We start from the raw sequence: 144,179 nt of genomic DNA, 5'->3' as shown, positions 1-144,179 counted from the left end.
CTGAGCACGAAATAGGACCAAATTGTAAAGTTGTAAAACTTTAGAGTTAACTTTGTGATGTCATCAATTCCACATTGGGACATCGCCAAAATAGTATGTCACGCACAACGTCAAGTCACTCAATGTCACAACGTCACTTATTGTCGGCCAACGTTGTGACAAGGAAAGATGCTCGTCAGGACAAAGACTTTATATTTGGAAAAGAATCAGTCAATTAGTACCTATTTCAAAGCTCTTAACCAACCTATTCAATATACTCAACAAATCATCATTTTTACTTGAATGAAACCAGACTAAAAACATACTAAAACAAACCATTTAACCATTTCCATTCAATCAATTCAATATAAGTTCAATTTAACACAAAACATATCAATTTAACTCATTCAGTTATAAACCATCCATCCAACCAACTAGCCATTCAAATACCAAATTTTATCTATGATATTCCATGTTCAAACTTGCTATTTTAATTGTCGTACATAACTCAAATACATTTACCAAAACATACCATTTCAACTAAACATTAACATTGCCAAAATCATGCATTAGGTAGGTTTCAAGCTATGTCCAACATTTAAAGTTAACATATACAAAACACTTATGTAGATGCCACAATTCCAAACTTAAAATGACCGGAAAGGTAGCAATTCAAAAACAAGATAGTGTGAGCTTCAAGGCAATCTGCTTGACATGTTCCACAAGATGATGATCTACAAGGGAAATGGAAAACAAACGAGGCAAGCATATAAAATACTTAGTAAGTTCATATGAAATTTACTTAACTTGTCTTAACAATTCAACAAGCTGAACATTTAAACACATTGGCAATCAATATGGAATTCTTTGGCATACATTGAAATAACTAATGCATAACATCATGTACAACCAATAGGTTTATCAATTTTCATGTCAAGAACTTGTAACAAGGATCATATGCAACAACTCAATTTAGAAGCATGTACAATTCAATTCATAACCAAACCATTTCAATATTTTTGTTTACATTAGGTTAAAGATTCACCGAGGGAACCATAGTAAACTGAACTCAGATACATGAGACTATTTTGCTCACACATGCTGACAGAGATTAGGGCTGCTTACACAAGCTGATATTATAATGGATTTGCCCACACAAGCTGACATCGTATCGAAGTTACAGTCCAAGATAAACCAATGATACATATAAACCAATAATCTGCAACCAATGCTAGATCTCGTATCATTATGTAAATCCCTGATTGATTTCATATTTAACCCTAATGGCATACCATCCATATCCTAGTCTTTAACTAAGTTCACCCAAGCACTGTTATCGTAATCGTATCATTTCAAACCATGTATCAGTTTACATGTTTCACACAAGTCTTATAAACATTCAATATCCATTTTGGTACCTTGTACCTATTCATAATAACCATAATTTTCATACTTTACAATTCAATCCAATTAATGCCTAACTCACCAATTTCATAATGATCTAATCTTATAAACAAAATAAAAACAATTTAACATAGCATTAAACAAAATTGTAAGTTCCATATGAACTTAACTGGAAAAAATAACAACTAGGATGAAACTTCAAGGACTATTTAACAATTTTGACTTTTCCCCGATTATCCCCGATTTGGCCCCCCTAATCTATAAAATTGTTGGTTCATTTTATCAACACCAAATATTTTATATTATTCCATGATATGCATGTACCTATTTAATTTTATTTTGAATGCCCCTTAAGTTTTGCATTTTATTCAATTTAGCCCCTAAAACCAAAATAGCTATAACTTTCAATTTTGAGCTTTAGTTTTAAATCGGTCACAATCACATCTTTTTAGGACCCTCTACTATCTATTACTACATATTTTCACATCAATTATACAATTTATACACTTTAACCCTTTTGAACAAAACTAACAATTAAACTTTACTATCTAATCTTTTTTTCATATCTAAGCTTACAGTCTATCAATTTAACACCAATTTCTTCAAGAAATCATCAATGGAAGCTTTTGAAAACTTTAATAGTATTTAAATTGGCACATGGGCTAGCCAAATCAAGCTCCCATGACTTAAAAAACATAAAGAAGATGACTTAAAATCACATACCAATCAAAGGTCGACTGTCTTGAGCTTCAACACGGTTTTTCTTTAGGTTTTGCTAAGTACTTCAATGGAAGAAGAATGAAAAGATGACAAAAATCCACTTATTCATCTATCTATACATAGGTTTAACTTTAATAAATTTATTAATCTTTAATTAATCTAATCAATCTTTAATTCACTTATCTTAATCTCAATTAACCAAATTTGGTGGATGATAACACCGTCCTCCACTAATTGATATGGCAAAATGGTTTAATTATCATTTTAAACCCTTAGTTGATTAAAAATCTATAGTGATAAGACTTTTACAATTTAATCCTTGTACCTTAATTAACTATCAATTCAAAAAAATTATTAGACCAAACTTTAATATACTTCTATTCTAGCCTCGTAAATATTTATTTTATATTTACAAACTTGGTTTATGAGAATGGGATTCCGAAACCACCTTTTTTGGCATTACTAAAAATCAAATTGTTACACAAACAATTTTTCAAAATAGAAATTATTTTGAACAGCGGTTGTTTTGAACATAATTGTTCTTGAGACAGAGTTATTCTAAAAAGAGTTGTTTCAAATATTAGTTGCTTTCAACAGGAATTATTCTTAAATGACAGTTACATGAATGACAACTTTTCTAATCTAAAGTCATGCTTTAAATTAGCTATTCTCAAATAATGATTATTCTAAATAACAATTATATTAAACTTGCGGACAAATTATTAAGGGACACTAATTCTAAAGTAAAGTGTAATTTAGTTTACCCATTACTATAACATAACATTATTTATTCATGAAAAGAGATTAAATATTAATAATCAAAAAGACAAAACAAGCACCTCGTTACTCGGCTTGGCTGAATGGGCTAGTACTAAAATAGCCATAATAACGTGACACTCTGCAACTCCCGTAAGGGCAGAGACCTCCTCGGTTCTTAAACTACTTCAAAACACATGTTGCATTTTGAGAGTCGAGATCCTAGGTTCTAGTGTTTTATTTTACTCATTAAGCTGCTGCTTTTTTGTTCTTTTTTTTTTATGAAAACTCGTTACGCATTTCAACTCAAGTAAGATGTTACTACAGTACAGGAAGGAGGCCAATATTAAAGATTTGGAGGTGATTATTCTAAGACTCACTTCTGACCTTAAACACCGACCACATCGGATACCAAGCGGCATCTCTTGATTAGTGCGGACCGTCCACACCGACCACCTCGATTAAAGCTTCCTTCGACAGCCGATAATTGTAACCCATGTTACCTCAAATTTAAGCGTGGGTTTTCCTTTGGTTTTCAGTACTTTCGCCTATAAATATCACTTCATCTTTGTCAACGTAAAACAACCAAGTTTTAGTGTTAACATTCAGCGACTGAAGTGTTCATTCCAAGCACGTATATTACTGGTTTCACTCTACGTACTAACTGAATCCAACGACATGGAAGGTCATCAAGGTGAGGGAGATCACAACAAGGCAGCGACGGAGACAACGGATCGTGGTATGTTCGATTTCATGAAAAAGAAAGATGAGGAGCAAGACAATGAGAAGAAGGAAGAGAAGCCAACTCTCATGGGAAAACTCCATCGTTCAAATAGCAGCTCCAGCTCAGTAAGCTTCTCTAGGCAGAGTCAATTAGTTCATATATACAACTCACTGAACATTTCAATTTTTTGCCAAGTAGAAGCTTAATTTATTATCCAGATTATAATGGCATTTCGTTTTCTTTTTCTTGTTTGTTGCAGTCTAGTGATGAAGAAGAGATAGGAGAAGATGGTGAGAAAAAGAAGAAGAAGAAGAAGAAAGGATTGAAGGAAAAAATCAAAGAAAAGATTGGTGGTGACAAAGAAGCAACAGAGCATAAAGAGGCATCGATCCCACCCGAGAATGCAGAGGAAAAGAAAGGGATTCTAGATAAGATAAAAGAAAAACTCCCTGGTCAGCATAAGAAAGCCGAAGACGATGGTGCCTATGATGGGCATCCTACCGAAGGTGAGCCAAAGGAGAAAGGATTCTTGGAGAAGATCAAGGAAAAGATTCCAGGGTGCCATGGAAACAAGCCTGAAGAAGATCATAAGGCTACCAAAAATTGAAGACTTAGACAAATAAGCTGTATCATGGATATATGCAATAGTGCTTGCATGTTTGAATGTGTTTATGAGCTACCTGCAATTGTTTCTTATGCTTTGGGAGTGTTTATTTTGCTGCATTATTAGTCATTTGATGTTTCCTTAAGTTGTAGCGTTCACTGCTGTCATTGTACTTCTCTTGGAAGACAGACACGTCATGTTTTTCTTGCATGAATTGAATAAAATACGGATTAGGGAAGTTGACCAATTATCAGATTTAGTTAAGATAATTTTATTTCTTTAATAAAAATAAAATAAAAGGGTTTAAATTTAAAACAAAGCAAAAGGAGATTATAAAATAAAAGATAAATTTAAAACAAATCAACAACAAAAAACTCTAGTTAAAAGTAAAATTTTTATTTTATTCATAAATTTGATCATCGATGCAAAGATAACTTTAATGTCTTTAATAAATTAGTTCTAGTTACTAACTCAAAGTTAGGCAACCAATTTCTTCTTACTTATTCGTTAACCAAGGGGCAACTCTTTTGAAATTATTTCCCTAACTCATAAATAACTTTATACTTCGACGCCCAAGATTTAACTTACCAACAGTATTAAGAACGAGATAGACCTAATTCTCCTCAATGGGGTTCATTTAAGTTAGATTACATCTATACCACATAAACATAAACTAAAATATACACCAGTAATGCAGCTTGTCACTAGTATTAGAATGAATTAAATAATTACAGGTTTAATTATTCTAATTGACAAGGCAACCATTATAAGCTATCAAATATCGGTTGAACATTCAATAAATCTAAGCAGTTGCAGTTGAAATAGAAGATTGGAAACACGAAAATATATACATTTTTTATGCTTTTTTTTATCTTAAATTCATATAGTTTCGGTAAAATTCTTGTCAAAATATATAGTAAGTATAAAATAATTAAATTGCACTCAAATAATGAACATGTTGAATTTTATTATTTTATATCAAATTTTGATTAATTTTGATTATTTTCGATAAATTTGCACAAAAGGCGAAAAATGACTCGACAGACACTGCTAGAAGCGCAAAACCGAGAAGTAATTTTGAAGCAGCGATTTAATTTTTTAGCCTAAGATGGTCCAAATAATATCTATTAATTCATAATTTAATTAATTTTAATTTTAATCTAATTTAATTTAGGTTAAATATTATTATTAATTAATTATGAAAAGGAGCTCAATTGAGTTGAACCGAGAAAATCGATCCAACCGAGCACTGGGCAACCCAAAACCGTCCCACATGCTAACCCAATCAGCTTGTTTGTCTGATTATTTGGCATGTAAAATGGCCCTTGAAGACTCCTTCAATTTGCATTCAAACCCCTCCACTATTCATGCCTTTCAAGATTTGCCCCTACTTAAAAATAGCATGTTTGAAATGTTCAAACATGCCACATGTGTGGCTGGCCATGGGGGGAGTCTTGGGCTGCTGATTTTGACTATTTTTAGCAGCCTTCTCAACCTATAAACACCCCCATTGGCTGCTCACTTCAAACACATCTCAAACTTTCTCATCTCTTCACTTCTCTCTCACTTTTCTCTCTTCATTGTTCTTCATTTTCTCCCTATTCCCTTGCCGATTTCACCTCTTGAAAAAGAATCAATCAACCACCATTTGGAGTAGCATTCAAGTATTCATAGAAGCCTCAGTTCAACAAGAACAAGTGGAGAATGAGGAGTGGAGCAAACTAGTCAAGCCACAGAGAAAACAGCGAACTTGATTCTTGTTCCCTATCCTTTTAATTTTGTTGTTGTTATGATGAGCATGTCTATGAATATTTGTGATGTTGATATGTTTAATTTAATTAATATGACTTAAATTTAATTCGTGTTAGGTTGATTGCATTTCGTCTACTTAATTTATTAAAATTGTGTTTGTGTTGTTATAGGCCTCGGTAAGATGTTTGATTAAGTAAAACCATGACTAAGTTATTCTTGCATTACAATTGTAAGGTAACTAATGAATTAATTATTTAAACGGATTGAAATTGTAATTAACTGACACGATACTTAATCAGTTCACGTTTAATCATCTAAGGTAACTGAGGGTTAAATTAACAACGGTATCTAACGATACATTAGCCTTGCATAACTTGCAAGATTATTGTGATTAAACTATTTCAAGGTAGAAATACATTGTTACCTCGCGTAATCTTTTATGTGCTTATGAGATTGAATTAATTTTTGAATTGGCATAGAGATAAGTACAAGAGATTATTTTAATTTCATAAGTATGTATGTGCGTTAACACATTTGATCATTAAAATTTGTTTAATGGTTGAATTGACATAGAGATATAGTCAAGAGATAAATGGATTTTGGTAGGTAAGTATGTTCATAAGTTAGCAAATTACCGAGTTGCCGTGAATTTATTCGAAACAACATAAACATGAGTTTAATAATTCTAAGTTAAGAAATGTAAATAATCTAGCACAATTATGTCATCTTGATTAAAATCATCTTTTGAAATCGTGCATTAGAACTTTTATTTTATTTTTATTTATTTTACTTAGTTAAAATCCTATTTTATAATCACTTTCTCAAATCAAAATATTTTTCTTCACCAAAGTGTTTTTAAAATTTCATTCATAAATAATTCTTTTCACAGTCCATGTGGGTACGATAACTCGACACTTACTTGTCACTTTATTACTTGTTGAGATTGTATACACTTGCACATTTCCATCATTCCAAAGATGCATAAATAACAAAGAACAAAAAAAATTAAAGCGCAAATTAAGTCTCATGAATTTATTAAATCAAACTTCAGTTAACCTTTTACTAGAAAAGCGGGTTTAAAAACCCATAAAATAAAATAAAAATCTAAATAAAACTAACAGCGGCTATGTCTAAGTCTCCCAAGTCTTAACTTAATAATGCCTATTTGTAGGGAAAAAATAATAATGTCGAAAATAGAAAAGTGTCCTTAATCATATAAACCAAAATTTTTTAAGGTTTCTTGACAACCTTCACGTCAAACTTTCAAGTCATTTTTGGACATCTTCTTGATGTTTTTGGGCTTCATGAAATAACTTTAACTAGATATTTCAATTTTTTTCGAATCAGTATATTCTAATCTTAAAACGGATATCTACAGCTCAGGTTATAATTAAAATATTGAAATTGTTCATTTATCAATATCATGGGTTTAACTCAAAGTAGAAAATATTTAAAATATTTTTAAAAACAACAAATTTTATTATGATAGTATTCATGTCTTTTAATAATATTATATACTTATTTAAATTAAATAATTTAACTATAATTTTAAAAATCAAAATAGGTGAGTAGTTGGAGATTTAATTTTTGGGTGAACTTTGGAGTTAATTTTATATTATTTAATGTGAAATAATTTAATTAAGATTTATCCAATAAATATGATAAATATAAAGTAGGTATAATATATATATATATATATATATATATTTAAAAAGCCAATTAACTTTTGAAAGTGAGAAATAGAAAGCCTTGGAAAAACAACATACCAACCGGTTTCCAGAAGACCATTCCCAATACGAAAGAAAATTATGGCTATATTTGGCCTAAGATTTCGTTTTCCTTTTTTAGAAAAGGGAAAACATTAAAGAAATGGTTGAAATTTAAAAAAATGAAAAATAAAAATATTTAAAATTTAGAAAACAATTCACTAAAATTATTTTGTAAAAGTGAAAATAACAAACGCATGGATTTTTAACTTTAGATCAATTGATCCTCGTTTAAACTCATATAAACGTAAACATATTCTCTCTTTTTCAACAATTTTTTAATATTAAATTCGATATAATCTATATAATGCGACTTTTTTTTATTTTACTTCCGTTAGAGAAAAAATAATTATTAAACATGTTTTCATTATTAAAAGTAATTTTTTATTTTAATTTACTGAACTTATTTTTCAGTTTTTAAAAGATAAAAATTTATTTTATAAAAATACAAATGGAAATAACAGCTATTTTCATAAATCAAACCAATCCTAAATGAGTTAACTCAATTAAGAAAATATTTTATTTTTGAAGTAAAACAAAAAAAAACAATTTTCATCATCTATACTTTTAATAAAATCATTGATTAAATTAGTGTCACAAGTTAACCGGTATCAACTCGATTAAGAAATGGCTATTATTATCATTTTGATGTCCTTTTTGTTTTTCATACTTTTTAACTAAAATAACTAAATATAACATATTTAGGAATTGAACTCATGTTCAATAGATTTATAAACAAATTCTTTATCATTACATCAATAATAATCCATCGAGAAGCTTTAAAAAATTAACTTGTAATATAAAATGTTTTCTCTCACTATGCTAATTAGATTAATAAAACTTTAAATTTACTACTCAACTAAAACTTCATTTTAGTACATTTTATACATTTTCAGTTTAATATGGATAATTTTTTTCTCCATCAGTTGTATATATATTAATAAACAATTTAACATGCATGTGATGAAATCACCATGGTAAACAAACATAATGCATGTAGTATTCTTAATCTAATATATTTATGTGTATAAATTCATGTTACTCACAATTTAATCTAATTTTTTTTCATTTTAATATCATGCATAATCCATGAGTTACTATGATTAATTAGTTTTAAATCATACTGTCGAAACCTTTTTGAAAATCGACTTTTTATTTTAAAAAACGAATATGAAGCTGCCACCAATATTTTTTAATTAGGTGTGATCAGATCACCCCTAGGTTTTGCCATTTTAATAAATATTAGATTTATTAAAATTATTTTTGGTCTAAAAAAATCCAGGAAATGGGTTCGAGAATCAGTTACGTATGAGGAAGGATTAACACCCTCATAACGCCCAAAATTGGTACCTAATTGATTAGGCCCACCATGACCTAGATATGAAGGCAAAGCCTTCTGTACTCGAAAAAAAATCAAAAAAAGAAACTTTTGGCCCTTTCTCCTTGTTGACGCACACTTTTCACGCCCCGTTTCATCGAAGCCCAGGCCAAACCCTAATGGGTTATGGGGTTTTCGGTCTCGGAGAAGATCTTCGACGACGGAGGGAAGCAAAGCGGCACATGTAAAAGAAAACAAACTTTATTTTTATTTATTATGCTTTTCAAAATAAAATAAAAAATGAATCACCTTTGTTTTTTCTTTTAACGTTTTTTCTTCGTATTCGATTTTTTTGTTGTGTCAAAAAATACAGGCCATTGTTATGGCTTTTATAACCGAATATATTACAAAATATTTTCTTCTCTTTTTTTTGCTTTTTTCTGCCATTTTTGCTTTCTGTTCTCTACCTTCTTCTTTGCAAGTAATCGTGGCAAGGTCAACAGTGTTGGGGAGATGCGCCTTGCCATTCAGTGAAAGGAAGGGGAGAGACCTCGGACGGTGTGTCTACTGACGTGGCGAAAGAGTGGCGCCGAGACTCTTAGGTGAATTTAAGGTTTCTATTAGTTTAGGATAATTTGGCTATTGGGCTTTGGGTTATTAGGTATTAGGGTTAGTAGATGGATTTGGTTGCCGAACTCTTTTTTATTTGAGCCAATTTTTTTTTGTAAATAAACTTGGATTTTTTATTTTTGGTTTTATGTTGGGCTGGATGAATTTGGGCAATTACACATACATTTTATTATTTATTATACATTATTTTTAAACAAGCATATGTGTTTTAAATTTATAATTTCTATACGCATACGCAGAGTTTATGTATTTTAATAATATTATGTATAATTACAAAAAAACTGAAAATAGATGAGTGGTTGGGAGATTTATTTTTTTTGGGTGCGAACTTTGGCATTAATTTTATATAAAAAAATTTCACTGATAGACTTCAAATAATTTAATTAAGCAATAAATACAAAGTAGGTGTAAAACATATATATATATATATATATAGTAAAATATTTTTTTTTGAATATAGCTGGCTGGTATTATTATTGCACGGCTCAAGGCAAAAGAAACGTCTGAAAAACTACAAACAGTAACATGAAAAGATAAGCAACAGAAGAAAAGGAAACAGCTGTCTAAGCAGTAATAAATGAACTCCTAGAAACTACCAGTCTAAAAAAACAGAAAGAAAACGTCTTGAGCCAAACCTCTTCATCTTTAAAATATCAGCCAAGCCTCTCTCTAAGTTGAAAATCGGAACCGAGTAAAGGAGAGAGCAAAAGTTTTGAACACAATGTTGGAGATTCATCGAACCTTCTCCAATTTCAAAGCCACCGAGGGGAACCCTAGAGACTCTGGAACCAAGACAATCTGTCTGCCGTTACCATCTTCTTCACCGATTCAGGCACACCATTACCCTATCCACCGCAAACCTGTCTTCTCCGGCCTTCCAATGCAAGAGTATGGGCTGCTCGGTTAACGATTCTGGGCACAAACAGGTAAGATACCTCATCAAAACTCAACCCCATTTTGCAAATATGTTGAGTAATCTACCTAAGAACCGATTTGTCTTCCCCTCCCTTCTTAATGCTCTTGATAACTGACAGAGAGTCACCTTCTACTAGCAGACACCGAAAGCCCATCTCAGTCGCATAGATTAGTGCTCTTTCACAAGCCCGCGCTTCTGCTACAAATGCGTCAACGACATCTTCAAACAGATAAGTTTCTGCTCCTAAAATTGGTCCTGTAGAATCTCTGGCTAATACTACTGTTGTAGCGATTTTGGCTTCTTTTTGGAAAGACGCATCAAAGTTTAGCTTGATAACTCCCTCATCTGGGGGTCTCCACAGATCTTTCGTCATCACTTTAAGAGGAGAACGGAGACTCTCTTAAATTAGACTGATCTCTTGTTCATAACCTCGAATGAACCCTAAGAATTCTTGCATAGAAACTTGACCCTTCATGGATTAATTTGTTTCTGCGATACCAAAGCCCCCAAATAGAAATAGAAATAACTCGTTTCTGATGCTCATCTGCTGCAGAAAATGTTTTAACAAAACGCCTCTTACTACACCACGAAGCTTCCAGCGGTGGGATCTTTATTTGTAAAGAAGCCCAAACACGCTATAAAATATCACAGGACCATACCAAATGATTTGAATCCTCCAGATCTGTCTTACACAAAGGGTAAGCAACATCCACACTCAACTTCCGTCGCGCTAGATTACCAAAATGAGGCAACAAATCATTAATCAGCCTCCAGTTATGGATTTTGATTTTTTATGGGATATTTAGTGACCATAAGGCTTTGTAAAAATCTTTGTAAGCATCATTCATAGGGGAAACTTGGGTGTTATATTGTAAATGAGCTGTAGTGAGAACTCTATATCCACTCTTTACAATGTATTCCCCCGAACCTTCGTGCTTCCAAACTATCACATCCTCCGAACTACCTCCAGAAATCGGAATAGCGAAGATTCGAGCTGCTGTTTCCTCATCAACTATTTTTTCCACCAGCACCCTATTCCAGGTATTAGATTCAGATTCAATCAGTTGATTAACTGTCGTTCAATTAGGCCTGATCTGCTGGATTGAAACTCTGTTATTATCTCTTCCAGGCAGCTAAGGGTCATTCTAGATATTGACACAAGCACCACTTCCAATCCGCCACACAATCCCTTCCGCTATCAACTCCCTAGCGCTGCGGATACTTCTCCAGGTAAAAGAAAGGTAAGAACCAATTTTCGCAGATAATATATCCAAAAACAGAAAATAACGAGCTTTTAAAACTCTAGCTAATAGACAATGAGGTTGAAATAAAATACGCCAAACCTGTTTTGCCAATAAGGCCTTATTAAACAAAAACAAGTTTTTAAAACCTAACCCACCAGCGCATTTCGGATAGCATAATTTATCCCAACTACTCCAATGATTCCCCTTCGATGTCTTATTATTTGACCACCAGAATCTATTCATAATTCCTTCTAGTGTACAACATAACGTTTTTGGAAAAAAAAAGCATTGCATAGCATAAAGCAGAGTTACCTGCAAAACTAATTTGATGAAAACCTCATTTCCCCCAATTGACAAATATCGCAAACTCCACCTTTCAACTCTTTTCCTGAACCTATCAGCAAAATCAGCAAAAGCTTATTTTTTCCGTCGACCCACCATCATAAGCAGTCCAAGATACTTTTTAGGATTGTTAGCCACTCGAACTCCGAATAAATTGGTAATCTCCTCATTTACAATTTAGTTCACATTAGCCCCGAAGTAGATAAGGGACTTGTCGAAATTCACCCTCTGTCTTGAGACCATTTCATATTCCCGAATAATATCTTGGACCACTTTAGCCCCCTCATACGAAGCATCACCGAAAAGGATACAATCATCTGCAAAGAACAAATGATTAATAGCCAGTCTTTCCCTTCCAATAGTTGCACGCATCATCCAACCCTTCTTTTTTGCATCCTGAATCAACGTAGAGAACCCTTTAGCACAGATGAGAAACAGATGGGAACTAAGAGGATCTCCTTGTCTTAATCCTATTGAAGGAAAAAACCATTCACCATCAATTCCATTAAGAGAAACAGGATAGGAAACCAAGCATACACTTCTCAGGATGAGGACAATCCAATCCTCATGGAAACCGAAGTGCTTCATCATACCTGTAAGAAAATCCCACTCAACCCGGTCATACTTTTTACTCATATCGAGTTTAAGCACAAAATTTCCTCTTTTGCCGCTCTTTTTCAATTTAAGAGAGTGAAGGACCTCATAAGCAATCAACACATTATCCGAAATAAGTCTTCCTGGGATAAAATCCCTTTGAGCTTCATTGATACAACTACCTAAAATTGAACTCATACGAATAACTAAAACTTTTGCAATAACTTTGTAAACAACGTTACAAAAGCTTATGGGTCTAAATTGTGACATGTTTTTTGGTTTATCGACCTTGGGAATCAAAATGATACGTGTTTTATTAATATCCTCTACTTCAGATTGACTATTGAGAATAGATAAACAATAATTAGAAATCTCCGGTCCAACAATATGCCAGTACCTTTGGAAAAAAGTAGCAGGAAAACCATCAATACCAGGTGCTTTCAGAGGCGCCATCAACTTAATTGCGTAATCAATATCCTCCTCCGTAAATTGTCTAAGCAACCTATCATTCATACTATCAGTAACTTTTTTCTCTACTAGACTAAATAAGAGCTCATCTAGTCCCACATCGGAAGCTGAAAATAGTTTTTCAAAATAACCCTCAGCAATCTCCATGGTCCCTTTTGGCGATGTAATTTTTTCTCCAGTCTCATCTTCTAGTTCAGAGATTCGCCTAAGAAATTGTTGTTGAACAGCAATCTTATGAAAGTAGCTTGTGTTGCGATCACCATTCTTGAGCCAGTTAACTCGGGCACGTTGCTCCCAGATTAACTCTTCTTTATCTGCCTCTAAATTAAGCTGTAATTGGATCTCCATGATTTCAGCTAACATCTCATCCGAAGGATCCTGATTATAGAGGCAATAGAGCTTGTCTTCTAACTCCCCCCTATTTCTCTTCATCTTCTTACTCCTGGCTTTACTCCAATTTTGCATATGACTACCCATACTCTCTAATTTGCACGGTATACTACCAGTAGTATTTTCCCACCAATTTTTAACCATCTCCTCAAAGGGGCTTTCAAGGCACCATTTAGCCTCAAATCGAAACGTCGTAGCATTATGATGCCGATCATTTCGTCCCACTCCCATGGTATCAAGAAGAATGGAACAATGGTCTGAAAATGAATGACTCAAATGTTGAACTTGGTATCCTGGGAAAAGATCCACCTAATCAAACGTAGCCACTCCACGATCCAGCCGCTCTCTATTATTTGTAGAAGTGAACCTTCCTCTTTCCCAAATGAACCACCGGCCTATAAATCCTAAATCATTGAGGCTGCAGTCCTCTAACACCATACGAAATTCCATCGTCTGACGTGCTGATCTAAGACGACCTCCTTTCCTTTCAAAAGAATTTGCAATTTCCTTGAAGTGACCTAGTCAGATCTTAGCTTCCTTAGAAGATTCCAAAAATCTCGTCTATATCTTTCATCTGGATTCCCATAAAACCCCGCTAATCGCCACATGTCACCTCTTCATTATCATGAACCTCAACGTCAATATGGAATTATGAGAAACTTTTAAGTTTGATCAAGGAATTCCCTGTCCAGCCCAATGATAGCCTGCCGTTAGAACCTGTAGCTCCAATATCAATCCCATTTTCAAAATCGCATTTCAACCTAACCAATTCCATTTTTTTTAGCTTAATTTTGTCTCCATAAGAAACAAAATTTGGGGATTAATGGCTCTCAACTTATTCCTGAGCCTTTTTACAGTTCGTGGTTTCCTCAAACCATGAACATTCCAGCCAAGTATTTTGATTGTGCCCGGCTATTTTGAGCACCAGAGCTAGCCGATAAATCCAAAGAGTCGTAATCATTTTTAAATTGAGTTTTGAAAAATGGGATCGACTTTAAAAAAACCAAAAATGGGAGTCGCAATCAATCTTTTTAGGTGTGATTGGATCACTTTATAAAATATTTTATTTTAAAAAATTAATTTTGGTCTATGAAAGTAGAGAAAACGGATTCGGGAGTTAGTTACTTACGAGGAAGGGTTAGTACCCTCGTAACGCCCAAAAATTAGTACTTAATTGATTATCAAGTCTTTAATGTCGAAAATTTGAAAGTTTTAATATGCAAATTTCTTTTAATTAGAATATCTCAATTTTGAAAATTAAGGCTCACTTATTTCAAACGAGTTAAAATATCACATCCAGTAAGTTAGGACGCAACATTTTAAAACTTTAGAAACTAAGCTTGTCTTTCGAAAATTTTTATCTTGAAACAACAAAGCGCTCTATCCAGTATGTTAGGGCACTATGTTTTAAAATCTCAAAATAATTATTTAAGTTTTGAAAACTCAAAATTACTTAGAAGGTGCTTGACTATTCGAATTTAACGAGAAAAGTCGTAACTCAATAAGTTAGGGCACTACCTTTCTCGAAGTTTTTAAACATCAAGTATTGTCTTTTATTTTTTTTTAAAAAAAATCTTGGAATATTATTTTAAATGACAGGATGACATATTAATGCATCATGAAGCATAGATGTACAAAATATTTTAACATTTCCACATAAATAATATCATTAAGACAAAACTAAATAACATTAACATAGGTTTAATGAAAAAATTATACTAGAGTAAATATAAGATAATAAACAAATAAAAACATGAGTAAACTAAAAGAAAAACATAATACATGTAAAAATTATACAACGATATATATCATAAAATAGTACATAAAAGAAATAATTAAACATAACATATAAAAAAATGAAACTATGCACATAAAATAAATGACATACACTAAAAAATGAATAAATAGAATATTTACAAATTATAAAAATATAATGCAATAGTTCAAAATACATGAAATGATAATATAATATATATACATGCGTAGAAAATATATATTTGAAAATAAACTAAATAAAAAGATTAAATATTATAATATATAAAATACATAATCAAATGTATAAAAGATAGGAATAAATATACATATTTGAAAAAATGAAGAAATTAAAGTAAAAAAAGGTTGAAAAATTAAGATAGACGAAGACTAAAATAAGAATAAACCACAGAGAGTAAGAACGCAAGAGGGAAAGAAATTTGGGTGAATGTTCTTAAGAATTATTATTGCTTCCCAAAGCTCAAGTGTGTTTACAATGAAGGGAGAAGTCTCTATTTATAGTTGAAATTTTTCAAATCCAACGGTGCAGGTTAATTACATCAACGGTTAAGATTAAAAGGTATCTACAAATTAAATCTCTAAGATTACAAAATTATATTTTCTAAGATTGTATATTATATCTAAGATTGCATATTATTGAAGATTATATTTTCATATGAGTTAAGCTTGTAGATGGACCTTAAATTTTTTCAAGTAATGGGCCATTCCGGTCGGGCCGAATTATATTTGTAATTCTAGATTGAATTTGGATTTTTTTTTTTTTAGGTTTATTATTTATGGACTTATTTCTGGGCCCGGGAAAAATTGAGTGTCTACAAATTCAAAATAACAAGTGGGCCTACCACTACTCGCTGTCTCTTCTTTCCTTCCAACATTGCAATAGGGTCATTTTCCTCCTCTGAGATCAAATCCATAGGCCCATACTCCAACTCATCATTATGGATACCATCTTTGCTCCAATTACGCCCTTGACTTTGCACAATAGGGGATTGTTGTTGATTAGATCCCAATTGATTTAAATTGATAATTGACATTTGATTCCCCATATTTCCGCCTAATTTCCGCCCTGTATCATTCCCCTCATTTAATAAGAAATTTTGATTGAAACTTTCCAAATTTCCAGCGTTGTACTGTAAGCCATCAGCATCTTGAAGCCAACTATCACCACCAAGTTTCGACGCTTTGGTACAGCTCGCAGTGTTAAGTCCTAGCCAAAAATTATTTTTGAAAATTCAATTTTTAATCGATATGGACAGTAGCTTTCACCATGACCCAATCTTCTACAAATAAAACAAAATAGACTAAGCTTTTCGTACTTAAATTTGGCATAAACAGTCATAGTTTTCCTAATCTGGAGCTTCTTCTTAAGTTTCAATGGGGCAGATACATCCAAGAAAACACGAATACGCGTGTATTGTTTGAGACCCAAAGACAGTATTGAAGTGTCGTATTGAAGGAATTTACCACAAAAATTACCAAATTGTTTAGCCATCGTTTCGGTCATGATCCCTGGTGGTAATTCATGAACTTGTATCCAAAACTCGGTAAAGTTTAGCGCTAATGTTGCTGGATTTTCTCCCATTGGAAGTCTTTGAAGTATAAGTAGATGGTTATTAAAGAACCACGGTGTTCCAGCAAGTACTCTATGGATGTCAACCTCGTGAAAAAATTGAAAGAGATACCTTTTTTCTCCGAGATCTGTAATGCAAATTCCCCCAGTAGGGTGTCAGAGATCAGCCATAGTGTTCCGCAGTGAAGAGAAATGTTAGGCAGCGTCCCACTAAACAGAATTGAAAAGATTTTTCCACCACCACACCTTCCTCGTGAAAAGCTTCTTCCTCTTCATCTAAAAGACTCAGATTTGTCAACTCCTCTTCCATGAAGGATTCAGCAGACCCCACCAGATTGCAAATGAAAAAGAAGATGACGAATTCAGAAAGTTTAAAGAAAACTATAAAAGAAAACAGGAGTGAAGAAAATCGTGCCAAAAGGCAGACAGAGAATCGTGCCAAAAGGCAGACTTGTAAAATTTATTTCTTATATATAGTAAAATATTTAAAACCCAACTTTCATAAGTGGAAGCGAGAGCTACAAAGCGTTGGATTTGTGCACCCAACTATATTTGTTTTTTCATTTTGATTTTTTTTTTGCTTAATTTGATATTAAAGTACACTTTTTTATGTTGTAAGGAATATTAAAAATTTATTTGACAACTTTGATCAATAAAAAAATATTACGTAACGTATTTTGATTAATGAAAAACATCACGAGACATTCTCTTATAGAATATACAAGTTTTTTATTATTAAACCTTAAATTTTATAAAAAAATGGAAATAAATATATATAAAAGATTCTAAAAATATAAGATAAAAAGTACATAAATTATAAAAATTATACAAATGGATGTATTTTTTAAATCTACATGGAATTAAAATAATTTTTAAATAAAATTAAATCAAATAAAAACTAAATATTTTGTAAATTCCTTTTTTACTTTTTACTTAAAATATATATATTAAATTAAATTAACAAAAATAAAATAATTCCATTCTTTTCCCATGTTCTCTCTCTCTCCTCCCTGTCTTCTTCCCCACTCTTTCTTCTTCTTCATCATCTTTTTACCCAATAAAAAAAAATCATTGATATTTTCCATTACCACAGTCATATCCATATCACAACTATTATCACAATACACCAAAAAATAAAAAAGTAAATACATCAAAAGGCACAAATCCAAATTTTAGCCAATGCAACTCGAATTGTTTTAGGTATTGTTCAAGTCATCTAAACAGGGAAAGAGAAGTTTATGAAGAATACCCAATTTTGGAGTTGAAGTTTTGAAAATGACTTGTAGATCTAGAAAAACATGTTCTTTAATTTTTTGGAAAAATGAACACTGAACAAAAAAAAGAGAACGTAAAAAAAAAAAAAAAAGAATGATGAAATTTGCACTCAAATGGCCATCGGTGAGTGGTGGTTGGCGGTGGAGCATGGCAATCAATGGTGGCTACGAACATTAAGATTTGAAATTTTTTTTGCTAAATTTGAAACTATAAAGAACATATGAATTTATGTCAAAGATTCAAGTTTAACGTTACAGTAAGGCAAAAAACTTACTAAAAATTGTCTGCTCTCTGTAGCACATTTTTTTTGCTTTCATAACACGATTTTGTCTTTGTGTTTTTGTGATTTTTAAATCATAGTGCTTGCTTTTATCACTTTTTCCTTGGATTTTCTCTCGTTTGGAAGTTTTTTTTAGTGTGTTTGTTATTCTTTGACTATGGAGAAAGAGATGGCTGGGCTGAATGTAGAAGCTGGGGAAGATGAGGCATTACTATTGCCAATAGATCTGGGGATATACAAAAATCGATGTTTGACCACTGCTTAGTTGGTTATTTTTTAACAGCCAGTGTTGTTTATTTTCCAACAATAAGAAATAGCATAGAAAATTTGTGGCACACTTTTAAGGGGAGTTTAGATATCAGACCTAGGAGGTAGGCATTTTTTGTTCAAATTCTTTCATGAAATGGATATCAATCGGGTGATCAAAGGAGCTCCCTAGACTTTTAACAATCATTTATTGATCATCCATCGTTTAGAAAAGAATAAAGATTCAGTGCAAGTCCCATTGGTGTTTTTAGCTTTCTAGGTTCAAGTTCATGATTTACTGCCAGGTTTTTTTCGGAAACAATGGCAAAGCAATTGGGAAATTTTATCGGGTGTTTTATAGACTATAACACGAATCAGGTGAATTAGGGGGTCAAAAGCTTTCTAAGGATCAGATTCAATCTGGATGTGAGAAAACCTTTGAAGAGAAGAAAAAAGATAATGATTTCTTTTTTCAAATTTGCCCATATTAATTTTAGATATAAGAAGCTTACTTTGTTTTGCTTTTTATGTGGCTACTTAAGCCATAATGACAAATTTTGTCCAGTTAGATTGAACAAAAGAAGAGATAATTTGGAGTTGGGATAGAATTTTAACCTTAAAGCTCAATCAATTAGGGCCATAACCATGAAAAATGTCTAGCTTCATGAGGAAGGGGATGATGAAAATAAGAAAATAAATCATTTCATGCATGGTTTAGGGAGGAATTCAAGGAAATAAATTAGGATAGGATTTATGGACAAATATTCACCCAATCTTGGGATTTAATTTGGAAGGATTCTCAAATCAATAAACGTTAAATATGGTGGAGCATTCTAAAGAATTGAGCTGGGTGGAAATGGAGCAAGACTTGGAGGATAATTTGATTGAGAGTGATGATGGAAAGAAGAAGCCCAAAATGGTTTTTTTGGACTTTAATGTTTCTGACTATCATGATTTGTTAGGGGTTATGGAAGACTAGTCAAATGCTTATTCTTATCTTGTATTGACGGCTACCAAGAGGCAAGTCGACCGGGCACTATAAAAATATTACGTTGGAATATCTGCAAATTGAGGAGTACGCAGGCTAAACGAAGGCTTCGATAGATGTTAAAGACCTATAATCTTCTTAATGGAGACTAAATTAGATGGTGTACAAATGGAAAAAGCCCAAATGAGATGTGGTTTTGCAAATAGGATTGATGTTTTAGTGAATGATATGAAAGGTAGTCTTAACTTAACATGGAATGGGAATGATCTTGTACAATTGAGAAGTTTTTCAAAAAAAAAAAACCACACTAATGTGAATATTCAGATGGATGAATGTGGAAGTAAATGGAGGCTAATGGGTTTTATAAATTTCCAGATGTTCATCATAGGGAGGAGGGTTGGGATTTATTGCGTCTTTAGGAAGATCAAGAATTTCCTTGGATTGTCTATGGGATTTCAATGAAATTTTATACTCTTTTGAAAAGAGAGGAAGAAGGTCGTGGTATGAAAAATAGATGGAAAATTTTTAAAGGATGTTAGACGACTATCAATTGATGGATGCGGGTTTTTTGGGATCACATTTCACTTGGGAAAGAGGAAATCTACCGAAAATGAATATCCGTGAAAAGTTAGATAAATAGTGGAAAATACTGATTGGATGTACCTGTTCTATGAATATTCTATTAGAAATTTACCGCATTCTTTTTTTGATCATTGTCCTTTTCTAATACAGTTGGATCTAGAAAATAGGAGAAGGGAAAAAAAGAGATTTTGGTTTGAAGTTTGGTGGGTGTTGGAGGAAACATATAAAAAGGAAATTCGTCAGATTAGGGAAGAAGTTTTGAATTCAATGCTGGACAAATTAGAAGCCTTTAAGTCCAATTTATTGATATGAGAAAAGGGAATAAAAGAAAAATAGACTGAAGTGCCTAGGTGATTGAATAGGAGATTTGAAAATTCTATCCGAGTTAAAGAAAAGGAATAATTAAATCTTGGCAGAAATAATCAACACAAAGATACACCTCAATCTAGAGATGGAGAAGGATGAAATGTACAGGGAACAAAGGGCTTAAACAAATTGGCTATATTTAGGAGATAAAAATACAAAAAAAAATTCACAATTTTGTATCCTGACGTAAACGTTTGAACTGGATACGAGGATTGCAAAATGTGGATAGGAATGTAGCCACGAGTGAAGATGAAGTGGAAGAAATTGCTAGGAATTATTTTATTAGTCTATTTGCGTCAAAAGGAATAGGGAATTTGGAGCATGTATTGTCGAGAGTGGATAGATGTACAACAAATAATATGAACCAATTACTGTTAACAAATTGTATAGCTGAAAAGGTGTTTGTTGCGGTGAGTAGGATGGTGTAACACCTCAAAACTTGGCCTAGAAGTTTAGACCGAATCCTGGAAGTTACATTGGCCACCAAAAGTGGCAGAAACAAAAACTTTAATTCAAACCAAGAAAAACTTTTTTGTTCATTATGTTTGAAACAATATTAAGCCGGCGGCAAACATTCGTAAAAAAAATCCACGATTTTTAAATTTCAGTCCAAATAACACCTTACGAAAGTCCAACATAAAAACTTGTACCACAGTTTATATAATCATTTTACAAATCGACTTAAAATTATCTGAATAAAACTTATGAGATTCTACTTAAACCAAATCAAACTGCATCTTTCTGAGACCTTCGGTATGCCAAGTTCAACTCCAAAACACAGAAAGTACCTGAAAGGAAAGACACTACAGAGATAAGCTATGCGAGCTTAGTGTGTGTTCGAAACATAAACAGATTGCAAAAGACAGGGTGACAATAAATACTTCAGACAAGCATATGTATAAAAATATCACTTACGAAAGCCTCAGTTGGTATGTCAAATACAATATCAAACCACAGAAATGAATTTCCAATCATATGCAATAATCAGATCATATTGCATGGCATTAACTATATTGTCAATAACCAGAAGTTTACACAAACAGACAAAATATTCTGACAAATAGACGTGTATTTAGATGCAAACAGATGCACAAGTCAAAATCCCATCCCACCAACCAAACACCACTTCGTCCATCCAAGCACAACGCATAGAACCATAATAGGTTCATCCACCCTACACACCACAACGTGGAACTATGCCACCTGAGTAACTGTATACAGCTAAGCTGATATACATATAGGATAGTGCGGTAGACCACTATTCAAAAGTATCGCAGTTAAAACTGCTAAGTCTGTTTTTCTTCTCTTCATAATCAGATCCTAAAATTTTCATGCATGCAACTATGCACACATTACACAGACAACATACAGAAACGGACATTAACATTTCTAGTTTGAACAGATTCAGATTTGATTATACTTGTATTCCAATATTCAGTTACGACAACAATAATAAAATCATACTTATTCATCACATAAAGGAGCAATAAAATTAAAGCCCATAAATGCACATATATACATGAACCAAACTAACTTGAGTCCCAAACACACTTACCGAGGCTTGAATGAGGGTCGAATTACATAAAAACATAAAACAGACAGTTTATGACTCAAAACAAAAATTCTGCAAAATAGGGCCACATGGCCATGTGGCCCGGCTGTATGAAAGTGCCTAGGCATTATGGGGGTCTACACGCTTATGTGAAGGCCACACATGTCCGTGTGGAGGAGACACACGCCTGTTTTGGTACACATGCTCGTGTGGCCAAGCCATCTGGTACAATTTTTTTTCCAAAAACCCTAATTCCCAATTTCGCATGGCCGTGTGAGCCACCCATGTAGGGCACACGCCCGTGTAGGGTACACGCATGTGTGGCCACCCGTGTGGACACGAAACCACACCAAAATAACCTAAAAGTCATGCTTTTGATGCCAAAATAATTCTCATCCTTTGGAAATCTAGAAATGTACTGAAATATATAGAATTTCATGCAATTCAGAAACAATATGATACTTCAATTAACCAATTTCATAAACACACAAGACATTATAAAATTTCACTGTAATTCGATACAAAAGTTAAACCGTTTCAGAACACACACCTTAGAATCGATATCAAGCAGCAAAGATCAATCGATTCTCCCTCACCAACAGTTCGGAAACCACAATTTTACACATAAACTTAAACTATAAGAACTCCCATTAACAAATAATAGAAACATGAGCAATTCTATCATAAACCCTCATGAGCAAAACTTACTCGCTTCACCTCCGATAAAACAAAACAGACAAGGATGATCAGTCTTGACAGACAACAGTAACGTGTGTAAAATGAAAGAAATAAGAAATCAAAAGAACTAAAATTTGGGGAAAAAATAGACAAATATTAGAGGGAACAAAAAGGAAAAATATGAAAAAGGAAATAGGAAAAGAACGTCAAACTAACAAAAAACTCCTCTTTCAAATTTTAAAAGTAATTTTTTAAAAATTAAAAGGAAAAACCAAAATAAATTAATTCCTCAAAACACACATGAGAACTCGAACCCAGAACCCAGAGGTGAACTAACACACACCCAACCACCAGACTAGCAGACCCATTCTGACAGTAAAACGTGAAAACCCACTCAAGTGCTTGACCTATTCAATGACCCTAATCAAAACCTCAAAACTTCTAACCCTAAATTTCGAGGTATTATAAATGGGGCCTACAAAAACTGTAACACCCTTAAGGATAGTACTCTAGAATGACATATTTTTATGTGCTAATTGCATGTTTATTTTGAGTATGACCCTACTAATTTCAGCTATTTATGGTCTTTTATCTTTCAGGGACTAAAATGGAGGCAAAAAGTACAAATTTGAAGATAAAATGGGCCAACATGCGACATAAGAAAAAAGGTGGTGCCAAAAATACAAGAATGGAAGATATAAGGGCAAAAGTGTAAAAAAAAAGATTTTATAGCACAAGACTTTATTTAATGTTTAATTATATTAGGATAATTATTAATGATTATTATTTAGATTTAATTTTAGGATTTATTTTCATTTATCTTTAATTATCTTAAATTATCTTTATTTATATGTATTTATCTTTTAGAATTTAAGTAGGATTAGACTAGATTTCCTAGTACCATAAATAGGGGATGGAGTGACTCAAATTTTACATCATCTTTCCTGTAAACAGTCTCTCCCCATAAAGTTTAGCTCTTTTGTTCTTTTCATATTTTCTTTCAGTAAAAATTTCATTCTCATTATATTTATTTGTTTTTCCCCAAAAGTCATGAGCCGCTAAATTTATCTAGCCGAAGGTTGTCAAAATTCCCCAAAAAGGGTTTATAAGGCTTAGAATTTGTACTTAGCCTTCTCTATGAATATTCATTAGTTCTCCGCATTACGGGGCTGACGCTTCCGTCCATGTCCCTTAAAAGGTGTTCTTCTCAAAGTGTGTAAAGGTGGCCGCTTTGTATGTTTTGTAAAGGTTGCACAGCCGGTTCGTTAGCTTACTGTGTCAGAGGTTGGCGAGCCCAAGAGACAAAATGGCGTGGAATTCGCCATTGAGAAGTGATGATCTAGCATAAGATGATCCTACAGAAGCGATTGCTGGCTAGAGTTAGGTTCTCCTAAATTGTAAGTCTAAATTCTTGGAGTTGGAGGTCGTAGGCATCCTCTTCCACTATAACTGGCTTATTCTGTTTGAGAAGGATTACCTAAAAGCCAAGTACTGAACCCAAGGCGGATCGAGGCAACCGGAGGCTGGAATCTCTCCATAAGAATACCTTTTCCTCAACTTTTTTTTATTTTTATTGTTTTTTAATTTTCGAAATTCTAATCAAAACTTTTAATTCTATTTTATTTTATTTTTTCCAGATCAAAACTTTTAATTTTTTTTCCAGGTACATAGGTTTTCTTGGGCATGATTCTAACCAGGATTTCGAGGAACACGCAACTGTACAAATCCGGTCCCTGAGGATTTGACCCTACTTCCCTTATGCTATTATTTTTATTATATTTTCTAGGAATAGGATATTTTTGGTGCTCTTAACGACCGCATCAAATTTTGGCACCGTTGCCTGAGATCGGTAATGTACTAATCTTGTTCTTTGTTTCTTATGACCAGATCTGCTCTAGGTACTCTTGCGTTTGATTCGGAGATAGAGAAGATTGCGAGAGCCAATCGCAAGGAAACAAAGTTACATAAAAAGTAGTCAGGAGTGGTTAGGACTCAGAATAACCCACCACCAAAAATCAGAATCGACGACAAAGTAGAGTCTAGGGTTAAGAAAAACCCTACTCAAACATTTGAAGGTGAAAAAGTAGAAGTCGATTCCCTAGAAGAAGTGCTTAACGCTAGGGTTAACGAAAGCCCAAATCTAGCATATCAACAAATGGCTCAAACAATTCGTTAACGAAAACCCAAATCTAGCATATCAACAAATGGCTCAAACAATTCGGCAACTGCTCGAAGCTCCGGCGGAACAACAGCCATTATGCATCGCGTATCCTACAATGGATACTAATTTTGTACTAAAGTCGCGTTTAATCCAACCTCTGTCTGCCAAATTTTCATGTGTTGTAAAATGAAAATCCCTACAAACATCTAAAAGAGTTTCATATGGTTTGTCTTAGTATGAAACCTCAGGGGATAACTGAGGATCAAATTAAGTTGCGTTCTTTCCCTTTTTCCCTAGCAGATTCAGCTAGGGAATGGCTGTTTTATTTACCTCCTCGATCTATTACAACTTGGGCTGATCTTTCTTATTTATTTCTCAACAGGTTTTTTCCAGCGTCACGAGTAGCTAAGTTAAGAAGGAGGATAGTTGGAATAAGGCATAAAGAAGCAGAGTCTCTTTACGACTATTGGGAGCGATTTAAGAAGTTGTGTGCGAGCTTTTCGCAACACGGTATAACAGAACAATCTCTTCTCCAATATTTTTATGAAGGCTTGAAACTCATAGAGATGAACATAGTAGATGCCGCTAGTGGAGGAGCATTGGTCAACATGACTCCCTAAAAACAAGAGACTTGATCTCTACGATGTCCGCAAATACTCGGCAGTTCTGAGCCAATCCTAAACCCCCCAGAAGGGTTCACCAGCTAAGTAATTCAATCTTAGAAGATAAATTTGATAGACTTACTAATATTGTGAATTTTTTTGTTACAGAAAAAATAAAACAAGCCCGAGTATGCAGAATATGTGCTACACTTGAACATACAACTGATGCATATTCCAGTTTGTATGATGATACTATGCCTCATTTAGATGCTCTGGGAAATTTCCCTAGACCACCACAAAGGCGATAAGACTCTTATGCTAATACCTACAACCCAGGATGGAGGGACCACCCTAACTTGAGTTATGGGGCTAATCCACGAAATAACCAGCAATACCAAAATTGGGTTCCATAATAGCCACAGATTCAGGTAACTCTCTGGAAACTTTGCTCAATAAATTAACAGCTAATATGTTTGATTTTCAACAAAAAACTGAGGATCTATAAGAGAACTGACCACATCAATTGAGAAAATGAGTTATTAAGGGAAGCTGCCGTCACAAACAGAACCTAACCCGAGACAAAATGCGAATGCAGTGATGCTGCGAGGTGGAAAGGTACTGGAACCAATTTTTGGCAGGAATCTTGGCCAAGAAATTGCCCAGAAAAATCCCGAAAATGATGAATAGGCCCGAGCGAAACCCCAATTACCAAAAATTTAACCTCCATTTCTAGGATGATTAAATCAATGTCGAAAGGGAAAAAAAGATAAAGAGATCATCGAAACATTCAGAAATGTTTAGATCAATATGCTGCTGTTGGATAAGCCCTTTAACATGCACACATAGAATCTACTTGGAGGAAAACACTAAACCAAGATGAAAGGGGAAAAAACAGTTGAACCCGAATATGATGGAGGTAGTAAAAAAGGAGATAATTAAGCTGCTGGATGCTGACATAATCTAACCCATTTCTGACAGCAGATGGGTAAGTCCGGTACAAGTGATGCCCAAGAAAACGGGCGTGACAGTAAAGAAAAATGCTGAAGGTGACTTGATACCAACTCGAGTGCAAAATAGGTGGCATGTCTGCATTGATTACAGGAAGTTGAACTCTTACACTAGAAAAGATCATTTCCCCCTTCCTTTTATAAAACAAATACTTGAGAGATTAGCTAGTAAAACTCACTTTTGTTGTCTTAATGGATACTCAGGTTTCTGCCAAATCCCAGTTGCACCAGAAGACCACGAAAAGACCACTTTTACGTGCCTATTCGGTACATTTACGTACAAAAGGATGCCATTTGGACTTTGCAACGCATCGACCACCTTTCAGATATGCATGATGAGTATATTTCCTGAATATGTGGAAAAAATTATCGAAGTTTTTATGGATGATTTTACTGTGTATAGGAATTGTTTTGACGAATGCCTTAAAAACCTCACGATAATTTTAAGTAGGTACATAGAATTTAATCTTGTCTAGAATTATGAAAAGTGTCATTTTATGGTAGACAAAGGTTTGATTCTAGGTCATATAGTTTTAGCTAAGGGAATTGAGGTCGATAAGGCCAAAACTGACATTATAAATTCTTTGACATATCCCTCTATTATGAAAGAGATACGTTCTTTCCTTGGCCATGTAGGATTTTACAGAAGATTTATAAAGAACTTCTCCAAAGTAGCTGAACCACTATGCGAGTTATTGTAGAAAGATAAGAAATTCGAATTCGACCAGAAATGCAAAGAGGCTTTTGATACACTCAAGCAGAAGTTGGTGTCCGCTCTTATAGTACAAGCACAAGATTGGAACTACCCCTTTGAAATTATGTGCAATACAAGCGAACACAGTGTGAGGGCCGTGTTAGGTAAAAAGATAGACAAAGAACCTCATGTCATTTGTTATGCCTCAAAAACCCTAGATGCTGTTGGAAACACAAAAATTTATATACTTTTTCATACCCAATTCTACTTAAATTCATGCAAATTCGATTAAATTCTTGTCAAAAAAATAATTAAATATTATAAAATAATTAAATTATGTTAAAAATATGAACATTATGAATTTTAATTAATTTTATAGTTAATTTTGATTAAATTTGGTTATTTTTGATGAATTACACAATTGGAGAAAAAGGGCCCTGTGAACACTGCGAGAAGAACAAAACCGAGAGCAATTTGAAGTATCAAGGCCAATTAATTTCCAGCCCAAGATGGTCCAAAAATGTGTATTAATTCATAATTAAATTAATTGTAATTTATTTCCTATTTAATTTAGGTTAAATGAATTAATTTTAATTAATTATGAAGAAAGGGCCTAGTGAACCGCACTTGTTGAACTGAATGAAGTGAGCCGAACCAGCCACTAATTGGGCTGACCAGAACCGTCCATTGGCTGATCCAAATCAGAAATTTAGATGATAAAATATGCTTGCAAAAAGGCCCTTGAAAAACCTCCAAATTACGTTCAAACCCCACCTTTATTAGGCTTTGTAGATTTGCCCCAGCCTATTTTTAGCAAGGTTGAAAGCTTCAACCTTGCCATGTGTGTGGCCGGCCATGGGAAGGCTCTCTTGGCTGCTGAATTTGCTATTTTTAGCAGCCCTCTTCAGCTATAAAAGCCACCCTATGCTGCCCATTTCAAAGCATCCCTCAACATCCCTCATTCTACAACATTCTTTCATCCTCTCTTCACTTTTCTCAAGTTTCCTCTCTATTTTTCCATCCCATTTTCCCTTCCTCTTGTGCCGATTTCCTCTCTTGAGAAAGAGGTGTTCTTTAGCCATCTTGGGCAGCAATCAAGGATTCATAGAAGCCTTGCTCAGCGAAGACAACGGAGACTAAGAACGGAGCAACAGTCGAGCCGCAGAGAAACACTGGATTTGCTTTCTGTTCCCTTTCTTTTTAATTTCTATTGTTTTTATGATGAACATATCTATGAAAAATATTGTTGTTGAAATGGTTATTTTAATCAATTTAGCTTGAATTTAATTCGTGTTGGGTTGATAATGTTTTGCCTACTTGAATTATTAAATTAGTGTTTATGCTTTGTTATAGGCCTCGTGAAATGCTTGATTAAGTAAAATCATGCTTAGGTTATCCGGCATTATAATTGTTTAGATAACTAAAGAATTAATTGTTTAAACGGATTGAAATTACAATTAATGGACTCAAGATTTAATCGATGCATGTTTAATTCTTCTAAGGTAAGCGAAAATTAAATCGACATTGTATTTGGCGATACATATGCCTTGCATAACTTGCAAGATTGTTGTGATTAAATTGTTTCAAGGTATGGCTACTTTGTTACTTCACATGATCTTTTACATGTTTATTAAGTTGAATTAATCGGTTGAATCGACATAGGAATATGCGAGAGATAATTTAATTCAATCTGTTTACTTTATTAAATCTGTTTAGTCGGTTGAATTGGCACAGGGATATGTTCAAGAGATAAATGGAATTCTTTTAATCAGTAAATATGTTCATAAGTTAGCAAATTACTGGTTGCCGTGAATTTATTCATAACAGCATAAGCACGAATTTAATATTTCTAAGTTAAACAGGTATAATTAATCCAATACAATTATATCATCTTGATTAAATCTTAATTGAAATCGTGCACTAGAACTCTTTTATTTTATTTAAATTGTTTGCTTTGTTTTAAAATCTTATTTTATAAATCACTCTTTCCAAACCAAAATCATTTTTACCTCACCAAAGTGTTTTAATTAATTTCATAAATATTGCTTTTTACAGTCCCTATGGGTACGATAACTCGACATTTACTTGTCACTTTATTACTTATTACGATTGTGTACACTTGCACCTTTCCACCATTCCAACTTTTTGGCATTTTTTGGGATTTGTTTTTTTAAAAAAAACATTATTTGTGAATTTATTTTTACATTTTGGTTCTTTTATTTTCTTGTTCAATTTTACTTACTTAATTAATTCTTCTCTGATTATTTCAGGTGTTTATGAGTATTGAACGAATTATCGACTTACTCCCAGTGGACCCTGAAATAGAATGAACCTTTCGCCAACGAAGAAGACAAGCGAACCTGAGAAGGACCGAAGAGATGAATTTCGAGAATATAAATCAAGGAAACGGAGCAAACCTTGCTCAAAATCCTATCCTTATTGCTGATGATAGGGATAGAGCTTTACGACAATATGCCGTGCCAGTTTTTAATGACCTTAATCCAAGTATTAGAAGACCTGAGATCGAGGCACAACAATTCGAGCTGAAGCCAATTATGTTCCAGATGCTTCAGACAGTGGGCCAGTTCAGTGGAATGCCTACTGAAGATCCTCATCTTCATTTAAGACCGTTTATGGAGGTGAGCGACTCTTTCAAGCTTGCCGGAGTACCCGAAGATACATTACGATTAAAACAGTTCCCGTACTCGCTGAGGGACAGAGCTCGAGCATGGTTAAACTCACTACCACCGAACTCGATTCCTACATGGCAAGAGTTAGCAGAGAGATCTCTTGTGAAGTATTTCCCTCCTAGCAAGATTGCTAAGCTGAGAAATGAGATTACTGCTTTCCAAAAAATAGATGATGAGTCCTTGTATGAGGCATGGGAAAGATTCAAAGATTTATTACGAAAGTGCCCTCATCACGGAATTCCGCATTGCATCCAACTTGAGACATTTTACAATGGTCTCAACGCTCACACAAGGATGGTAGTAGATGCTTCTGCTAACGATGCTATCTTATCTAAGTCATACAATGAGGCTTATGAAATCATCGAGAGAATCGTCAGTAACAATTATCAATGGCCAACCAATCAAGCAATGTCAGGAAGACGAGTTGCTGGAATCCATGAAGTGGATGCTCTCACTTAACTTGCGTCCCAGGTATCTTCGATATCTTCAATGTTAAATAATCTTACCACTAATGGTATAACAGTTTTACAGCTCAACCACCTAACCAATATGAGAATATAGCCTGTGACTATTGTGGGGAAGGACATGTGTTTGAAGAATGTCTATCAAACCCAGAATCCATGTACTACATAGGTAATCAGAACCAGAACCGAGGAAGGCAAGGGCTACAATCCAACTTTTACAACCCATCGTGGCGAAATCACCCCAATCTTTCCTGGAGTAACCAAGGGGCTGGAGGCAGTAACAACTACACCCAACCTAGACCAACCCAGCTGCCTAGTATTTCACAGCAAGTTCAGAAACTAGCTCAGGCTGAATCGTCCAATAGCTTAGAGAATTTATTGAAAGCATACATGGCGAAGAATGACGCCACTCTAAGGAATTTGGAGAATCAAGTGGGCCAGCTTGCTACTGAACTTAGGAACCGTCCACAAGGTATTTTACCTAGTGATACGAAAAATTCGAGAAATCCAGGGAAGGAGCATTGTAAAGCACTAACATTGAGGAGCGGAAAAACGATAGAGCCCAACATCATTGAAGTGAAAAGGAGCATGCTGAAGCTCAAGATTCGGAAGAAGTTCAACCGAGTGTTGAAGTTCCTGTTCCACTAGAACCAGAACCTGCAATACCTGAAAAGATAACCTCAGAACCAGTCAATTCTGATCAGCCAACCATTCCATTAGCAGCAAAATTGCCGCTAAAGACAAATCAACCAGTACCAACTCCAGTATATAAACCTCCACCACCTTACTCTCAAAGACTCCAGAAGCAAAAACAGGAGGTCCAATTCAAGAAGTTCCTTGACGTACTCAAGCAACTTCATATCAACATCCCGTTGATTGAAGCACTTGAACAAATGCCAAATTACGAAAAATTCATGAAAGATATTCTGTCCAATAAGCGAAGACTTAGAGAATTTGAGACGGCAGCTTTGACGAAGGAATGCAGTGCATATCTTCAAGACAAATTACCCCCTAAGCTGAAGGATCCTGGGTGTTTTACCATTCCATGCAACATTGGAGCAGTTTATTGTGGTAAGGCACGATGTGACTTCGGCGCAAGTATCAACTTGATGCCTATATCGATATTTAAGAAGTTGGGGATAGGTGAAGTTCGACCTACTATGGTTACACTTCAGCTAGCAGATCGATCCTTAGCACATCCAGAAAGAAAAATCGAGAACATATTCGTACGCGTAGATAAGTTTATCTTTCTTACTGATTTTGTAATTTTAGACTTTGAAGCAGACAAAGAAGTACCAATTATCCTGGGGAGACCATTCTTAGCAACCGGAAGGACACTTATTGATGTGCAAAAGGGCGAACTAACTATGCGCGTTCAGGACGATCAAGTAACATTTAACGTTTTCAAGTCAATGCGATTTCCTGACGCAATAGATGATTGTTCTGCAGTATCCAACTCAGAGGATTTAATAGTGGAGAAAGAACTTAACTCTGTTGAGGATCCTCTGGAAAGAATTTTGACATCAGACCCTCCAAGTGATGAAAAGGTGGATGGAAACTTAGCTTTACTAGAAGCTAATCAAAAAGGATTTAATCCACAATCCCGTTTCGAATCTTTAGATTTAGAGGAAAGAGATTACACACAGCCAAAAGCGTCAATTGAGGAGCCACGTAAACTAGAACTCAATGTATTACCTTCTCATTTAAAATATGTTTATTTAGGTGACGCTTCTACTCTACCTGTGATTGTTTCAGTATAGTTAACATTGAGCAATAAGAGAAACTTATCTTAGTTCTAAAACAATTTAAGAAGGCTATCGGATGGACAATAGCTGATATTTGCGGTATTAGTCCATTTGTATGCATGCACAAGGTCATCCTGGAAGATGGTGAAAAAGGGATGATCGATGAACAACGAAGGCTAAACCCCATCATGAAGGACGTAGTGAAAAAAGAGATTATCAAGTGGTTAGATGCGGGTATCATTTACCCCATTTCAGACAGTTCATAGGTAAGTCCGGTTCACTGCGTACCAAAGAAAGGAGGTATCACGGTCATAAAGAATGAGAATAACGAGTTGATACCGACTAGAACAGTTATGGGATAGAGAATCTGCATCGATTACCAGAAGCTAAACAAGGCAACTAGAAAGGATCATTTCCCTTTGCTGTTCTTAGACCAGATGCTGGATAGACTCGCAGGGCGAGATTACTACTATTTTCTCGATGGATACTCAGGGTACAACCAGATTACGGTAGCACCAGAAGATCAACACAAGACCATATTCACCTGCCCGTATGGTACATTTGCATTTAGACGCATGCCATTTGGTTTATGTAATGCACCTGCTACATTTCAAAGATGTATGATGTCTATTTTCACTGACATGGTTGAAAAATTTATGGAAGTTTTCATGGACGACTTTTCAGTGTTTGGAGATACGGACGATGATTGCTTAGCCAATCTGGCTAAGGTACTTAGGCGATGCGAAGAGACAAACCTAGTCTTTAACTGGAAAAAGTGCCATTTTATGGTACGAGAAGGTATCGATTCGGGGCATCGATAACAAGACATGGGATTGAGGTAGAGCGAGCAAAAGTAGATGTTATTGAGAAGCTCCACCTCCAACATCCGTAAAGGGTGTTAGGAGCTTTTGGGCCATGGGTTCTATCGAAGATTTATCAAGGACTTCTCCAAAGTTGCTAAACCTTTATGCAAATTATTGGAGAAGGACACGATATTCAAATTTAATGAAGAATGCTTAAAAGCTTTCAATGACTTGAAGAATCGATTAGCCACGGCACCCATAATTGTCACACCAGACTGGGACTTGCCATTCGAATTGATGTGTGACGCAAGTGACTTCGTAATAGGAGCTGTCATGGGCCAGCAAAGGAACAAAGTTTTTCATCCCATCTACTATGCAAGCTGAACTCTGACAGGAGCTCAGTTAAACTATACGGTAATAGAAAAATAGTTACTTGCTATCGTATTTGCTTTCGACAAGTTTCGATCTTATCTTGTAGGTACCAAGGTAACTGTCTTTACAGACCACTCGAAAATTAAATATTTACTTGCCAAGAAAGACGCTAAGCCGAGGTTGATCCGATGGGTACTACTACTTCAAGAGTTCAATTTGGAAATTCAAGATCAAAAGGGAGTAGAAAACCAAGTAGCAAATCACTTGTCCAGATTGGAGCTGCAAGAAGGGGATTCTCCACTTGTACCGATTTAAGAAACATTTCCAGATGAACATATACTGAAGGTAAGTCATGTCCATAATACCCCTTGGTTTGCTGATATTGCTAACTTTTTAGCTTGTGGTTTAATGCCATATGATAAGACATATCAACAAAGGAGAAAGTTTCTTCACGATGTGAAGTACTATTTCTGGGAGGAACCATATCTGTTTAAAAAGTGTGCAGATCAGATGATTAGGAGATGCGTGGCAGAAGAAGAAATACCGAAGATTCTATACCATCTTGTCACTCATTTCAAGTGAGGTCATTTGGAGGAACTCATCTGCTGACCAAAGTATTGCAAGCCGGATTCTTTTGGCCAACACTATTCAATGATGCATATGCATATGTAAAGAGTTGTGACCGATGTCAAAGAGTTGGAAATGTCACCAGCAGAAATGAGATGCCTCGAACAAACATTGTTGAGGTCGAATTATTCGATGTTTGGGGTATTGATTTTCTTGGGCCCTTTCCTTCATTTTTTGGTCACAAGTATATACTGGTCGCAGTAGATTATATGTCTAAGTGGGTCGAGGCAGAGGCATATCCGACAAACGATGCTAGGGTTGTGATGAAGTTTTTGCAGAAACACGTGTTCACGAGGTTTGGAACCCCGAGAGCCATCATTAATGATGAAGGGTCCCACTTTGTGAACAAGTGGTTAAAATGGTTACTAGACAAGCACGGGGTGAAACACAAGGTTGCAACGGCTTACCATCCGCAGACGAATGGACAAGCTGAACTAGCAAATAAAGAAATCAAGGGCATATTGGAGAAGGTAGTTTGCCCGAACCGACAAGACTGGTCCAAAAGACTAGATGACGTTTTATGGGCCTACAGGATAACGTACAAGACACCTTTAGGGATGTCACCCTATAGGCTAGTTTTAGTTAAAGCATGTCATCTACCTTTGGAGTTAGAGCACAAAGCTTACTGGGCTCTTTGACGACTCAACTTAGATCCTAAGCTCGCAAAAGAAAGACGGATGTTCCAACTCAACGAGTTAGAAAAATTTCGAATGTTCTCATATGAAAATGCCAAATTACTTAAAGAGAGACTCAAGAAATGGCATGACAAACACATCCGGGTTCGAGAATTTGAAGCAGGTTAGCAAGTATTGTTGTTCAACTCGAGATTGAAGTTCTTTCCAGGTAAGCTAAAATCACGTTGGTCCGGTCCATTTACAATTCACAGAGTCTATCCATACGGAGTTGTTGAACTCCAAGGTAAGAAAGGTAATTTTCAAGTAATGCTCAGCGTTTGAAACACTATTGGGGGAATAAAACCGAACGGGATAACGTCTCGTTTATTTTGTCAGATATTTAATAATTTTCGTGTTTTGTTTAATAAATAATTTAGGGTCTATTTTTCTGGTTTAGTATGTTTAAATAAATTCTGTCTAGAAGGTTAGAACTTAAGCGGGACCATTTGTGACCCCTCCAATCTTTCCTGGGAATTTATTTTAACATAATTTTCCAAGAAATTTTTCTCTAATCAATAAAATAAATTTTTGTTTTTCAAATAAAAGGGTCAATTTGATCCAATTTTTAATTTGCAACTCAATTTTTAATTTTCATTAAGTTTAGGGACTTAAATTGAATTATTTTTAAATTTTGATTGCTCTTTTAAGTAAATAATAAAAACTAGATGCTTCTTTTTGTAAATATTTTTAAAGGGCTTCTAGAATAAATGTTTTAGTAAAAAATGATGATAATTATTAATATATAATTATACCCATTATAATATATATTAATTATTATCAATTTTGGATTTTGTTTGATAAGTTTTGATAATAAGATGATAATCTTTAATATATAATTATATCTATTTATATATTAATCTTTATCAATTTAGCATGAAATTAGGATTTTATCTTTGTTTTAATAAATTAAATAGCAATTAATAGTTTAATATATGCATATATCTATTTATTAATTGTTGTTATCTTTATATAGGATTAGAATTTAGAATTTTTATTAATTAATTTGTTTTAAGAATTCTACTCTAATTCCTATTTCTCCCCTATAAATACTATCCATCTTTCCATTCACCTAACACTTAAAACCCAAAGCACTAAAATACCCAAGAGCTGAAACCCCAAGCGTGACAACTCCAAGCAATCGGCCAAAGACACGCTTGACTCCATCATAAGCACGTCCGGGTACAACCCGGCGTTGCCTCAGCGACCCGACCTCGGCTCGCACCAGGCCTTCACCATGTGTGATACACGCCTCCGCACCATCTTGCATGCTTTGAGTCTCACCTGCACCGAACACCGTGTTGCTACCGACCCTATCACAAGCACCATTGCTCCTATATGCACCACGCCAAGACGCCCTACTGCTGTGCAAAGCATTCCTTCCCATCCATCCTAAGCCACAAACCTCCAACCCTTCTTTTAAATTCCCATCTTTTCTTCATTATTATTATTAATTCCTAAAGTTTTATATTTTTACAAAACAAGGTGGTAAGACCTAGTTTTTCTTAATTTTAATTTTAATTAATTAATTTTTAAATCATTGAATTACTAATAATTTTTATTTATTCGAAACTAATTTTTCCATCTTAAGATCAGTTAAACATGCCTCAAGAGAGAACTCGTGCTTCGCTCAAATTGATGAAACACAAAACAAATTCCACTATGAAGAAGCCAAAGTGAGATACGAAAGTATCTTCAAAAACCAACAGATGCATCCAGAAAAAGGCTTCACTTTAAAGGAGAGCAACTACCGAGACTTTATGGCTCGTATTCGTCAAGTTGCTGAAACCCTAAATTGGGAGTTGTTTTGTGAAAAGAGACCAAGTGTGGATGAGGAACTAGTTTGTGAGTTTTATGCAAATTTAACTTCAGGCGAGATGATAGAAGTTCCAGTTCGCGGAATCAAGGTACCGATAAATTCAAATGCTATTAATGAATTCTTTGAATTACTAGATCTCGAAAACGATGAATATTCCATATTGATGAGCAATATCAAGACTGAAAATCTGCGAGAAATTCTCGAGGATCTTACAGTTGAAGGTTCTAGTTGGACTATGTCGAAACAAGAAACCCACACGTGTCGAAGAGAATACTTAACACCTATTGCAAAGGTATGGTTTTATTTCATTTGTTTCAGCCTTCTGCTTAGCTCACATGGGACTACAATTTCATTAGAGCGAATGGTCTTACTATACTCAATCTTAACGGGTAAGACCATTGATGTGGGAAAGATCATCTTGAAAGAAATTCGAAACTGTACCGCTAAACGTTCTGGCCCTACTTACTTCCCCTTTACAATAACTATTCTGTGCTTGAAAGCAAAAATTCTTGCTAATGTCAAGAAGACAGGGTACACCCAAGGCACAATTACAGATTGGGACCTCGACCGAGTAGCCGGAGACTCAGTTCTACAATAACGAGTTGAAGAAAGTGAAGAGCCTGAGGAACCTGATGAAGAAGAAGATCCTACGATGCAATCATTTGAAGTCCCTGATAAGGTGGACCCAGTAGAGTTAAAAGATGAATCGGATGCTAGAACTTCAATGTTTCGAGCTAAATCGTCGAGCCCAGACCTTCGAGATGAGCTATCAAAACTGATGGACTTAATGCAACATATGCAATGGCAGTAACAAGCCTACTGGAGATACTCAAAAATAAGGGATGACTTGATGAGAAGTGATTTTAAGAAAATATACAATGACCCATTTATTTTTGTGCCTGAATTTTCAGATTTCATATTCGAGCCATGGACTCCACTCTCGAAAAAGGAGCGAAGCGATTCATGCAAATGCAATAGTGATGGAGCAAAAGATAAGTCAAATACGGAAGGGTCTGCAAATAAATAAAGGGAGGATCTTGACTTTATTTTATCTCTGTTCTTAGGTCATTTTAGGATTAAGTTTAATTAGGAATTTGTTTCTATTTTTTGCATAATAAAACAAGAGAGGAAAATCACTAATAAAATGTGAGCAAGTCACAAAATTTAAAGTGTGGCAATAGATATATACATGTCTAGGATTGGATTTAGAAAGAGCTTGGTACTTAAGCAGTCAAATTGACTCACCTCCTCTTTTCTAAAATCCTACCTGGTGTATAGTATCTATTCACTTTAAACAATGAGGACATTGTTCATTTTAAGTTGGGGGGACCGAGAAATTGAATTATTTCCATTCAGGATAAAATTTTTCTTTTAATTATGATTAAGAGATATTTTGTTCAGAAATTTGAATTCTATTAAGTATGCTCAATTTGAGTATGAATAAAGTTCTATTATTTCAATAAATTATTATGTTAGCTTAATAATGACATGAATGTGTTTTTAATAAAGCATGCAAATTCGTACCATAAAATTTTTAGTTCTTTAGGAAAGTTAGGTATGCATGAAAGTTTAAGTCTTTAGAATTGACTTAGTTTCTTGAGGCAAAATCCTAGGGAGCATGAAACGTTGGAAATGATTTAGGCAACTATTGTTTGGACCGTTTGAGCCTTTCAACCCCACCATGGTATATTTTATCTATTGAAACCCAACTTTAAGACTATATGGCCTGTTTTTATTCCGACCCTTATAATAATTAGCCATTACTTTTCATTTAATAATCTTAAAATTGTCCCAAACACTAGTCTCGGTAATATTCTAAATGTTGTTCGAAAATAAGTTTGGGGGAATTGACAAGAAGTATCAATTGCTCGAGAATTGCAGTACACAAAATAAGTGCTCGTGTTAATTGAAAAAAAAGCACATATATTTGAAAAAAAGCATATGAAAGTCAAGTTGGTGTATCGAAGGTAAAAACTCTGAAGGTTCAATTGACGCTGAGTCTAGGTTTTTTTTTTTAAACCAAAATTTATCCATCTTTCACTTACCCCTAGCCTAGCCACGTTACAACCCTGATAAAGACCTATTGATTCAAAGTCCTCATGCTACCTTCATTAGTGGAGAGAAATTGCTACGATCAACATATGAAGACATAAGTTAAGCTTAATGATTGCAGCTTAGTCTCTAATAAAGGAATAAAAATCAAATTGGTAAGGATTAACATGTCTTTATTACAAAAGCATTTAGTCTAAATTTTGCTATAATAATAAGTGGTTGAATTTAAGTTGAACAATATGCATACATAAGTAGCATAACTAATAGATTTCTTGTCTTTGAGCATAAGTATTTTAAGTTCATAATTTTGAGAAAAATGTTGTTCTGAAGGAATTTTTCAAAGGTGTTTCTGAGAGATTCTTTTCAAAATTTGTGCATTACTCGGGACAAGCAATGAATTAAGTTTGGGGGTGTGGAAACACAAAAATTTATATACTTTTTCATACCCAATTCTACTTAAATTCATGCAAATTCGGTTAAATTCTTGTCAAAAAAATAATTAAATATTATAAAATAATTAAATTGTGTTAAAAATATGAACATTATGAATTTTAATTAATTTTATAGTTAATTTTGATTAAATTTGGTTATTTTTGATAGAATTACACAATTGGAGAAAAAGGGCCCGGTGAACACTGCGAGAAGAACAAAACCGAGAGCAATTTGAAGTATCGAGGCCAATTAATTTCCAGCACAAGACGGTCCAGAAATGTGTATTAATTCATAATTAAATTAATTTTAATTTATTTCCTATTTAATTTAGGTTAAATGAATTAATTTTAATTAATTATGAAGAAAGGGCCTAGTGAACCGCAATGGTTGAACCAAATGAAGTGAGCCGAACCAGCCACTAATTGGGCTGACCAGAACCGTCCATTAGCTGACCCAAATCAACAAATTAGATGATAAAATATTCTTGCAACAAGGCCCTTGAAAAACCTCTAAATTACGTTCAAACCCCACCTTTATTTTAGACTTTGTAGATTTGCCCCAGCCTATTTTTAGCAAGGTTGAAAGCTTCAACCTTGCCATGTGTGTGGCCGGCCATGGGAGGGCTCTCTTGGCTGATGAATTTGCTATTTTTAGAAGCCCTCTTCATCTATAAAAACCACCCTATGCTGCCTATTTCAAAGCATCCCTCAACATCCCTCATTCTACAACATTCTCTCATCCTCTCTTCACTTCTCTCAAGTTTCCTCTCTATTTTTCCATCCCCTTTTCCCTTCCTCTTGTGCCGATTTCCTCTATTGAGAAAGAGGTGTTCTTCAGTCATCTTGGGTAGCAATCAAGGATTCATAGAAGCCTTACTCGGCAAAGACAACAGAGACTAAGAACGGAGCAACTGTCGAGCCGCAAAGAAACACTGGATTTGCTTTCTATTCCCTTTCTTTTTAATTTCTGTTGTTTTTATGATGAACATATCTATGAAAAATATTGTTGTTGAAATTTTTATTTTAATCAAATTAGCTTGAATTTAATTCATGTTGGGTTGATTATGTTCTACCTACTTGAATTATTAAATTAGTGTTTATGCTGTTATAGGCCTCAGTGAAATGCTTGATTAAGTAAAATCATGCTTAGGTTATCGGCATTATAATTGTTTAGATAACTAAAGAATTAATTGTTTAAACGGATTGAAATTGCAATTAATGGACTCGAGATTTAATCGGTGCATGTTTAATTCTTCTAAGGTAATCGAAAATTATATCAGCATTGTATTTGGCGATACATATGCCTTGCATAACTTGCAAGATTGTTGTGATTAAATTGTTTCAAGGTATGGCTACTTTGTTACTTCACATGATCTTTTACATGTTTATTAAGTTGAATTAATCAATTGAATCGACATAGGAATATGCGAGAGATAATTTAATTCAATAAGTATGTATGTGCGATAGTATGTTTACTTTATTAAATCTGTTTAGTCTTGAATTGGCATAAGGATATGTTCAAGAAATAAATGGAATTCTTTTAATTAGTAAATATGTTCATAAGTTAGCAGATTACTGGGTTGCCGTGAATTTATTCATAACAGCATAAGCACGAATTTAATATTTCTAAGTTAAACAGGTATAATTAATCCAACACAATTATATCATCTTGATTAAATCTTAATTAAAATCGTGCACTAGAACTCTTTTATTTTATTTAAATTGTTTGCTTAGTTTTAAAATCTTAGTTTATAAATCACTCTTTTCAAACCAAAATCATTTTTACCTTACCAAAGTGTTTTAATTAATTTCATAAATATTGCTTTTTACAGTCCCTGTGGGTACGATAACTCAACATTTACTTGTCACTTTATTACTTGTTACGATTGTGTACACTTGCACATTTCCACCGTTCCAACTGTACAAAGCAACTACACCACCACAGAAAAAGAACTCTTAGTTGTTGTATTTGCTTTGGATAAATTTCGGTCATATTTATTGGGATCTAAGGTGATTATTTTTTCTGATCATGCAGCTCTCAGGTACTTGATCGTGAGGAAGGAAGTAAAGCTAAGGCTCATTAGATGGATTCTGCTACTTTAAGAATTTTACATAGAGATTCGGGACAAAAAGGGATGTGAAAACTTGGTAGCCGACCACTTGAGTAGTTTAAAAATACCTGATGATGACACTCCTATAAAGGATGAGTTCCCTAATGAGAGCTTATTTTCGACCGAGGCTCATTGCCAATGGTATGCGGATATAGTAAATCTATTAAACACAAGTTCGTTGCCTATTGAGTTAGCACATTCTATGAATGACAAGCTTAGACGGAAAGCTCGATATTACATTTGGGATGACACATACTTTTGGAAACACTGTTGAGATCAGATAATAAAGTGGTATGATCCAGAAACCGAGGTAACCTCTATCCTTACTTTTTGTTATACAGAAGCTTGTGGAGGTCACTTTGGCCCTAGACGGACTACTCATAAGGTATTGGAGTGTGGGCTACATTGGCCCACCATTTTTCGGGACTAAACATACAGGTAACATCACTAAACAAATGCCCCTATTGCTGGTTCATGTATGTGAGATTTTTTATGTATGGGGCATTGATTTCATTGGCCCATTTATTTCCTCATTTAGAAACGTATATATAATTTTTGCAGTAAACTATGTTTCTAAATGGATAGAAGCAGATCCTACTCGCAATGATAATGCTAAAACTGTTGTGGGGTTTCTAAAACGAACTATTTTTTCTAAGTTTGCCACACCTCGAGCTCTGATCAGTGATCATGGCACCCACTTTTACAACAAAGTCATGGAGGCACTATTGTCAAAATACAGAGTTCACAATCTATAGCGACAGCCAGCATCCCCAAACGAATGGCTTAGCAGAGGTTTCGAATAAGGAGATCAAGTCTATTTTTGAGAAAACAGTTCGACCCAACCGAAATGATTGGAGTCTTTAGCTTAATGACGCACTTTGGGCCTATCAGACGGCGTATAATGGACCAATTGGCAGGACCCTATATCGACTTATTTTTGGCAAAGCTTGCCATCTTCCAGTAGAATTGGAACATAAAGATTATCGGGCTGTTTGACAATGTAACATGCAGTTTGAACTCGTAGGGATGGCAAGGAAATTAAACATCCAAGAATTGGAAGAAATTCGTAATGATGCCTATGAGAATGCTCACATTTATAAAGACAATACAAAGTTGTTTCATGATAAGAAAATAGCTCAGAAGCATTTTTTTAGTAGGACAAAAAGTCTTTCTTTATAACTCCGTATTAAAGCTATTCCCAGGTAAACTTCAATCTCAATGGCAAGGACCTTTTATTGTGACTGAAGTATTTACACATTGTGTGGTTGAAATAAAAAGTGAAGAATCAAGAAAGTGGTTCATAGTCAATGGCCAATGGTTGAAGCTATTTTAAGAGAATTTTCAACCCCACGCGGTTGAAAAGATTCATCTCGGACCACCATAGCACCATTCACAATGTCGACCTAACGACGTTAAATAAGCGCTTGTTGGGAGGCAACCCAATTATTATTTATTTTTCTTAATTTTAATTTTAATATTTTATTTTATTTTACTTTATTATTTATTATTTTATTTTTGGATGTTAATAAAATTCTCTTCTTCTATCTAGGTACACCGAAGCAAAAATAGGGAGAAAAAGAAAGAGAGAAACAAAAAAAAATACAACCAAACAGCCCTTATTCCATCCCTATTCCAGCTCGGAATAGAACATTCCTGCCCTAGACTGTCCAAAACCTGCAGCCAAACACTGCCTTTGGCCAAATAAAACCCTAAAACCTAACAATTTCAACCCATTTTTTTTTCAAAAATTTCTATCAGCAACCAAAACCCTTCCCCACCCCTCCAACCGCTGATTTGCCGCAACCTATGGTGAAAACTCACAGCCGTGCTGCCGCTGAACCATCCTTCACCATAAACTCACGCCAGCGCTGCTTTTCCACTCCCCAAGCTGTCGATTTGACCGATGGGGCGTCTTTTTCTTCTTCTTCATTGTGCGCCTCCTCCTACTCGTCGCCGCACGACTCGCCCTCCTCGACGTAGTCTCCACCGCTACGAATGCCAACCACGCCGGCTTCTCCTTCCTCTTCTCCGTTTTGTGCGATGCCAGTGCCTTCCCCCTCTCTATATTTTTCCTCACGCACGGCCCCTTTTTACTCATCGCCTCCACGCGCTGACCACACACTACCACCCTCAACCTCTCTTCTTTACCTTCCACCACCGTCGCCCCCACCTATTGCTTCAGACGTATCAACGCCACCACTGGACGCTGCTCATGCACCATCGAGACGCCCGTCTAATCGTCGTCCACCATGCCGGTCGACCCAACCAGCAAAGGCACTCACGAACTCTTCCTCCAACACCACTGCCGATGGTCCAAACCAGCCTACACATGCCAACTCCTCCGCCAATCTCGACGACCATTGCCAAATACCTCCACGTGGTCGAACTTATCGATCTCGAGCAAATGTTTTACCACCCGAGTGTCATTTACACGGTAACTTAGCATTTAATACTACTACCACCCGAAACAGGTATGATCGTTTACGCCATAAACAGCTCGTGCCTTGCAAATGTTTATCATTACCTGTTTTAAATGCTTTACATCTTGCAACTGCTCTTACTAATTATTTTCGCAATATTAGTTGGGTTAAAAATTTTGATATTGCTCACTGTGCCTATTATGAATTGGTTTTGGAATTTTATTCCATATTTCATTTTCAATGATACGGTCAAATCTCATTAGATACACCTGGTGTTATTAAATTTCAGTTATTGGGTACCATGCATAGTTTATCCCTCACTGATTTTAATATTGTATTATCTTTTGTGACTGAGGACTATAATATGTCCACTAATTATAAAAATAGCCTATGTACTTTTCCTACAGATTTTAAAGCTGTCGAGGCCTTTGCTTTGTTAATTAATAATGCTGAATCCATGTATAGCCCAAAAACATCAAAGGATTTATGGTTTCGTAACCCTGCCTTATGTTACATACACCGTTATTTGGCTTATAATTTTTGAAGCCGTCGAGATACTCTGGCTACCGTCTCAAAGACAGAATTATTCTTATTATGGTGTATGTATACTGGTAGTCCGGTAAATTTGGGCTATTGGTATGTGCTTCAATTCGAGCATGTTATAAATGCAAAACGTCCTCTAATTTTAGGCTCCATTATTCCATAACTGTTATTTTCTCTGCATGGTTCTAATACTCTTATTTCAGATTTGCATGTTGCTTGTCAGGTCGATCCTTTGGATGCTCGATGCCTTAACTCGACGGGACTGCTTCTTGGCACTTCATCTTTCTTTCGTTTTGTCCCTCCAGGCGTTCACTCCGCACTGGCTGAACGAGTCTTTCGACAGTAAAATCAAAACAAAGTACCCACTTAAGCCCAGCCTTCGATGACCTTTGAGCAACGCTTAGAGCGCATCGAGGCTCGACTCGACACTTTTGGCTAGCAACTAGCTGAACTCATTGCCATTATGCGCAAACAATAGAAATTACACGGGGAGTTCTGCTAAAATTTCTTCCGTCTATTTATTTATTTATTCCACATCGAGGACTATGTGTTTTAAGTAGGGGGAGGTATTCCTCATTATTTCTATCGTTTTAAATGTTGTTTTTGTCGTTTCTGTTTCTTTGGTCGTTGCTGCCCATACAATTTTTTTTAAGAATATTCTACCTCTTTTCATGCCCAAGAATTTGACCACGACTTGCCCACTCTTTGACCCACATGCATGCTTTTTGTCTACAAAGTTAGTTATGATTTTGCCTAATTGATTCCATCTCCACTGTTTTATTTATATTATGTTAAATAATTATGATTAATAGAGTTAACCCCATTTTGCTTTTAGTAAATTTGATTAAGTCTAAATACAAAGAGGACACTTAATACAATTGTATGCTTAAAATACGTTCATGACTATTAAGGTGATTACTGAAACTTATTTTTTTGACACTTGATTGTTTTTCTTAAGTCCTCCAAAGTTAAAATTTCGTTTAATAATAATGTTTCCGTGATTATGAATGCAGCTTAAGTTGTGACTAGCTGAGTAACCGGGGTAGGGTGCTTGGGTTGTCATCCTAAGGTTGTGTGACGTGTTAGGTAAAATTTCGCTAACCGGAATTAATTTTTAAGAATATGTTGGGCTGAGTAACTGGGGTGAGGTGCTTGGCTGTCATCTCTCTTTGCGTCAAAAAGTTCGATATGTTCTTAAAGAAAAATAAAAATTAGGAGTATGTTAATGAAAGTAAGGGGTGGGGTGCTTATCGTCATCTCTTCGTGTCAAAAGGTTCGATATATTCCTAAGAAAAAATAAATAATAATAATTAAATAATAATAAATAAAATAAAATAAAAAGATAAAATTTAGGGACTAAAGGTAGAAACAAATAAGGTGTCTTGATAGGTTTGGTAAACTACCTAATTTTCATAAAATAATCCAAGTCGATCTTAATTTTTGTATATGTTAATTGAAATGCTTTTTCAATTTTGCTTAAAGCAAGCTAAGGGTTATCTTTATTTTTCATATGCATTTTGACTAATTTTTATAAAACTTTAGAGTAGTATTCATTTTATGGCAAGATCTAAATTTCATAGTGGATAGGAACCATACTTGAGGGCAAGCATGGGCTAAGTAGGAGGAATTTGATAATACTCTAAAACGATATATCTTTATGTGCTAATTTCATGTTTATTTTGAGTATGACCCTACTAATTTAAGCTATTTATGGTCTTTTATCTTTCAGGGACTAAAATGGAGGCAAAAAGGAAATTTAAAGGCAAAAAGTGCAGATTTGGAGATAAAATGGGCCAACATGCGAATAGGAAAAAAGGTGGTGCCAAAAATGCAAGAATGGAAGATATAAGGGAAAAAGTGCAAAAGAAGAGATTTTATAGCACAAGACTCTATTTAATGTTTAATTATATTAGGATAATTATTAAGGATTATTATTTAGATTTAATTTTAGGATTTGTTTTCATTTATCTTTAGTTATCTGTATTTATCTTTTAGAATTTAAGTAGGACTAGACTAGATTTCCTAGTACTATAAATAAGGGATAGAGTGACTCAAATTTTACATCATCTTTCCTGTAAACACTCTCTCCCTATAAAGTTTAGCTCTTTTGTTCTTTTCATATTTTCTTTCAATAAAAATTATATTCCCATTATATTTATTTGTTTTTTTTTTAAATTCATGAGCCACTAAATTTATCTAGCCAAAGGTTATCAAAATTCCCCAAAAAGAGTTCATGAGGCTTAGAATCCGTACTTAGCCTTCTCTACGAATAGTTATTGCTTCTTCGCATTACGAGGCTGACGTATCGATCCATATCCCTTAAAAGATGATCTTTTCAACGTGTGCAAAGGCAGCAACTTTGTATGTTTTGGGAAGGTTGCACAGTTGATTTATTAACTTACTGTGTCAAAGGTTAGTGAGCCCAAGAGACAAAATGGGGTAAGATTTGCCATTGAGAAGTGATGATCTAGTATAAGATGATCCTACAGAAGCGATTGTTGGCTAGAGTCAGGTTCCCCTAAATTGTAAGTCTAAATTCTTGGAGCTGATGGTCGTAGACGTCCTCCTCCAATGTAACTGGATTATTCTGTTTGAAATGGATTACCTAAAAGCCAATGACTGAACTCAAGGTGAATCGAGGCAATCGGAGCCTGAAATCTCTCCATAAGAACACATTTTCCTCAACTTTTTTTATTTCTATTATTTTTAATTTTTGAAATTCCAATAAAAAATTTTAATTCTGTTTTATTTTATTTTTTCCAGATCAAAACTTTTAATTCTTTTTTTTTTCCAAATACGTAGGATTTCTTGGGCACGATTCTGACCAGGATTTCGAGGAACAAGCAACTGTACAAATTCGATCCCTGAGGATTTGACCTTACTTTCTTTATACTATTATTTTTATTATATTTTTTTGGGATAAGATATTATTGGTACTCTCAACGACCGCATTGTCTAACCAATATCCGTCGTCAGAAAGGGTTATAGAGCATTACTAGGATTTATAGATCAAAGACAGATATTTCATGTCACTTAGCATTCACACCATAAATCAATCATATTCAATCATATTGTACTTTATATGAGCCCTTGAGGCTCAAAATATGCATTAGTAATAAGTCGAGACTAAACTGGGTACTTAGAGAATTTTTCGCGAAACTTCAAAAATTTCTTAAGTGCAGGGGACACATGCCTGTGTGGTCAAGCCATGTGCCTCACAAGACCGAGTGACACGCTCATGTTGAAATAGGGCACACGACAGTGTCTTAGCTCGTTTTAGTACCCATGTAACTCTCTGGCTTGGGTCACACGGCCAAGCCACATGCCGATGTGTCAGGCCGTGTGATCAATTCTTAGCATTCTCTTTTAAAATTTTGAAGATGCAAGGGACACACGACCAAACCACACGCCTATATGCTAGGTTGTGTGTTACACATGGCTGAGACACACGCCCGTGTCTCTACCCGTGTCGATGAAAATAGGCCATTTTCAAGGCCACATTTCTCACTCAATTTGTCTTCCACCTACATTAACACTTAAACACATTCACCACCCAACTCAAGACATTCAAATCAAGCCAAAATCATGCCTTAAACATAACATATTACCACACACAGCCAATGTGCTCTTAGGCACCTGAAATGAAAATTTATTACCATGTCAACTTAGTGTTCATATTTACCTAAATAACCAAATGCATATATGTATAATCAATATTAATACTTTTAACATGATAAATACACTTATATATACATCAAAACATATCAAAATAAGCCATTCAAATGGCTATTATCAATCAAATATTTACATGTCAACATTTTGGCTAATTAACCTATACATGCCATTATAACCAAAATGAGTTTACCATTTATACCAAAATGAGCCGATGGATAGTGTGATGATGCTCCTACCAACCTCTAACCTTTACGAGCTTCCTAGTACTATAGAACAGGGAAAATAAAACAGAGTAAGCATATAATGCTTAGTAAGTCTGTATAATAGAAATTAATTTACCATTCATTTACATTTAAAGGAAGCATGAAAAATTCATCCAAAGAAATTTGGCAATTTTCCTAAACACATAATCTTAAGAAACATTTTAGTCATGTAATTCATGTGAATATCAAAAAACAAGGATAAGCTCATCATGTAACAAATTTTCATTTACATGTTTTTCCACATCATATATTCATATAACATCTACATTTTCATAATATTTTATCTCAAATTCAGATTATCACATGTCGGAAACTTTGCCCGTTAAATTTATTAGAAATATCGATGGATACACAGGTAGTACACTTGAAGCGTACAAACTGTAACCCGTCAATTCATATTTGAGAGAGCTCCTTAAAGCACATAATCGGGAAGCCCTCTCTCAAGCCATATAACAGAAAACCCATTTGAGCTGTATAACAGGAAGCTTAGCTGGGCTATATATAACGAGAAGCTCATAAGAGCCATAATCGGGAAGCTCATGAGAGCCAATAACCGGTAGCTCCAAAGAGCCATTAATCGGAAAGCTCCAAATAGCCATGTATCGAGAAATTCAAGCGAGCCATATCAGGAAGGTCCTGAGATTCATTAATTAGGAAGCTCACAAAAAGCCTTTAATTGGAAAACTCACGAAAAGCCATATAACGAGATGCTCATAAGAGTTGTGTGTCTACAACACATACAGAATCACAACCAATCGGGATGCTCTGAAGAGCTATTAACGGAGAGCTTGCAGGAACCATATAATGAGAAGGTTGAGACGACTAATAACGGTATGCTCTTTCAAGCTGTGGAATGTCTGCAACATATGCAGGACCACAACTAATTTGGGAATCTTGTATCCATCGAATTTCATTTATTCAAATAGGACTTAACATTTATCAAACTTTGTCAGATATGTAATCAATTTCATATACATGGCAATTACACAATTCATATATATTATACAAAATTCAATTTCAAACATATAAGTGTACACAATTTAATTACACGAACTTACCGCGACAAGTGTTCGTGAATTGTAATCTACTAATCTGATATTTTTTTCTTTTCCTCAATCCAATTCCGTATTTGGTCTATCCGGATCTAATTGAGCAAAATAACTAGCTTGAACTCAACACCAAAAAACTAGGGTTTCCATGTCTTTGTTTTAGGAAAGATGATAATATGATGATATTTTATGTTATTTTATTATTTATCATCTTTTCATCTTTTTCTTTCCAATTTAGTCATTTTCTTTATTTTATTTTCCATGGATGATTAAGCATACTTATCTACTAACTCCTTTTAATAGTCTATTTGTCATATAAAGACCACCAATTTTGAATTCCATAGCTATTTGATACTTATAGCTACTAGAACTCAACTTTTGCATTTTATGCAATTTGGTCCTTTATCAAAGTAGACATGTAATCGGTAAAATTTTCTTAACGAAATTTTTATACGACATTTCTATCATAATGCAGATCATGCAATAATATTAAAATAATTTTTCTTATGGATTCAGATTTGTGGTCTCAAAACCACTGTTCTATTTCATTAAAAATAGGCTATTACAAAAATGGCTAGAGTTGATGGCTTTCCAGCAATTTTTTTCCAAAAATTCTGGCATATTATTGGAGTGGATGTGAGCCATTTTAGCTTGGATGTATTGAATAGAGGTATGTCGATGGACTCTCTTAATGTTACCAACATAATTATTTTACCAGAAACTATTTAGCCTTTGAATTTGGCAAATTTTAGATTAATAAGTCTTTGCATGGTGTATACAAAATTACTTTTAAAACGATTGCAAATAAATTTCAACAAGTTTTAAATTGCTGCATTTATGAGGCTCAAAACACTTGTTCCATGCCAATTGATCACAGATAATATTTTGCTCGCTTATGAAATTCTTAATTCGTTTAAGCAAAAAAGAACGAAAGGAAAATGTTCAATAGCGCTTAAGCTAGATATGAGTAAAGCTTATAATCATGTTGAATGGTCGTTTTTATTACGTATGCTGTTACAAATGGACTTTGCAATTTCTTGGGTGGAGCTTATTATGAGATGTATCAGCTCTGTCTCATATCCTGTAATGATTAATGGGAAAGTGGGACAGAGATTCCAACCAATAAGAGGATTAAAGAAAGGGTACCCTTTAAGTCCCTATTTATTTCTAATATATAGTGAAAACCTTTCTGCTCTTATGCGATTTGCTAGGCAAGAGGGTTTATTGAAAGGTGCTAGAATTTGTCGAAGGAGTCCAAAAATATCTCATTTATTGTTCGCAGACGATTGTATTCTATTTGATGAAGCTTCAAAAAAGGGGGCAGATGTTTTAAAAGCAATTCTAAAAGAATATGATGAGGTGTTCGGACAATGTGTGGATTATGAAATATCAACAGTGTTTTACAGTTTGAATATGTTTAATCAGGTTAATGGGTTGGTGGCGTGGGTTTCGAATGTGTGTAATTCTAAAAATCTGAAAAGATATTTGGGTCTTCCTAACATGGTTGGACAAAAGAAGAAAATAACTTTTCAAATACTGAAAGATCGAATGAAAATTAAGATTAATAGTTGGAGCACAAAGTTTTTGTCACAAGAAGGAAAAGAGATTTTTATAAAATTTGTGCTACAAGCGATCCCAACGTACACAATGGCATGTTTCTTACTACCAAAAACACTTTGCAATGAATTAGAGAGTATTATTATGAATTTTTTGTGCAAAAAAGGCATGGGAAGAGGGGCATCAATTGGAGTGAGTGGAGGAATTTATGCGAACTTAAGGAGAATAAGGGTATCGGATTTTGTTGTTTAGCAAAATTTAATTTATCATTACTTGTAAAACAAAGTTGGAGGTTAATTATTTATCTGAATTCTTTGCTTACTTGCACGTTAAAAGCTAAACATTATCCAACGACAAACTTTTTAAAAGCAAGTTTGGGGAATATACCTTCATTTACTTAGAAGAGTGTTTGGGCAACCAAAGGCTTCCTTCAAGGTGGCTTGTGCTGGTGTGTAGGTACCGAAAATTCAAGTTAAAGGAGATGCACGAGTGTTGGGATTTGAGGATTACAGATTAAAAAATAGTGATATTATTTCAAATAATATGATGGTGGCAACTTTAATAAATGATTTTTCAAGAAAATAGAAAGAGGGACTATTAAGGATACCTTCTCTAAGTCGGATGCCAACAAAACTCTTAATATCCCTATATCAAAAGTTCTACATGAGGATTTCTAGGTCTAGAAAGATGAGGCTTTAGGGGACTTTTTAGTTCGTAGTGTTTACAAGCTTTTGATGCAATAATTAAATATGGCTAATCAATTTTACAACAAGACATATTTCAGGGAATTTTACAAGAAACTATGAGGAGTCAATCTGTAACAGCCCAGTTTTAGCTAAATTGGAACAATGATTTTGGAACCACAAATACAAGGTCGTAAAATTATTTTAAAATTATTTTTGGTATTTATAGCATGTGAATATATATGTTTGAAAATTTCGTGAGTTAATTTTCTCATTTAATAGCTTAATTTGAGAAAAAAGACTAAATCGCGTAAAATATAAAAGTAGCATGTTATAAGTTAAAAGTGCTTAATTGTTATGGTTCATTAAACCATATGTCCTTATGATGTTATTATGTCATTGATAAGGTTAATGGACATTAATGGCGTTATAGTTGATGAATAAATAGTTTATTAAATAAAGGTTAAATGGTTAATATTACATAAAACAAAAGCTAAAATCATTTTATTTCCTTCATCTTCCAACCGAATATCAAAGGAAAAGAAAGGGTTTTAAAGCTTTTAAATTTTCAGCACTTGCATAGCTTGATTAAGCTATGATTTTTTAATTGATTTTTTTTAATGATTTTTACGTTTTTGTGATTGTTGCTTTAAGTACTAACTAGCCCATGTCTCAATTTTTGAAAGTGTTGATGATTTTGTGAAATGTCATTGATAAGTGCTTGTGCTCTTGAATGTTTGATGATGGAAAATGAGTATTTGTTAATAGGTTATCTTGTTTTGTAAAGTGATTTTTAGTGAAATTGCATAAAAAAGGATTAAATTGAGAAAATGTAAAATGATGTGGTTAAAAGTATGAAATAAATAAAAATTTGGGCTGTTATGAAGCTATAGGGAATTCGGCTAAGCATGGATCATATTGAATTTTGTGAATTTTGTATATTTATGAAATAGGGACAAAATTATAATAATATGAAACTTTAGGGGATAAAGTGTAAAAACGCCCAAATATGTGTTTGTGGATTAAATTGAATGTGTTGATGAATAAAAGAGTTAATTTTGAATGTATATAGATCAAGAACGAAAGAAATCGTATTTAGATCGGGAAAAATCGAAGGTTATCAAATAGTTGATTCCGTCCGTTTATTCTGAACACGAGGTAAGTTCATATGTAAATAAATGTCTTTGAATTGAATTATATATGTTTTATTATCATTGAATTGCTACGAATGTCAAAAGATCAAATACGAGCAAGTATCGACGAAGTTACGACATCCAAAAGTCCCGTACGAACCTTAGGAATAGTATAGGATACAAATGTCATGACATTAAGTTATCGAGATGTGATTACATGTAAGACCATGTCTGGGACATTGACATTGTATTGTAATATGTGTAAAATCATGTTTGGGACATTGGCATCATTATTCGATTTCGTGTAAGACCATGTCTAAGACAGAGGCATCAATATGTGATAACATATAAGACCATATATGGGATATGGCATTGTACGAGCTTTATGTGATTCCAAGTAACGATTCCGAATAGTTCAACGTGCAAAGACAAGTCGAGAAAGAATGTGTTATTGAGTTAAACAACTCAGGTACATACAAGATTCTTACGAGAATGTGTTATTTGAGTTGGCTTGATTTATACGTTGGCAAGTGATATATGTGATGTTTATAAGTTACCATGTGTTTTGACATGTTTGCCATGGTTGTTAGTATGACTAAGTGGTTGCTCATTTGGTTAGTTATTAGTTGATATATTAATAATTAAGAAATGGTATATTTTGGTATGATTTATAGATGATGCATTGGTATGTTTTGAACAAAGAATTGAGTAATTGAATTGGTTGATGATTGATGGCATGTTATATGATTGAATTGGCATGTTTTAGTTACCTATATATGCGTTGAAATGATACCATTTTGATGGATAAGTGTGCATGAGAAAAGGATGGAAAATTAGCTTTGCAAATTACTTATTTTTGTCCACACAGACAGAGACGGGTGTGTGTCTCAGCCGTGTACAACACACGATCATGTTATACGGCCGTGTGTTCCCTGAGGTACCCTTCAAAATTAAGTCAATATACCCTACAATTTTGACACGGCCTAGACACACGGCCGTATTTATTGGCCGTGTGTGGCACACGGGTTAGCACATGGGCGTGTGGTCGGCCGTGTGACCCAAGTCAATAACCCCCTTAGATTTCACACGGCCTGACACATGAACCTGTCCTCGGCCGTATGGTACAAGCCAGTATGTATGCTCTATTTTCACATGGCCTGTGACACGGGCGTGTCTGGTAGCCATGTGAGACACACGGCCTATTCACACGGATGTGTGACTCTGAAATTAAAGAAAATTTTCTAAGTTTTCTAAAGTTTGCATATATTATCGGTTTAGTCCCGAACCACTTCTAAGCATGTTTTAAGGTCTCGTAAGACATTACATGGGACAATATGATTGAGATGAATGAATTTTGATTATGATTGCATAAATGTATATGAATGATGTGTGTTATCTAGTAATGCCTTGTAACCCTATTCCGGCGACAGATAAGTGTAAGGGGTGCTACTCAATTTCCCCTCAAAGTTAAATATTATAGTATGGAGCTGCTTCATGAATTTTATTCCTATGCTAAGTAATTCACAATATAGAAGATTAACAACAAATGCCCTCTGTACTATTTGTGCGGATGAGGTGGAGTCCAAAGAACATATCTTCCGGGAATGTTTAGTGACAACAATTTTGGCAAGAATTAAATTGTAAGTGGCCAAACTTAATTGAAAATATGGATTTTTTTAGTTGGGTTACCTGATTGTTTGAGAATAATTCCTAGAATCAGTGCTGTATTTTTGTTTGTAGTTTATGGGCGATATGGACAACAAGAAATAGATGGGTACATGAAAGCAAAAAGATAACGATGTTAGAAACTGCAGATTTCGTAAGAAATTACTTGAGCGAATTGGATGGGCTAAAAATTGTTTTACCTGTCAAGTTGAGAGTGGAAGAGAGGTAGAAACCACCGAAGAGCCCCTTTGTGAAAATTAACTTTGATGATGCATTTAAAAAGGATGAGCACAGGTTTTGTTCTGGGATTGTTGGAAGGGACTCGTAAAGGAAGGTATTGGGGTCTAGAGTTGTTCAAAATGTGTGGGTTCCTTCAGTTTTTGCTGCAGGGACTATTGCATGTGCTCAAGGGCTTCAAATGTGGTTGGATCTAGGGGTCATGGCAGTAGAGGTCGAGAGTGATGCTTTATCAGTAATAAGAAAAAACTACAAAAGGATGAGGATGATAAATTGGAGATCAGTGCTATCATTAGAGACTATCTTTGGCTAAGTAAAGCTTTTTAGATGTGCAAGTTCTTACATGGCAAAAGGACAAAGAATGAAGCTGCCAATCTACTAGCGACAAAGGGCTAAGAAATGGAGAACAAAAGGATGAAAAATGGAGGAGTACTTGGTTACGCCGTGGAGATGGTGGAAAGAGGTCGTCTGAGGAATGGGTAAATCTGCTAATAGGTGTTGTTCTATTTTTTGTCTTGCTGAAACTTGGGGAAGAGGAAAGAGTTTCAAAAAGAGGAAGGATTGTAGGATTTAAAAGCTGTGAGAATTTGTGAAATATTTTAACTAATGTTATCTCAGGAGTCGTGTTTATCTTTAATGTTGCTGATGGCAATAAGTTTCTAGAACAAACTCCTATCTTTTGTTGGGTTTGGGCCGATCTTTAGGATTGGCCACTTTGTATTTTGGATTTTTTGATTTGGGCTTTGTTTTATTTTCAATAATAAAATCCAGCTAATTTTCAAAAAAACAAAAAAGAAAAGAAAAGAAGTTATACTAGGACAAGGAAAAGTTGTAGAAATTTAATGGTATTTGTCTAAACTATTTTTTTTATTTGAAAGAAAAATGGGAATCGACTTTTTAAAACGAAAATGTGGAGTCGCCATCAATCTCTTGATTTAGGTGTGATTGGGCCACCTACTAAAACGTTTTGTTCAATTAAAGACAATTTTGGTTCACGTAAAATCAAAAATAAGTTCGGGAGTTGGTTACGCATGAGGAAGGGTGAGCACCCTCATTACGCCCAAAAATTGGTACCAAATTGATTCGATGCTATCCTTATATCAAAGTTTTTTTTAAAAAAAGATTTTTCAAAGTATGATTCTTTTTAAAATGTTTGAATAGTTCAAATTAGCGGTCAAAATTCTCTCGTTTCAAAGATATGCAGCATCATATCCAGCACGATTGGACACGATCCTTTATACCTTCAAAAATACGATTGATTCTTGACCCTCAAAAATTCGTATGTTAAAATTATAAAAGGATATCCAAATATTTAATTCACCAAAAAATTATACCCAGCACGGTAGGGCACGATTTCCCGAATTCCCCAAATATTGAATATTGCCTTATTTCAAAATTTTTGAATAGTAAGGAAAATTGGAAATTAGCTCAAAACACATTTATTTGCCTTAAAATAAATGGAATACCTAATGTATTATAATAAAACATTTGTATAGAAAAGGGTTAATGAACATGAAATAATATGCACACATATAGTACAATAAACCTCAATTAATAAATCCAACAATTATGTACAATTATTCTAAGTACAATGTGACCAAATTTTTTAAGCATGGATGGTGAACAATCAATACAAAATAATATACAACAATAATTAACATGGCACAATATAAAACGATCCATAAAAATTGTACAAAATAAAATAGAATTAGAAGTCAATATAGTATAAGACATTTTCAAAATAATGATGAATTAATGAATACATAATATATATAGTATATAAGTTGACAAATTTGCACAAAGACTAGGGATATGGGATTATTGAAATAGATATTATAAAATAGAAGTTGGAACCAAATTATATGCAAAATATTTTAAACACAAATTCATTCAAAAATTGACAATGTACATGATAACTTAAATAATATATAAAATATGAGAGAATACTAAAATGCATGATGAGGTATAGTACACATAATAGATTTAAAAAATATATATATATATATATATATATCTAAATAGATATAGTAAAAATAGCATGAAATTAATAATGCATATAAAATTTAGTTAGACTATCTTATATACATACCATTATACATAAAACATTTAAACGAGATACTATATAAATATTAGAATAACCTAATATAAAGAAGCAATAATTTTATAAATACAAAATGAAGTTCTTCAATAACTTTACATATATATAAAAACATTAGATGAATCTTAAAAAAACTCTATTAAAATAATATATGTATAAATATACACAAAATATTTAAATATGACGTTATACAAAATGTGTAAATAATATAATAAAAAGAATTTCAAAATAACTACACAAATAAAAACAAAGCAAAATTATTTAAATAGATTAACATTTATAAGAATATTAAATGAATTTTAAAATGGCAAATTGCACAAATAGAAAACTCAACTAAAATATTATATATGTACATGTATATAAAATGTTTAAATAAAATACCATTCATAATTTTAACATAATATAATATGAAGATTTTAAAATAACAATTTTTTAAAACAAAGTAAAATTATTAATGTTATTTCAACAAAATAAAAAATAATAAAAAACGAATTATCTAAAATAAAAATGCATGGTGTTGATAGAAAACTAAATTAAAATGACTTTAAAGTAATAGGGATAATTTATAAATAAAACAAACTACTAATATTAAAATAAAGACCCCTGCACAACACGCGTGAATTCACAGGGACCAAATCTGATAATGTCCCCAATCCCAAAACACTGCGTTGAGATGCGGGCTAAAATGCAAAAGCACTCGAATTTTGGGAAAATTTTAAAAGAAAACAAAACAAATCAGACGCAAATGGGAGCGGATCATAATGCGGCGCAAAGGGGAAGGACCTGTTGCACAAATAACCCATTTTGAGCGCAATAGCGCGGATCCGGGTCCTTGAACGGGTTGACGTGCGGGTTACTTCCCCTGAAACGGCGTCATTTCATTGTATGCCCAAAATTAAAAGAAAATTGAATGGCAATTAGCCATTTGTTACAAGCCTAATACCCAATTATTAAGGTTTCGACGCAGCAGCTTTCCTCTGTTAAGGCCATTTAATCACCAGTTCACCATTAAAATTGGTGAGTGATGTAGAAGGATCCTTTATTTCCATCAAAGTCGACACTCAAAGACTGTTTTCATTGGAGAATCCGCATCTTTAACCCCGATTTCGACGGAGAAGACAAGGGATCTCATCAATGCATCCACGAAGGTAAATTTCTCGTTTCTCTTTCTTTCTTTTTAAAAAAAATACTACAAAAACAAGGTATATGCAAAAAAGAGAAAAAAATATTGAAGACGGAAGGAAAAAAAAAATTTAAATCACCTTCTGATTTTTGTTGATTCTTTGTATTGGATTTGCGTAATGTGTGTAAAAAATCAAGGTACAAATAATGGCTTTTTATAGCCAAATTTACAGAATAAATGAAAAATAAAAATTATATTTTCCTTCTGTCATTTAGCTGTGTATTTTGTTAACTGCTTCTTCTCGTGTATTCTATTGTAGGTGTGGAGAAACGGCCGTACGGAGAAAGCCGCTCGTGAAAGCCTTGCGTGGGAAAACCCCTGTGAAAGCTTGATTGCAGTACTAGCGTGTTCTAGAAACTTTTAGATTTCTGGTATTTTCAAACTATTGGGCCTTTTGGGCCGTTTGTGAATTGGGCTAAGGGACTTTGGGATTTTGGGTGTAGGTTTATTAGGTTTAATATTTGGGCCTTTATTTTTGGATTAAATAAGTTGAAATAATCTTTTTGGACCAGTGGACTTTTACTATTTTTGGTTTTTTTTTATTTTTATTCTTTTGTTTGTTTTATTTTAGTTTTGGTTTTTTTATGGGCCCAGGCAAATTGGGCCTATTACAGCATTGTGGCAGCAAGAACATTAGGAGAACTAGAGAAGAAAGATAAGAAGAGTTAAAAAAGAGAGGTGAACAATAGAGAGAAAAAATAGAAAAGGAAAATAAAATATTTAAAAGGGGAATTAAAGAAAATAATTGTTTAGAAATTATATGTATATTTACTTATATATATTTTATTCTTTATATTATAATTTTATATATTTTATTTTTAAATTTTAAATATTTATTCCAATTTTATAATGTTTTTAAAGTTTTATATATTTTATAAGATAATTTCATGTAACATTTTTTTTGACCAAACATGCCACATGGTGGTTTTACATTGGCCAAAGTTATCAAACAGTTTTTTAGAGTACATTACAAAATGGACTAAAAACATAAGAAATGCATGGGTTTTTCACATTAATAATACATAAAATATAATTATGAAAATGGGGTGGAAAGCATATTATTTACGAGAACGGATCATTTTGAATAGTAAAAGGCGTTGTTGCTAATATGTCAGGTGACACTGCCTAAAAAAATAGGCTTAATATAAAATTTGGTACTTAAGCTTGACACTTTTCCTAATTTGGTACTTAAACTTTTGGATCAAATTAAATTTTAAAAAAAACTTAGGTACCGAATTAGAAAAAAAAATGTCAAATTCAAGTACCAATTTGGGACAAAAAAAAGTTTAGGTACCAAATTAAGAAAATGTGTCAAGTTCAGATACCGAATTAGGCTAAAAAAAATTAGGTACCAAATTAAGAAAAAAATATCAAGTTTAAATATTAAATGGTATATTAAGCCTAAAAAAAATATTTTAATAAAAATAAATAAATAATAATAATATTTGAATTTAAAAGGGGTGTCGCGAACTGGGGACGGCGCCCTTTTTCAGTTACTTTTTACTTTTATTTTATATTTTTTAAAACAATTCTTATATTTTATTAGTTTTATATTTATATTTTATAGTTTTTATAACTTTATTTTATTTAATGAAAAATGGCTAAGTTTTTAGTTTCATTAATTCTAAATTTTTTAATATTTTATAATTATAATTTTGAATATTTAGAATAATGAGCACATTGATAATTTATTTTTATAAAATTGACATAAAATACATTAGGTAAATTATCTAAATAGTCACTTAAGTTTTTAGCGAATTAGAGTTTTTGGTCACCGAAATTTTTTTGTTAATTTCGTCACTCTGTTTAGGTAAATTTTCAATTCTAGTCACTCCACAATTAAAATATATTTGGTCACCAAATAGAAAGTCAATGTAGCCTTCTTTTTATTAGTATAATAATAAATTTAGCCCTTCATATTTTTCACGTTCTATCAAGTTGATTGTATTTAAAAAAAATTTATACACTTTTCCTCAATGTTTACACATTATCAACTTGATCATTACTTTAAATATCCAAAAAAATATAAAATATTAAAAAGTAAAAATAAAACAACTCAACTATTTTTTATAAATATTAAAATTTTTGATGACCAAAATAGGAACTTACTAAAAACTTGAGTGACTATTTTGATAGTTTACCTTAATATTTTTATGTCAATTTTACCAAAATATTATCAATTTAATCACTATTCTAAATATTAAAAAATTTATAATTATAAAATATTAAAATTTATAAAATTATGAAATTAAAAAACTTAACTATTTTTTTATTAAATTAAATTAAATTATAAAAACAATAAAATATAAATATAAAACTAATAATATATAAAATAAAAAAGTAAATAGTAGTTGAAAATGGGGTGCCACTCCTTGGTTGCCACACCCTCTTAAATTCAAATATATATTTTTATTTTTCATTATTATTTATTATTTTTATAGGTGATGTGGCTAGGAACATCACCTATTACTATTCTAGTAAATAATTTAGTTTTCATCACATTTTCATAATTATTTTTCGTATTATTAATGTAAAAAAAAAAAACTCGAAATGCATGCTTTGGGCTAAAAACATTTTAGATACCAAAATAAATAAATAAAAGGAATATTTTAAGGTGAAATCATAAATTAAACCAAAATAAAAACAGCTAAACTCCATAACCTTTTCCCCACTCCTTCAGTCTATTTCAAGAAAGCGGGCCAAAGCTCAAAACCTTGGTTTAACAAGTTGTATACTACTTATTGTCATCATTATTTATGCAATGTATTACATTTGTTTTTCGAAGAAGCAAGTTATAACATTTTGTTATTCCTAAAAGTTTGAATGGAATAATATAAAATCACATGTCTAGTAGAAATCATATGTTTAAAATATAAAAATGTGTTTAAAATGTCATATAATAAATAATAAATTGTATAGTTTAAAACAAATTATTAATAATAACAAATGAAATGTGTACGATATTAAAATGAAAAATAAAATTGTGAGTAAAATGAAATTTAAATATAAATTCATCATATTAAGAATGCTAAATAAATAAAACTTTTTATCATGTGACACAAATACAGACAGTAGAAATGGAAATAAGAAGAAAATTATTATTACTCAATCAAAATAATATAAGAAAATAGAAATCTAAAGTGCTACAACTCGAATAAGAGTAAGACATTTAAACAAAAATATCTCCAAAAATATCTCAACTAATTTTATTTAGAGTAGCTAACGTACTCCTATTTTATTTGCACAAATAAATGACCAAAACTGTTGACTGACTCCTAATAGAAATAAATATCTTGACCAATTTAAGTAGCAGTAAGTTGCACTAAATTTCGACAGCCCCCCTTAGTGCAAACTTGTTGTCAATAACACCAAGAGCTTCATGAAAGCCTTCAAACGTTGCTTTTGCAAGTGCCTTAGTAAATATGTCTGCAACTTGTTTATCGGTTCGTACTTTTTGCAGCTCAATATCTTGAGATAACACTCTGTAACTTGTTCATCGGTTCGTACTTTTTGCAACTCAATATCTTGAGATAACACATTCTCTTGAACAAAATGGTAATGAATTTCAATGTCTTTCAAACGAGCATGAAACATTGGATTCCCAGCAAACTTTATAGCACTCTCATTATCATAATAAATCTAAATTGGATGATTGAGAGTAGTCACCATTTCTTGAATAAGTCTCCTTAGCCACAAACATTCTTGAGTAGCCATTATAGCTGTTACATTTTCTACTTCACAACTTAAGAGAGCCACAATAGTACTACACCACGAAATCGCAGCAAACCGAGTGTAAAATAAAAACTTGTTGTAGAACACCTGTAATTCACATCACCAGCCCAATCTACATCTACAAAGCCACTCAAAGAAAATGGCTTAGATTATGCATACATTAATCCATAACTTAGAGTACCCTTGATGTAATAAAGAATCCTCTTTGTTGCAATTAAATGAATCTCACATGGTTGATCCATAAATTGAGAAATAACTCCCACGAGAAATACAATATTAGGCATTGTGATAGTTAAATAAAATAAACTATGAACAAGTTGACGGAAAAGTGTTGCATTTTCCAATAGCTTTCCTTCATTTCTAGCTAACTTGAGATTCGATTCCATTGGAGTAGTTTTTTTCTTTTAAATCATCCATGCGAAACCTTTGCAATAAATTTGTGGTATATCTTTTTTGAGAGACAAAATAACCATCACATTTTTAATTTCCAGACCAAGAAAACAACCAGCTTCACCCAAACTTTTCATTTCAAAACAAACCATCAAAGCATCTTGAAGATTGTTAATTTTAGCACTATCATCACTCGTAATAACCATATCATCCATATAAAGTAAAAGCAATGTGCACATAGTGGGTGTTTTCTGAATAAAAAAACTCGGATCAGCACCTGAAGATTTAAAACCATAAAAATCGAGATATTGAGCAATCTTATCGAACCAAGCATAATGAGCTTGCTTGAAACCATATAACGCTTTTTCAAGTCGGCAAACATAATCAGGATACTCCTTAGATATAAATCCTTGTGGTTGTTCCATAAAAATATCAGGATCCAACTCTCCATAAAGGAAAGCATTTTTCACATCTAGTTGCCATAATTTCCAGCCTTTACTAGCAACTAAAGAAATGATTACTTGAACCGTTGTCATCATTGCAACATGAGTAAAAGTCTATTCATAATCTCAGTCGTATTGTTGAGAGAACCCACGAGCAATAAGACTAGCTTTGTATCTGTCAATCATACCATCAGCCTTTTTCTTCAACCTATAAACTAACGGGTTGTTCTTGTTGAGTGCTGAAATCTCTTCTACCATTTCATTTCCTATTTTGGAACTCCTTTAGCTTCATTGTACAGTTTGGGCGCATTTTCACATGACTCCTCCATGAAAAAGCAAGATAAAACAAAAAAAAAATGATTTATCTCAATTATATAATCAAATAAATGGCTCGACAACATTTTCTGTCTCGAAAGATTTTTGCTTGTGATAATCTCACTACTTTTGATGGCCTCTGTATTTTCCTTAGATTGAATACATCCCTCAATTGAAGAAATATTTCTTCCTGATAAAAATCATCAGGAAAAAGTGCAAGACTTGCTGTACCTTTGCTGCCATTTGCATCATCTTTGTGACATGACACTTCATTGAACACCACATCACGAGAAATAATAACCTTTTTTGTTTCTAAATCCTGACATCTCTAACCCTTCCTATGAGTATCATAGCCAACAAAAATGCATTTCTTAGCCTTTGGGTCAAGATTAGTTTGATTTTGTTTCAATACATGAACATAACAAATAGACCCAAAAATACAAAAATAACTTAAATTGGGTTTACGATGATATAGCAGCTCAAAAGGTGATGGTTCTATCCCTGGCCATGGAGGCAGCCGATTTACGACATAATAAGCAGTTTGAAAAGATGTTGCCCATAGTTCTCTTAGAAGAATATTCGCGTGTAGCCAAGACAAACAAATTGATGTAAGATGAGTTAATTTACGCTCAACAACCCTTTTTTGCTGTGGGGTTTCTGGACAAGTCATTTAATGCTGAACTCCATGCTCTCTACAATAATCCATTATCTGTGGGTTCTACATCATTTCTTTAGTTGCTAGTAAAGGCTGCGCACGGGTAATGATAGACATCCTTGAGAAGAACATCTTCGTCATTCAAATCTCCTTTCGACACAGGATGTAGTGAAATTATCAGCTATCACAATGACTTTCTTATGATGCAGATGAATATCCGATAAAAAGGAATCATTCCTTGTAGCATGATGAAAACAACCAGAGTCAACAATTCATTCCTTGTTGTAGTTAAGAACATCTGCAAACACATCATCTTGGTGCACAGCAGAAGTCACATTAGTTGGTTGGTCAAGAACCTCAATGGATAAACATTGCTTCAAGTTGGTTTTTGGAACTCATTGTTGTCATGTATAACATTTTCTTCAATTTCATGCATTTTGACTTGGCAATTTGCCTTAATATGGCCCAATTTCCCGTATCGATCACACACTACTGTCACCCGACAATCCCGTTTGAGATTTTCAAGTTTTCTGTACCTATAACAAGCTTTGGAAGATCTCTTAGACTGTTCCTCACTTCTGGACTAGTTTTTATCACTCGGTGAAGACTTCGAGTATAAATTCTTTCTCCTTTGATCTTTGACAAACAACACATCTTCTGATTTGGGAGAAAGCTTGTTATTGCTTGTCATTTGCTTTGTTAAAGCTTATTGATTAGAAAGAAGATTTTCTAATTCAATAATTGAAGGTTGATTCGCCTACCCTTGAATTAAAGAAACAAAGGGCATAAGGTCTTTTTGCATTCTACGAATATGATAGCGACGCAAACGTGCATCACTCACTGGCTCCTCCATATCCAATTCTGAAATTTCAGAACTCAAGTTCTTCACATTTAAGAACTATTCTTCAATGGACAAATTACCTTGAGTTACTACAACTAGTTCATTCTTAAGAAATTGTAACTAAGATGTATTTTTCTTAGTAAACAACTTTTCACAAGAGTCTCCCACACTTTCTTTGCTGAGTTTAAATCATAAAAATAGTCAACGTATTCCTTGTTGATCGACGTCCGCAAAGCAAAAAAAGCTTTCCCATACTTGATCTTCTATTTTTGTCGTAATATGACATTCTGCGGAGTATTTGCTAGGATCGATGTTTCATCACCTTCAATAAGATCCCATAAGTCCTACCCCTGTAGAAAAGCTTTCATACATAACTTCCAGTAATTATAATTATTACCAACAAGCTTTTCTACAACAGTTCTCAAAGAAGCACTTCCACTATTCATGTTGGTTGAGTAATAATATCAAACACTTGGTAATAACCTAGCTCTAATACCAATTGACACAAATACAGACAATAGAAATGGAAATAAGAAGAAAATTATTATTACTCAATCAAGATAATACAAGAAAATAGAAATCTGAAGTGCTGCAACTTGACTAAGAGTAAGACATATGTATAAACAAAAATACCTCCTAAAATATCTCAACTAATTTGATTTAGAATAGTTAATGTACTCCTATTTTATTTGCAAAAATAAAGGACCAAAACTGTTAACTGAATCCTAATAGAAATAAATATTTTGACCAATTCAAGTAGTAGTAAGTTGCACTAAATTTCGACATCATGGTGTTGTCATCAATTATAAGTTGGTCTTGAGTTAATTTCTGACACCTACTCAATTAACAACATTATTAATACTAAAAATTTTACCTCACACATATGTGTGGAAACCATATATTTAGAACATAGAAGTGTGTTTAAAATATAATAAATAATGAAATGTATGGTTTACAACTAATTAATAATAATAAATGAAATATGTACGATATTAAAATGAAAAAAGAGATTAAATTGTGAGTAAAATGGATTTAAACACATAAATACATCATATTAAGTATACTAAATGAATAAAATTGTTTATTATGGTATTGTCATCAATTTTAGGTTGGTGTTGAGTTAATTTGTGACACCAAATCAATCAACAAAATTATTAACACTAGAAATTCTATCACATACATATGCATATGAAAACTATGTATTTAGAACACAGAGGTGTGTTTAAATAACATACAATAAATAATGAAACATAAGTTTGAAACTAATTTATAATAACACATGCAATATGTACAATATTAAAATAAAAAAATTAGATTAAATTGTGAGTAAAATAAAATTTCAACATGTAAATACATCATATTTAGAATAGTAAACACATTAAAATTATTTATCATAGTATTGTCATTAATTTTGAGTTTATATCGAGTTAACTTGTAACACCAACTCAATTAATAACATTCTCAATATATATAATTGAAGAAGAAATAATGTGTGAATAATAGAATTAAAATGTACAAAAACTTTTAAAACAATGCTTTGGTTGAATGGCAAAGCTAAAGTTTTATCAACCTAAATATCATGGGTTCAAATTCCACAAAATGCAAATTATTTATTGGTTTTTTTTTTAAATAGAAAGACTTTGACTTACAAATTTACCCTATACATATGAAATTTTTCTACCCTAGAAAAATAACCCATAACACATTTAGGTATTAACTTTTACATGCTTTCAGAAAATTTTGTGTTTATGTTTTGAGGGTTCTTATTTTGGGTTTTGGGGTTTAGTTTTATCTCCATCTTTTGTACTCTTCGTTTTTGTCGTTTTAGTGAAATTATCTTTACCCATGGTTTTTTATCCTCTTTGGAAGGGTTTTTCCACGTAAAATATTTGTGTTCGATCTTTTCAATTTCTTAGTTATTTTACTTATTCGTTGCTTAACCGGGTTTATCCCCAACATACCCTAAAATAATATAACTTCTTTTAAATACGGAAGGACATATTCGTAATTTTTCTAACCAAGTTGGAGCTTGTTTGACTCGTGACACCATCTCAATCAAGGGTTTAAATAATAGTTTAGATATATACAATTGATGAAGATAATAAAGGGTGCAAATAAAATTAAAATGTATAAAAAATAGCAAAATAAAACTTTGATTGAATGTTAAATTTAAAGTTTTCTAATGCAATTGCCATGGATTTAAACTTCATTTTATGCATATTTTTTATTGTTTTTAATAAAAAGACTAAATTACCCTCTAATAATATAACTTGTTTTAAATACAAGAGGACATTTTAGTAATTTACTTAACAAAGTTGGTGCCTAGTTAACTTGTGACATAAACTCAATCAGGGGTTCAAATAATAGTGAGTATAGATAGATATACAATTGATAGGAGTAAAGTGTGCATAATAAAATTAAAATATATAAACAATATCAAAATAAATATTAATTGAGTGGTAAATTTAAGGTTTTTTTAATGCAGTTAGCATGGATTCAAATCCCATCTTATGCACATATCTTTTATAAATATTAAAAAACCCTCAAATAATATAACTTATTTTAAATGCGAAAAAATACTTTAGTAATTTTGCTAACCTAATTGATGCTAGGTTGATTTGTCACATCAACTCGCTTATGGGATTAAATAATAGTATATATAAAATGTGCAAAAATATTAAAATAAAGCTTTGGTTGAGCAATAAATTTAAGGTTTTTCTAATGCAATTGGTATGAATTCATATCTCATCAAATGTATATTTTATTATTATTATTTTAAATTAAAAGATTAAAATAGCCTCAAATAATATAATTTATTTTAAATATGAAATGATATTTTAGTAATTTCTCTAACTAAGTTGGTGTCGGGTTGACTCGTGACACCAACTCACCCAAGCATTTAAATAATAATATAGATATATAGATTTGATGATGTAATAAAGTGTGAATAGTAAAATTAAAATGTTTACAAAGTTATCAAAATAAAATTGTGGTTGAATGGTAACTTTAATATTTTCTAATACAATTGGCATGGATTTAAATATCATCATACGCATATTTTTATTTTTGTAAAAATAAAAGATTAAATTACTGTTTAATATTATAACTTATTTTAAATACGAGAAGATATTTTAATAATCTACCTAATCAAATTAGTGCTTGGTTGACTCATAATATCAATTCAGTCAATGGTTTAAATAATAATATAAATAAAAATACAATTGATGAAGGTCATAAAAGTGTGTATAATAAAATTATAATGTATAATAATATCAAAATAAAGTTTTAATTGAGTGGTAAATTTAAGATTTTTCTAATGTAGTTGGCATGAATTCAAATCCTATCGTATGTATTTTTTTTATTGTTTTTCAATAAAATAACTTATTTTAAATATGAAAGGACATTTTAGTAATTTTTCTAATCGAGTTGGTGCCTGGTTGGCTCATGACACAAACAACTCGGTCAGGAGTTTAAATAATAGTATATATAAAATATGTAATAAAATATTAAAGTAAAGTTCTGGTTAAGTGATAAATTATTAAGGCTTTCCTAGTGCAATTGATGACATGAATTCAAATATCATATGTGTATTTTATTCTTTTTAAATAAAAAGCTAAAGTACCCTTGAATAACTTAATTTATTTTAAATATAAAAGGACATTTTAGAAATTTTCCTAACCAAGTTGGTGCTCCGTTGACTCGTGACACCAACTCGGTCAGGGGTTTAAATAATAGTATAAATATATAAATTTGATGGAGGTAATAAGGTGTGCGTGATAGAATTAAAATATATTAAAATATATTAAATTAAAACTTTAGTTGAATGATAAATTAAGGGTTTTTAATGTAATTAGCATAGATTCAAAATTACATCATATGCATATTTTTTAAATAAATGATTAAAATATCCTCTAATAATATAACTTATTTTGAATATGAAGGATATTTTAGTAATTTTCTTAACTAAGTTGATACCAAATTGACTTATGACACCAATTCAATTAGAGATTTAAATAATATATATTTGATGTCATATATATATATATATATATATATATATATATATATATTAGTAGTGGTTTTGTATACATTAGGCTTTCCTATGATATTCATTTTTCTTATTAAAATTATATTGTAAGTTATTGAATAATTTTTTATTATACTAATAACCACAATTTTATTTTAAATGTAGAATCGTAAATATTGCCCTTCAATGTTTATATTTTTGTCAATTTGAATTTTATTTTATTTAGTTAAATTTGACGATTAATCTTTCAAAAGAGTCAAATCACTTTTCTTTAAGGGATAAATCTCAAAATTATACATAAGCTTTGATTCAATATGCAATTTGATACATGAATTTTGATTTGCTGCAATTATACGCATAAAACTTTGATTGTGGTTCAAATGTATACATCAAACTTAATTTCGATTCAATCATACACATTTAAAGAAATAAATACATCAATTTACTTTTATATTAGATAAATATAATTATATGTGTATGTAATATATAAACATAAAATGATGTTATATCAATAATTGTGTTAATAATTTGTGAGATTTGGATCAACTCAAAAGCTTATGTATAAAATTGCACAGTATTAAAGTTCATGTATAAAATTACATATTAGACCAAAATTCATGTATGTTTTTGAGATTTATCCCTTCTTTAATAGAAATATTGACTAAAATATTAATTTATTAATGATGTTGGCGTGACAACTTGCGTGATAGTCCACATGTACTTTGTGCTGACATGATATTATTTGTCTTATATGTCACGTTAACAAATAATGTAAAAATTATAAGAACATTCAAAAAATTTTAAAAATTCAAAAAAAGTAATAAATAAATAGCATAAAGTACACGTGGCTTGCCATATTTAAAATTTAACATTTTAGACTATATTTCTAGTAAATTATATTATAGATATAGTTTTTTGTTTTTTTAATAATTATAGAGATTCGATGATATACTTGCTAAACTGTTGGATAAAAATTGCTTAAAACCATTCACTTACATAAAATTTTACATTAATTTTAGGGAAGGAAATAGGGCAGGATGGGGTGGATTTTTACTCGTTTTGATCCCTACATGAAGCTTGATTAATCCACCCTGACCCTGCCTCGATCTCGGTTCTTAAGAAAAAAATCTGATCCAAACCTAAAATTTAATAGTAGACCCAATTCAGCCCTAACCCAACCGAACTTAAATTTAATTTAATTATTTTATTTTTTATTTTTAAGCAAATAAAATTAAATTTTTGGATATAAACTTAGAACTTAATAAATATTATTTATATATTTATTTATTGAAAGCAAAAACTTAATATATGTATATATAATAGGGGCATTTTTATAAATATCTCAAGGCGAGGCAGAGTGGATTTACCTTAAACCCAACCCGACACAACTACTTTTCTAATTAGACCCACCCCGAACTTGGTTTTCTAAAAAAAATAAAATATGGCCCCAACGAATTGGGTCGAGTCGAAACTCGTCAGATTTGGGTTTTTTTTGGTCATCCCTAATTATTTTTCTAGTTATTTGTTATTTTATTTATATTTATAGTAATTTATCATAATAATTATTAAATATTTAAATAAAATTTAACTTGATGATAATTAGTTTGCAATTTGAACATTTATTGCAATTTTTAAAAATAATTAAATTTTAATATTTTTACAATTTTTATAATTCTTAATTATTTTTAAATATTTTTTATAATTATTTGAAAAATTACATCATTTGTCTCGGTTCACCTTAAATGTGATTTTTAAATCCTTATAATAAATTTATTTATTTTGGAATTTTTTTATTTTTAAAAATTTGTTGATGTGATAAAATAATATGTCAATATGAGGGACACTACCTACTTGCCAGGTAAAAATAGATAAAATTTTAGTATAGAATATGAAAATTTTATTAATAAATTGCTTGAAACAGAAGTGATAATTTGAATGCAATGATTACTAAAAGCGTGTGAAGATGGATAGAAAGCCTGAGATTTAGATTTGTTTAAGCAAATGTCTCCACTAATCATTTTTAAATGACAAAACGATGAAACCATGTTCCACATTCCGATCATATATTTTCCTATTCCAATCTTAAACTCATTATTTTAATCAAATACAGCAAATTCATTTTGGTAATGTTGAGCGAAATACTCGACTTTACATATAAAAAATTGAATATTATTGGGAAGGTATGTATGAATATTTTGACTACTCATTTAGTCAACGAAACCACAAATATGAAGCTCACTGTCATCATTCTGTCAAAAAACCCATATTTCATTACATTCACCGCGTTACAGTCATATCATCCTTCCAAACTTATATTGCGTTACCAGCCGTCGGATCTTCCTTAAGGTGGAAATGGCGTGTATGTCTATTGCACAAATCGCGTCCCACAGCTCAATCATATCTATCAATTCAAGCCCCTCACGCTACACTCTTTCCCCGTGATTTCCTGCTTTCGTTTCCATACACAAGTATCCTACGTGTCCATTCCTTATTGGACAGCTCACTCCTACTCTACTGGACACTTTGCACCACTATAAAAACATGAATGAACAAATTCTCCAACACAATTCCATTCATTTCTTCTTCTGTGTTTCTTTGGGTTAATTCTTTTATTCATTATTTGCTGTTCGCCACCTTGGAACTTGTAACCTTCTTGTTGTGCAATTAAATCTTATTCACAGTCAGAGACATCACATAATGATGTGTAAAGGATGGAGCTTTTGGCAAGGATATGTTGTCCTGTTTGCTCTTGCTGTTGTTGTTAAGGCTGAGAGTCCTTACAGGTTCTTCGACTGGAATGTTACTTACGGTGATATTTTCCCACTTGGGGTTCGCCAGCAGGTTTGTTATGCTGCAGCTATAAGTTATTCATCCATTAGTTTCCTTGTTTCAATATGCTGAAAGGGACGTTTTTTCAGGGAATTCTCATTAATGGACAATTTCCAGGGCCTGATATCTATTCTGTTACCAATGACAATCTCATTATTAACGTCCAGAACAACCTGGATGAACCTTTTCTTCTATCATGGTATGTAATTTACCAAATGAACATCATTCATATGTTGGAAACATTCTTTGTTTGTATCTGAGTTTGGGTTTTAATTATATGAAACAGGAATGGGTTGCAACAAAGGAGAAACTCGTACGAGGATGGAGTGTATGGAACTACATGCCCCATTCCACCAGGCAAGAATTTCACTTACATTTTACAAGTGAAAGATCAAATCGGTAGCTTTTTCTATTTCCCTTCTCTTGCTTTCCACAAAGCGGCTGGCGGCTTTGGAGGCATCAGGGTCCTCAGTAGGCCCAGAATCCCAGTCCCTTTCACTGACCCTGCTGGCGATTTCACCCTTCTTATTGGCGACTGGTTCAAAAATGACCACAGGGTAATTACAACATAAACTTACCATCTCATGAAAACAACTTTCATTGTTTTCATATATATTGTTCTAAATCAAAGTAATTTTATTGCAGCAATTGAAAGCTATGCTAGATGGTGGTCATAAGCTTCCCTTCCCTGATGGTATTCTAATCAATGGTCATGGGCCTAATGGTGCTTCTTTCACAGTTGAACAAGGTGGTGCACTTTTCCCTGCACATTTGAAAAGTTTCGATTTGCTTTTTTGCATTGAAAAGATGATGAACAACAATTTGTGTTTTATATTCTTGACAGGCAAAACTTACAGGTTTAGGATATCAAATGTTGGGCTTCAAAATTCATTGAATTTCCGCATTCAGGGTCACAAAATGAAGCTGGTGGAAGTAGAGGGGACCCACACTGTTCAGACCATCTATGAATCACTTGATGTCCACGTGGGTCAGTCCTATTCTGTGCTTGTTACTATGGATCAAGCTGCCCAGGATTTCTACATCGTGGCCTCAACTCGTTTCACTGACAACATCCTTTCCACCACTGCCACCCTTCATTACAGTAACTCCAACAAGGCAGTGTCTGGCCCTATTCCTGCTGGACCAACCGACCAAATCGATTGGTCTCTTAACCAGGCTCGATCCATCAGGTAAAAACTTCATTTCATACATATTTGAACCCCCCCTCCCCCCTCTTTTTTTGATGATCTTAATCTTATAGTTTTCCGTTTCGGTGCATTTCAGGACCAACCTGACCGCAAGTGGACCAAGGCCGAATCCGCAGGGTTCATTCCACTATGGTCTCATTAACATTACTAGAACAATCAAGCTAGTGAGCTCAGCTGCTCAAGTCAATGGGAAGCAAAGATACGCTGTTAACAGTGTGTCTTTTGTTCCAACTGATACCCCTTTGAAGCTAGCCGATTACTTCAAGATTGGAGGTGTTTTTCGAGTTGGAAGCATCCCAGATAACCCAACCGGTCAAAACATGTACCTTGACACATCGGTTATGGGTGCTGATTATCGAGCTTTTGTGGAAATTGTGTTTGAGAACCATGAAAACATTGTCCAGACATGGCATATTGATGGATATGCCTTTTGGGTTGTTGGGTAAGAACTTGAATACTAGTCAAAATCCTATGTTTCTCTTATGCAAATCCCATGTTTTTTTTTTCACTCAACTTAACGTTATTTGTCAATGGCAGCATGAATGGAGGAGTGTGGACTCCAGACAGTCGTGAAGAATACAATTTAAGAGATGCGGTTTCACGATCCACCACACAGGTTAGAAACTTGATAGATTATTACGTTTTTACTCAACCATTTCCATCATATTTCAGGAAACTAAAAGAATTGGTGTTTGTTTGCAGGTATATCCTAAATCATGGACTGCTATTTACATGGCTCTTGATAATGTTGGAATGTGGAATGTGAGAAGTGAGTTTTGGGCAAGGCAATATCTTGGGCAGCAATTTTACTTGAGAGTTTATACACCTGTGAACTCACTCAGGGATGAATATCTCATTCCAAAGAATGCTTTGCTTTGTGGCAGAGCCCAAGGAAGAAGCACAAGGCCTCTTTGAAACATTTCCAGTAGCCCAAATTGTTGAGAATCAACCATTAGTCAATTATAAAATGCCTCAATTCTTTTCATTTTTTGTTTCACCAGAATCTGTATTTGGTTTTGTATCTAAAGAAATGAAAATAATTGTATTAAATTAGAACATTCTTTTTGCTGAGGAAATAATACAAGGCTCAATTTCTGTGATAAATAAGCAGTGTATTTGCAGACACTATTGAGAAACATCAAATGTTAGCATAAACAACTCTGCATCAAAATATAGAGACAAATGAAATTTATGCTTATTTTTTTCATAAGAAAAGCCAAATAGCTCAATGATGAGAAAGATGGATTGAAGAAAAGGTCAATCCGGCCATGGAATCTTACATTCCACCCAATGGCACAATACAAGGAGTAAGTACAAGAAAAACCCGTCCTACATTGCATTTTAACTCTTTTACTAAAAAAATAGATAAATTAGACCCAAAGATGGAACCAAGTAGAAGCCAGCAGGCCATGTCTTCCGAAGTTTAATTTTTTTTCAATTTAGTTTTTTATAAATTTACTATGGCTCTTCCAAAAATGTAAGTAAGCCCTTCTAATATTTTTATAGTATTTTAAAAATATTAAAAAGTTATTCTTGATAAAACAAAGGGAAAATCTTTTTCAAGAAGTTAAATCATTCATGATGACTTTTGAATGATATTTTTGCTAAATAATAATTTAATATTTATTTAATATTTTATTCAAAATAATAATATTTTATAAGTAATATAATAATATATATAAAGAAAAGAAAAGATGAACAGACTTTTATCATTTTTCTTCCTCATATTGGTGCTTAGCAAGAAAAGAAGAAAAAAATTTAGCTTGGCCCCCTAATATTAACATCCTGACTTTCTCATTGATTAGACTCTCTATGAGTTAAATGAGTGAGCAAAATTTTGTTTACAATTTTTATGATATTTTTAATCATTTTTAAATTTTAAAAGGGTTCAATTTTTTTTTAGTTTGTTATTAATGCCTTTTGACCCTTTAGCCTTAGTTTAAAAATTTTCTAATTTACTTCTAATTAAAAAGTAAATATTAAATTGAATAAATATATAAAGTTTGAGGGCTATGCCTTACATATAATTACCAAAACAAATATTTAACATGCAATTTTAACGGTAATACTATTTTGCTCAGTCATCTAATATAGAGAGACTAATTTACCCAGGGACAATGCAATCCAAGATATAGTATGAAGGGTTTATGGTACTTTTACCCACAATACAATAATATAAATATATAATGTCCTAGTTTTGACTACCTTGACGGTATTTCTTATGACTAGTTTGCATATAACGTGGTAAAATGAAGGTTATATTACAAAAATATAGAGAAAACGGTCCTCGATTTCCCATGGAAAAAAGGTTTGTGTTTGTAGTATTCTCATTGGTCATAGGTGTTGTTCAATCAGTAAATGCAGAGGTGCCAGCCATCTTCGTGCTAGGAGACTCCACATCTGATGTTGGAACCAACAATTATTTGCCTCAAAGTACCATAAAAGCTAACTTCCCACACCATGGGATCGATTTCCCTTTTGCCATACCAACTGGCAGGTTCAGCAATGGCTTCAATACTGCTGATTTTCTTGGTTAGTATACCATTTACTACTACTCAGTCCTTCCCTGTTATAGATATGCTTTAACATGTGATCATTCATCATTACATTAACTCCGCTTTGTCTTGTCTGATGGTTTCATTGTCAGCTAAACTATTTGGTTTCAAGAAAAGCCCACCACCATTTTTTTCTCAAAACGTAAAATTTTCGATTAAGATACGTAAGTTCAGAGGTATAAACTTCTCATCCGCAGGATGTGGCCTTCTTGGCTCGACCGGACAAACAACAGTAAGTCCTCTTAATTTCTGCAAAGCATGAACTAACATTGGTTGCTCAATATTTCTTGTCAATTAACATTTCCTATATTGATTCCATAGCCTCTGCAAAAGAATGTTATCACAATGGAGGAACAGTTGTTCCAATTCTCTACAGTTCACAATGATCTCTTGACTTTCAAAGGTCCATTAGAAACCGAGAAGTTTCTCTCCAAGTCTCTGTTCTTCATCAGCATTGGTAGCAATGACATTATGAATAATTACTATTCAAGCAACCCGATACCAAAAGAATACTTCATACCCAAATTAGGACTCGTATATGAGAAACATTTGAGGGTGAGAGTTCATTCTTTCTTCTTGTTTGAATTATCATCACCATCACTTAAGAGATCCTAAGGTATAATCACAAAAATGTATCTTACCTGGATTCTTCATTTCCCCAAACTTAACCACGTCTAACACATATATGAGTATGATATGTGAAAAGCATCGAAAATTTGAGTATATGCAGGAAACGTACCTGAAGTCCGAGTAACATAGCTTAAAATGAACAACTATGTCATGCTTAACAAGAAATAATATTTGTCCATGCAGAACCTAATTAGTCTCGGGGCAAGGAAGTTTGGCATAGTAAGTGTTCCAGCACTTGGGTGTTGCCCATCTCAAAGGATTTATCAAGCTAACGGTGAATGTTTGGAGGAGTTGAACAACCAAGCAAGGGCTTTCTTTTCAACAATGGAGCTCCTTTTGGGCAACCTCCGTTTAGAATTCAAGGACATAAAGTATTCTCTTGGAAATATAGTTGATATGACACTGAATGTCATCGATAACGCTCTAGCATTCAGTAAGCTTTTCTCAGTCGAATGATACTATTAATAGACGGTGTAAACATGATCTAATGATCTTCATTTTAACTTTCATTTGTTTTCCCAGATTTTAAATTTGTGAAAACAGCATGTTGTGGAAGCGGCACATTGAATGCACAAGGCTCTTGTTCTCCCATATCTGATCTTTGCTCAAATCGCAATGAATACTTGTTCTGGGATTCGTTCCACCCGACACAAACTGCTTCAAAGTTGGCAGCTTTTACACTCTACGGTGGTGAACCAAGATTCGTATCCCCTATCAATTTTTCCCAGCTGCCAGATGCTTAACACATAGAGTGCCTTAAAAATTAATGAACCATATAAAATTTTATCTGCTTGTAGCAGAACAGTAAGAGATTGGTTTGCTTGCATTTTGCCAAAACAAGAATCTAGTATCTAGAAAATAGGCAGGTTGCCAATGTAATCTTATAACCAGGATTTCCAACTGGAATTTATGGATATAAAGAAACAGATTCTAAGGAATAAAAGATGTTACAGCACAAAGCTGGAAGCCAGAATAGATAGCAAAATAGAATAGGTTTTACATTGCTGCATATATGATGTCATAGACATGGGCGAGAAAGCTGTAGAAAATTAGCTCATTCTGGCCTATAATTGATATATATTTACAGGCCGCATAGGTTAGAAGAGATCAAATTTGGTTGGATGGTCATCTATTTTGCATGAGCAGATCCAGTTTAGTTCGGAAAAAGATAGGAAATTTTTATGACTTATCTAGGTATCGTCCAATGCCATGGTTCCAACACTTGATAACCCGTATCGTCTCAACATATCTGTTTCACCTATGGAACCAAGTCCATTTAGGAGTTGATCTTTCTCCCTTTGCATCTCTAGCCAGTACTCTGAGTCCTCAAATAACCTTAGTATCTGTCCAAACAAAGCAAATAACATGATCCTCATTGATCGGTACAGCTCTATATTAATTGATTATGGTAGAATTCAAAGATGATAGACGATGACCGAAGTGATTGAAAAGCAAAATTTATCTAAAAATAAAAAAAGAAATTTCACCATCTTCATTGTTGGCCTTTGGGAAGATGAATGCATGAGGCAAAGGCGTGCTATAAACATCATTACTTCCATCTCTTCCTTCTTGTAATTTTGGTTCAAGAAAGGATCAACTAGATGCTCACATAGGCCAAACCGTAGTAAAGATCTTGCCTGAAAGATAGTTACACCGTAAAACTTAAAGCTTTTAGACATAAAAACTTGATTTATGGTATAACATGTCAATATATTACCCAAAGCACCAAGCTTTCATGGTTTCTCTGGTTGCTTTGAATAGCGTCTTTCCCTGTAATAAGTTCCAGTAGCACAACCCCATAGGAATAAACATCTATCTTTTCATCAATCTTTCCACACACCATGTATTCTGGTGCCAAGTATCCAAATGTCCTAACAATGTCAATTGGCTTTGTGTTTGCCGAGACTTGATAAGATTGATTATGCACTACAGCTGCTCCAAAACCCGAGAGCTACAAAAGATATCCGGCATAAGTTGCGAGTAGGTAAAGTTATTTCGCTTTATAAAATGCATCTTGAAACAGATGCATATATCTCAGCATACACTTCAGATTTAAGGTTCTATTGTTGGCTGTATTAAGAGTAGAAGCCGAATTGAAAGAGAAACTGTCTATTAAGCATCAAAGACATTTGAACATGGGTGTATACTTACTTGCGGTTGCCAATTATCAGAGAGAAGAATGTTAGATGGATTCACATTTCTATGAATGATGGGAGGGTCACAAGAATGGTGAAGGTAGTCCAGGGCCTTGGCTACACCAATTGCAATAGTCATCCTCTCAGCCCACTTGAGTTGTTTTAAACATTGTTTCAAGCTTCCATTTAGAAGATTATAAACAATTGCATGCAATTCTTTGCTATCACAGTACCCAATTATCTCAACTATGTTCTCATGATTTATGCTGGATAATGTCTCTACTTCTCGAAGAAGATCCTTTGCAGACCAACGTGTGGTTTTGAGTACTTTCACAGCTGCAGCATGACCATCCTCGAGATTAGCTTGATACACCATAGCATTTCCTCCCTTCCCAATCACCATGGTGGGGCTGAAATTATCCGTGGCAACACTGAGCTCTTCCAGTCTAAACCGTCTGCAGGACCACACTGCTTCTTGGGATGCCACTCTGCAAAACCTCCTCGTCACATTCACATTTTTCTTCAGATTCTGCTGGCCTCCACCACTGGTTTGCCATGTGGATGACGATGATGCAGAAGAAGATGGCATAGTGAATGACTTTTTAAACTGATGTTCAGGAACTTTCTTCTTGAGAATGTAATGTCCTTCGCTATCAATTCGACACGTTGACGGTGATGCTGAAGACAATGGTACCGTCAACGACTTTTGTAACTGACGGGAGCTTGTCGATTGATCAACCACAGAGTTTGCCTGGGAAGATGATAAACAAGGTTGAAAAGGTACACCTGCAGAACCTTGCTGGGAAGTTCCCTGCTGTCGGATTACAATTCTCCCAGCACCGTCCATCACCAAAAGGGTGCATGTGGGAGGCAAACTTTTAAGACAAGTGCTTACAGCCAAATCCTTTGGCCTACAGAAAACAAAAACCATGGAAATATCAGATAGAAACACATGGAAATTCATTAAACATTAAACAGTCTTCTCATTACCCTGAAATGTTGCATCCAATTGCAAGGATTGTAGCATAATGTTCTCGAACTTGATGAGATAACACCGAGATGTAGGAGTTTCCAGTACAGATTTTAACAAGAAAATCAACCTGCATCGGCAAATAGATAAATAAAAGTCCAGTTCCGTAATGTGATTATCTTAAATCATACTTTTACCTGTTTGGATTTACAGAGATCTTCATGGATGTGGAAAGTGTTGGGATCGAAAGCATCATTCATTTGTTGGACATGTACGGCTAAAACATTGTCACCCGGCTTGACAAGCAGGCAGAGTAACTGGAGCAGCATTTCTCGGCTGCAGTTATCAGATTTTAGACCAACTATTATGGTTTTGTTCTTCACTGTCTTGCCACTCAGATAAGACATAATTCTGCAATTGATCTTTGCATTTCCACCCATGATTCAGATTATATCTAACAAGCTTCAGCCACCATTCCATTTCATAACGAGGTCCTTTATTTTTATTTTTTTCAGATTTTAGGGTTTTGGAATTTGATGTTTGATTGGGGAGGACAAGGACAGAGCTTTAAATCAATTAGTGGGCAGTGGTATGTGTACACATTCTCCCAATTGGCAAAGCAGTTACTTCAGTTTGGTGAAGTGGTTACAACAAGATATCAAGTGCCCACGCTTAAGCTCCTAACTAGCCTCAATTCAACTCAAAAAAAGAAAAACCCTCCAATTAATATTTTACAACTTCAATATCCCTAAATCCAAAGGCTTAATGTGTACTTCAGGGGACTAAAGTATACAAATTCTTAAAAATCATTAAAAATTGTAAATAATATATATATATATATATATATATCCTTTCACTTGTCTAAATGCAAAGACGGTTCATGCTTTTTTCTATCACAGGCAGCACTTTTTATAGTTTCCCTGCTTTCTAATGGCTCATAGCTCAAAGCCTCAAACATCTATTGCATTGTTCCATGAAAGGGCTTGAAATCTGAAAGCCCATTTGAGGGTTCTCTCTACGGAATTTGAGAAAAGAGGAGCTAAATAGTTAATCTCTTGAGTTGAACTACCCCTGGATGTGTGGAGTTTCTAGACTCATTGTCATCGAAAACCATAAACCCAGAAATAAAAAAACACAAATGAACAAATAAAAAGCAAGCTATATAGCTAATCTCACTCAAAACACCATTTGAAGAAGGGGTGTACTTAAAAGACTAAATTATTAATAAGTTTATAGTAACTTAACTTCAACAAGTTATTTACAAAAGTTAGTTTAACCAATGTTAGATGTGGGAACCAGCAAATTTGTAACATCATCACTCCATTAGTAAATTTATAATTTAATCATTTTTAACTTAATTATGGGTAGAACTATTTATCTAAGCTCAAAATCTCGTCTAAAAAGTGAGAGAAATTTAAACAAATTTATAAGCCTGAAAATTGAATTTAGATAAAAGATAAAGCCTATTTTCTAGATAAACTATGCCTCATATAAAATTTTTAGCTTGACCCAAATCTTCTATTTTATTGTTATTTACTATCATTCTATTATTATATTGCTAATATTTATTTTTTATTGTTTGGATAGATATTGCATAAATCTTATTTTATTGTTAATTTTACTATTATTTTAGAGACATTAGCTTATTAAGTTGTAATCATTTTATATTATTTAAGGAAAAAATATTTTTTAATTTATTAGGAAATATTTATTTTAATGTTTTTAATGTAGTTGATTTATTATATTTTTAAATTTATTTTTATATAAAATAATCTAAAAATTGTCAGATGAGGCTTCACAGGACTAGGAGGTGATCTTTGGAGCGGTCTGTTGGCACCTTTGGAAACAGAGAAATGGGATGCTGTTTGACTTACTACAAAGACCATGATGGGGTTCTGAGCCGAAGGAAGGAGTGATGGGATGTGGGACTAATAGCTTGAATTCTATCACTAGGAGGGGAGAACGTAGGGTGGAGAAATGGGAAAGGCCAGCAGATGGATGGTACAAGGTGAACTCGAATGGAGCCCTCAGAACTGGCGATAGGATAGCAGCTAGTGGCGGGGTTATTCGAGATTCTCATGGACAATAGTTGCGGGGTTATTCCAGGAGTATCGAGATATGTTCGGTGATGGAAATAAGGTGATGGAAATAAAAGCTTGGGATGTCTAAAATGGCTTGGTGCAGGCTTGGCAAATGGGCGGTCGACGAGTGGTGTTGGAAATTGATAGTGCAACTGCTGTCCAGATGCTCCTAGGATGCGAGGCAGAGAATCAGGGAAGTGGAGTTTTGCGCGCTGCCAAGGGAATGCTCAAAAGGGACTGGATAGTTAAAGTGCAACATGTACAGAGAGAGGGAACACAGTAGCTGATGGTTAGCTGCAATTTCTAAGGGTTGGCTACTGTTTAAAAACTTACGATAATCCTCCTCATGAGATTTTGAGGCTGCTATTATTGGATAATTGTCATTGGTTAGATAGCCTAATGTAATTCCTTTGTTCCTGCTTCTTCTCAACCAAAAAAACAAAAATTAATCAAAGAGATGTACTACTAGATTATCTTGTAATTAAACACTTCTTATTTCATTAATAAAGTTCATCAACCCTTCTTTTCACAATATACTTTTTATTTAATTAATTGGATTAAAGCAAAAAATCTAAGATTTTTATTTGGTTGAGGATATAAAATGACTTAATATCACATTTTATTTAATGAAACATAGGAGTGATCAAATTATAAATTTATTAATAATTGAGTGATTAAATTATAAATTATTAATTATTGAGGGATCAAATTATAAATTTATTAACCCATCTAACGTTGATTACGCTTATGACTTCAATTAATTTAATAATCAATTTATAACTTTCAAATAATTCAATAACCAATATATAATTTTTAAAGTTGAGTGACTAGAATATAAATTTATTAATAATTTAATAACTTTAAGTATAATTTACTTATTATTAAAGGAAAAAAAGTTTTTACAAGCAACTCAAGAACCTCCTCTGTGTTTTTATTTTAAGATTGATATATATGGAGGTACTAAATCTGACTATTTATCCCCTACTTGATATTTAAACATTTCTTTTTCAATTTTACTGGTACCTAATTTTAGCCAACTTAATGCATTTTTAGATATCTAACTATTACTGTTTAAATACATTGACATATACTAAAATCAATAGCATGATAACATATAACAACATAAAATTTTGACAAGTGGCAAAAATTTAAAATTTATAAAAAAAATTATATGTCAAAATATGAGACTATCAAATGTCATTATACTAATGACTCACATCATTATATTTTAATTGTATTAGTTAGGTACCAAAAAAATATTGTTTTATTATTTCTAAATTTAGGTACTAGGCCTAAAAAATAGTTTTTAGCCATATAATTTTGACAGGATCTTACAGGATCTTAATCAATGTCAAAGTCACCAAACATGTTTTTTCAAAGATATCCTAAATAGGTACAGGTTTCTAAGTCAGAAAAACAAGAGTTTGTTGCATCATACGCAAATCAAACATAATTTTGAGGTGAATTCGTCCTAAGACCACTGAAAATCCAACTCTTCATGTAAACATACTATATTCGAGTCTCACACCCATGTCCAAGTATCAATAGTACTTAAAACGTAACGAGTCTTCTTGGTTAGCTCATCCTTGAAAGTTAAAACAGGAACTTAATCACATAGTTAAAAAACTGCCAATCAACTAACAGACTTTGCCTGGTATGATCATTAAAATAAAGCAGTTAAAGCACACTTTGAGCTAATGCCGGTTGCCCAATTACTAGTAACTTGACCCTACTGGATCTAAGGCATTATGGTCTTTGATCGAGAGAAATCAAATGGTATTTTCAGTAAAGCATCTTCAACAAGCTCGTGCCAAAAAGCTCCACAATGTTCAGCATTTAACCACAAGAATACACTCCCAAATCTGAATAGATGCATCAAGATCTAATTGTTGCACAGCAAGATAAATAACATTTCACAAACTTGCAGCATCAAAATTTCTTATTCAATCCAGATTCCGATCCTAGAGTTAAGATAACTGAGGCTAGTTCAGCAGCAAGTCTAAGTAATTTTTGATCACATGCATATAATGTAAAAACTTTATTATAATAAAAAATTAATCAGTAATTTGCACAAACCAAGTTAAACTAACTAAACACATAGATAGGATCTTGAACAGTAATAATAGAGAGCCAGATTATTCTACAAATAATTTTTTATTTAGTTTTCAGCACTTAGCAGACACTGCACATAAAGTTAATCAGATAAGCCCTCCCCCAACACACACACAAGTTTATAAACAGCAAAAGGTATCTCTGCAGACAATTTGTTCCAAAGAAAACTCGCCTGAGGAAAATTTTGCATCGATCACTCGGACATCTGCAAGTGAAAAATAAAAATGATTTTAACCACTAGGAACATTAGCAATGTTCATTGGTAGTGATCTAAACCTAACCAAACCAACCCATCAGATCATTTCCAGTTATCAGAGGGCTAAGACAATAGGCTATAAACTTGCCTGGTTTAGAGGATTGTCTGGAGATTTCTTCCATAGTTTCCATATCAGATCCTTGTATTGGGTGTGAGTAAGACCCGGCTTCTCTTCCTTAAGCCTGGGAAGTTCAGCTTCTTCAAATGCCTACATTCATTCATCAATGAATTTATTGCTATGCAGTCAGATTAGAGCATCAAAACATACTATCCTATAAACAATAATCTAATTGGGAGAGTAGTTGAAAATCCAGAAAAGCAACAATGCGGCGTGTACTGAACCTTAAAGGAAGCCTTAAGCCGCCTTTCAGGATGGCGATCGGCGGGGAGGTTATCGGCCACTGCCATCTGCGCAATCGCCTCCTCCACACTCCTTGCTTCAATCAGCGAATCATCCCTATTCGTATTCGTCACTAATACCATCCTCTCATACTCTTCTTCCGCCGCCGTCCGACTCTGCTTCTTCTTGGCCTCCTCCGCTTTCTTCGCCATCTCCGCTTGCTCCCCCTCCTTCCTTTCCTGCAGTTGCGCTTCCGTCACCTTAGGGACGGGAATTGCCACACGGTTCGCCTTCTTATCTGGTTTCTTCATCGCTTTATCTATCTCTTTCTCCTCCATCTCCGCTTGACGACGCGCCTCCGCACGGCGAGCAGCGGCTTCAGCTCGTTTCTCTGCGTCTTCCTCGCGTTTCTTGGCCGCCCTGGATTTGGGACCCTCGGCTTCGCGCCAGTAATTCTCTTCTTTCTCCCGTGCTTCACGCTCTTTCCGATCGGATTCGGCGGCGCTCTTGCGCGCACGCGCCGCCTCGGCTTTGCTGTTTACACCCATCTTCTTCGGCATCTTGTAGTAAATTTCGGCGTCACTTAGGTTTTTAGTTTCTTTTTGAGAAATTAATTGAAAAAAAAAAAGGTGAAAATATTGGAGAGGATTGCTGATCACCGCGGTTAGATTTTGGGTCTCAAATATAAGAACCTTTGATGAGTGCCAAGCGGTTGCAGTTCGAAACCAACTTCTGAATTTTACTATTATTTTTTAGGCTGAAAAACTAAAAAATTACAAAAATTCCAAACACAAATATATATATTTTTAAATTACAAAATAATAAATTTAAAAGTATAAAATAACAAAAAAAAGTACTAAATTTTAAAAATAAAAATATTTTAAAATTTTATAAATCATTAGAGCTTGAGCCTGAAATTAGGTCTTTCTTTTAAGTGATAAATTTAGATAAATTATTTTTTTCAAATTATTTAAATAATAAAAATAATATTATTTCAATTTAAATGATAATTTAAATAATGTTATGAAATCTTATTAGGTGTATGTCCATCAAGATTAAGATAAGTTTCGATGTGTTTTAAATTCTAGTAGTCATTAGAAGTATATTTATACTTTATTTATATTTCTTATATCTATAAATAGAAACTTTTAGAGAAGCTTTGTATATAATTCCATTGATCAATAAAATACATTTTTTCCTCTCTCATTTTGTTTATTCATTATTTCTATCTATTTATTTATAACCAATAATATTTTTATTTCATCAAGACAAATTATTTGTTTTTGACTAATATCTTAATTTACAAATAATTTTTTTAAATAGTGTGGATATCTAAATATTAATATACGCATATATTACCTTAAAATGTTAAAATATAAATATTTTTTGAATCTTTATGATCATAATTTCAAATCAAATGCCACAAATGTCCATATATGTCATCATTCTTCTAAAGTCCATCACTATTGTCGAGTGGTTGACCATTCTAAAGAACTCTAGCATAGAACAAAAAGAGCACGTACATTGTAATAGATGAAGAAAGCTTACTCTAAATATTAAATAGGGGTCCAAGTCCAATAAATGTCAGTACAAATCTTCGGTAAGGAAAATCTCGAACACACAAACGGAACTCGAATAGAAGAATAAATAGGACAAGGCTCCAAGGCGTGTATCAAACCATTATCTTTAAGGTTATATTCGCCACCACTTGTCTTCGGTATGCAAACGAGTTTCAAGCAAATTAACCTCGAGGATACAATGAAACCAATGACTATTTGCGTTTTGCACTGACGAGAATAGCCCACTACACACTGAGCAATGTATGATAAGAAACTCAATTTCTATAAAGGATTTCTGCAGTAATACTTTATAAAATAATCTAATAATCTTAGTGTAACAGCCCCATTTAGACCCTATTCGGAACGGTGGTTTTGAGACCACTAATCTGAGTCAGAAAAATATTTTAAAATTATTTTCTGTGCTTATTATGTGTGAATTTGTATCTGTAAAATTTTCGTATTTTAATTTTGCCGTTTGAGTGTCGATTTAATAAAAAGGGCTGAATCGCGTAAAATAAAAATTTGATGGCTAATTGTAAAAGAGGCCGAATTGATGATGACTTTATTGCATGAGGTATTTATGTTGCAATTAAACCATATAAATTAGTGATTGACGGTTTTAGACATAATATATAATGATTTCATATTTTATAACAAAGGTTAGTTACATAATATATTAAATAATATATATAATATAATAAAAATAATTAAAACATCCATGCATTTGTTCATTCTTTTGGCCGAATGTTGTAAGAAATAAAAGAAATAAAGAGTTTAAGGGTTCGGCCATTTGATAGCTTAATCAAGGTATGTAACTAGCTCGGTTTTTGATAATTTTTATGTTTTTGAGATCGTTGCAGTGTAATGTATAAAGCCCATGCTTGAATTTCTAATTTTGATGAATAGTTTGAGTTATGCCATTGATGAATATTTGAGTTTTGTGATGTTAGTTGATGAATTATGAAAGATATGTTTTGGATTAATATGTTTTATATTAAAATTTTTGATGATTTTGAGTAATTAGGACTAAATTGAAAAAATGATAATTTGAGGGACTAAAATGTGAAATAAATGAAATGTATGGACTTGTATGAACATAAGGAAGATTCGGCCTAAGCATGGTGTACTCAAATTTTTGCATGTTTTGTGTTTTGTGCAATTTGGACTAAATTGTAAAAAGTGTAAAATGTTAGAGGTAAAATGGTAATTTGCCCATTTATGTGTTTTTGGAATAAATTGAATAGACTTATGTTTGAATGAGTTTAATTTGAATATGTTCAGATCAAGAACTAAAGAAATTGGATTTGGATTGGGGGAAAAACAAAGTTGTCGAATAGTCGTTCTGTTCCGATTACTGTTGTCCGAGGTAAGTTTATAGGCAAGTAGATGTTGTAAATTTCAATATATGTATATTATAAATGCTAAATTGAATTGTTAATATTGTTTTGAGAATGTGCCGAAATGATAAATGTTTGGGAACAATGGTTACGAGTTTGATTTGATCGAGTTACGACATCCGAAAGCCCCGTATGAGCCTTAGGAATAGATAGGATATAAATGTCATGACATAGGATTTTGATATGTGATGTTCGAGGAAGACCATGGCATCGATATATGTGTGCGAGTAAGACCACGTTTAATAAGTTGGCATCGATATGTGATTCCGATATATGTGTATGAGTAAGACCACGTTTAATACGTTGGCATCTATATGTGATTCCGATATATGTGTGCGAGTAAGACCTTGTCTGGGATAGCAACATCGATATGTGATTACATGTAAGACCACGTCTGGGACGTTGGCATTGTACGATATGTGTGATTATCCGGGTATCCTATTTAATTCTGAATGGTTCAACATGCAATGATAAGTTGTGATCGAATGTGTAAATCGAGCTAAAGTGATTAGGTATGAGATAGTTGATTACCTGTTTGAAAATAAGGTAAGTTGGTTATTTAATATTTGATGCAAATTATATATGATGCAAATGAAAATATATGTGTATATGAAAAATATATTCGGCCAAAGGTTATGTATAAGTGAAATCATATTTGTAATTTATGTGCAAACGTATATGAATGGTTATTTTCGGTTTTATAATTATAAAATGTGAATACTTATGAGATGATTAATGAGTATATGCATATAAGTTTATATATATATTTGGTTATATAATAATATTATGATTTTGGAATTGAATGATATTTTGATAATAGATATTTGTATATTCGGCCAACATAAAGTTTATATATAAAAGTATATGTTGTATGTGAATTTATGATGGTTTATTTTAGTTTAGTTAAATTGAATTATAAATGTGACTGAATGTCTTATTTGCTTATGACTTACTAAGCTATGATAGCTTACTCTGTGTGTATGTTTGCTTCTGTCTTATAGATTTTGGAGACTAGTTACGGGCTCGGGGATCATGAGAGAAGCTTATCACACTATCAACTGTTTTTGGTACTTTATAAGTTGAATTTCGAACCTATGGCATGTATAGGCTAGATTATATTTGGATATGATGATTTTGATATGTGTATATATAAGCCATGTGAAAATGACTTGTTTTTTTGTTAAGTTTGATTTCAAGGTTTGTTTGAATTATAGTTATGTTTGATTGTGGTTTTGGTGATTTGGCTATGGTTGATACATAGATAAATATATGCGAATTTTATCGTTATGTTTTGTTATGTGTTATTATGTGATGGAGTATTAAAGTACATTCGGTTATTGCATATAGATGAAATTATAGTTGGATATAGAGTTGAGTAATATGCCTAATAATTGGTTTTAGATTGATCATGTCCAAAGGTAATATGAATTTTAATGATATAAGATATGCATGAGATATGCATGATATCATGGTTGGATGTATTCAGCTATTAAGATTGAAAATGGATTATTATGTGAAATGTGATACATGTCTTGATAAGCTATGAGATGACTTTTCTATATTGTGAATTTGGTTATTTGGTGTGGTCCATTATTGACAAAAAATTTGATATAAATTTTTTCTTGTAAAATTTGCTTGAAATTGGTAAATGATGTGCATGTATATTCGGCTAATGTTAGATAAATTAAATACGTATGCATATAACATGTTTGTTTGTGGTTTGATTTTTAAAGGTCAAGATAATTAGTTTAATGTTTGATTCTTGTTATATGTATAAAGTGTTAACGACAAATTATAGAAGTAATATAGTTACTTTGATTCGGTACTCATTAGTAAATAAATAATATGTATGAGGTATGTTTTGTTAGCCAAATGGATAGTCATTAAGTGACAAGTTAATATTTGTATTTGGATATGCAAATGGTAAATTTTTAACTTAAGATTGAATGGTGGAATTGGTATGACTTTAATGGTTAATTTTGATAGCCGAATAGGTGAGCAAATGAATTGATTATGTATTTTTAATTTTGTCATGATGTTAGCATATAAATTTTGGTATGTTTTGATTTGATAATCATGCTTAGAAATAGTTCGTAGATTGTTTGAAAATATGATGGCTAAACATGCTATTTATCTTGTATATTAAGTGATATTATCATGTTTAAATTCGGTCTTGACACTTAATAGCATTAGACAAGAGTATATTATGTTATATGTATAAATACAAACTTGAAATGTGTTTGTTGTGAAATGTAAATTATGATTGACATATTGATTTGGTTATATGAAATGTTATATGCGTGTATAGTAATAGAGAAAAATGAAAGTTGACATTGAATAAAGCCTATGTATTTAGCATGTATTAATATTCAGTTATTGTGTTCGAAATTGATCATATGAATAGTATTTCATGTTATAAGATAACAAAATGGTTATATGTGAGTTTAATAAATTGTTTTGTGCTTTGTGTATTAATGATTCAAGAATTGATAAATTGAAGCTACAAAGGTACACCTTCGAATATGATTTGAGTGATTGTGTGAATGTATGAAAGTTGTATCTTTTTCGGTAATGCCTCGTAGCCCCATTCCGGTGACGGTTACCGGTTAGGGGTGTTACAATTAGAAAATAAAAAAAGGAAAGAGAATATTAGAATTTGTTGGTATATTTCCAAATGAAATCTCATTCCTATTTATAGGAATTTTCATGTCTCTTCATAGAGATATCTTTCATCAATAGGTGTCTTTCTAAATAATAATATCTTTAAAATAAACACATAACTATTCAAATAATATTATTTAAATAGTTATAATTCTTTTCAAAAATCAAATAATATAATTTTTGATTAATTACACCTATTTATTTATATTTATTGGAACACTATAAATATTTGAAAATGTTCCAACAATCTCCCCCCATTTTCAAAATATTTTTGATTTTGATATTTTTGGAAATTAATTTGCATAAATGAAGGTATCTTATGATTGAACCTTCACTTAGTGAAAAAATGTTAAAGTTAATCGAAATTGTATGGTAGACTAAGCTTTGAACCAACTATTTCATTTGATTAACCGAACACATCTCACACAATAATTTCAATATCGGTCAATACATAGTATCTAGGGACACTATTATGGCCATGTATTTGTGTCCTCTTTTCATGAGTACTGTCAGAGCCAAGCCCTTGAGCTCCTAGAAGCGGCCACACTTCCACTTGTAGCGACGTAAAAATTTAGCTTGGTCGCTAATTGTGGCGATTTAGTGAAAACTTGAAAATTGAAGTTTGATTTTAAAATAAAGAGGAGTCGCCACCGATCCTTTTTCCTAGGTGTGATCGGACACCTAATAAATCCTATTCTTTTGAAAGAAAATTCATTTTTTAATTGAAAAGAAGACCGAGTTTAGGTCTACGTTAAAAGCCAGAGGAAAAATAAGGTTCGGGAGTCAGTTATGCCCGAGGAAGGTATTAGCACCATCGCGACGCTCAAAATTGGTATCTTGTTAAACATGTGTCGTCTTAATTTTCAAAAATACGAATTCAATTTGACATTTAACCGTGATTCAATTGAAAAGACGAGAATTTTTAAATTTTGATTCGTTAGAAGGGTGTTCCGTTTTTAACACGAGCCGATATGATTCACCCAACATAGCGATGAAATCAATGACTTAGTGTTAAACCGATACGTTGCCTCATGTATTGAAATTAATTAGAAAACAAGAATAAGATTTTCGAAATAATGCAAAGCAAATTGATATGAAATAAAAATAAATAAAAACAGAGCTAGAAATATATTGAAGCAAATATAAGTGTGACAATAATATTAAAAACAATAAAGATATATGCGATATTAAACGTAATACTAGAATTAAACATGAAATGGAAACAATGAATGTATATACATAATAATGATATTAAGAGTATGTACGTAATATATATATATATATATATATATGTATGAATAGTAATAGTGTTAGAAATATATTATATATAGTGTTTGAAGTATATACCTAAGATAGTAAAAATATAACTAGTAATGTTAAAATATATACATAATATATACATATATATATAAAATAAATATTGAAAATGTATGTACATGACATATATGAAAAATATATACATAATAATATTAAAATAAAATAATAAGTGATAATAGTGAAAATAATAGGTATAATAATAAATATAATGATATACTGAAAATAATACTATATATAAAATATGTATACAAGAATAATAAAATATATGTACTAATATTAATAATAAATATAGTAGGAATAAAATAAATGTAATAATAATATATACACAATATGGTATTAAAATATACATTTATATATAATAGTGTTTAAGAATATATACATAAGATGATATGGAAATATGTACATGGAATAGTATATAAAAATATAACTAATAATTTTGAAAATATATACATAATATATATAAAACATATACGATATATACATATACATTAGAAATGATAATAATATAAAAGGAACTTATTAATACGCTACATAGATACAATACGTATATAGATATAAATAATAAGGATATTAGAAATACTTAATATATAATATTTGAAATATATACATAATATAAAAATATATATATATAATGTAGTTTTATAATATATACATAATATATACATATTAAAAATAATAATAATATTAAAAAAACAACTATTGATAATACTTCACAAATATATATATACTAAAACTATACATAATATATATATGTATATATTAGTAAGTCGTGATGTATGAAAAGCTAAATACTATATAGAAATGCATAAAAATAGTGATAATGATAAAACATGGAAGTTAATATAATATATATATATATTTAAAATATTGAAGATAATAATTTATTACTATATAACAAGCATATATATATATATATATATATATATATATATATGGGTATTAATCAAAATTAATACTAAGACTAATAATAGTAATAACATTAATTACATATACAATAAGAATAATAATACTAAATAATTAACTTAAACAGTAAAATAACTAAAAAAAATTAAATTGAAGTAAAAGCAAAATATTTGGGGCGAATTTAAAAAAAAACAAAGAGAAAATGACCAAATTGCAACATGCGCATAATATAGAGGTACTCAGAGCGCAATATTCCCCATCTTAAAATACAGCGCTTGGCCAAGGACTAAATTGAAAAGCGCGACAAATTCCAGGGCCGAATTAAAAGCAAAAATAACCTGATTGTAAATGCATGAAAAAACGGAAAGGCTAAATGCGCAAATAGCCCTTCTGTTTAAAAAATACGTGGATCCTAATTGGAGCGGGTCGGGTCAATCCGACCTGTACAAACGGCGATTTTTCTTTTAAATGGGGGACCAAACGGTGCGTTTGGTCCCTATAAAAGACAAAAAATTTTAAAAATAATTTGAAATGGGAAAAGAGAAAAAAAGGAGAGAAAAGGAGAGGGGAGGAAGAGATTTACGGCCATGGGTGGCCACCGTCCGATCGCCAGACCGTCATGCCGGTTGTTACGCCAACCACCGTATACCTGTGGTAGGAAAGGTAAATTTTTTTTATTTTTTATTATTTTTGAATATATACGTATATTTGTATATGTTTATGAGTAGGAAAAGAAAAGAAAAAAAAGAAAGAAAGAAAATCGATTCGAAAATAAAAAAGCAATCACCTTCGTTTTTATTTTGATTTTTGTTTTCTGATTCTCTAATTTTGGTGGTGCTCGAAACACTGTTTTTGTATTATTATTTTTGTATTTTTTGAACTGCCGAATCAGAACCCGAAAAAGAAATTAGATTTGGCCTTTTATAGCCTTTTTACAAGCTATTTTCTATTATTTTCTGTCTTTTCGTTTTTAATGGTTGCAGGTGCAAGTTGCTGGTGGAGGTGACCTTGGGCGGGGCTGCAGAGCTGGTGGCGCTAGGGGATGGTGCTGGTGGCTAGTGCACAGAAGGTGTCAGAGGCAAGTGGCTGCTGAAGTGTTCGGGTTAGGGCTGATTAGGGTTGGGGTGTAATTTGGGCTTGGGTAGGTTTAGTTAGGTTAAATCTGTTGGGTTTGGGTAGCTTGGGTTGTTGGGTCAAACTGGGTTATTGGGTTAATTTAGATGGGTAATTGGGCTATGGGTATTTAACGGGTTGCTTGTTGGGGTTTTGATTTGTAAGGGTTTTAAATATTTTTTTGGGTAGGTGTTTGGTTTAAATGGGTTTTGTAAAATGTAAATGGGTCATGGAGTTTAATGTAAATGGGCCAAAATTGGCCTACAATAGCTGCCCCTCTTTGCTTATTGTCGTGTAACAGGAATAGAGCAAAGATATAAAGAAAGGCCAATTTTGCCCGGTCTTACTGAGTCTTGACTTCCTTTGGAGCTCTTCTTTTCCAAGTAGTCTCGTTCTAACCCACCGCATCTCGTAGCTTTGCTTCAATCCATCGTTACTTCAGAGCTTTGACTTGTAGCTTTCCATCTGATGCAATGTAACTTCAAGGATATAAGATTTATGGCTTCGATCTTCTCTGCAACTTTAGGAATATAAGATCTATAACTTCAATCCGCTCTTCTATTGCTTCAATAGGATAAGGTTTGTGGTCTCTTCTTCTGCAACTTCAGAAAGGTAAGATCTGATATCCTCAATCAACTCTACTACAACTTCAGGGAGACAAAATCTGGTGTCTTCAATCAGCTCCAATCTTTATTCTTTACTCGGCATGTGATCCTGAGCTCAACTCATTTCTCGTAATATGAATTGACTCTTTAAAACTCAGCGTGTCTTGAGGCTCAACTCACCTCTCGCAATATGAGTTGAATTCTTGAAAAGCAGAAATTGAAAATACCTCAACGTGCCCTGAGGCTCAACTCACCTCTCGCAATATGAGTTGATTTTTTTGATGAACAGAAATTAAAATTACCTTAGTGTGACTTGAGGCTCAACTCGCCTCTCGCAATATGAGTTGATTTCTTTGAAACATAAATTAAAAAACAAAAATTGAACATACCTCAGTGTGCCCCGAGGCTCAACTCACCTCTAGCAATATGAGTCGATTTTTGAAAAACAGAAATTGAAAATACCTCAGTATGTCCTGAGGCTCAACTCACCTCTCACAATATGAGTTGATTTTAAAAAACAGAAATAAAAATATCAGAATACCAAAACAAATCATCTGGTGGAACTCAAGTGTCTTTTCCTTGATCCAGTATAACTATCATTCAAAATTTCTTGCTCTGCTGGAGTACCTGTATATGTCATGCATGATGTTACCATGATATGCACATGTTGGTCTTAAATGCCTATATGCCTACATGATCATCTATGCGCCTTAGGCTTGTTTGTCATATGTCCCTTTCTGTCATGATTTTTGATGATCTGCGTTCATTGCTTTGACTTTTGACTTTCTCTTAGGCCCTGTACCCGTCCTCAAGCTTCACGAATAATCTGCGTTTCTCAGATATCGCTCTTTTGCCCCTAGTTTAACTTTGTCCTTGCGTTGAGGCTTTTGTACTTATCAAATTCTTATCCGGGTAATGCTTAACATTTTTTTTGTTTAGAGTATGTCATTTCACTATTTATCATGTAAATAAACCACCTAATGAGATGCATGAAGATGGTCAGGTAGGAACAAAAGGGATACCTCACATTTATTTATTTCAAATGTAGCAAACAAAGAAAGTTAACCAATGATAGTGAAAAAGTGTCATAAAGAGAAAAGGGATCACATTCAACAGGTACAAATGCTTTAGATATTTAACGCATGAACTCTTCCACGTTTCTTAATCAAGAATCTTTTCGAGTGTGGCTTCTTGTGTAGAAGATTTCGAGCTTTCAGAAATGCTTCAAATACTGTAGTCTCGCTGTTTGACCCACCGTTCAACCTCTTTGCTCTTTAAGCCCATGTTTACTTTATTAGAATGCCTTTCGGGTTTTCATCCTAATCCTTTGTGTTAATCAAGACGCTTTTTTTGAGTTTTCACCTTGATCTCTCTTCTTATTATCAAGACGCCCTTTTCGGGTTTTCACCTTGATCCTTTTTTTTTAGGCATAATATTTCTTCACAGCATCTAAGTTCACTGGATTTGGTAACTCTTTCCCACCTATCTCAGTGAGAATCAAAGCTCTTCCTGAGAAAGCCTTCTTCACGACGTATGGTCCTTCCCAATTTAGTGCCCATTTTCCTCACAGGTCTTTTTGTATCGGAAGAATCTTTCTCAGCACGAGTTCTCCTTCGTGGAATTCTCTTGGTCGTACTTTCTTATCGTGGGCCGCGATCATTCTCTTCTGGTACATCTGCCCATGACAAATTGCCTTTAAACATTTTTCTTCGATGAGGTTTAACTGGTCATATCGAGTTCGAACCCATTCTACTTCCTCTAGTTTTGATTCCATTAAGACTCGTAGAGAGGGGATCTCAACTTCGATGGGTAACACAGCTTCCATTCCATAGACCAGAGAGAAAGGAGTTGCTCCCGTAGATGTCCGCACAGATGTACGATATGCATACAAAGCAAATGGTAGCTTCTCGTCCTAGTCTTTATATGTCTCAGTCATTTTCCCAATAATCTTCTTAATATTCTTGTTGGCTGCTTCAACAGCTCCGTTCATTTTCGGGCGATAGGGCGATGAGTTATGATGCTTTATTTGAAATTGCTCACACACTTCTTTCATCATCTTATTGTTCAGATTCAAGGCGTTATCTGAAATAATTCTTTCAGGCAAACCATACCGACAAATGATTTCCTTTTTCAAAAACCTGCAACTGCAGTCTTCGTCACATTGGTAAACGAAGCGGCTTCTATCCATTTTGTGAAGTAATCAATAACCACAAAAATGAATCAGTGTCCATGAGAAGCTTTTGGAAAAATTGGTCCTATAACATCCATGCCCCACATAGAAAAAGGCCACGGAGAAGTCATGACATGAAGAGGCGAAGGGGCTACATGAATCTTATCGCCATAAATTTGACATTTGTGGCATTTTCTTGCAAAACTAATGCAGTCACTTTCCATCGTCAACTAGTAGTAACCGAGTCTCATAATCTTCCTGACCATAGTGAAACCATTGGCATGTGTCCCACAGATTCCCTCATGGACATCTTCAAGTATTTTTCTGGCTTCAACAGCATCTACACATCTCAAGAGTACTTGATCTTTTCCTCTTTTGTACAGAATGCCCCCATCGAGAACAAATCCTACTACCATTCTTCTGATTGTTCTTTTATCATTCTCGTTTGCTTGTTCGGGATACTTTTGGTTCTTGACATATTCTAATATATCATGGAACCATGGTCGTCCGTCTAGCTCTTTTTCAATTCTGAAACAATGTGCAGGGACTTCATATATGCTCATTTGAAGAGGCATTATTTCTGTTTCTCTGTTTGCTTTAAACATTGAAGCCAAAATGGCCAGGGCATTAGCCAATTGGTTTTCTTCTCGTGGGAAGTAATTAAAAGTTATTTCTTTGAATTCTTTGATCAGTCCTACCACTAGATTGCTGTATTTGACTAATTTCGAATCTCTTACTTCCCAATCTCCACGGATTTGGTATATCACCAATGCTGAGTCCCCGTACACCTCTAAGATTTTGATGTTTCGTTCAATAGCTGCACGAAGTCCCATGATACAGGCCTCATATTCTGCTATGTTATTGGTACAGAAGAAATTCAGCCTAGCAGTGAACGGATAATGGTTCCCTTCTGGTGATACTAAGGCTGCTCCAATCCCATGCCCCAATGCGTTCGATGCACCATCAAAGCTCATCTTCCATGACTTCTCTTTTGGTAACTCGCACTCTTTTTCTGTAATACACATTAAGTTTTCATCCGAAAAATCAAATTTCAATGGCTCGTATTCATTCATTGTTCGAGTTGCTAAGAAGTCAGCTATTGCGCTTCTTTTTATCGACTTTTGGCTCACATAGACAATGTCGTATTCTGATAGTAAGATCTACCATCGTGCCATTCTTCCTGAGAGTGCAGGTGATTCCATCATGTACTTTATTAGATCCAACTTTGAAATTAACCATGTCGTATGATACAACACAAACTGCCTAAGTCTCCGTGCTACCTAAACCAGAGCGCAACAGTATTTTTCAATGGACGAATACTTTGCCTCATATTCAGTGAACTTTTTGCTGAGGTAGTAGATCGGCTTTTCTTTCTTTCCTGACTCGTCGTGTTGCCCCAGTACGCAACCCATTGACTTTTCGAATACAGTCAAATACAATATTAATGGTCTTCTCGGAGTTGGCTGTACTAGCACTGGAGGACTAGACAAATATTGTTTTATCTTATCAAAGGCCACCTGGCATTCCTCATTCCATTCTCCTGGGTTATGTTTTCGAAGAAGCCGAAAGATTGGGTCGCATTGGTTGGTAAGTTGAGCGATGAATCGGGCGATGTAGTTTAACCTCCCTAAAAATCCTCTAACTTCTTTTTGCGTGCGCGGAGGTGGTAACTCTCTAATGGCTTTTATTTTATCTAGATCAACCTCAATACCTTTTTCACTGACAATGAAGCCTAGCAACTTTCCCGAGGTAGCTCCAAACGTACATTTGGCTGGATTAAGCTTTAGCTGAAACTTTCTCAGCCTTCTAAACAACTTTTTGAGGTTCACTACATGCTCTTCTTCCCCTCGAGATTTAGCAATCATATCGTCGACGTAGACCTCTATTTCTCCATGCATCATGTCATGGAATAACGTCACCATAGCCCTCTGATATGTTGCCCCAACATTTTTTAACCCAAATGGCATCACCTTATAGCAGAATGTTCCTCACATTGTTACGAAGGTAGTTTTCTCCATATCCTCAGGGGCTATCTTGATCTGATTATACCCCGAGAATCCATCCATGAAGGAAAACAATGAATGTTTTGCTGTGTTATCCACCAATGTATCAATGTGTGGTAAGGGAAAATTATCTTTAGGACTTGCTCGATTCAGGTCACGATAATCCACGCACATTTGTACTTTGCCGTCTTTCTTTGGTACCGGGACTATGTTAGCCACCCATTCTGGATATTTGGAGGCTTGTAGGAAGCCAGCATCAAATTGTTTCTTGACTTCCTCTTTTATTTTCAACAACATCTCAGGTCTCATCTGTCTTAGATTTTGTTGAATGGGTTTGTATTTTGTTGAAAGGTAATTTTTTTTATTTTTTTATTCTTTTTGAATATATACATATATTTGTATATGTTTATGAGTAGAAAAAGAAAATAAAAAAAAGAAAGAAAATCGATTCGAAAATAAAAAAGCAATCACCTTCGTTTTTATTTTGATTTTTGTTTTCTGATTTTCTGATTTTGGTGGTGCTCGAAACACTGTTTTTGTATTATTTTTTTTATATTTTTTGAACTGCCGAATCAGAACCCGAAAAAGAAATTAGATTTGGCCTTTTATAGCCTTTTACAAGCTATTTTCTATTATTTTCGTCTTTTCGTTTTAATGGTTGCAGTGCAAGTTCTTTGGTAGAGGTGACCTTGGGCGGGGCTGCAGAGTGGTGGCGCTAGGGATGGTCTTTGGTGGTGGTGCATGAAGGTGTCGAGGCAAGTGGTCTTTGAAGTGTTCGGGTTAGGTGATTAGGGTTGGGGTGTAATTTGGGCTTGGGTAGGCTTAGTTAGGTTAAATCTATTGGGTTTGGGTAGCTTGGGTTGTTGGGTCAAAGCGGGTTATTGGGTTAATTTAGATGGGTAATTGGGCTATGGGTATTTAACGGGTTGCTTGTTGGGGTTTTGATTTGTAAGGGTTTTAAATATTTTTTTGGGTAGGTGTTTGGTTTAAATGGGTTTTGTAAAATGTAAATGGGTCATGGAGTTTAATGTAAATGGGCCAAAATTGGCCTACAACACAACTTACATAGGTCGATCCCATCAAGAGTGTTCCCGTAATTATAACACTCTAACATATTTATGTTATGGGTCCATTAAGAGTACATCATTCATCCTTCCCTTATCATTACGGGTACCTAGCACTTTAATCTTAGGACGAATTTATTTATAGTACTAACAGTCACATACTAATGATGTACTTTGTCTTGTTGAACTCAATACTTGACATTATACCAAGCGTTGAGTCGAGTTTCCATTATGGGTGACTCTAATTAATGGGCTTGAGTCTCATCCCTTTTGAGGTCCTTTTTATTGCATCTCTAGCAAGACTTTTTGTCAAAGGATCTACCAAATTTTCACTTGACCTCACATAATCAATAGTGATCACTCCATCAGAGATTAATTGTCGGACATAACTATCTCTTAATCCAATGTGTCTAGAATTTCCATTATATACTTGGCTATATGCCTTTGCTAGAGTAGCCTCACTATCACAACAGATAGAAATAGGTGCAATTGGTTTAGGCCATAAAGGTACATCATAAAGTAAATTTCTTAACCATTCTGCTTCTTTAGATGCAACAGCTAATGCAATAAATTCTACTGCCATAGTGGAATCAATAATACATGTTTGTTTCTTGGTACCCCAAGAAATGGCTCCTCCACGAAGAATGAAGATCCATCCATTAGTAGATGTATGATCTTCCAAACTTGTAATCTAACTAGCATCCGAATACCCTTTTAAAACTAGAGGATATCCATTATAACAAAATCCATAATTAATAATTTTCTTTAAGTACCTAAGTACTCTATTCAAAGCTTGCCAATGCAAACTACTTGGATTACTTGTGTACCTACTCAATTTCCCAACAACATATGCAATATCTGGTTTTGTACAAGTTATTATGTACATAAGACAACCAATTAGACTTGTATGTTTCAGTTGATCAATTTTCCTACCAACATTAGATACTAATTTTATTTGAGGATTCATGGGTGTAGATGCTGGTATATAGTTGAAAAGATCAAACTTTTTAAGCACCTTTCCAATGAAATGTGATTGTGATAAAGCTATAATACTTTCATCTCGGGTTATTTTAATCCCAAGAATAACATTTACTACACCCATATCCTTCATATCAAAGCTGTTTGACAGGAATTTCTTTTTGTTTTCTATTTGTTCCAAATCCATGCAAAAAATGAGCATGTTATCTACATATAAGCAAATTATGACATCTTTTCCATTTTTAAATTTGCTATATATACACTTACTAGATTCATTTATTTTATGGCCATTAGCTAAAACAACATTATCAAACTTTTGGTGCCATTTTTTTGGTTAGCAATTCTTACTATTGGAGCATAGGTATCAAAGTAATCAATACCTTGTTTTTGTGTAAAACCTTTGGCAACCAACGTTGCTTTAAACTTATCAATGGTTCCATCGACCTTCATTTGCTTTTTGAAGATACATTTACAACCTATTGGTTTGGAACCCGGTACAAGATTAACTAAGATCCAAGTTTGATTTCGTATTACTGAATCCATCTAATCATTTATTGCTTCTTTCCAAAAAGCAGAGTCTTAAGATTTCATTGCCTCTTCAAATGTAATAGGATCAGATTTCACATTATAACAATAAGGTATCTTATTGCATATACTTTCACCTTTTTCTTCTACTAGAAACATAATGAAATCTAGTCCAAAATCTTTGACCTTTTTAATCCTCTTACTTCTTCTTAATTCTTGACAAGATTCAACATTATTATCAATTTGTTCCAATGGAATCTCATTCTCATTTGAAGAATGAATCGATTGTTATGGCTATAATTATCTTGATATAGAATTAAATCTATTTTCATCAAAAATAGCATCTCTTGATTCAATAACAATATTAATTGAAATTGAATCATTTGGTTCAATTACCATGAACCTATATACCTTGCTATTATGTGCATATCCTATAAATATGCATTCAATTCGTCTTTCATCTAACTTTTTACGTTTAGGTGTTGGAACTTTGACAATAGCTCTACAACCCCAAACCTTCAAATAATTAAGGTTTGGTTTGCTTTTCTTCCATTGTTCATAGGGGGTTATTTTAGTTTCCTTATTAGGAACTCTATTCAATATATGACAAGCTGTTAGAACAGCTTCTCCTTAAAAACCTTGTCCAAGACCTGAATATGATAACATTGAATTTACCATTTCAGTTAAGACTCTATTTTTCGTGCCAACTACACCATTTTATTGTGGTGTGTAAAGGGCTGAAACTTGATGGACAATCCTAGTGGATTCAAAATAACTTGGATTATAATATTCTCCACCTTTATCCGATCTTAAGCACTTGATAAATGATTTATTCTGACGTTCAACTTCAGATTTATAAACTTTAAATTTATCAAGCACTTCATCTTTTGAATGCAATAAATATACATAACAATATCTAGAGCAATCATCAATAAAAGTAACAAAATATTTCTTTCCACCTAATGTAGGAGTATTATGCATGTCACATAAATCACTATGTATCAAATCAAACAATTTTGTTTTTCTTTTAACCTTAGGGAAAGGGTTTCTTGTAATTTTAGTCAACATACATGTATTGCATTTTTCAATATTATTATTAAAAAAAGGAATTAAATCTAACTTATACATGTCATTCAATTTTCTATAATTCCAATGACCTAATCTATAATGTCATAAACAAAAAGATTCAACCTTATAAGCAGAAATAGTATTTTTATTCTTATTAATAATATTTAGTTTGAACATACTCTCATATAGATACCCTTTCCCTACAAAAATTCCTCCCTTAGACAAAATAAACTTATCTACCTCAAAAACAAGTTTGAAACCAAACTTATTCAACAGAATTCCAGACACTAAATTCTTTCTAACTTTTGGTACATAATATACATCATTTAAGGTTAAAACCTTTCCAGAAGTGAATTGTAGTTTAACAGACCCTTTGCCTTTGATTGCTGCGGTGGAAAAATTTCCCATGTACAAGACATTGTCATTTTCACATTGTGTGAACTTTGTGAACATACTTTTGCCTTTGCACACATGTTTGGTTGCTCCGGTATCAACCCACCATGTATTATCATCTTGTTCCATATTAATTTCAAATATCATTGCAACGAAATTTTCGTTATTATCAGCCTTAGAAAATGATTTCTTCTTTAAAAATCGACTTTCATTCTTGAAATGTCCCGGCTTACCACAATGATAGCATGAGCCCTTTTGTTTCTTTTTGAACATAGGTGTTCTATCAGTCTGTTTGAACTTTCTCTTGAATGGTTTAGTAGTCTGTACTTCCTCCGTAACATGCACTTTGGCATTTTCAAAATTTAGATTCTGATCTTGCTTTCGATATTCTTCTTCAACACGAAGATGATTTTCCAAAGCCTCAAGAGATATTTCCTCTTTCTTATGTTTTAGACTTCTTTTAAAGTCTTTCCAAGATAGAGGAAATTTGTCTGTTATGGAGGATACAAAAATCATTCCATCCATTTTCATATCATATTGCTAGAATTGATTCAGTATCTTTTCAATATCACAGAATTGTTCCATAACAGAATGACCATCAACCATTTGATAATTATTGAAACGACTGACAAGAAATTTCTTACTTGTAACATCTTCAGTCAAATATCTTGTCTCCAATTTGTCCCATAATTCTTTAGCGGTGACCTCATTTTGGTAGGTGTTGAACAAACGATCAGATAAACCATTCAATATGTGGCCCATGCACATGTAATCCGCATTGTCCCATTTTTGTCTTTCTCGGGTTGCAGCAACAGATTCGTTTTCAGTCTGTTCAGTTCTTGGAATATCCAAAACATAAGCAATCTTCAAAGTTGATAATAAGAAGTGCATTTTTTTCTGCCATCATCGAAAATTGCCACCATCAAACCGATCAAGTTTGACCAAATTGGAAGCCAACTCCCTTAGTGTTCCACTTTCATGAGTTGTGTTAGTCATCATGACATATAACCTTAAAATTTTTAGTACAAATCTCTGGTAAGGAAAATCTCGAACACACGAACGGAACTTGAACAGAAGAATAAATAGAACAGAAGAAACTCAATTTCTATAAAGGATTTCTACAGTAATACTTTATAGAATAATATAATAATATTAGAAAATGAAGGAAGGAAAGAAAGAATATTAGAATTTGTTGGTATATTTCCAAATGAAATCTCATTCCTATTTATAGGAATTTTCATATCTCTTCATAGAGACATCTTTCATCAATAGGTGTCTTTCGAATAATAATATCTTTAAAATAAACACATAATTATTCATTTAATTATAACTATTCAAATAATATTATTTAAATAGTTATAATTCTTTTCAAAAATCAAATAATATAATTTTTGATTAATTACACCCATTCATCTATAGTTATTGAAACATTATAAATATCTGAAAATGTTCCAACAATAAACATGTTGTTAGTAACACCAAAAAGAACTAAAATTTTATGTATTTTAAAATATTAAAATTTTGATATATTCAATATTTCTAAAATATAGTTTTATAAAAATTGATTGTGTTTTTAATTAAATACAATTTTTATATCAAATTTTAAATATTTTAAAATACGTAAATTTTATAAAATGTAGTTTTATAAAATTTTATATCAAATTTTAATATTTTAAATGTGGTTAGCAAAATTATACTTTATTTCAAGATACATTTTACTATTTTTAAAGATTTTTTTTTGTAATTTTCCGATTTTCATCATTGTCGGAAAAGTCAATGTCAATATCAAATTGGTTAAGTCGAGTCATCTAGAATGTCGAAATGAGAAAGGTACAAGTTGAATATGAGATTAATAAATGAAATTAGCTAGTAATAAATTTTATTAAGTTATGATATAAATAGTACGAGGACTAAATTGAAAAGTAAGTTAATTAGCTAGTTTTTCAAAACCTTAGGGAGTCAAGAACATATCACAAGCTCAAATACCTTGAAAGTAGAATGTATTTTTCATATTTTGGTGTGTTGATGAATTGACCTGCATATCCATCCTCAAATCCAAATCAATTAATAGGGGTTGAAATAATAAAAGGGATTTGAATTATAAATGATAGTTGACTATGTTTAAAGTAATGATTTGAGATCGATTTATGTTATATGAAACAAGACGCTAAGTGAGAGTAACCATATGGAAACTTATGCATCTCCTTGTACATTAAATAAAAACATTGTTAATAAAATAATAAAATGATTATAATATATACTATTTTGATAATCGATAATGTAACACGGATAGACCTTTTACAACATCAACTCCAGCGTATGAGAAGAAACAGTGTTAATGAGGAATCTGATTGGAAACTTAAAAAACCATATGCAACTGAATAGGAGAGAGAGTCTTAGTGTAACAGCCCTAACCCGTACCCGTCATCGGAATAAGGTTACAAGGCATTACCAGACTTATACACTAGCATTTGTACAAAACTGAGTCATAAATTTACATTCCAAATCAAAACTTTTCAAATTTCACCATAAAGACCTAATATGGGCCTACGGAGCCCAATATATGCTCTAGAAGTGATTTGGAACTAAACTGGTAACTTAGGAAAACTTTAAAAAATTTTCTTGAAGTTAGGGGCACATGCCTGTGTGGTCAGCCTGTGTGGCTCCCATGGCTATGTGGCCAGCCCGTGGGCAATTCTGACTTGCAATTTCGTAAGCATCAAAGGGGTACATGGCTTGGACACATGCCCATATGGCTAGGCCATGTGGTAAACTGATTTTAAATCATTTTTAAGCCTTTTTCACACTATTTTGACACACAACCATGCTTGAAACCCGTGTCCTTCACACGACCAAAACACACGGTCGTGTCTTTTGCCTGTGTACTATCCTGACTTCACATTTAAGGATGCAGGGGACACACGGTCATATCACACGCCCGTGGGCTTACCATGGGTCACACACGGTCTGATCATACGCCTGTGTGCCAGGTCGTATGAACTCAAAATGAGCCTTTTTGTCTCAAGTTTACCAACCCTGCATAACTTAAGCTTCAAGCTAATAATTTCCTCAACTTTTAACTCAGCCAGAACTCGATTAAACACACTTAATACATGTCCAATTAAACAATAAATCATCCAACCAATGTACCCTCATTGGTACCATAATTCATATTGAAATTATACTATATTATCATACTAATCAAATTCATGTAAATTTAACTTCCAATATATGTATATTTCATACCATGCTTCAACATCTTTATCACTATTATTTACAAAATAACATCTTAACAACTTAGGTACATGCCATTTTACCAAAAGAAAAGTATTTCACCACTTTGAGTCCGGGATTGGCTTGGATGTTGAGTCCTTAGCTTTCTTGTACCTAATCCTGCGCACGAAAAACAAATCGTACGCTTAGTATGCACTCAGTGCTATTTCTATAAACTAACACTTAAACAAATATTAACATCAAAATGCATTTAAGTTACTTAATTCAAATCTATTGACATTAATTATATTTAAAGTTCTTTTTAAATGAAACGTTCAGTTCAATGATATCAGTCAGAAACAGTCAATTTTTAGTAAAGTGGCATAATCATTCAATAATTCAGTACATTAAATTGCCCCTATTAACATAACTCATACCTTGACGGATACACAGATCCAACCCACACACCGGGATAGTATACAGTGTTTCATCGACCGAAGCCAGAATACACCGTAACAGTAACAGTAACAATAGCGCTACATAGAGTACCTCATTGGAACAAATTCGGAACAATAACAGTAGTAGACACTTAAAGTGCCTCATAGACAAAAAGTCAGAATATCCCTGAACACTTCCAATCCTATGGCATGCCAACTATATCCGACTAGCCCGACACTGTTAATAGGGTTTCACTTTCAAATTTTCGTATAACAGTTAATACATTTTAAATTTAACAATACTTACTTTAATTTACCTACCATACATAATAAAGCAATACATACAACATTTAACTTAAAAGCTCAGTTTATAGAAATACAAACCGTAATTCTCGAGTTTATTCGTTATCTTCGTTCACTTTCTCTTTTCCCTTCTTTGATGACGTTTCCTGTGCTACATTAGCTACGAAAAATATTAACATTTAAAATCATCAATACATATCATTTAATAACATACTCTTCTATTTTCCATGTAACTTTTACATAAATTCCAATTTAGTCCTTCCACCATAACTATTCTTTCTCTTCAAATAAATCTCATATTTTCACTTAATACTTACTTTAAAAAGGTTTCAGTTCTTAATATTCAATGTAAAACATCAATTCTTATTTCTTTCAATTTAATCCCTATTATGTCAAAACTTATTTCTCTTTTTACAATTCAATCCTTCTCCCACTTCTAACTTGAATTTTTTATCACTTTATCTCATAATTTACTCAATAGTTCAACTTAATCAACATCTAAAAATTCACTAATTTCCTAAATTTCAACATAATTCAAGTAGAGCTTTGTTCTAGGATTCCAAAAACATCAAATTATAAAAAAAGGGACTAAATTGTCTTACCAATTAAGCTTCAATCCCCAAAACCCTATTTTTCCTTTCTTTTTCTTTCTTTCTTTCCATGTTCTGTTTCGTCCTTCTTTTTTTTCCTTTTTCTTTATTTTATTTCTTTTTATTTTCTTTATTTGTTTTAACTATTATATTATATTATTATTATATTTTAGTAATTATTATTATTTACTTATAATATAAGTAAACATATACTTTTATTACATATGTATGTATTATACTTTATACACATGTAGTTAATTTTTACCACACATTTGTCCTCAATTGGTTTAATTGCTAATTTAATCCTTTGACTTTTCTTTATTCTACAATTTAACTTTTACCCTTTATTCAATCTAGTCCTTTCACTAAATTAGCCTTAATTCAAACTAATTCATTTAACCAAAATCTAATTAACCATACAACTAACTTTGTAAATATTTCTAATAAATATTTACGAATTCATTTTTCAGAAATAATGACCCAAAAATTCAATTTTTTCGATACCCGTAAACTTTGGGTTGTTACACTTAGCGAAAGACAAGTTCCTGAAACTGCGACAGAGAGAGAGATAGGTTTAAGGGAAAGGATGACTAATCTTGTATATCATCATTAGCATTTGAAATATTAGTCTCAAAGTTTTGAAATTTTTTTCTCAACTTCAAATTATGATGTTGAACATTTACAATGAAATACACCCATTCTAAATTCCGAGATACTAGAATGGCAAATTGAGCTCGAGAGCAGGAAAATACCACCCAACCATGAAGTAGAAGTAACAATATGTGCTAGGTGATGTTTATTTACGCCTGCAGCAAGTGGTCAACAATGAATTGGTAAATAACTAAAAACTAAAAACTCATTGCAGGTAGTCAAGAAGAGGCAAATCTCTAATCTCCTCATTCACAATCAATGCAATAACATGAAAAATGTGCATTTCTGAATGGATACTACAATAATCCAAGCCAGAATTTGAATCCAAATTCAAATGAAACAGTCTTAACCTATCAGAATAGTGCTAATGTTTATAACGTTTTGGGAGACACATGAAAGAAATCCATATATATAAATCCTGTCAAGGGCGCCACACCTCCAGGCGCTAGTGTCACGGGGCTAGACCTTTCATCTCGTAATCCGTGCAACCTTAGTTGATTCACTCGTCTAAACTCGCCTAAGTTAGCCTTTACTTGAGTGATGATTCCTTAAGAACTCTTCGAAGGTACCAATTTGTATAGCGGAAGCGATTGTGCCAAAAGTAGGTACAAATAAGCAAAAGAAAGCCAAAGAAAGAATGCACACAAAGTGTTTGAGTAAATGCCCAAGAATTCTATTACTCTTAAGAATTCAACATACAATGGATGAGTTACAAATGAGAGGGAGGTTCTCTATTTATAGTTGACCTCCCCCAAAACCAACGGTTAAGATACATCTACATCGACAGACGAGATTAACTATATCCCATAATTTAAGGGATTTACAAGATATGCCTCATCAAATCTAATCTAATCTTTTCAAGATATGATTCCCCTCTATATTTTAAGATTAGTTACCCAAAATAGCCTAAGTTGCCATATCTTCGCTATCGGGCCATTCAGGCTTCAATCTGACAGGCTTCTCTAATAATTCTTGGAATTCAGCCAGTTCTTATGGGCTGAATGATCCCCATCTTATCGATCGACCTCTATGGGGAGCATCTTGTGCCATGGTCACGGGCTTTGAACTTTGACCTGTGACATTCTCCCCCACCCATTCTCGCAACGCCCTCATTGCGACTTCTGAATGAAACTGGCTTGATTCTCTTGGAACTCTCTCATTGCCTTGGCCTCTTTCCGACTTGCCTTACAATCGGGTTGTCCCTTTCTTCGGAACCTTTGCCTTAGCTTCTGTCGCCTCTTAACTTAAATTGTTGCACTCGTTGGTATATTTCGTTGGCAAGAAGTCTCCGCTCTAGCTTGCCCCAATTTTGACTTGTTCCCATTGGAATCCCCTTGATTTTCACACATTGGCTTCGTTCCACCCACAGTGCCTTGGCCTTCTTGCTTATGGACTTTGAAAGGGCCTTTACGACCTTGCCAAGCCAACAAGTCAGAATTCAAAACACTATTAGAGTGTTTGCAATGTACCTTACTCGCAGCATTTACTCGTTTTGACTGTTTTTGCATCGCTTCTTTCCCCTCGAAGCTCGATGCACAATCCACCTTCCCCAAAGGCGGCGTCTCCACAGTCGACTCCACAGGTCTCATATCAGACTCATGCTCCACTAACTTTTCCGAAGGGGCTTTTGTAGCATTCTGTTCTATCGAGTTAATGTTTCTCCCATACGAAACATCTTCGACTAGTTGGATTGACGACAACACCTTGGTCCCAACCTTTATATCCCGATGTACTGGCACAACAATCTTCGATAACAGACCAGTGACGATGTGGATTTCATTGGCCCATGAAAATAGAACTGTCTGAATCCTATCAAGGATGTTTAAGCCAAGCACATAATCATAATCATCTAATTGGATTACCTCAAAGTCTTCATTGCCTTTCCATTCGTCGATTTGTAGCTCCACATTTAGAGCTACTCCCACAGTTGGGGCCTCCTCAGAATTTACTGTCTTGATCTTCTTATTCGATTTCCTAATTGACAGACCAAGCTTCTTGGCAGCCTTTTCCGATATGAACAAGTTCGATGCTCCAGTAACAATAAGAACACTTCTCTTCTGACCCGCAATGTTGATGTCCACAAACATCAACCCTCTTCTACCATTCCTTTTATTAGGATTGAGCACCATCAAATTTACTCTCAATGTCTTTCCCTCAATAGGCTTCGCCTCTTCCTTCGGCTCATCTTTCTTTTGGATAGCGGGCATCATCGATCTCTTCGGACATTTTCGCAACATGTGGGGTCCTTGAAAAATGAAGCATTTTATCCTCTTTCCCTTGTCCATTGGGTTGTTGGATCTCCGCTTCGCATCTCGTGGTCTCTCATTGCCACTTGTGCTATCAGTTTCCCACTTCGCATCTCGTGGTTTCTCATTGTCACTTGTGCTATTAGTACTGTGGCCATCATCGCTATGTCCCTCTTCATCTTCCTCATGGTTTCTCTCACCATTGCCCTTTTCATTGGGTTGAGATGATTCGAACTTGTCTTTCGTTGGACCAAGCTTAACAAAGGACTCTACTTTGGCCATGGATACAATAAGTTCGGTGATCACTTGCCTACACAACTCATGCTTTGCCCATGACTTTAACCCATCCTTAAACCAATAGAACATTTTTTTCTCGTTCAAGTCAGAGATTTGAAGCATCAACTCATTAAATGCCTAAACATACTCCCGAGCAGTGCCCTATTGCTTGAGACGACCCAACTTAGCCCGAGCCTCCTTCTCGGCATACTGTGGGTAAAACTACTTCTTCAACTCTCTTTGGAACTCCTCCCAAGTCCCAATTGTGTTCCCACCACGTTTCTCATCCGTGGACCTATGACGCCACCACAAGAGAGCCACATCAGTAAAATAGATTGAAGTAATATTTACCTTAATTGCATTATCTTCGATGCCCATCGCTCAGAAGTATTGCTCTATTTCCTACAAGAAGTTGTCTACGTCTCTTGCGGACCTTGCACCTTTGAACTTCTCCAGTTTGGGAACATCCATTGGTTGTTGCTTCGACTTTGAAGTCAACATCCCATTACTCAAAGCAGCTTTGCAAATCATGAGCTCTCCCTTAAGCTCTTCAATTTCTTTCTTCATGGCTAACACTATTTCCTTGAGATTCTCATCACTCTTTGCCAGCTTTTCCGTAGTGGAATTGACAAATTCATTCAGCTTTTCTGCATTGGCACTGAGAGAATCCAACACAAAATCTCTGAGTTGCTCTTCCATTGAGTCAAACCTATCTGTGTGTCCCTCGACTAACTCAAGCATCTCCTTTATATTCCCTACGGACTCCTTGAGATTAACAACTCGATCTTCCAAAGCTGTCAGCATGTCACTCGAGTGATTTGCTTTTCTGATCCTCTCATGGGTTGCATTGGCTCATTCTGATCAACAACTTCTTTCGACATTCCAACAGTGCGTTCGAACCAATAGCTCGAATACCACTTGTCAAGGGGCTAGACCTTTTGTCTTACAAGCCATACAGCCTTAGGCAATTCGCTCGTCCAAACTCACCTAACTCAGCCTTTACTCGAGTGAGGATTCCTTAAGAACTGGTCCAAGGCACCAATTTGTATAGCGGAAGCGATTGTGCCAAAAGAAGCTACAAATAAGCAAAAGAAAGCCAAAGAAAGAATTCACACAAGGTGTTGGAGTAAATGCCTAAGAATTCTATTACTCTTAAGAATTCAACATACAATGGATGAGTTACAAATGAGGGGGAGGCTCTCTATTTATAGTTGAGCTCCCCTAAAATCGATGGTCAAGATACATTTGCATCGACGGACGAGATTAACAATATCCCATGATTTAAGGGATTTACAAGATATGCCTTATCAAATCTAATCTAATATTTCCAAGATATGATTCCCTCTATCTTTTAAGATTAGTTACCCAAAATAGCCTAAGTTGTCATATCTTCGCTATCGGGCCACCCAGGCTTCAATCTGACAGGCTTCTCTAACAATTCTTGGAATTGGGCCAGTTCTCGTGGGCTGAATGATCCCCATCTAATCGATTGACTTCTATGGGGCGCATCTTGTGTGATGGTCACGGGCTTTGAACTTTGGCCCGTGACACTAGGACCTATATATAGCCTGAGCCGTAAGGCACAAAAAAATAGAAAAACACTCGCCCAAGTAAATCGAAGCACATATAAATTTATATATGTGTAAAATGTATATAAAAACATATGTAACTAATACAATTTATAAATTCAAAACATTGTTCAATAGTTTAAGTTTAATAATTTACTTAATGTATTGTAAAATAAAACACCATAAGAACGAAATTAAATATCATCCCATCAGAGGTTTTTTATATTTTCTTTTAAAAGTCAAAATAAAAAAAATAAACAAGAGAATGGGGGTTGTAGTGAGGCGCACTATTTTTGCGTCTGGCCTTGCAACAAAGGCCCCCCGAAAAGCGCATCAAGTATTGAAGTCACCTCGCCTTGAGGTGGCTGAGGCGTTAATGGCAATTTGCGTTGCGCTGACATCATTTATAGTACTTGCAAGTTGACTGTTACGATCGACCCGATTAAGCAGCAAGAAAAAAATAATGGAATAAATTGAGAGATTGAACACACAAATTTAAAATGGAAAAAACCCTCCAAAAAAGATAAAAAACCATGAGTAAAGATAATTTTACTATAATGGCCAAAGAACAAAGAGTAAAAAATATGGAGATAAAAACTAAACCCCGAAAACTCGAAAATAAAGAACCCTCAAAACATAAACACAAAATTCTCTAAATGTGTTATGAGTTCTAATCTCTAATGGGTGTATTTTTTAAGGTTGTAAAATAACCTATTTATAGGCTAAATTAGTAGGTCAAATAAACTATGCTAATAATGCTAAATATATTATACTAATAAATACTAAATTTCTAGAAAGAAAATATATTTTGTTTAACTTGACTTGCAAGCAGTCTCTTAGAATTTGGGTCACATAACTTTAACAATCTCCATCTTGACACTAATTCTTACAATGCCATATTTGCCAAAGCTCGCCACGGGCTATCTTAAACTATGTATGGAATTAACTGAATCAAATCTGTGCTCAGAAGCTAGAGGACTTCTGGTCTTCGACTTGTGCAATGCCAAATCAAAACTAACCCGGGTCTGATTTTCATGAACACAATACCCTAACTTTTCAAAACCTGTATCCAAAAGAGAACCTCTCTTCAACGAAACGGTCATACCTTTTTCCCTCCTATGACCAAGTTGCCTCCGCTCCAAACGAGTTGACTTCGACTCTATAACGGACGAGGGACATTCGATTTCACCAGTCACTGTAGAACCTTTCAGAATATAAAGACTACCGATTCTTTTACCTTTTAACAAAACGAGAGCTCTACGGGATACTTTAATGTCACTCGACTTGATGTTGATTCTACATCCTTTCAAGTCTAAAATACTCAAGGAGATGAGATTCTTTCGTAAATCAGGTACATACCTGACATCTAAAAGTGTCCTAATTGTCCTATCGTGTATCTTAGTTTTAACAGTATCAATACCAATTACCTTACTAGATGAATCGTTTCCCATGTGCACAAATCCACCTTCAACCAACTGTATGTGGAAAACCATTCCCTATTCGGACACATGTGGAAAGGACATCTTGAATCTAGGATCCACTCGGACGTAAGCTTAGAGTTATCGCTCGTTAACACTAACAAGAAATCATCACTGCTTTCATCGGCCAAATTAACACCAGCTACATCTTCCTCCTTACTCTTAGCAGGTATTTTATTTCGTAGTTTATAACAATCTACTTTGATGTGACCTAACTTTTTACAATAGTAACACATTTTGTCTCGTTTCTTTAATGCTACCAAAATGGAAGCTTCCTTATCTGCCTTGCTATCCAAACCAAACTCATTGTCGAGTTTGTCTCTACTCAACAAATAACCCTTCACATATTTGAACAAGAAATTGTCTCTGCCATAAATCAGAGTCTCCCTAAAAGACTTGTATGAACGGGGTAAAGAGCACAATAATAGCATAGCATGATCTTCATCGTCAATATGAACCTCAACATTCTTTAAATCATTTAAAATAGTAATGAATTGACTGATGTGATCTCTAAGAAACTCATATTTTTCCATGCAAAACGTAAATGGACGTCGTTTCAACACTAAACGGTTAGCTAGAGACTTAGTCACATAAAGAGTTTCTAACATTTTTCACAAGGCAAATGAGGTCTTCTCCATTAATACCTCTTGTAATATTGTATTTATGAGGCACAACTGGATTGCAGACAAGGCCTTTTTATCAAGCTCTTCCCATTCTGTTTGATTTAGATTTTTAGGCTTTTTCCTGACAATAACCTTTTTCAATCTGGTTTGAACTAGAATTGCCATCATCCGAACTTGCCACAGATTGAAATTTGTCTCACCATCGAACTTTTCAATTTCAAACCTTGTTGCTGCCATTTCTGAATTGGTTGATCTATGAAAACTGAACTAGCTCTAAAACCACTTGTTAGGATCGACCCGATTAAGCAACAAGAAAAAAATAGTGGAATAAATTGAAAAATTAAAAACACACAAATTTTACGTGGAAAAATCCCTTCAAAGAGGATAAAAAACCACGGGCAAAGATAATTTTGCTATAATGAAAAAAGAACGAAGAGTACAAAATATGGAGATAAAAACTAAACTCCGAAAACCCAAAAAAAAGGAACCCTCAAAACTTAAACACAAAATTCTATAAATATGTAATGAGTTCTAATTTCTAATGGGTGTATTTTCTAATGTTGTAAAAGAACCTATTTATAGGCTAAATGAGTAGGTCAAATAAACTATGCTAATAAATGCTAAATATATTATACTAAGAAATAAGAAATCTTTTAGAAAGAAAATATATTTTGTTTAACTTGACTTGCAAGCAATCTCTTAGAATTTGGGTCACACAACTCTAACATAGACTATAGTACCTAGCACGTACTCCAGTTGTAACAGCTCAATTTAGGGCCTAGTCGGAACAGTGGTCTCGGGACCAAAAATCCAAAGATATAATTTATTTTATTATAATTCTGACGTTATAACATGATTATATTAGTGCATGAAAAATTTGGTGAGCCAATTTTAACGTTTGCGAGCCCGATTGCAAAAAATGACTAAATCACATAAAAGATAAAAATTGCTTTTTAGTACCCAAATGTGTTAAATTGCTAGAGAACTAAAATTATGGGATTTTGAAGTGTAGCACCCCAAACCCGGCCCAGAAGTTATGGCCGGATCCGGCATGCCACATCAAAAACGTTAAAAAAAAAAATTTCCATTCTAAGTCCAGAAAATCGTACTTGATGTTCAAAAGATTAATTCATTAAGGGTTAAAGTGAATGGAAGTCGTGCACCGGTAGGAAACCGGAAAAAGGTGGTGAGTCCATCTGACCGCTAATACCAAGCTCCCTTCGGATCCAATCCTAGACATGCATACCGCCATTTCCACACCTTAACGTCATGGATATTTCTAGGAAACCGATTTGATTAAGTCATTTTAGGAAAAGTGATTAATTTTGGAAAATACTTTCATGCGGAAGCTTTGCTTGTTGTCGTGTTATTTTGAAATCAATTGTTGTTTTTGAAAACGCGCCCTAAAGCTATCCAATTTCAACAGTTAAAATAAGTATTACCTATCTTAGTAATACATATTAAAACCATCAAAAATAATTAAGCGGCCTTATTATATTTAAAAGCCTAAAAACTTCAAACGTAAATAAAAGGATGTCCAGTTCACCAGAAGAAAATCAAACTTTCAGAACGGGTGGCCACTCCGAATTCCCTCACAGCTCCAAGCCCACTATGGTTGGGGATTTCCTACGTGGATGAAAATAAAAGGGGTGAGTTTGGGGAAACTCAGTGTGTAAGGAAAACCCATTCAAAGCCCAAGTCAGCTCAAGCCTATTGGGCCTAAGCCCATTCAGTAATAGTGGTACTGGGCCGAGCCCTTTCAAATTACAATAAACCGGGCCTTAGCCCTTATTCAGATAACAAGATGGCCCATAGGCCCATTTCAAAATACATGCAACATCAAGAAACATATGCAAGCCCATTTGGGAGACTACTCAACCCACCAACCACTACACTCCACTGCATCACCATACACTCCATGTGGGAATAGCTCAACCCACCCAAATTTAACACTCCACAGATTGTACCTTCTTTGCTCAGTTAACGAAGAATTGAGGTAAAGCCTCCAAGACGTGGACAAGCCACTTTCAGTACTTCCTCCGTCAATATCCCGGTCCCATGCATCGATAATAACAACATGGCATGCAATAAATAACAACAAATCAAACATGCATTTAGGTCAATTTAACCCTAGGGGTATTTTTGGTAATTTATCTCCTAGGGTAAAACTATAAATTTTCCACTTTTAAAGGTATTTCAGTAATTTATCTATTTTAGGGTTTTTCATGCATATTCCTACCTTTCACGTACTAATGTAATCACTACCGAGGGTTCTTACCGAATTGGGCTGCTGGCCCATCATTCCAATTTTGGCCCATTAAGCCCAAAAATATCGAGGGCACGTAAATCATGTACTTTGGTCCAAACATTGCAGCTTACCAAAAACATTAATCGATTTACCTCATGAGCATTCACACATCAGAAATCTACAAAATACCGGTTTTCGGTATTTTGGCTTTTCGACTTTTGCCGATCTAGACTAAGAAAGAGGGTGTTAGTTACACACTGCTTATGCATTTATATGCCGACGAGATCCACACACGAACCACCTACAATTGGATTACTAACACGTTAATCTAACTATTCAAATACAAACTACGTATTAACCCCTTACAATATTCGGCCAACCACACCTACAGATCATAGTAAGCTTATAAGAAATCAATAAACAACTCATTAACAAATTTTTGTCAATGTTTACCACATAATCATAATTTCACTGCAAGCTGTCTTCCTGAGCAAGAGTCACTAAATTATTTATAACTGGAGCTACGAAACTCCAAATCAAGTTCTGTTAATTTTCTCTGAAAATAGACTCATATATCTTCTATCCATAAAATTTTCATAATTTTTGGTTTCGCCAATCAATACCAGATTTTTCTCAAAGTTTTGCATGTTTCACTGTTTGACTAATCTGACCACTCTTCATTACGAATCAAATTTCTCATTGTACAGAATTCAAAATATGTTCTTGTTTATTCCATTTGAAACTAGACTCATTAAGCTTTAATTACATAATTTATAAAGCTTCTAACTCATCTCCCACAATTTATGGTGATTTTCCAAAGTCACGTTACTGCTGCTGTCCCAAGCAGATTTATTACCAAATCACTCTTTCACACATAACTTGCATGCATGTTTTTTTTTTAAACATGTATATCACCAATCACATATCTATGATTTTACTTAAGTATAATCTCCATTTCATCATTTTAAAGCACAACATATTAGCCGATTTGTTTTTCTTTAGCATCTAAGGCACATGCATGCTCATTTGTTTGGCTCAACTTCACCTATCTTCCATTTTTCATCAAAAGAACATGAAACAACAACCATTTCCTTCATTTTAATTCATGACTAAATGCTCACAACACAACTAAAAATCAAAATATACTTCAAGAGTTAAGGTAGAATCAAGAAGAACTCATGAACCTCAAAATAGAAACAAGGTACCAAGAACTTACCTTCAATTTTCCTCCTCCTAATGACCGAATACTCAAGAGCTTTCTCCTCTCCTTTCTCTTCTCTAACTTTCAGCTATGATCAACAAAGATGGACAAAACTTTGTTCTTTTCACCCCTTTTTCTTTTAATAAAACTTCATATTTCATCCATTTAATTATTTAATACAAAAGACATGAAATTCTTATCATGAAACATTTACCTAACCCATTATCATGAAACATTTACCTAACCCATTATCATGGAACATTTACCTAACCTATTATCATGGAACATTTACCTAACCTATTATCAATTTGTATCAATTTGTACCATAAATTATGGATATCAAGTGTACATTTTGTCTACAATAACATGATGGCTAGCCACTTCATGTAAAATGGGAGGTTTGTCATGCAAATCCTCCTATTTTGCACTCCTATTTATTTGGTCACTTCAATTTAGCCTATAGCATTTTCAAACATTTTCACATAGGTCCTATTTCATAATTTCACTCACAAATGACAAAATTAAAGCATGAAATTTTGCCAACATTCACGTAATTCCGAAAATTGGGCGTTATAACTCTACCCTCCTTAAAGAAATTTCGTCCTCGAAATTTACCTAATCCAAACAGATGAGGGTATTGTTGTTGCATCGCTCTTCGCTCCCAAACTCGAAGTTTCCTTCCTTAACTTGTTGAAAACGAGCGACCAAAGACTCATCGTTCAACTGTTTTTCCTTAATTTGATCCACCCAGTTGGCCTCACTTGCAACTCACCAGCAGACTTCCATCATCATATAGACTCGACGAGAAAACATTGCTCTCGGATCGATATCGCTTCTACGACTTAGAGCATCAGCTACCACATTAGCCTTGCTCGGTGATACTCGATCGAGCAGTCATAATCCTTAAGCAACTCAATCCATCTCCTTTGCCTAAGGTTCAGCTCCTTCGAGTCAACAAATACTTAAGACTCTTATGGTCGTGTATATAATACACCTTTCTCCGCATAAGTAATGTCTCCAAATCTTAAGTGCAAATATCATCGCCGCCAACTCTAAATCATGAGTCAAATAGTTTCCCTCATGAGGCTTAAGCTATCGTGATGCATATGCAACCACCTTACCCTCTTGCATTAACACGCAGCCCAAACCTACGTGTAATGCGTCATCGCATACAAGAAAATCATTCCTGCACTCGCTGAATTAACACAGTACTTCAATGTAACTTTCTTCAACTTCTCAAAAGCCTCCCACGGGTCTCACCCATACAAACGGTACCCTTTCCTTATGAGTTTTGTCGAGTGCCGCCATCACGAAAAAACCTTCTACAAACCTTCAGTAGTATCCCGCCACCCTAGAAAACTCAGATATATCGACACTAACCTAGGCGGCTTCCACTCCAAAATCACTTCAATTTTCCGAGGGTCCACCTTAATCCTTGGCAGAGACCACATGTCCTAAGAACGTTACCTCCTCAACCAAAATTCACACTTGCTGAACTTCGCAAAGAGTTCCTTCTCCTTAACACTCGCAAAGACTATACGGAGATGCTCATCATGTTTCGCTTCAGTTTCAGAATATACCAGGATATCGTCAATAAAGACGACTACGAACTGATCTAAAAATAGTTGGAACACACGATTCATCAGATTCATAAATGCTGCAGGAGCGTTCTTCAGTCCAAATGGCATAACCAAAAACTCGTAATGACCATACCGAGTCCTGAATGCTATTTTATGGATATCTGCCTCCTTGACCCTTAACTGATGATATCCAGATCGAAGGTCGATCTTGGAAAATACAGAAGCTCCTCTAAGCTGGTCGAACAGATCATCAATCTTTGGCAGTGGATACTTATTCTTAATCGTCAGTTTGTTCAACTGGCGATAATCAATGCACATCCGCATCGTACCATCCTTCTTTTTCACGAATAGCACCGGTGCTCCCCATGGAGACACGCTTGGCCTAATGAAGCCCCTATCCAACAACTCTTAAATTTGAGCCTTTAACTCCACTAACTCCTTCGGTGCCATCCTATACGGTACGATGGACACAGGCGCCGTTCCAGGCAACAAATCTATTCCAAACTCAACTTCTCGATTCGGAGGCAATCCTGGAAGCTCCTCCGGAAAAATATCTTGGAACTCCTTTACGGTCCTAACCTTATCCGCTGTCAATCCCTCCTCTTCTGACTGACTTACAAATACCAATTAGGCCTCACAACCTTTCTGAATCCACTTTTCGGCTCTTAATGCCGACACCACATTGGACAAATAATCCCTTCTCTCACCTATCACCATAACCTCCTCATCCTTTGTAGTCCTTAACACCATTCGTTTAGCAGCACAATCCAGGGTCGCTTTATGCTTAACAAGCCAATCCATTCCCAAAATGAGATCAAACTCTCTGAACGGTAACTCCATCAGATCTCCAGGGAAAATCCTACCTTGAGTTTCTAAGGGTACATCCCTATACAGTTTGTCTACCCTAACTGAATGACCCAAGGGACTTAGTACAGATACCCCACTCACAATCTCCTCAGAGTAGTTCAAGTCATCGATAATTCGTTCTGTGGTCTCTAACCAATATTCTGCCACATTCGGGCCTATACCAGACAGGCCCTTAAAGATCTCTGTTCCATTAGTCCTGAAGTCATTCAGAAATAGATCCCCGAATTTCGTTGCCTAAACTTGCTCAGGCAACCCTTTCCAGAACACGAAGCATTGCCTGTGATAGGGCATCATCCTCGGCGGCCCTATCATACGGCCCATTCTCATCCGTCGGTGGTGGTCGTGCTACTCTAGTGGGTATGTGTTCAAAAGACGAAGATCCACTCGAGCACTTCCTCGGCTCCGTCTAATGGACTCTTGTACTCATATCGTATTATCTTGATTACGAATTTTTATGCATCAATTAATATTCCGGTGTTTATTACGATGTTTTATGAATCGACAAGAGTTCGAGTTTGTTTTCGCAGAATCGAAGTCTAGCTACGCTTTCAATCTCTTATCGATTTTCCTATGGTTTCAGATCATCCTATCTAGAGTGTCCTAGTAGGGTTTCAAAGATGCACAGATAATTCAGAAAATATTCGAAAAATTCGAATACTTACAGACTTGAGCCGAGATTCGTAATGCCACCTTCTAAAGATTTAAATTTTGAAAATCATGTTTTTCGCATTCTTTATAAAATTTTCGCTTTCAAAATCTTTGTTTTGTAAACCCATTCCACGTACCGAGTTGTTGTAACCTAGGCTCGATATCACCAAATGTAGCACCCCAAACCCGCCCGAAGTTATGGCGGATCCGCATGCCACATCAAAACATTAAAAAAATTCCATTCTAAGTCCGTAAAATCGTACTTGATATTCAAAAGATTAATTCATTAAGGGTTAAAGTGAATGGAAGTCGTGCACCGTAGGAAACCCTAAAAGAGGTGGTGAGTCCATCGATCGCTAATACCAAGCTCCCTTCGGATCCAATCCTAGACATGCGCATCGCCATTTCCACACCTTAACGTCATGGATGTTTCTAGGAAACCGATTTGATTAAGTCATTTTTAGGAAAAGTGATTAATTTTGGAAAATACTTTCATTGCGGAAGCTTTGCTTGTTGTTGTGTTATTTTGAAATCAATTGTTGTTTTTGAAAACGCGCCCTAAAGCTATCCAATTTCAACAGTTAAAATAAGTATTACCTATCTTAGTAATACATATTAAAACCATCAAAATAATTAAGCGGCCTTATTATATTTAAAAGCCTAAAAACTTCAAACGTAAATAAAAGGATGTCCAGTTCACCAAAAGAAAATCAAACTTTGAACGGTGGCCACTCCAAATTCCTCACAGTTCCAAGCCCACTATGGTTGGGGATTTCTACGTGGATGAAAATAAAAGGGTGAGTTTGGGAAACTCAATGTAAGGAAAACCCATTCAAAGCCCAAGTCACTCAAGCCTATTGGGCCTAAGCCCATTCAGTAATAGTGGTCTGGGCCGAGCCCTTTTCAGACATAATAAATTGGGCCTTAGCCCTTATTCAGATAACAAGATGGCCATAGGCCCATTTCAAAATACATGCAACATCAAGAAACATATGCAAGCCCATTTGGGGAGACTACTCAACCCACCAACCACTACACTCCACTGCATCACCATACACTCCATGTGGGAATAGCTCAACCCACCCAAAATTAACACTCCACGATTCTTGACCTTGCTACTCGCTAACGAAGAATTGAGGTAAAGCCTCCAAGACGTGGACAAGCCACTTTCAGACTTCCTCCGTCAATATCCCATCCTATGCATCGATAATAACAACATGGCATGCATAAATAACAACAATCAAACATGCATTTAGGTCAATTTAACCCTAGGGGTATTTGGTAATTTATCTCCTAGGGTAAAACTATAAATTTTCCACTTTTAAAGGTATTTCAGTAATTTATCTATTTTAGGGTTTTTCATGCATATTCCTACCTTTCACGTACTAATGTAATCACTACCGAGGGTTCTTACCGAATTGGGCTGATTGGCCCATCATTCCAATTTTGGCCCATTAAGCCCAAAAATATCGAGGGCACGTAAATCATGTACTTTGCGGTCCAAACATTGCAGCTTACCAAAAACATTAATCGATTTACCTCACGAGCATTCGCACACTCGCAAATCTACAAAATACGTGTTTTCGGCATTTTGGCTTTTCGACTTTTGCCGATCTAGACTAAGAAAGAGGGTGTTAGTTACACACTGCTTTTATGACGATATGCTGACGAGATCCACACACGAACCACCTACAATTGGATTACTAACACGTTAATCTAACTATTCAAATACAAACTACGTATTAACCTCTTACAATATTCGGCCAACCACACCTACAGATCATAGTAAGCTTATAAGAAATCAATAAACAACTCATTAACAAATTTTTGTCAATGTTTACCACATAACATAATTTCACTGCAAGCTGTCTTCCTAAGCAACAGTCACTAAATTATTTATAACTGGAGCTACGAAACTCCAAATCAAGTTCTGTTAATTTTCCCTGAAAATAGACTCATATATCTTCTATCCATAAAATTTTCATAATTTTTGGTTTGGCCAATCAATACCAGATTTTTCTCAAAGTTTCGCATGTTTCACTGTTTGACTAATCTGACAACTCTTCATTACGAATCAAATTTCTCATTGTACAGAATTCAAAATATGTTCTTGTTTATTCCATTTGAAACTAGACTCATTAAGATTTAATTACATAATTTATAAAGCTTCTAACTCATCTCCCACAATTTACGGTGATTTTCCAAAGTCACGTTACTGCTGCTGTCCCAAGCAGATTTATTACCAAATCACTCTTTCACACATAACTTGCATGCATGTTTTTTTTTTAAACATGTATATCACCAATCACATATCTATGATTTTACTTAAGTATAATCTCCATTTCATCATTTTAAAGCACAACATATTAGCCGATTTGTTTTTCCTTAGCATTTAAGGCACATGCATGCTCATTTGTTTGGCTCAACTTCACCTATCTTCCATTTTTCATCAAAAGAACATGAAACAACAACCATTTCCTTCATTTTAATTCATGACTAAATGCTCACAACACAACTAAAAATCAAAATATACTTCAAGAGTTAAGGTAGAATCAAGAAGAACTTATGAACCTCAAAATAGAAACAAGGTACCAAGAACTTACCTTCAATTTTCCTCCTCCTAATGACCGAATACTCAAGAGCTTTCTCCTCTCCTTTCTCTTCTCTAACTTTCAGCTATGATCAGCAAAGATGGACAAAACTTTGTTCTTTTCACCCCTTTTTCTTTTAATAAAACTTCATATTTCATCCATTTAATTATTTAATATAAAAGACATGAAATTCTTATCATGAAACATTTACCTAACCCGTTATCATGAAACATTTACCTAACCCATTATCATGGAACATTTACCTAACCTATTATCATGGAACATTTACCTAACCTATTATCAATTTGTATCAATTTGTACCATAAATTATGGATATCAAGTGTACATTTTGTCTACAATAACATGATGGCTAGCCACTTCATGTAAAATGAGAGGTTTGTCATGCAAATCCTCCTATTTTGCACTCCTATTTATTTGGTCACTTTAATTTAGCCTATAGCATTTTCAAACATTTTCACATAGGTCCTATTTCATAATTTCACTCACAAATGACAAAATTAAAGCATGAAATTTTGCCAACATTCACAGAATTCCCGAAAATTGGGGTGTTACATGAAGAGTAATTTGACCCCTAGAAGCAAGGTGGCCGGCCACAGGAAGCAAAGTTGGTCAAATAGTCAAAGTTTAGGTGAATGATGTCATGAGTTGGTGATAAAATAATGCCTAAAAGCTTAGTTATTATTTTTCTTCTTCTCCATGTCTTCTCCCCACCGAAAATATCATCAAAAGAGGGGTTTTTGAAGCTTTGAAATTTTAGCAACTTATTGCCTCAACAAGTAAGTGATTCTCATGTCCCTAGTTAATAATTTTTGCACTTTTGAGACCCTTGAAGCATAAGCTTTCAAATGAAGGGTCTATTTTGCAAAATGGTTAAGAGTTTAGGGTTTTTCCATGAATGTATGTGTGATAGTTGCTGAGTTTTTTATGGAAGAATAGGAGTTCTAGTTGTGTCATAAACAACTTTTGTGAAAGGTGTTAGCATGAAAACACCTAAAGGGACTATTCTGCATAAGTTGCAAAATAAGTAATAAGTGTGTGAAATAGTGAAATTTTGGAGTTTTCTATAAGAGTAAAAATAGTTTTTCTAGGCTTGAAATACGAAGGAATTCGATAAAAATCAATTTTCGAGCATAGGGGTAAAATGGTCATTTTGTTAAAGTTTAGGGGTAAAATGGTCATTTTACCAAAGATGTGAATTTATGATTGCCTAATTGTAATTAGTGACTAAATGAGTGCATTTTTTTTATTATAGATTAAGATTTTCCAAAATTGAACCTAGACCGGGGCAAAGCCAAGCAATCCGACTAAACCGACTAGTCGAGTATATTTTGTAAATCGAGGTAAGTTGTATGTAAATAATACAACTACGATGTTAATGTATGTATTCAAATTTTCATTGAATTTATATAGTATTAATTGCTAGATTGTGAAATGAGATTGCATATTAATGATTGAGATAGTAGAAAGATCTAGTTGGGACCCTAGAAAACAAACCGGATATACATTCGGATTTCTTGTGTGCCAGTGTAAGACATGTCTGGGACATGCATCGACCACATTATAAGTGTCAGTATAATACCATGTCTAGGACATGACATCAGCGTAGAGATGAGTGCCAGTGTAAGACGTGTCTGGGACATGCATCTGCCTCGACGATGATAGCCAGTGTAAGACATGTCTGGGACTTGCATCGGCTAAGAGTTGTGCTAGTGTAAGACATGTCCGGAACATGCATCAGCACGTATATACGAGAGCTAGTATAAGACCATGTCTGGGACATGGCATCGACCTCTATGAGGATAGCCAGTGTAAGACCATGTCTGGACATGGCATCGGCAACTTATCCCATGTTTGAGGCTGATAGAATATCCGGTAGTATTCCGAAACATTTGAATTTAAAGATTACGAAAGTGATTTAATATGGAAAGTAGAATAATGTTGTGAGTGGTACAGGTACCTATTTGGTATGCATAAGTAATGAGCTCAAATTAGAAAATGTGATTTGAGTGAACGGTAATGAGTAAGTCAAGTTTATGTTTACCTTTAAGCTATGAGTATGATGAATAATGGTGAAATTGTTGTTGTATATTTATTTATATGCAACTTACTAAGCTTTATGCTTACTCTTCTTCCTTTCCCCTTTTCTTTCAGTGCCGTTTAATTAGTTCAATGAATCTTTGAAGTCGGAGATATCGATCACACTATCAATCGAAGCACTTGGTATAGTATGATACATGATATTCGCGACAAGTTTTAAAGATTTATGAATGAATCATTCTTGAGACTAACTTATTATCATGATTAAGGCAAGTGTACCTATCGAACAGTAGTATAGTTCAGCAAGACCAAATTGTCGAGCCCAAAGGAACCACGAGTACTAGTATTTACTTCTTTTTTATTATCTAGCTTAAAAATTAAGAGGTTTGGTTATCTAAACTAATTACTAAGCTAAGAATGCACAGAAAGAAAATTTGGGAAAATACTTTTGGGAAAATTTGATTGATTAAGACAATACTTAAGGAAAAATCCACCTAGACTTCACTTGTTATTTGACTCTGAATCAGACGATTTATTTATTTGACTTGATCCGTAGAAATCCCTAAGTTATATTATTATCTCTCTCGAGACTAATAACGTCTAACCCTAGGTTGATTAATTGAAATCTCTTTCTAATTAATGCCCTAGTGTTGCATTAACTCGATCTATGGATCCCCTTATTAGGTTTTTGTAACACCTCTAACCCCAAACCGTCACCAAAACAGGGTTACGAGGCATTACCGGACATATCAGACAACTTACTAATAATTCATAATTAATATAACATTCATAGTATAATTTAATAATTAAGTCCCTATATTGGACTCTCGAAGCCCAAAACATGTATTAAAACTAGAAAGAGACTTGTTCGAGTATTACGAAAAATTTTTCGTAATTTTTTTTACAAAAAATTCGACAGTATTTCTGCTTATTTTTTTACCTAAAACCCCCTCCAAATTCAAACCAAAAACAAACCAATACCAATGTTTCAACCAAAGAATTTTACATCTTAAACACTACTAGATCATGCTTAAATCTTAATCCATTTATTGATTACTTAAAATTTAAAGTGTTAACATATAAGGAACTAATTCATATGTTTCATTTCATTTCAAAATTTAATACCAAATTTACTATTTTATAACTTTAAACTTACTTATCATCCAAAATTTCATAACTATCTAATTACAACAAGATCATTTAACATATATATATATATACATGACTCATGTACAACCACCTAGTACATGCCACTTAAACAAAAAGAAGAAATATATCACCAAAATTTTCTTGTTGAAGTCGGGATCTTTCTGGATGCTGAACTAGATCTTAAACTCTAATGACCTGCGCACGGAAACAACCGTACGATGTGTATTTCATACTCAGTGGTATTATTATAAACCAAACTATTTAACATTAATAAATTACAACATCAACCACAAGCTTTATAAATCATTTAAACTAATTATACATAATTATATATCACTTCATAAATCTTAAATTCATATTTCATTTTTTTTTTCATACCAATTCAATTCATAATTTAATTCATACATTCTTTCTCGTACTTTCAGTAGTGCCAAATCAATCAATCTCGTTTTCAAATTTTCATTTCAATTATTTGCTCAGACTCTGATAGATACACGGATTCCACCCAAACACACCAGAATATCCAACCCAAACACACCCGGAATAATATAAATCCTCCATAACACACCAGTATAATATAGCCTCCCAAACACACTAGTAAATTATATCCTCCCTAACACACTAATAAGGCATTAAATGCCTCTTCGGTTAAACCGAAGCATATAATAACAGAATCATCTTCTCGGCCGAGCTACAAATCTCCTCATCACATCACAATCCTATGGCATGCCATTTGTATCCAATCTAGTCCTACAAGTTAATAGGGTATTATTTTACTTTTCCAATTTCGAATTCATTTCCACAACAATTTCAAATATTCAATCAATTCAAAACATCTATTATCTCAATTCACATATAATTCAATATTCACACATATTCTTACTTAATTTCAAATATTATTACTTATCTTATCTTAAATGTCCCATGACTTCAAATTCAATATAACATTTAATAAATAGTTTGAGTTATAGTAATACAAACCTGGAATACGCGTTTACTCCTCAACGATCTTTTCTTTTCCTTTGGATGCCGATGCCTCGTTTTCCTTGTTAGCTACTGAAAATAATAATAACAATTTACATTATTAATTTAATAATTAATTGAATTTTTATTCAATTTATTCCTAATTCTAATTTAATCCTAATTAACTCTTTTATTTGTTTAAATTAATTTATACTCTATTTCTACCCAATTTCCTTCCATATTCACCCTAACAATCTAATGTTCATTATAAAACCCTAATTTAAAATTTCTTTCAATTTAATTTCCTAAAATACAAAACTTATAGCTTCTTTTACAATTTAATCCCTTTTTCAATTCTAACTTAAAATTCATTCAATTAAATCCCTAATTCTTCTTTTTGTTCAACATAACCCATGCTTAAAAACCTAAGAATTTCTAAAAACTTAATTTAATTTCAACAAAACTTTGTTTTAAAGCTTCTAAAACATCAAAATTAAGAGAAAAGGGCTAAATTTAGCTTACCAATTAAACTTGAAGCTTTAAAATCAACTTTCCCTCTTTTTTTTCTTTCCCTTTTTCTTCCCCTGTTTTCGTTTTGTTCTCTGTTCTTTTCTGTTCTTCTTTCTTTTATTTTCTTTTATTCTATTTACTTATTTCTTTTAGTTATTTTATATTACTTTAATATTAAGTAAACAAATTATTTTGTAACAAATGTACCAATATTTTTATTACAATTGTCATTATTCAATTTGTTTATTATAAAAAATCTTATAATTTAATTATTATCATTTACTTATTATATAAGAAATTATATATATTTTACACATATACCAATAATAATTATGCACTTGTCTTATTTCATAATATAATATCAATTTAATAATTATTAATATATAAATATCTTTTACTTATTATTTAAGAAAATATACAAATATATATATATATATATATATATATATTACATCTGTATAAATACACATATCACACATGTACACTTTTATCATCATACATTAGGCACAAATTTTAATTTATTTATATTCTAAGAACAAAATTTTAAATCAAATAATAATAATAATAATAATAATAATAATAATAATAATAATAATTAATAAAATCTAAGAAAAATCTTAGATTTTTCTATCCATTTGGCTGCCTCAATTATTACAAATGGTTTAATTTCCATTTTAATCCCTTTTCCTTTCTATTGTTTTAGAATTAAACTTTTAACATTTACTCAATCTAGTCATTTTTACTAATTACTCTAAATTAAACTAGTTTCACCTAAATAAAACATAATTAGACATATAACTAGTCTCATAATTATTCCTAATAATTATTTACGAACCCGTTTCACTAAGACGGAGGCCCGATAATGTACTTTTCTGGTGCCCACGGATTTTGGGTCATTACAGTTTCACCTTAATCCGACAAAATCTTATCACCCTATCTCTAGGCGTGCAATCAACTCCGCTTAATTATGACAAATTTACTCTTAGACAGGGTCTATTCGTCCTCTAAATAAGAGCATTAACTTGAATCAATATTCTGGAATATTAAAACAAGAATTAAGAACACATAATTAAGAACAAGTCAGATATTTATCATACAATTCAGATAATAATAACAAGATCCGTCTTAGTTTTCATTCCCCTTAGGTATTTAGGGGGCTTAGTTCATAATTATAAAAGAAAACATATCAAAAGCATAAAGATAACAAAACATAAGAAAACTTAAAACTCCTGAAGGAACTTGAAGGGAGATTTTCTGTCTTGACGATGAATCCGGCTTCTGAGATGGATCAATCGGCTTTCCTTGAGTAATTCCTTACTTCCTACTCTTCTCCCCCTTCTAAGTGCCTCCTCAGGTGTTTAAATAGGCTTTTGAATGCCTAAGAGCCCTAAAAATTGGCCTTTTCCGAATAGAACTATACTTGGGCTCAGCAGGGACACGCCCGTGTGCGATTAATCCAGCTCGTGGTCAAGGCTATTGAACAGGCAGGGGCGTGTAGTCTACCCGTGTAAGTCGTGCTTCTATCCTACCAAATAGATACGGCCGTGTGACATGCCCATGTGAGGAAGTCCAGGCTGCGTTGATTTCCCACGTAGGTCCATTTTCTCCATTTTCGGCCCGTTTCTTGCTCTTTTTAGTCTCCTATGCTCACCTAAGTATAAAACATGCAATTAAAGGATTAGGAGCATCGAATTCACCAAATCTAAGGAGAAATCATCCGTAAATGTGCTAAGCATGGGATAAAAATATGTATAAATTATGGTTTATCAAATATCCCTACACTTAAGCATTTGCTTGTCCTCAAGCAAAATCCTCAACTCACAATCAAAATAAATTCTTCTCAATTTATAATCCCTATCAATAATATCTCAAAATAATCCATAAGTATTCATACATTGAAAATTCAAGTAAAAGTATATCAATGTTTCAAACATTCCAAGTTGAGCATTTTATCATGAAAACATAGGTGTCTCTCGTCATCTAAGTGATTACCTTTGATCAAAATATCACAGAGTTTAACATCCTCACTAAAGATTCACTCAAATCATTCAAGGTGTTTAAGGACATCAATTAAAGCACTCATTAGTCAATATGAAAAGTTATTACCATAGGCTTGCTTGAAAATCAAATCTCCACCACTATATATTAAGCTGATACATCAATCAAAAAGGTCTTTTTGAGGGTTGTAACGTGGCTTTGGATAGAGGGTGTGGTCAAAAGTTGAAGGAAAAGGTTAGAATCGAGATTGGATTGAAAAATTACCTAGCTAGAAAAATAACTAGTCATCAATTGAATACAAGTGAGCTTCTTCTCAGAATATGGAATACACTCAAGCTCAAAAAACGACGAATTACTACTAATATGTATTGAAGTATTTTTTTTAAGAACAAGTCAAATACATAGAAGAATAAAACATAGCTAAGCAATTTGTTCAAATCAAATCTTGACAAAAATAGGGATCAAATTAGGGGATTTCAACAATAATGGGTTATGGGTTAATATTGAGTGTAAATCAATTAATGGCTTGTTAGGCTCAAAGGGGTTCACTAAGGGTTAATTATAGAGGTAGGCTTTTGTGGAGTAAGTGGGTTAAACCTAAGTGCCTTTATCATCTTGACATATCAAATCAAATGTTGTGGTCTTGACATGCATAATCAAGCAAGTTCTAGAATAACAAATCAAAACTAATGCACTCATAATGAAAGTGAGCATGAAAGGAATAAAATATGCTCTAAAGGCTCAAGATATCACAAAAATTATGGCTTTTTGATGTTCAAACTTGTGAATTTCAACTCAAGATAATACTTAAACTTAGGGAAACAACCTAAAAGTTTTTAATTCTTCAAAAATCAACTTATCATGCTTGATTCCCTAATGTCTTAAAGTGTAAACAATCAATGCATAAATGCCTATGTTTTAATTCAAGACATATCAATAAAAATCATAAATTAATTAAAATTCATTCTAATAGTGATATGAGTGATTCACGTGAGAATAAGACAAAATTCAGAGATTTCTAATGATGATATAAAAGACCTCCCACACTTAAGATGTACATTACCCTCAATGTAAAAAGATAGATATATTGAAAAAGATAGATTTATAATCATAAGATAGGAAGAGAAGTGAAACTTCCTGAATGATGAATGAACCCTTTGAATTGGAGTTATGGAGAATAATCGGCCAAAGCAATGATGAGAGTGGAGGATGATACTCCGGTGGTGGTAGAGGTTCATTAATCTAGAAGTCCTTTGCCCTTGGAGTTTTTAGTTTCTATTTGATGATGAGCTTTGGAGCTCTTTACGACTATGATAAAATCAGGAACTCTTTAGGAAATATAATGAAGCACAATTACTCGTAATGAAATAGCCGAAAATAAAAATTGTAAAAACTCAAGATAAAATAGTATTAAAAGGAAATAAAAAGTAATTTCAAAATATAGAGATAAAAATAAAATAAATGATAGGTGTTTATAGAGAAATTAGGGCACACGGCAGTGAGGCACGCCCATGTGCTCTCATTTCAGCTCGTGCGTTTTGTGGTTTTCGAAATTAGGTGCATTGGTGTACACGGTTATGTTGCACGACCGTGTCAATCTCCGTTCGCTTCTCCCACACCCGTGTATGCAGGCGCACGCCCGTGTTATTTTGACAGGCTCGACCACGGTCGGTGGGTACGGTCGTGTCGCACGCCCGTGTTAATTTAGCAGGGTTGCTCGCGGTCGTGTCACACGGCCGTGGCAACTTATCAGATCCCGTGTTGGGGAAATGTTTTGCTCTATTTTCACACGGCTGTACGACATGATAAACCGTAATTTATACATATTTTTACCTCATGTTTAAAGTATTTTATGGATGATTTCCATTTGAATTGGTGAATTCGATGCTCCTAATGCTTTAATTTCATGTTTTATACTTAGGAGAGCATATGAAAGCGAAAGGAACGAGAAACGGGCCAAAAATAGAGAAAATAGGCCAAAGTACGAAATCAATACGGCCTGGACTTCCTCACACGGGCAACCCACATGGTCGTGTCAATCTGACAGAATCGAAGCACGACTCACACGGGTAGAACACACGCCAGTTCCATTCTAACAAGCTCGAACACGGCCTGAAGTAATCGCACACGGGCGTGTCCCTGCCGAGCCCAAGTTGAGTCTAATTCGGAAAATGCCACTTTTGAGGGTTCATAGGCATTCCAAAGCCTATAAATACACCCTAGAAGAGGAGAAAAATGACACACAGAATAGGGAGAAAGGAATTACTCCAAGAAAGCCGATTGATTCATCTCAGAAGTTGGATTCATCATCAAGACTGAAGATCTTTCCTCAATTCCCCTTCAGGAGTTTTGGGTTTTCTTTATGTTTTGTATTCTTTATTATTCTGAGATGTTTTTTTATTTAGTTATGAACTAAAACCCTTAAATACCTAAGGGGAATGAAACCTAAGACGAATCTTGTTATTATTTTTCAATTGTATGATAAATATTTAACTTGTTCTTAATTATGTGTTCTTAATTCTTGTTTTGATATCCCGTGATACCGATTCAAGATAAGCTCTTATTCGGAGGAGGAATAGACCACCTTAAGAGTACATTTGTCATAATTAAGTGGAGTTGATTGCGCGCTAGACATAGGGTGACAATATTTTACCGGATTAGGATGAAACCTAATAAGGGGATCCATAGATCGAGTTAATGCAACCCTAGGGTGTTAATTAGAGAAAGGTCTCAATTATTCAATCTAGGGATTAGACGTTATTAGTCTTGAATAGGGATAATAACATAACTTAGGGATCTCTACGGAACAAGTTAAATGAATAAATCGTCCGATTTAGAGCCAGAATAACAAGTGCGGTCTAGGTGGATTTTTCCTTAGGTATTGTCTTAATTCAATCGATTTTCCCCAAAAGCAATTCCCCAATAACAAGTGCCCTCACCATGGGTTACCGCTTTGGCTTCAGGTTTAAACATTCCATAATGGCCTAAATCCTTCGACTCGGTAAATGGTTGATTCAGCTGCTGGCGGAACCATCAATAATAAAACACCTAAAGATGCTTATGAGTTCATAGAGGAGATGCCACTGAATAACTATAAGTGGCAAGTCATAAGGACAAAGCCAACAAAAACAGTCGGTGTTTATAACATCGATCCGGTCACAATGCTTTTTAATCAGGTAGAACTCTTGAATAAGAAAATTGATGGTTTTTTTTGTTCTTCACAGGTTCACCCAGTAATACAGTGCGAAGCAAGTGGAGGTGGAACAAGCCATTTAGAATACCAACCTTATGGCCACAACATGGATAACAAGCAATTAAATTACATGGGTAATAATCCTCGACCTCAAAACAACCCTTATAGTAATACTTATAATGCAGGTTGGAAGAACCACCCAAATTTCTCATGGGGAGGCCAAGGAAATCAGCGACCACCTCTGGGCTACCAATAGCCACCCTATCAATAGGAAAAGAAACTGAACCTTGAAGAGATGCTCATAAAGTTTATCTCGGTATTAGAAACCCATTTTCAGAACACCGAAACGACACTTAAAAATTAACAAGCGTCAATCCAAGGGCACGAAACTCAGATAGGCCAGCTTTCTAAACTAATCACTGAATGACCACAAGGAAGCTTGCCAAGTAATACTGAACCTAACCCAAGGGAACAACTCAATGTGATTAATGTTCAAAATGAAGAAGGATTTGTTGAGCCTGAGCCAGAACCGAGGCAAGAAACGGTGGTAAGCAAAGGTAAATGTGAGGTAAATTATAATAAAAACAAACCAGTGATTGTCGAATATAAACCTCGTGTGCTATACCCTAACACGACAAGGAAAGATCGCTCAGATGAACAATTTGGTAAATTCCTTAAACTCCTAAAAAAATTACATATTAACTTACCGTTTATTGAAGCTCTATCGCAGATGCCAAACGCAATGAAATTTTTAAAGGAGTTTTTAGTAAATAAGCGGAAGTTGGACAAGGCGTCGCATGTAGAGCTAAACACAGTTTGCTCAGCTATTCTCTAGAATAAACTACATAACAAGATAAAGATCCAGGGAGTTTTACGATTCCTTGGTTAATTGGTAGTTTAGATGTTAATAATGCATTAGCTGATGTAGGGGCTAGTATCAACGTCATGCCTTACAAAATGTTTAAGCAACTAGGTCTCGGGAAAACCAAACAGACTAGGATGAGCATTCAATTAGCAGATAAAACTATAAGATTCCCTAGGGGTATTATTGAAGATGTGCTAGTTAAAATTGATAAATTTATATTTCCCGTTGACTTCATTGTTCAAGACATAGAAGAGGATAGCAACACTCATTTAATTCTAGGAAGGCCCTTTTTAGCAACTGCTAAAACGATTATTGATGTTGGCACAAGTGAATTCACACTCCGGGTGAGAGACGAAACAATCACCCTTCAAGCTCGCAATTCTGGCAGCACATCGGAAATTGAAGGTGATCGTTTAACCTATTATAGTAAGGGCCAGTTCTTCATTGCTTTTGAAAAGTGCTGTAAAAAAGTGCTTTTGAGAAGTACTTTTGAGAAGTACTTTTGAGAAGTGCTTTGGAAAAATTTAAGTGTTTGATATTGCTGTCAAAAAGTGCTTTTGAAAAGTAAAATGTCCATTTTAGACATGATATTATAAAGTAACAAATATGTATTTAAATAATGTTCAAAGTAGTTAATATTATGATATTTTAGTAAAAATATAAAAAAATAATTTATTATAACTTATTGTTAATATTTTAATATATAATATTAATTTTAAATATTTCTAAGTAATTAATATTAATTATTTATTAAATTTAATTAGAATATATAAACTATATTTAAATATAATAATTAAATATTTGTAATTAGATATTGACACAATTATATTATTTTAAAAATATTTTTGTTTTTAATTAATGCTTTTAACACATTTGTAAAACTCATATTAAATAACCAAAAAGAGAACACAAAATAATAGCATCAAACACATTTTAAGTCAAAAGTAAGGTTAAAAGGTAAAATAATGACTAAAAGTACGCTTTTAGTGAAAAAGCTAAAATTTATCGCTTTTCATCTCTAAAAAAGCTCATCCCAAAAGTTAAAAAAATTTCCCCAATGATATGTGTTCTTCATTGCTTTTAAGAGAAAAACACTTTTTTTAAAAAAAGTTTATCCCAAAAGCAATTGAGAACACACCCTAAAACTAACAATATGGTGCAACCTACTTTGCAGGAAATGAGTATGAAGAAAGCACATGAGTCATTCTCAAGCAATAGTAGAGGACCTACTCATGAAGAACGAAGACTGCAAATAGAGGAGCTAGATGAATGGCAAACACATAAACCAAGAACACACGATAAACCAAAACTGTGCCAGAACGAGCTCAATACCTTTCCAAATCAACTTAAGGTTGGCGATAAAGTCTTATTAGATGCCGCAGATCCTCACATTGTCACTGCCAGGCCGGATGAAGAAATCCCTCTTACGGTACTTAGTATTTTTCCATTCGATACAGTTGAGATAAGTTACCCCAAGTTCGGCACTTTTAAGGTAAACAACACTCATTTAAAACCTTATTTTGATGAGATTGATAGCAGGAATGAGGAGTATAAACTCCTTGAACCACCATGACTATTCAATGGAGAGGTAAGTCAAGCTTAGACTATAAATAAGCGCTTCTCGGGAGGAAACCTGAGCACTAACAATATTAATTTCTTTAAATTTTAGTATTTAACACCTAACTTACTAATAGAAATCTTGAATACAGGTTTTCCACAAAGACACGACCAAGTATACAGGCGTGCTTAGGGCCGTGTGAAAATAGGGCAAAAGATTTCCCCAACACGGGCTACGATAAAATGCCACAGCCGTGCGACATGGCCGTGGTCGCACGATCGTGGTCGAACCTGCCAAAACAACATAGGCATGCGACAAGCCCGTGTCTAGTACCCGTGGTCAAACCTGTTAAATTAACACGGGCGTGGGAGAAGAAAATGAAGCTAGACACGGTCGTTCGACACGGCCGTGTGCACCCACACGCCAAAGGAATAAAGGGCGTGTACTAAATGTCAGACACACCCAAATTCAAAATTCGCGAATCACACGGGCTAAAATTGGGGAACACGGGCGTGTTACCTGGTCGTGTGCCCCAAAATCTATAAAAACCCTGCACTATTCATTGTCTTCCCCAATCAAAAACCCTAACCCTAGCCGCTGCAAGTCCACACGACCTCCTCGCCACACCCATGCGCCGCATCTATGTGCCGCAACCAACTCTATTTTTGCCACTTATTCTCCCTTTTTCTAGTGTTTGTTTACTTTTTTCCCTTTAATTGCACTCATTTTTCATGTTAGTTATCATAGAACTATGCATTTTTCATGATTATTTTCATCTTTCTATCGCTCACATTTTATTCATAGAACAAGCTATTATCTTTTTCATGTGCAAATTCTTACTCTTTATATGATTTCTCTACTTTATTTAATTAGTTAGAAATAAATATTCATGATTAGAACAATAGATATACTCATGCCTTTAGTGTTAACATTTTTCATCCGTCACACATGTTGCATTCCATGAAATTCGTTGCCATTTTTTACGCCATACAATTGATTGCTTTGATTAACTTGTTAGTCTTAGTAGTTGCTGAAATTATGATTGTTATTTACAACAATTATGCTGACATCTCTGAGCGCCTCATTCGATTCGAGCAGCAGTGTTTTCAACGATTTGATAACATTGATGCTACTCTACAGTAGCTTTGTCAGCACTTCCACATCTCATCGCCAGTCCCACCTCGCAAACCATCCAGCGATGACGATGTTTAAAAATATTTATTTATTATTTTATGCTTTTAATTTATATTAAAACTACTTTTTATTTTTTATTACATTTTAGAATTTTATTTTTAATTATCAATTTCGGTTATTTCTTTATGAGTAATTATTTTTCCTAATATCTCCTAAAAAGTTCCTGATCTTATCATAGTTATATAGAGCTCTTAACCTCATCATCGCATAGGACCTAAAAACTCCATCGAGAAAGGTTCTCCACGGCTGCCATGTCCTGATCGACCATGACCATAGCTACCACTAGGTGTAATATTCTTTTGGCGCAGGACTTATGGACTAATAAACCTCTACCATCGCCAGAGTATCCTCCTCCACTCTCGCACCGATTACTCTCCCAAACTCCAGTTCGAGGAATTCATCATACAGGAAGTTTCCCTTCTCTCCCTATCTTATTCTTATATTCTAGTATCTATCTTTGTACATTGAGGGCAATGTACATCTTAAGTGTGGGGGGATATTTATTTCATTATCAGAAAAATCCCTGAATGACTGCCTTGTTGTCTTGGAAAGCTCTCATATCGTATTTAGGATAAATTTTGATTGATTTATGATGATGATTGATATATCTTGAATTAAAATATAGGCATTTATGCATTGATTGTTTAAACCTCAAGACATTAGAGAATCAAGCATGATAAGTTAATTTTTAAGAATTTAAAATTTTAGGTTGTTTCCCCAAAGTTAGGTGTTACTTTGAGTTAGAATTCACAAGTTTTAAACATCAAAAAGCCATAATTTTTGTGAGATTTTTGAGCCTTTTGAGCATCTATTAATTCTTTCATGCTCACTTTTATTATTACTTTGAGTGCTCAATATCGAACTGTTATTCTAGAACTTGCTTGATTATGCATGTCAAGACCACACCATTTGATTTGATATGTCAAAATGATTAAGGCACTTAGGATTAACCCACTCATGCCATGAAAAACCTACCTCCACGATTAACCCCTAGTAAACCCCATTGAGCCTAACAAGCCATTTCTTGTATTACCCTTAATATTAACCCTTAACCCATTATTGTTGAAATCCCCTAAATTAATCCCTATTTTGTCGATATTTGAGTTGAAGAAATTGCTTAGCTATGTCTTGTTCTTAATAGTTAGTCTATGTTATTTAACTTGTTCTAAAAAAAACTGTACACACATTAGTAATTCCATATTCTGAAAAGAAGCCCTGTTGTACACAAGTGATGATTAACCCTTTTTCTAGTTAGGCAATTTTTCAATTCAATCTCGATTCTAACCCTTTCTTTTAGCTTGTGACCACACCCCCTAACCAAGCCTCATTACAATCCTCTAAAGACCTTTTGATTGATGTATCATCATAAATTATAGTGGTGGAGATTTGATTTTCATGCACACCTATGGTAATGACTTTTCATTATTGACGATTGAGTGCTTCATGTATTGTCCTTAAACACCTCGAGTGATTTGAGTGAATCTTTAGTGAGGATGTGAAACTCTGTGATATTCTAAATCAAAGGTAATTACTTATATGAGGGGAGACACTTATGTTTGCATGATTAAATACTCAACTTGGAATGTTTGAAAATTTTATGTTCTTTTAGTTGAATTCTCAATGTATGATTACATATGGATTATTTTGAGATATTATCGATAGAAATTATAAGTTGAGAAGAATTTATTTTGATTATGAGTTGAGAATTTTGCTTGAGGACAAGCATATGCTTAAGTGTGGGGGTATTTGATAAACCGTAATTTATACATATTTTTACCCCATGTTTAACGCATTTTATGGATGATTTCCCATTAGAATTAGTGAATTCAATGATCCTAATGCTTTAATTTCATGTTTTATATTTAGGAGAGCATAGGAGAGCGAAAAGAACGAGAAACGGGCTAAAAACGGAGAAAATGGGATAAAGTACGAAATCAACATGGCCTGGACTTCCTCACACGGGCAGCCCACACGGCCGTGTCAATCTGGAAGAATTGAAGCACGACTCACATGGGTAGAATACATACCTGTGCCATTCTAACAGGCTCAAACACGGCCTGAAGTAATCGCACACGAGCGTGTCCCTGCCGAGCCCAAGTTGAGTCCAATTCGGAAAAGGCCACTTTTGAGGGCTCATAGGCATTCCAAAGCCTATAAATACACCCTAGAAGAGGAGAAAAATGACACACAAAATAGGGAGTAAGGAATTACTCCAAGGAAGCCGATTGATTCATCTCAGAAGCCAGATTCATTATCAAGACTGAAGATCTCTCCTCAATTCCCCTTCAGGAGTTTTGGGTTTTCTTTATGTTTTGTATTCTTTATTATTCTGAAATGTTTTCTTATTTAGTTATGAACTAAAACCCGTAAATACCTAAGGGGAATGAAACCTAAGATGAATCTTGTTATTATTTTCTGAATTGTATGATAAATATTTAACTTGTTCTTAATTATGTGTTCTTAATTCTTGTTTTGATATCCCAGGATACTGATTCAAGATAAGCTCTTATTCAGAGGAGGAATAGACCCTGTCTAAGAGTACATTTGTCATAATTAAGCGGAGTTGATTGCATGCCTAGATATAGGGTGACAAGATTTTGCCGGATTAGGGTGAAACCTATTAAAATGATCCATAGATCGAGTGAATGCAACCCTAGGGTGTTAATTAAAGAAATGTCTCAATTATTCAATCTAGGGATTAGATGTTATTAGTCTTGAATAGGGATAATAACAAAACTTAGGGATCTCTACGGAACAAGTTAAATGAATAAATTGTCCGATTCGGAGCCAGAATAACAAGTGCAGTCTAGGTGGATTTTTCTTTAGGTATTGTCTTAATTCAATCGATTTTCCCCAAAAGCAATTCCCCAATTCTATTCTCTGTGAATTCTTAGTTTAGATAATTAGTTAGTTAAAACAAAACCCCATTATTCTTAGGCTAGATAATAAAAAGACAGTCATTACTAGTACTTTTAGTTCCTTTGGGTTCGACAATTCGGTCTTGCTAAAACTATACTACTGTTCGATAGGTACACTTGCCTACATCGCGATAATAGTTAGTTTCAAGAACGCTTAATTATAAATATTTAAAACTTATCACGAAATCACGTGATCACAGCATGCCCGTGTGCCGGGCATGTGGATGGGAACACCCTGTGTTTTAAGACTTAGTTAGTAGGCTAGATGTGAAAAACTAGAATTTAAATAAATAATTACAGTTAGTGCTCAGGTTGCCTCCTGAGAAGTGCTTATTTATAGTCTTAAGCTGGACTTACCTCTCTTCTGCATGGTCAAGGTGGTGCGAGGAGTTTATACTCTTCATCCCTGCTATCAACTTTATCAACATAAGGTTTAAGACGAGTATTGTTTACCTTAAAAGTGCCGAATTTGGGATGAATTACCTCGACTGTACCATATGGGAAAATACTAAGTACCATGAGAAGAATTTCTTCATTAGGTTCAGAAGTGGCAATGCGATGGTCTGCTGTATCTAGTAGTACTTTTTCTCCAACCTTAAGTTGATTTGGTACGACATTGAGCTCGTCCTGGTTCAGTTTCAGTTTATCGAGTGTTCTCGATTTCTGTGTCTGTCATTCATCTAGCTCTTTGATTTGTAGCCTACGTTCTTCATAGATAGGTCCTTTGAAATTGCTTGAACATGGCTCATATGCGCTCTTCGAAACTGTTTTCTGCACAGAGGGTTTCACTATATGATTAGTACCAGTAGTATGATTTATGCAATCCCCCTAGATTGCTGATGTGTTGCTCGTATTACAAGCTTGAAGGGTGGTTGTTTCGTCTCCCACACGAAGTGTGAGTTCACCTGTACCAACATCAATAATGGTTCTAGCAGTCGCTAAAAAGGGTCGTCCTAAAATCAAAGTTGCGTTACTATCCTCTTCCATGTCTAAAACAACAAAGTCTATTGGGTATATAAATTTATTGATCTTAACAAGAACATCTTCAATGATACCCATAGGAAATCTAATGGTTTTATCAGCCAATTGAATGCTCATCCTAGTTTGTTTGGGTTTCCCAAGACTTAGCTGTATAAACATTTTATAAGGCATAACATTAATTCTTGCCCCTAAGTCAGCCGATACATTATGAACATCTAAACTACCAATTAAAAAAGGAATTTTAAAACTCCTTGGATCTTTCAATTTGTTGGGTAGCTTATACTATAGAATGGTAGAGCAAACTGCATTCAATTCCACATGCGATGTCTCATCCAACTTTCGTTTGTTTGCTAGAAGTTTCCTTAAAAATTTAACTACGTTTGGCGTCTACGAGAGAGCTTCGATAAACGGTAAGTTAATATGAAATTTCTTTAATAGTTTAAGGAATTTATCGAATTGTTCATCTGTACGATGTTTTCTTATCGCATTGGGGTATAGCACCCGTAGCTTATACTCTTTACTTATCGTTTTTTGCTCACTATGGTCCACCTCGCCTTTACCTTTACTTACCACAGTTTCTTGCCTCAGTTCTAGTTCAGGTGCAACTAGCCCTTCCTTATCTTGAATGGTAATTGCATTGATTTTCTCCCTTAGGTTAGATTCAGTATTACTCGGCAGACTACCTTATGGTCGTTCAGATATCAATTTAGCGAGATGACCTATCTGAGTTTCGAGCCCTTGGATCGATGCTTGTTGATTCTTAAGTACTATCTCAGTATTCTAGAAATGAGTTTCTGACACTGAAATGAATTTTGTTAGCATCTATTCAAGGTTTGGCTTTCTCTCTTGTTGGTAAGGTGGTTGTTGAAACCCCGGAGGATGTTGTGACCTTTGATTTCCTTGACCGCCCCACGAGAAATTGGGATGGTTCCTCCAACCTGCATTATAAGTGTTACAATACAGGTTATTTTAGGGTCTAGAGTTATTGTTACCCATATATTGGACTTGCTCCTCCTTGATGCTAGGGTTGAAAGGTTGATATTCTGAGCATGCTCCTCCTCCATTCGAATCGCACCTCATCACTAGATGTACTTGAGTGGAACCACACAAACCGTCAATCTTTTTATTTAAGAGTTTTACTTGGTTAGATAGCATAGTAACCGTAACAAGGTTGAAAACACCGGCTACTTTCATTGGCTTTGTCCTCATAACTTGTCACTGATAGTTATTCAGTGACATCTCCTCTATAAATTCATAAGCTTCCTCAGGTTTCTTATTATTGATAGTTCCACCAACGGCTGCATCGATCATCTGTCGAGTCAAAGAATTTAGGCCATTATGAAATGTTTGAACCTGTAGCCAGAGTGGTAACCCATGGCGAAGGCACCTTCTCAACAGATCCTTGTATCTCTCCTATGCATCATAGAGTGTTTCTAAATCCATCTGCACAAAAGAAGAAACGTCATTCCTCAACTTAGCTGTTTTAGCCGGCGAAAAATATTTAATTAAAAACTTTTCGGTCATTTGTTCCCAAGTAGTGATTTACCCTCGTGGTAACGAGTTCAACTATTGTTTATCCTTATTCCTCAATGAAAAAGGGAATAACCGAAGGCGAATGACGTCATCAGAAACACCATTGATTTTAAAAGTGTCACAAAACTCTAAGAAATTTGCCAAGTGAGCATTGGGATCCTCGTCCTGCAAACAATCAAACTGAACAAACTGTTGGATCACTTGAATTGTGTTAGGTTTCAGTTCAAAAGTATTTGCAGCAACAGCAGGTCTAAATATGCTTGATTCAGTTCCTGTTAAAGAAGGTTTAGCATAATCATACTGATAAACCGTAAATTATACATATTTTTACCCCATGTTTAATGCATTTTATAGATGATTTCTCATTAGAATTGGTGAATTAGATACTCCTAATGCTTTAATTGCATGTTTTATACTCAGGAGAGGACCAAGAGTCAAAAGGAGCCAAAAAACGAGCCAAAAAGGGGTAAAACGGACCAAATCGAGAAGATGACAAGGCCTAAGCTTTGCCACACGGGCATCTCATACGCTCGTGTCTATCGGGGATGTCGACCAAGGCTTTCACGATTCACACGGCCTGGCCATTGACCCACACGGCCGTGTGCAATTTAACGGATCGAACATGGCCTAGCAAATATGTCACACGGCTGTGTCACACGAGCGTGTCCCTGCTGAGCCGAAGTTAAGTCCAATTCAGAATAGGCCACTTTAGAGGGTTTCTAGGCATTCCAAAGCCTATAAATACGCACTATAGGAGGAGAAAAGGGGAGACGGAGAAGAGGGGTAAGGAATTACCCTAAGGAAGTCGATTGATCCATCTTAGAAGCCAGATTCATCATCAAAACTGAAGATCTCTCCTCAATTTCCCTTCAGGAGTTTTGGGTTTTCTTTATGTTTTGTATTCTTTATTCTTCTGAGATGTTTTCTTATTTAGTTATGAACTAAATCCCCTAAATACTTAAGGGGAATGAAACCTAAGACGAATCTTGTTATTATTTTCTAAATCGTATGATAAATATTTAACTTGTTCTTAATTATGTGTTCTTAATTCTTGTTTTGATATCCCAGGATACTAATTCAAGACACGCTCTTATTCAGGGGAGGTATAGACCCTATCTAAGAGTACATTTATCATAATTAAGCGGAGCTGATTGCGCGCCTAGACATAGGGTGACAAGATTTTGCCGGATTAGGGTGGATAATTACGTATTTACAAAATACCGTCTCAACCTAATAAGGGGATCCATAGATCGAGTTAATGCAACCCTAGAGTGTTAATTAGAGAAAAGTATCGATTATTCAATCTAGGGATTAGACGTTATTAGTCTTGAATAGGCATAATAATATAACTTAGGGATCTCTACGGAACAAGTTAAATGAATAAATCGTCCGGTTCGGAGCCAGAATAACAAGTAAAGTCTAGGTGGATTTTTCCTTAGGTATTGTCTCAAGTCAATCGATTTTCCCAAAAGCAATTCCCAATTCTTTTCTCTGTGCGCTCTTTGTTTAAATAATTAGTTAATTAAAACAAACCCTTTTATTCCTAGGCTAGATAATAAAAAGATAGTTATTACTAGTACTTTTGGTTCCCTTGGGTACGATATCCTAGTCTTGCCATTACTATACTATTGTTTGATAGGTGCGCTTGCCTTTTCATCGTGATAATAGTTAGTCTAGGTTTGATCTTCATTATAAATATTTATTACTTGTTACGAATCACTGCGATCAAGTTTTTGGCGCCGTTACCGAGGAATTGGAATATTAGGAACACTAAATTTTTATTACTTTAGCCATTTATTTTTCTTGCACTTTTATTTTATTTTATTATTTATTAATTTACTTTTTCTCTCTTGGCAGGTTTTTATAGTTTATGACTAGAAGAAACCCGTCAGGACCATTACTCTTTGACAAAGAAATCAATCGCACAGTTCGTAGAGATCAAAGAGAAATAAGGCGTAGTTTACGATACACGAAGAATAAGCGAAAAGACGATACTCAAACCCCAACCGAAGAGATGGCCGAAAATCCAGACGATCAGCTGCCACCTACAATTGAAGCTAATCTAAATCCTGCTTCATGTACTATGTATGACTATGCTAAACCTTCTTTAATAGGAACTGAGTCTAGTATAGTTAGACCTGCTATTGCTGCAAATAATTTCGAACTAAAACCTAGCATAATTCAGATGATACAACAGTTTGTTCAGTTTGATGGTTTGCAGATGAGGATCCCAACACGCACTTGGCGAATTTTCTTGAATTTTGCGATACATTCAACATCAATGGCGTTTCTGATGATGCCATTTGTCTTCGTTTATTTACCTTTTCACTGAGAAACAAAGCTAAACAGTGTTTGAATTCGTTACCACAAGGGTCTATCACTACTTGGGAACAAATGACTGAGAAATTTTTACTAAAATATTTTCCGCCGGCTAAAACAGCTAAATTGCGTAATAATATCTCTTCTTTTGTGCAGATGGATTTAGAAACACTCTACGATGCATGGGAGAGATACAAGGACTTACTAAGAAGGTGCCTTCACCATGGGTTACCGCTTTGGGTACAAGTTCAAACATTCTACAATGGTGTGAATCCCTCAACAAGACAAATGATTGACGCAGCTGCTGGCGGAAACATCAACAATAAAACATCGAAAGATGCATATGAATTTATAGAGGAGATGTCACTGAATAACTATCAGTGGCAAGTTATGAGGACAAAGCCAACGAAAATAGCCAGTGTCTATAACATCGATTCAGTCACCATGCTCTCAAATCAGGTAGAACTTCTCAATAAAAAGATTGATAGTTTTCTTGGTTCTACGCAGGTACATCTAGTAATGAGGTTTGACTCAAGCGGAGGAGGTGTGCATATAGAATATCAATCCTTCAATCCCACAACTAAAGAGGAACAAGTCAACTATATGGGTAACAATAACTTTAGATCTCAAAATAACCCATACAGTACTACTTATAATACAGGTTGGAGGAACCACCCAAATTTTTCCTGGGGAGGTCAAGGAAATCCAAAGCCACAAAATCCTCAGCATTTTCAATAGCCACCTTATCAATAGGAGAAAAAACCAAACCTTGAAGAGATGCTTTCTAAATTTATCTCGGTGTCAGAAACCCGTTTCCAAAATACTAAGACAGCACTTAAGAATCAACAAGCATCAATCCAAGGACTCGAAACTCAGATAGGCTAGCTATCCAAACTAATCTCCGAATGACCACAAGGTAGATTACCAAGTAATACTGAACCTAATCCTAAGTAACACCTCAATGCAATTAGCACTCAAGATACGAAAGGATTCATTACACCTGAGCCAAAAATACAGCAAGACAACGCGATGAACAAAGGACGAGAAGAGGTAAACAATAACGATCCCAAATAGGTAAGTACAAATCATGAACCTCATGTGCCATATCCTAAAGTGATGACGAAAGACAGAACAGAAGAACAATTCGGTAAGTTTGTCAAACTCTTAAAGAAATTACATATTAACTTACCCTTTTATTGAAGTTCTTTCGCAGATGCCCAACTCAGCAAAATTCTTAAAGGAACTTCTGAGCAACAAAAGGAAATTAGATGCTACATCACATGTGGAACTCAATGCAGTCTGCTCAGCTATTCTAAAGAATGAGCTACCTAACAAATTGAAAGATCCAGGGAGTTTTACAATTCCTTGTTTAATTGGTAGTCTATCTGAATGTTATGCCATATAAAATGTTTAAACGACTAGGTATCGGTAAACCCAAACAGACTAGGATGAGCATACAATTAGCTGACAAAA

General features: G+C 33.9%; 6 protein-coding genes, 3 long non-coding RNA genes and 3 other non-coding genes across 13 annotated transcripts; 7 read left to right on the top strand and 5 right to left on the bottom strand.

The window, feature by feature from the left end:
• Positions 1-3,410: 3,410 nt before the first annotated feature.
• Positions 3,411-4,425, top strand: LOC108478604 (phosphoprotein ECPP44-like). The gene is made up of 2 exons (XM_017781070.2): positions 3,411-3,708; positions 3,843-4,425. The coding sequence occupies exons 1-2, from the start codon at positions 3,538-3,540 to the stop codon at positions 4,188-4,190; spliced, it is 519 nt and encodes a 172-aa protein (XP_017636559.1). The 5' UTR covers positions 3,411-3,537; the 3' UTR covers positions 4,191-4,425.
• A 5,689-nt stretch (positions 4,426-10,114) lies between these two features.
• Positions 10,115-23,724, top strand: LOC108479130 (uncharacterized). Of its 2 annotated transcripts, none has more exons than XR_001870421.2 (4): positions 10,115-10,579; positions 10,688-11,610; positions 11,699-11,810; positions 23,517-23,724. It is a non-coding gene; the product is annotated as an uncharacterized LOC108479130 (long non-coding RNA). The 2 variants fall into 2 exon arrangements; XR_008276241.1 differs by lacking the exon at positions 23,517-23,724 and adding an exon at positions 15,910-17,621.
• A 6,479-nt stretch (positions 23,725-30,203) lies between these two features.
• Positions 30,204-30,310, bottom strand: LOC128285920 (small nucleolar RNA R71). Its single transcript, XR_008276467.1, has one exon. It is a non-coding gene; the product is annotated as a small nucleolar RNA R71 (small nucleolar RNA).
• Positions 30,311-31,449: 1,139 nt separating this feature from the next.
• Positions 31,450-32,546, top strand: LOC128285367 (uncharacterized). Its single transcript, XM_053022871.1, has 2 exons — positions 31,450-32,289; positions 32,409-32,546. The coding sequence occupies exons 1-2, from the start codon at positions 31,450-31,452 to the stop codon at positions 32,544-32,546; spliced, it is 978 nt and encodes a 325-aa protein (XP_052878831.1).
• Positions 32,547-47,806: 15,260 nt separating this feature from the next.
• Positions 47,807-55,034, bottom strand: LOC108479131 (uncharacterized). Its single transcript, XR_001870423.2, has 3 exons — positions 54,355-55,034; positions 54,179-54,211; positions 47,807-48,070 (listed from the first exon to the last, which is right to left on the bottom strand). It is a non-coding gene; the product is annotated as an uncharacterized LOC108479131 (long non-coding RNA).
• Positions 55,035-57,121: 2,087 nt separating this feature from the next.
• On the top strand, positions 57,122-58,183 carry LOC108478715 (uncharacterized). The gene is made up of 2 exons (XR_001870335.2): positions 57,122-57,637; positions 57,932-58,183. It is a non-coding gene; the product is annotated as an uncharacterized LOC108478715 (long non-coding RNA).
• Positions 58,184-70,616: 12,433 nt separating this feature from the next.
• Positions 70,617-73,219, top strand: LOC108477420 (L-ascorbate oxidase homolog). The gene is made up of 8 exons (XM_017779961.2): positions 70,617-70,916; positions 70,994-71,103; positions 71,191-71,461; positions 71,550-71,652; positions 71,749-72,094; positions 72,189-72,554; positions 72,650-72,728; positions 72,815-73,219. Exons 1-8 carry the CDS (start codon positions 70,773-70,775, stop codon positions 73,025-73,027), a joined length of 1,632 nt encoding a protein of 543 aa, XP_017635450.2. The 5' UTR covers positions 70,617-70,772; the 3' UTR covers positions 73,028-73,219.
• Positions 73,220-74,321: 1,102 nt separating this feature from the next.
• Positions 74,322-76,040, top strand: LOC108477791 (GDSL esterase/lipase At5g33370-like). Its single transcript, XM_017780285.2, has 5 exons — positions 74,322-74,644; positions 74,760-74,899; positions 74,989-75,222; positions 75,481-75,730; positions 75,820-76,040. Exons 1-5 carry the CDS (start codon positions 74,362-74,364, stop codon positions 76,038-76,040), a joined length of 1,128 nt encoding a protein of 375 aa, XP_017635774.2. The 5' UTR covers positions 74,322-74,361.
• A 107-nt stretch (positions 76,041-76,147) lies between these two features.
• LOC108477288 (PTI1-like tyrosine-protein kinase 2) lies at positions 76,148-79,202 on the bottom strand. The gene is made up of 6 exons (XM_017779793.2): positions 78,600-79,202; positions 78,423-78,532; positions 77,449-78,343; positions 77,015-77,248; positions 76,785-76,934; positions 76,148-76,640 (listed from the first exon to the last, which is right to left on the bottom strand). Exons 1-6 carry the CDS (start codon positions 78,840-78,842, stop codon positions 76,488-76,490), a joined length of 1,785 nt encoding a protein of 594 aa, XP_017635282.1. The 5' UTR covers positions 78,843-79,202; the 3' UTR covers positions 76,148-76,487.
• Positions 79,203-82,490: 3,288 nt separating this feature from the next.
• LOC108476902 (uncharacterized) lies at positions 82,491-83,958 on the bottom strand. The gene is made up of 3 exons (XM_017779270.2): positions 83,194-83,958; positions 82,940-83,059; positions 82,491-82,800 (listed from the first exon to the last, which is right to left on the bottom strand). The coding sequence occupies exons 1-3, from the start codon at positions 83,749-83,751 to the stop codon at positions 82,789-82,791; spliced, it is 690 nt and encodes a 229-aa protein (XP_017634759.1). The 5' UTR covers positions 83,752-83,958; the 3' UTR covers positions 82,491-82,788.
• A 56,265-nt stretch (positions 83,959-140,223) lies between these two features.
• LOC128286238 (small nucleolar RNA R71) lies at positions 140,224-140,330 on the top strand. Its single transcript, XR_008276782.1, has one exon. It is a non-coding gene; the product is annotated as a small nucleolar RNA R71 (small nucleolar RNA).
• A 2,499-nt stretch (positions 140,331-142,829) lies between these two features.
• Positions 142,830-142,936, bottom strand: LOC128286233 (small nucleolar RNA R71). The gene has a single exon (XR_008276777.1). It is a non-coding gene; the product is annotated as a small nucleolar RNA R71 (small nucleolar RNA).
• Between the last annotated feature and the right edge of the window lie 1,243 nt (positions 142,937-144,179).

This window comes from Gossypium arboreum, chromosome 12 (assembly GCF_025698485.1).
Source record: "Gossypium arboreum isolate Shixiya-1 chromosome 12, ASM2569848v2, whole genome shotgun sequence".
Classification (NCBI taxonomy): domain Eukaryota; kingdom Viridiplantae; phylum Streptophyta; class Magnoliopsida; order Malvales; family Malvaceae; genus Gossypium; species Gossypium arboreum.
This window is presented reverse-complemented; position numbering and strand designations above follow the sequence as displayed.

Bases quoted from the DNA above. Each gene is read 5' to 3' on its own strand.
- LOC108477420 (XM_017779961.2), top strand. From the start codon at position 70,773: ATGATGTGTAAAGGATGGAGCTTTTGGCAAGGATATGTTGTCCTGTTT. The intron at 71,462-71,549 runs GTAATTACAACA...ATTTTATTGCAG, and splicing joins GGTTCAAAAATGACCACAGG to CAATTGAAAGCTATGCTAGA. The intron at 72,555-72,649 runs GTAAGAACTTGA...TGTCAATGGCAG, and splicing joins TATGCCTTTTGGGTTGTTGG to CATGAATGGAGGAGTGTGGA.
- LOC108477791 (XM_017780285.2), top strand. From the start codon at position 74,362: ATGAAGGTTATATTACAAAAATATAGAGAAAACGGTCCTCGATTTCCC. The intron at 74,645-74,759 runs GTTAGTATACCA...TTTCATTGTCAG, and splicing joins CAATACTGCTGATTTTCTTG to CTAAACTATTTGGTTTCAAG. The intron at 74,900-74,988 runs GTAAGTCCTCTT...TTGATTCCATAG, and splicing joins GCTCGACCGGACAAACAACA to CCTCTGCAAAAGAATGTTAT.
- LOC108476902 (XM_017779270.2), bottom strand. From the start codon at position 83,751: ATGCCGAAGAAGATGGGTGTAAACAGCAAAGCCGAGGCGGCGCGTGCG. The intron at 83,060-83,193 runs GTTCAGTACACG...GAATGAATGTAG, and splicing joins GGCTTAAGGCTTCCTTTAAG to GCATTTGAAGAAGCTGAACT.
- LOC108477288 (XM_017779793.2), bottom strand. From the start codon at position 78,842: ATGGGTGGAAATGCAAAGATCAATTGCAGAATTATGTCTTATCTGAGT. The intron at 78,344-78,422 runs GTAATGAGAAGA...TGTTTTCTGTAG, and splicing joins ATTGGATGCAACATTTCAGG to GCCAAAGGATTTGGCTGTAA. The intron at 76,935-77,014 runs GTAATATATTGA...ACTATCTTTCAG, and splicing joins ATGAAAGCTTGGTGCTTTGG to GCAAGATCTTTACTACGGTT.
- LOC128285367 (XM_053022871.1), top strand. From the start codon at position 31,450: ATGAAAGATATTCTGTCCAATAAGCGAAGACTTAGAGAATTTGAGACG. The intron at 32,290-32,408 runs GTATAGTTAACA...TGCATGCACAAG, and splicing joins CTCTACCTGTGATTGTTTCA to GTCATCCTGGAAGATGGTGA.
- LOC108478604 (XM_017781070.2), top strand. From the start codon at position 3,538: ATGGAAGGTCATCAAGGTGAGGGAGATCACAACAAGGCAGCGACGGAG. The intron at 3,709-3,842 runs GTAAGCTTCTCT...TGTTTGTTGCAG, and splicing joins CAAATAGCAGCTCCAGCTCA to TCTAGTGATGAAGAAGAGAT.